Consider the following 144,179-nt stretch of genomic DNA (forward strand, 5'->3'; position numbering starts at 1 on the left):
TCAGTCATGTCTTGACTCTTTGGACTGTAGCCTGCCAGGACTATAGCCCCATGGAGTGTAGCCACCAGGCTCCTCTGTCCTTGGGGATTTCCCAGGCAAGAGTACGGGAGCAGGTTGCCATTTCCTATTCCAAGGCATCTTCCCGACCCAGTAGTCAAACCCATGTCTCCTGCATTGGCTTATAGATTCTGTACCACTAGCGCCATCTGGGAATATGTCATCGCATTTATTGTTCACCCAAGGAAGTTTCTGTCAGTTAACTTGTGTTTGATTTTGTTTCCCAACTCTTCCCAGCCCTCAGATGATGATTATGTATTTCAGTTTGCACACACAGGAAGAAGTTCCCATTATAAGTAGGATTCAACATGTTAAAATGCATCTCTTCCTATATCTTAAAGTATTTATATTGCCACACAAAGTTCAGCTCAGAAAGTCTCTTATGTGCAGAACTGTGTCTGTGGAATATTTTGGATGCCATTAGGGTAGTTGGACTCTACCTGAGAGTTCTCAGGTGATGGATTTTCACCATAAAGAAAACATTCCCTTTCTGTGTCATCAGCTGCCCCTTTGCAGCTTGGTGGGAAGAAAGAGGATGTTAGGAAAGATGGCAATAACTTAACTTGCAGCCTGCTGTTAGGGAGCTGACAGCTGAATAGATGCTTTTTCTCAGTGGGAGACTGTTAACTTGTTGGCATCAAGTGTGATTCTCACTGAACCCAGTAGAGCATTAATGGAAAGCCACAGGGGGAGGAGGGCAGGTGTGTCTAGGGCCAAGCTAGGCTGCTGCTGCTACAGTTAATCACCTCCCAGTTCATGTTAGACGTTTCCCTTTCCTGCCTCTCTGAGTTCAACGAAATTGGATTTGTTCAAGATGTGACTGTAGAAAAATATTCAGAGTTTGGAGATGAGGGTTGGTAGACCAAATAAAAGAAGTTGTCTCTTCCACTTCAAGAAGTTAACATGTAGTAAACATAATCATTGCAATGACTGAGAGAAATTTCTGAAAGTTTGAAGACAGGATACTTGACAAAAATATACTTAACTTCTTTATGTTTTAAATTAAAATGATACAATTTAAAATCTGATTAGAGAACAATGTAATATGAGGTCTAATTCACTGCTGACCATTTTGAAAAGGGTCTCAGAAAATAGACATAAGTGAAAATCTTTTTGCTTTTTAAAAATGTCCATTGTTTAAGCATGAGCTGACCATACTCTTTGCTTGGTGCCTAAAATAAATGCTGTATTTTTCCTCACTACAAAAAAAAAAAAAAAAAGCCCATTGTTGACTTCTAGCAACTTTCACCCTTAGACCTGAATTCCCCCTTTTGTCAGGCTTGTTTTTTCTGCTTCTCTCTCTTGTCTCTCTGCTGCCATTCATTCATCCCTTCCAAATAGGCCAGGCAGTGTGCTAGAAGCTAAGGATGCAACAGTGAGCAAGGAAACAATCCCCACTCCTGTTGAACTTACTGCCCAGGAGAAGGCTCAGGTGTGAATCAATTGTATGATGAAAAGTAGAGTTTCAGCTGTGACCACTGAGAGCAAAGTTAGGTGCAGCTTCTCCAAGAGCTGTTTGACATAGATTGTTTACATAAGGTGATGGCGTTGTGATTCAGCCCTTCAGCCAATAAAAATAATTCTATTATAGACCTTCCTCTTACCCAACAGTGATGCTCTCTGTCACACTGAAAGCTGCGAGAAGACAAGGAGTGGTTTTCATACCACGCTCTCCGAGGCATCATGTATCAACACACAATCACTTTTTTCCTCTTGGTGACAAGAAGCTGTATATTTACATACTGAAATGAACATTTTCCTTTCATGTTGGCAGTATGATAACTTGTGAAAATTTAATCACTATTATGTTGTGAAACAATCCTTAATACCATTTTCTATTTGCACATTTTATTTCCATTTTGATATTTTTGAAGAACTGTTAGAAGAATTGGGCAGCTTTCTTCAGTTCAGTTCAGTTCAGTCACTCAGTCATGTCTGACCCTTTCGACCCCATGAATCGCAGCACGCCAGGCCTCCCTGTCCATCACCAACACCCGGAGTTCACTCAGACTCACGTCCATCGAGTCAGTGATGCCATCCAGCCATCTCATCCTCTGTCGTCCCCTTCTCCTCCTGCCCCCAGTCCCTCCCAGCATCAGTCTTTTACAATGAGTCAACTCTTCGCATGAATTTTGTTTTATTTGTATGTTCTTAGTCATGTCCCACACTTGTGACCCATGGACTGTAGCTGGCCATGTAACTCTGTCCATCGGATTTCTCAGGCAAGAGTGTTGGAGTGGATTGCCATTTCCTATTCTAGGGGATCTTCCCAACCAGGGTCTTGAATCTGTGTCTCCTGCATTGGCAGCCAGATTCTTTCCCACTACACTACCTGGTAATCTCTTTGTTTTATGGGGTTAATAATAATTAGATATCCTGACTGCTTGTTAGAGGGTAAGCATGGTTTTGATTTTTTCAGCAGTGATTCATGTCACTCTCATAGGGAGGTGACCTATGTAATTTATATTAAAAAAAACACTCAAATAATAATGTATTATTAATTCTTGACACAGTCACTGGAACATGGTCTGCTATTCCAAGCATGGGAGAAAAAAAGGTTAGATTTTTCTAGACTTAACCTGAATCCCTAGGTCCAGAAGATCCCTTGGAGAAGGGAATTGCAATGCATTCCAGTATTGTTGTCTGGAGAATGCCATGGACAGAGTTGCCTGGTGTGCTACAGTTCGTGGGGTTGCAAAGAGTTGACGTGACTGAGCAACAAACACTTATTTCACTTTCAACCTGAATTCCATGTTATAAGTTTGATATACTTTTTTTATATATTATATAGATTTAGTTAAAATAGTCATTGGGAAGGACATTCTCTTTAAGAAGCCCTTTAAAAGTCAGTGTAAAACATGTTCAAAATGAGAAATAAACCATGATAGGAAGCTATAGCAAGGTTTATCACCATAGTGTACATGCATTCTATTTTTTTTTTTGTAATGCTAATTGAAATTGGTAGCAAGGAGATACAAATGCCTCTGTATGTTCACCGCTGTTTCAGTGATGTTCAGTTTATGGATATTATCTCTGTCCTCTTATTGAATACTTAAGTACTTTTAAAAAATTACTGCCACCTTATTAATCAACACATCTACAAAACAGGGCCTGGTATCCAGTTCTCTTTGTACAATATATTTAGTGACGGTTCAGTAATATAACACGAGTACTCAACCTTGGAAGGAACTTGGTTTTATTGAAGATGGTCATATAAAAAAATATACTTCAGGAAACATTCTTGATACTGAGATGTATTCATGACACCTATAGACATTATGTCTGTGTAACTGAACATTCTCCATGTGGTTGACATACCAGAACTCATAACCTAGGAGAAAATATTCATACTTCTTGATGAGACTGTTATCTGATGGCATTTCTTAAAACTCTAACAGTTTAGCCCTTCACAATATTCTCCCTTCTTTATTTAATTTCAAGATATTTTGATATTTGAGTCATTTTCACTGTAGGTTATACAATGAGAGACTTCATACATTTGGTTAAAGTATTCTAGTTTACCCTGTACAATTTAGTTCTCCACTTGTTTATTTCTTAAGCATTTTGATTTCCTAGAACCTTTGAAAGTTGGGTTTTTTTTTTTCTAATTTTATTTTATTTTTAAACTTTACATAATTGTATTAGTTTTGCCAAATATCAAAATGAATCCATCACAGGTATACATGTGTTCCCCATCCCGAACCCTCCTCCCTCCTCCCTCCCTGTACCATCCCTCTGGGTCGTCCCAGTGCACCAGCCCCAAGCATCCAACATCGTGCATCGAACCTGGACTGGCAACTCGTTTCCTACATGATATTTTACATGTTTCAATGCCATTCTCCCAAATCTTCCCACCCTCTCCCTCTCCCACAGAGTCCATAAGACTGTTCTATACATCAGTGTCTCTTTTGCTGTCTCGTACACTGGGTTATTGTTACCATCTTTCTAAATTCCATATATATGCGTTAGTATACTGTATTTATGTTTTTCCTTCTGGCTTACTTCACTCTGTATAATAGGCTCCAGTTTCATCCACCTCATTAGAACTGATTCAAATGTATTCTTTTTAATGGCTGAGTAATACTCCATTGTGTATATGTACCACAGCTTTCTTATCCATTCATCTGCTGATGGACATCTAGGTTGCTTCCATGTCCTGGCTATTATAAACAGTGCTGCGATGAACATTGGGGTACACGTGTCTCTTTCCCTTCTGGTTTCTTATCCTTTTGTTGTGACCACGATCTGGTAGTGGTTCATGCAATTCCACTTAAAAATAGTTTTGATTTTGCCTTTCCATTGTAATGTTTCCTCCTCTTCTCTGCAACATGAGAAGAGACGAAAGTATTTTGAGAGTTTTTTCTAGTTTTTTTTTTTTTTTCCTTTTTTGCAGTTACATGCAGTTTTACCTTAAGAGGAAGAAAGGGAAGTGAGAGGCAAAGCAGAACTTTCTACAAGTTCTTCAACTGTGTTTAAATTATGGTTCAGTTTGGACAAAAAATGTGATTTACATACAAGATTTTAGGCATCTGTTGAGTAAAATGAAATATATCTGTAATCTGCTCAGTACATTATATTTATCAATATATCATACCTTTATTACTTGGTTGAAACACTATTAAGTTCACTTTCATTTCATGTGCTTAAATATTTATAGGATGTACTGCTTCCTATGCCAATCTGTGATTATATGTAAAAGGGAATTGCCTGATACTAGTCATGTAACTTAGTTTAGACCTATGGACTAAGTAAATACAAAAATACCATATTAGGTTAGAAAGTTCTCCTTTATTATGCTAGAATTAGAGAATTAAAATAAATCCTGAGCTTTAGTCTATGTTCTAATGATATATTTTAGGCTTTGTATTTTGTCTATGTTATAAAGACATATTCTTGAATTATGCTATATTGCATTATCTTCCCTGGTGGCTCAGATGGTAAAGAATCTGCCTGCAATGCAAGATACATGAGTTTGTACAATGAGGAACTTATTTACCATGTATAGCAATCAAATACATTTCTGAACAAACAATTGAAATATATGTAATTTGTTGGCATAATTTTTATAGATAAAAAATAAGGCTTTTGTAGACAAAATTGCATCCAGCAATCCTATTTTATTTCTGTGTCTTTTGGTGAGAATAATTCGTAGGTTTCTTCTGGAAATTTCTTAAAAATATAAATCCTATTTTCAAATAGAAATTATATAAATGTCAGGTTAACATTAATTCATGATACAACTTTTTGAAAAATATTTTAAGGGGAATAATAGAGGCTAGGGTTTGTAATCTTGGGAAAATCCTATTTTAAATAAGAATTACTTTAAAAATCTATTAAGTCATTCTTGTGAGTTTATAGGTACTTGTATAGTTCTTAAATAAATTCTGATGTAATATTTTAATTTTTGCTAAAAAGAAAAAGTGGGCTTTCTCTTGTACATGTTTTTGAAGTTGATGGTTTGTCAGGTTTACACATTAGAATCTTCCTTTTATATTATTTTCATCAGTTGCACAAACTGTCTCTTAAATGAGTTTCATTTAACAACAACAACAAAAAAAATCAACTCTTAGCAAGGCATAAATTCCCAAGTTGGTTCCTACACATACTTAATAGATGATGAAAGTGAAAGTTGCTCAGTCGTGTCCAACTCTGTCACCCCATTGACTATACAATTGATGAAATTTTCCAGGCCAGAATACTGGAGTGGGTAGCCTTTCCCTTCTCAAGGGTATCTTCCCAACCCAAGTGGATTCTTTACCAACTAAACCACAAGGGAAGCCCAAGAATACTGCAGTGGGTAGCCTATCCCTTCTCCTGGGGATCTTCCTAACCCAGGAATCAAACCAGGGTCTCCTGCATTGCAGGCAGATTCTTTACCAACTGAGCTATCAGGGAGGGCCAATAGATGATATATTTAGCAAAAACAAACCACTCTGGGAAGACAGGAAAGGGGCAGTATTGTAAAATATAAAGGAAAATGCTATTTTGAAAATTCAGAGATGTCCTATGTTGATTTACCAATCCTTTTTTATGGCATCTTAACAATATTAGTATGATTAATATTTATAATAAACCTTTGAAGCCATTACCCTAATTTACTGAAGAGAAAATTGAAGCCAAAGTCACGAACTTGACAGATGCCCCATAGGTGACGAGTGGCAGAGGTGAGACCCCAGCGTCCGTCTGCAGAGCCTGTGCTCTGAGCCCCTGCCGACGTGGCCTCCTGGGTCTGGGTGAACTCCTAACAGACTGCTTATTGGGCTCATCACAGGGTTTACCCTGTCCACGCTATGGTTCAGTTCAGTTCAGTTCAGTCACTCAGTCGTGTCCAACTCTGCGACCCCATGAATCGCAGCACGCCAGACCTCCCTGTCCGTCACCAACTCCCAGAATTCACTCAGACTCATGTCCATCGAGACAGTGATGCCATCCAGCCATCTCATCCTCTGCCGTCCCCTTCTCCTCCTGTCCCCAGTCCCTCCCAGCATCAGTCTTTTCCAATGAGTCAACTCTTCGCATGAGGTGGCCAAAGTACTGGAGTTTCATCTTCAGCATCATTCCCTCCAAAGAACAACCAGGGCTGATCTCCTTCAGAATTACCTCAACTCTAACACCGAGATGATTTCTCATGAAGTGTTTCTGGTGAAATGAAATGATGATGTGAGTCACTGAGCAGGGTACCTGCCTTCTAGTATTATCTATTAATTTTGTTCAACTTTAAGTTAAAAACAAGTAAAATCTTTGAAAATGTTGATGTAGATTTGGCCATAATAGAACTGTTACTATTAATTTTATTTTGATTACAAGTTTCTCTTTATTACTAAGTTAAAAATAAAAAGTGACATAGCCTTCCATAGGACTGATAGCTTGGTGGCTACTTCCCAGCTGTGTGACTTGAAGCACATTTCTTAATCTCCCTGTGAAAGAAGGAGGATGATAAGAGTATTCTAAACTTTCTATATTGAGGTCAGAAGGCATTTTGGAAAAATAGCAAATTTACCATATAAATGGTATTACATTTTCCACTCCGTCTTTAATATTAGGCGTTCCCAAAACGGGCAAGAATAAATCCTGGAAACTCTACTCATCTATCTTAACGGTCTTAATTAAACCTATTGTTGATTTGTCTTTCTTAAACGTATGGATCAATATTGATTTCAATATTCAGACGAGAAATACATTTAAAAGCTTTTTAGCTATTTGTAACAAACACCCTCTCCTGCTCGTGACGCTGTACAAGGTTGGATGGAAGCCTCTTTAATTGTGTACGTTCCATTAGCCCCTTTAATTCTGTTTGTAATAGTGAAAAATTTGGAAGCTGCTTTGATCTGTAGTTATTAGCTAGACAAAATTCCAAACTGAGATGATTTAAAGCCATGTGTTACATAAAGCTTCTGTCCAGTGGAAAATCCTCAATTACCTTAAGAGCTTGCCTCACTTTTACAGGGCTTTCTCTTTTTATACAATCCAAGCTTCTGTAATCCTGGGCTGATTCAAGCAATCATTTACAGTGGTATTACCTCATACTCACTCTTTCCTCAGTGAAGTTCATGTGTATCAGGACCAAGTGGTGTGAGCCATTGGGCTTGAACATTCCCCTTCCTTTGCTATAACCAATAAAATGCACTTCCTTGAGATCACACTTCTTTTTCTTTTTGGATTAGATGCAATATTCTTTCACTCTGCATGTAGGGAAAAACAAAACAAAAACAAAAGAAAAGCCCTATGCATTCCAGGATTCTGGAATGTTTCCATGTTATTAAAGTTTACACTTCTCAGTCAAGATAGGATTATCAATTAAGTGCAATTAAAGATACACATCTTCATAAAATAGGTTAATCAGTTGGTTTTAACAGCAGAGTGTTCATCACTCAATGTGAATTCTACCAACACGGGAAAACAGTGTGCAAAATACCCTAATAGCACTTCTATCTCAACGATGAGCTATTATTTATTTGTAAGCTATTTTGTTCATTACCAATCTCTCGTTTTGTGATTAATCTACTCAGAGGCCACCACATTGGTTTTCTTGGTGACATGAGTAGTGTTTTTGAAGCTAAACTTAAAATTCTCAATTCTATATGCTTGGAAATTCTATGGGTTTTAGATAATAAAGTTCTGCTAATATGCCTAAAATGCATTTCTTTGTAGTTTGTTTCTGTGGGAGTTGCAAACAATGAGGGCAATTTAATAACATCGTTTATAGACATTTTACAATACTCCACTGAAAATAAGAGAATATTGCAGCTGAGGATCAGTCTTCAGGTATTCACATTCATAACTAGCAAAGGTAGAAGTTAATTTTGGTCATTGTGCTTTCAGTAAAATTATTAGTTTGGGTAACAAATCCTTGTCCTCTTAAATAAGGCTAACTTTTTGAAATCCCTGGTCTCAGTTTGTTTAGTTTCCTACCCTTTCTTCTTTTCTCATGTTAAATTTTATTACAAGCTTTGGAGGAGGGCTAAAAACATTGTGGGAGAAATAAAACCAAGAATCTTAAAGTTTTATGGAAGTTCTAAACTTTTCTGGGTATATGATATACTGTTAGGGCCTGGGTAGTCACCAAGCTGACCTGAATACTTGTAACATCTCTATCCCCTTGAACTGTTGAGTCACATTCTCCAAAGGGAAACTGATTAGATGTCTGAGCTCTCTGAAGAAATCTTGGAAAAGGCTCTAAATTTATAGAGGGTTATAAAGACAGCAGAATTGTGTGGCTGAACGTCATGCTTGAATTCCAAAGGCTGTGAACTTGGATAGGTACCCGGAGGACTACATCATAACATAGAATGCTTAGAAAACTTGAGATTCAATGGAGTTGAATCAGTATAAAAATAATTAACTCAAAAGGTAAATACTTATTTACTCAAAACATTTCTATATGGAAGTTGAAGTGAACATAAACCTCAGAGACTAGGATCTGAACTGAATGTACATATGTTAGATTCCTTTTTTCTGTCTACTTTGGGATAATATTTACTACTTAGCGTAAGCTAGAAATACCATGGCAGAGATAGAAATCTGTCCAGTAGAGATTTTGCTGTTCAGTCACTAAGTTGTATCTGACTCTTGGTGACCCATGGACTGCAACACACCAGGCTCCCCTGTCCTTCACTATCTCCTGGAGTTTGCTCATATTCATTTCCATTGAATCGACGATGTCATCCAACCATCTCATCCTCTGTCGCCCCCTTCTCCTCCTGCCTTCAATCTTTCCCTTCGTCAGTCTTTTTCAGGGCATTGGCCCTTCACATCAGTTGACCAAAGTATTGGAGCGATAGCTTCAGTATCATTCCTTCCAATGAATATTCAAGGTTGATTTCCTTTAGTATGGACTGGTTTGATCTTGCTGTCCAAGGGATTTTCAAGAGTCTTCTCAAGCACCACAATTCAAAAGCATCAGTTTTTTGGTGCTCAGCCTTCTTTATGGTCTAACTCTCACATCCATACTTGACTAGTGGAAAAAACATAGCTTTGACTAGACGGACCTTTGTTGTCAAAATGATGTCTCTGCTTAATATGCTATCTAGGTTTGTCATAGGTTTCCTTCCAAAGAGCATGCATCTTAGTTCATGGCTGCAGTCACTATCCATAGTGATTTTGGAGCTGAGGGAAATAAAATCTGTCACTGCTTCCACTTTTTCCCCATCTACTTGCCATGAAATGATGGGACTGCATGGCATGATTTTAGATTTCTGGAAAAGATTGTTGAATGAATAGCAACAAGTCTTGAGTTCCCCTCTCCCCCTCAAAATCAATGATTTTTAAGTAAATCTTGAGCAGTGTTAAGGTGATTTTTTTGCTACTGTCTTCTCTCTTGCCCTCCTAATATATTGTCTGTAAAGAAATGAATGCTTTCCCTAATGCTACAGGTTTAGCCCAACTGGAGCTTAACCAAGCTCATTTTCTCCGCTCTCTGAGCATTCTCAGCTTTAGTGAACTAGTTTCCTCATTTACTATTAATGAGACTTCATCCAGTTTGAACAAAAGTAAAACATGGTCAAGTTTGCCCCTGTTTCGTTGGTCAGGGAGCAGAGGTTAAATAATGAGTCACTAATATGTAAGAATTGCAATGTGACAAAATCACACAACAGAAATCAGTATATTAGTTTTCAAATAATATAAGAACATTCGGTGGTCATTAGCTATCTTGGTCCCCTTCTTTTCCATCAGTCCTTTTCCTGGTAAATATCCACTCCCTTCCATTTAAAGTATTACAAATTTCAAGATAAAGGTGTTGTAGATATCTTATCTCCATTCTTTCCTGAGAATCTATCCGAAATAATGAGCTAATTAATCTTTTACAACCCTGCTTCCTACCTGTATACAATCTCATGATCTGACTCATTAATAATAATAAAACCCCACATTGGTATATATATTGCCTTTAGAAGGAGTGATCCACAAATTGACCTGTCTTACAAACCTGCAGTCATGGATACCCACACACACAGATACACACATGTATATACATGCAGACAGACACATTTTAAGATTTACTCTGCATCCGTCCATATGTGAACTATCCTTTGTGGTTCAGTCACTAAGTCGTGTCTGACTCTTCACAACACTATGGACTGTAGACACCCAGCTCCTCTGTCTTCCACTATCTTCCAGAGTTTACTCAAAGGGCTATCCTTGCGTCTTTTTAAATCCCTTTAAATTCTGTCTAAACTTTGTCTCGACATACAATATGTAGTTTTTCTTTTTTACTCTTAGGTAACTGTGAATTGTTAAAAATGTGCTGATTAAAAACCCTCTAATACCCTTAGTTTTTTTTTTTTTTTTTTAAGTAGTAGTTTTTTTTTTCCCTGATGGAAAGATACTTTTGAATCTTGTTCCTCTGTCACACAATTAAAAATTTCTATAAAGTGACTAAGACAGACATAGCTAAAAAGCAAGTTATGAAGCAAAAGTGAGGTACTTAATACCATTCAGAGCCAATTCAGTTATAATCTACACCTAATCTAAATAAAGATGTCTAGAAGTTCTATATATGTTTTTGATGTATATATATGTAAAAATAATTGTTTTTCTTGGTGTTGCACATGTCTTGGATTGAGCATTCTACAAGCTGTATTTCACTGAACAGAAGCACACTGTTCAGTCTCTCATATACTTTGTGTGTTAATATTCTCCAAAGAGCCCAGCTGCACTATTCAAGTGCAAAATCACTTTCATCCGGTTTAATAGTGAGGATGAGGATGATTTCACTCTGGAGGATTCTTTCCACTTGACTAATAGAGCCTCCGATCTCAACTTGAGCCTCAGAAAAGCATTCTTACTCACCTACATCAAGTGGACGACTGATAAGGTGATGTATGACTTAGTGGCAGAAGAATGAATGAGAACAACCCCCGACCCCGACCATAATGTGTGCACGACATGAAGACTGTTGATTTATTAGGATGAACATCTGCCAGGAAAGACGATACCAGGGCGGAAGTGGTTCCTCGAAGTAAACTGCAGCATCCTGATGACTGAACTGTAACACCAAGTAGTCTAGGCTCTTTATTCTTCAAGACGTTTTATCCTAACATATAACTTAAGACCCATTACTGAGATGAAGAGCAAGATGGAAAAGGTATAGAAATGAAGTTATTTATACTGTGATTAAGGATTCTTGATAAAATGCTCAGAAAAGTAAAATTTTAGCTCCTATTTTCAAAGATCAACATCAGCTCGCTCCATCTTTTGACCAAATTTGATTTTTGTCCATTGCAGTTGTGGCCACGTGATCTGTATGTGTCTACTGTCCTTGTGTGAGTGTGTTTTAAATCTGTCTTTCCCCACAAGAATGTTAGCCCTTCGGGGGGAGAATGTGGTCCTTTTTGTTCACTGCTGTGTGCGCAGTAACTAAAAGAGCCCCTGCCCTTTGCAGGCACTCAAGAAATGCTTGTTGAATGGCTAAGTCAGCCAGGATGGGTGTGTGTTCGTGTGTGTGTGTGTGTGCTCAGTGGTGTCCAACTTTTTGCAACCCCATGAACTGTAGCCCTCCAGGCTCTTCTGTTCATGGGATTATCCAGACAAGAATATTGGAGCAGGCTGCCATTTCTTCTTCCAGAGCATCTTCCTGACCGGGGGATCTAACCCATGTCTCTTGCATCTCCCACAATGGCAGGCAGATTCTTTACCACTAGTGCCAAGATAGTCTTTGAAACAAAAAGAGCTGTAAGTAGGGGATGTCAGAAGGAATGCAACAAAAATCCAGATCCTCTCCTCACAGGGCTTTGTCACCCTACAGAAATATCATCACCAAATCTTTACACCCCAATGTCTGGGGTGAATTATATCTAGCGTGAGGTGTTTTCCAAAGACAAAGCTACAGTGTGATTTAAAAATTCATGCCTCAGCCTTATCGTGTGCAGTTGAGGAGAGTTGACTATAGTGTATAATTCTTACTTGTTTCCATTTCCCCACATGCATTCATGGGACATATTAATTTAAAGAGAATTTCGTGCTTGGGAAAAATACCTCAGTACAGAAGGAGCTATAACTAGGCTGACATCTTTATGCCTCAGGATCTCCTTTTATGTCAAATTGTAGGGCAGAGTTTAACGTGGTATATTTAGGAAGAAAGAATGATGCTGAGATTTGCTGCCCCTCTTTTTAGACATTTCTAATTGCAGGAAGAATAGAGGAATTTATTGAGTGCCAGTTATTGATTTTAAAAGCATTCTCTTAACAACACTTTAACCTTATTTTATGTGCTGAGGAAAAGGCAATTTTGAAAGGCTATATGTTAGGTATTTAGCATTTAAAACTTTTAAACTAATTAACCTAAAGGTATCCAGTAGTTTTTCACTGTCTTTAAACACACACAGTTTACACTATATTTTATGTCAAGACACAATTTTACTTACTTTAGCCTAGAAAAGTAACATATTTTTGAGACAGTAATGCTGAGAGAGAAGAAATACCTGTTTATAACGTTTTCATCTGCTCACCAAAATCAGTTTGGCAAAATCAACAGAACTCCATTTTCCAGCTGGCCTTGGCTCTCCTGAATGTTTACCAAATGCATTTCATTTTTAAATGAGATTCTTTTGGCCTTGCTGTTTAAATGTCAGAGGGTGGAACCAGGCAGCTAGGTTTTAACAGTGATGCTGTCCAAAGGGCCAGTTAACACAATTTAGTCCTGCCGAATTTTGGGCCCATGCTAGTTGTTAATGCCCATCTGAAGTCAAGGAGTAATTGCATGTTTAAAAATTTACTTTTCCATAAAGCATTTAGTTTAAAATGTAATTGGGAGTTCTGCCTTTTTCCTTCTACAACTGCAAAAATATTCAGAAATTCTCTGTCCTAAACCTGTATTCAGGTTGAATTTGAAATAACCCAAGACAGATTGTGATCTGTGTTATTTCAGTAGAGTTTACATCTTTGGTATTCGTTAATGTTTACGGCTTGATTTAGAAGTGAATCACAGTGAAAATATTAATGTTAAACATATTTTAAGTGTGGTGTATCCCATTATATCTTCTTGTATCATAGTTTATTTCTTGATGACCTCAACCTGTGTGTTTGGGCAAATCACCTCATTTTTCTGAATCTTAGTTTCCTCGTTAATAAAAAGATAGAGGCTGGTTTGGGGAGCTTAGACATCAAAGACACTGGTCTTGAGTCAGATCCAGGTTTTATCATGTTTAGTTTCGTCCACAGAAATCAAACAATTTTGAATCAACACTCAAAAATCATGAGATACCAGGTCAAAATTGCAAATCCCAGGTTCATTTGGAAAACTGGAAGAGCTCCAAACTGAAAGCCAACATCTTCTCTTGGCCATGGTTGTGTAGAACTGATCACTGGCTGATCTGTAGTTGATCACAGTTCCCGTAATTTCTTCCTGCCTCCTCCTCCTGACACCAAAATTAAACAGTATTTCCATTTGTCACTGTGCTTACAAGATTTCTTTTAAAAAATACATAATATTCTTCTGTATAAGTGTTTCTAACAAAAGAAAATTTATAAATGTTAAACCAAGAAGATGAATGTTTTAGGAAAACTACGCATTATTTAGTGAGTGGAACTAAATAATATTCTTACGTATTTAACATGCAAACCAAGTACATCTGTGTTAAAACAGTGCAGTTCGAGGCACCAGTTTTAAACAACAGTCATAGTGATGAGTTACATGAAGAAATGACATGTCATGAAAAAGAATGAACTGAAAGGAAAAGACTAAAAGTGTAAGAGGGTTTATTTGTTAATGAAGTATTGCTAGTCTGAGAGGCAGTTATATCATGAATGAAAACAATTTTTTTTATATCAATACTTTTCTAAACTGATTAGTTTGGAGATATTATATGAAGAAAAAATATAGAAATGCAGCAAATATTGGCAAATATTAGATTAACTTAAATGCTTATTGCCCAGAATGCTGAAAATATATAAAGTATGGCTGAACATACCCAGAACACACCCAGTTTGAATTAAGCAAAAAACAAATAAGAAACGAAACTGACCTGTGTTGTTTTCACCTGCTGATGTCACGTATTTGTGATGCATTATCAGGGGAATTGTGATGTGGTTTGGAACTTATGGACATGAGGTTCATGACCACAATTCCCTCACAACCTGATTTTGTGTGTGAGTGTATTTATATGTATGCCTGTATGTTGGGCCATTCTGGAAAGGTTTAATATACAATTGCCAAGGAAAATGACTCAAGGCAATGTTCCAAAGGTGATCAGTTAATTTCGGATTTAATGTATGTCTTAAATAGTATTTAGAAACATGTTGTGATGACAAAGTAGTTAACCCTCATCATTCACCTTGATCTGCTTTAAGTAAGAAGTTTAAATGGAACTCCTGCTGTAGAGGAAGATTAAGCTAGTCATCTGCATATGTTTCCTTGGCTTCGCCATTGTCTACTGAACTGCCTGGAAGTTAGTTGATTTGTTATTTGATCCTGAACAACCTCATTGAGATGTGACATGCAATGAGTTTCTATCATCTAAAATAAAAACACATCTTAGCTTCCAAGTAAAGATGGAATCAATGACATTATCCCTTTGTTATTATTCATCTTCTAAGTACCTTATAAAATACTATGTAGCAAGAAATAGTGTATGATTTACATGCTCAATTTCTTGTGAAATTATGCCTTTGGAAACCCTTTGTCACAGACTAACCTGGCTTATATTACTAATCAGAAATCACCTTCTTCTGGAACTTAACAGGATTGTCTAAATAACTCCTAAAATATCTTTTTAAAGGAAGGAAAGAAAAATACAATTTCAGACTTAAAACTGATAACAATGACCCCACAGTGTTCAGTCATATAATATGACTAGAGTTAAGAGCTAGAGTTAGAAATTTTATCATGGAGCAATGCAGGTTTAAACATTAAAGGCAGCAATGTTGAAATGTCTGAGTCTTGCAGAAAACTTTGTAATAGCTATTCTAAATATAAGAGCTGTGATGTAAAAATTCTGTGTAGCGAAGTATCTTAGTTTTATGGAAGTATCTGTTTTCCAGTAAGAAACTGAATAAAATTAAATATTACTGCTGTTAAGAGGTTGAAAGCCAAGTTTCATTCAATGTGAAAGCACAGCACAGTGTAAATAAAGTAAGAGACCTAAGCTTGATAACAGAGGCAGGGGGTCTCAGGTTTACCTTGCAAATCAAAGGAAATAATAATGATGGAATTTTTTTTTTTTTTTGAGATTTTGATCTCAAATTTTCCAGTAACCTCCTTTTTTTGTTACAATATAATTACAGCCTATTTTAGAACACACAGAGTTTGGATGTTTGTGATATGGCAGTTGACTTTTTTTTTTAACAACCAATCTATTTCACTCATTTGTATTATATGCCTCTCATCTCATCATCTGCTTCTAGATCTAAAGTTAAATCAACTGATAACTTCCAAGCTAATGATCAGGAAAATTTGGAAAGAATGTATATAACTCACCCTGCACATCATGATGTAGATCGTAGACTTAAGGATACCTAAAAATGGGCTTTTATCATTCTGAAAAGTGATATCAGAAACTAATTAACTTGGTTTGTTATATATAAACATATCCTTAATCTTTTACGCTTCATCAAAGTGATGTATACATCATATTTTACACTCTACTAAACCTATGGTCTAAGAGAACTGTACTTAAAATGTAAGGACTTTTGTGAAAAATATTCTAATATAATACACCAATGTTCCACTAAAGTTTTTATTTACTTATTGTGAATGTCTTCACTTGGGAAGAAACACAAGTTAACTACATTAAAATAGAGGTTATCAAGTCATATTTCTTACAGTTATTTTAAGGAGTCTGACACATTTCCCATATGCAGAAATAATTTAATATCCAGTTAGACTTTTCTGAATGTATGGAGCATATTTGCATTTGACATTAATATAATTAAAATATTTAAAGTTTCCTTGGATGACTTTGTATAACCTGCCTTCAACAGATAATTGCCAATTCTGTGCATCCTTTTATACAACTGCCTCCTAAATATAATTAATTAGTAAGCTTTGAAAAACTTCCACATCTCAAGGATGTTTTTGAAAAAGGCAAAGTTAATTATTTCAAATCTTAATTTATATTAAATCAAGCTATTCCCCACTCGATGCAAAAAAAAAAAAAAAAAACTAGCTTGCTTGAACAATTGATGAAACACAAAATGGAGTCAGATGATCAACACTTCACCAATGAACTTTATGACGAATGATCTACTGTGCCATTTAGGGTCAGGATCCCTCATTTCATTATTGGATAAGATATCCATTGCTCTCATATCTGAAAAGATCTGTTTAGAGGCAGTTGCTATCCAAGTATGGAGAAGGCAATGGCACCCCACTCCAGTACTCTTGCCTGGAAAATCCCATGGATGGAAGAGCCTGGTAGGTTACAGTCCATGGGGTCGCAAAGAGTCGGACACGACTGAGCAACTTCACTTTCACTTTTCACTTTCATGCACTGGAGAAGGAAATGGCAACCCACTCCAGTGTTCTTGCCTGGAGAATCCCAGGGATTGGGGAGCCTTGTGGGCTGCCGTCTATAGGGTCGCACAGAGTCGGACACGACTGAAGTGACTTAGCAGCAGCAGCTATCCAAGTACAGTTCTGTAGAGATAGAAATGTACAATGTCATGGTTCTTGGCAGTTAACTGCTGATGCTCCAGCATATACACACATCATTCCTATAAAATTTGTAACATTATAGTTTAGGGACTATTTAACCTTTAATACAAATCACTTTTATCATCCCAGCAGAACTCAAAACATTTTATTATTTATTTCTCTTTAACACTGTGTACCAACTACAATGTTACTCTGTTACAAAGGAAAGACATGTGCATTACCTCTGCAGAACTCCTTAAAGGAATGCAAATGTTTTTGCCAAATAGAGCAAAAGGAAGACTCAAAATTGTCACTGATGTCAGATTATTTATGAAATGAAGTTATCTCTGACTTGCCCTTTCTTTAATTTTCAAGATCACTTTTTCTTCTCTTTATTGTCTGATTTTCTTCTCTTTATTGTCAATGATGTGCCTTCAAGTAATTCTAATAGAACATTCTATAACACTGAGTAGGAAGAATACGAGGATAAAATGTACTGTTGCCAGTATGTTTGTCTATCGTATTGTCAATTTGTTATTGTTTACACCTAAGTTTATCTGGCAGAACTCTTCAGAAAAAACATAGAACCAATTTATTTCTAATTTTTAAAAATTTTTTGCTGGCATGGACTTAAACCTACTTACATTAAAATATAACTTCTCTGGAAATTGGTTCTACATCTTTTTTCAGTTTGTTTGCCTTGCAGTCACATTCTTTATTCTTTTATTTACAGCTTGCCGAAGACAAAATTTTCCATGGATTTAGTGCAGGAAAAAATGGGGAAACAAAAGGAAATGCAATGTAACAGAATAAAATGCCTTAAATTCCAGTGGGAAAATAAAAATGATTTGTGTTAAAGGTTAAATAATCCCTAAACCATCATGTTGTACCAGTTTTATAGGAATGATGTCTCTATATTCTTGTGCAATGCATCATCAATCCATAGCCAAATACCACTGACATTGTATATTTTTTATCTCTGCAGAACAATATTTGGATACCACTTACCTCTGAGGCAGTTCTTTGGGAAATTATAAATATATTTCTTTCCAGGGATCAAAAGAATGCACATCAAAATGAAAGATGAAGTGTGGAATCTGAATTCACAGCTGCTTTATGCAATCTGGACGGAGTGTGGGATTTCTCATTTTAGTTCACTTCCCAAAGCTTTGTAGATAGAGGCTTAAAATGATATATTTGAATTTTTTTTTAATATTCTTCTCTTCTCTGGCTGTGTAAATGATTGCAATCAATCAGATTTTCTATGTTCAAGAAGAACCATGAAATTACAATATGAAATTTTTTTCACATGCAATTCTATACCGTGGGCAATGACTGGCAGCTTCACAGTGTCTCATTGTGGCAAGAATTATGATGTTATTTTTGGATAAATATTTTTATATAAGAAAAGTTAGCTAACAAAAAGTTGACTCTTTTGTCTTTTTTTGAAAACAGTTTTGGAGGACATAAAAGTATAATTTGAGTCTGTTATTTGACATTTATATGAACTAATATAATTATTTGATGAAACAATTAAGATATATTAAAACCTTCCCAATAACAAAAACAGAAATCTGAAGCAAGCTATGCCATGCTAGTTTGTAGTACATAAGCATTTTTAGGGAAGTATTATTGTTCATTCCAAAACGCTGTATTAGTTACAAAATGATTTTCATTATTAACAAGATAATTCTATTATTAAGAAATATACACCAGTGTTAAGGTAGGTTCTAATCAAACTCTGATGCATTTTCTGGCATTTAGAAGGAAAAGCTGACTAGGGTCACTAGAGGTTTGGCAAATACACTGTTTCAGTGAAATATCAACCTAAGCCTATTTGAATTTGCTTCAAGATTCAAAACTGAATTCAATCCTAAATTGTAAATGTATATGTAATATTTAATATAACTTTCCCTTTAGAGTTGGCTATTGCAATGAAAACCTTTCTCATCAAAATAAATACAATCTAAAACTTAATGTGATCAAGTGTTATATAGATTTTGGACATTTTTCTTTCCTGATAAAAAGCAGTTTTCTTTCTGGATCATGAGATGAAAAGTCTATGTCAAAGGTAAGGTAAAATATAAAAATAAAGTGATATATTGTTTAGGGAGATTTACAGAGATAATATTCTTGGAGCTTTTTCTGCTGTTAACGAATCAAAGTTTCTTTGTGCATAAAAGCATCTATTTTACAAGGCTAGAAAGTGAGCTGGTATTTTATGTATTCATTCATTTGGAGTATTTTGGTTTGCCTATCATGCACCAGGTATGAGTTATGTGCTGGGTGATGAATGGGAAACAGCATGTCAGGCTCATGGCTCTTTCAAGGCCATGGTGTCTGTGTGTAGAGGGGAGAAAAACAGACCATAAACCTGAACTACATATAATTAAAAGTGTGATAAATACCAGGTAGGAAACAGCAAGGTGAAGAGATGGACAATAATGGAGCAGATTGATATTAATGGTATATTCTCTGAAGAGGTGACATTTAATATGAGACTAGGATCATGAGAAGAAATCAGTCAAGAATAGAGAAGAGGGTTCTAGGTTCAAGTAGGGTTTGTGTTCCCTAAAGTGGACAGAGTAACTTGTATGTCTTCAGGTGTCTGGAAGGAGGTCCACGTTCCTAAAAATGTTGCGGATATAGAAAGGGATTCATGAGACATGTCCCAGGCCGGACTAAGGGCCTTTTAGGGTCTATTGTGGAGTTTGGATTTTCTCTAATGTATGAGTGATTGAGTGAGTGAAGTCACTCAGTTGTGTTCGACTCTCCGCAACTCCATGGACTGTAGCCTACCAAGCTCCTCCGTCCATGGGATTTTCCAGGCAAGAATACTGGAATGGGTCACCATTTCCTTATCTGTCTCTGATGTATAGTGGGAAGCTATTTGAAGGCTTACAGCAAATTCTTATGTCTGTGTTGTAAAGATATAGTCTGGTTGTTTAATAGTAATTTAATTTATAATTAATATAACATGATTTATAGAAAAAGAGGAGACAGAATCATAAATTAAAAAAAATGGAAAATACAAATTCAATGTAAAAGCTCAATTGTTTTTGTTTGCTTGTTTTTAACATTAAATTTGAGGCACCTGTGAGGCAGTGAACACCCTTTGAACTGTTGAGTCTAGAGTTGACAGCAGACTACTTAGACTCGTTATTTAAAGATGATTGGCGCATAAATGGTTTAAGGTTCCTTGGGTGATGATCGGCCTCTCTCTGCAGAAAATGTGCATGAAAAGAGAGGTCTGCACATACCCTGGAAAAAATGTTAAAATATGAAGGTCACATTAGAGGAACAAAAGTAAGTTTGATAAACTCTACCTTGAGAGGGATAGACATACCCATGTGTGTCTATAGGAAGAAATCATATTTCTTATAAGCATTTAAGGAGCATTTTCGATGGATTATGGGGCTAGGGGCCATACTGGAAATGGATCTGGGTGAACAGGAGGTGGGGGGGGAAACTTGCCGTCTTGTAGTGACAAGCAAAAAGGAACAAAAAACCGAATGTATTAACATCCCTTCCTGCCTTCTCATTCACCCTTGGGAGTTAAAACCCAAAGACTTAGATAAATCACTGAGTTGATATAAAAAGTAAATCAAGGGAAACCATGGATGAATCAAAGCCAGAAGTTAGAGCAAACACATTGCACTATTGGGACGGCAGGATTATGGCTGCACAGTGGTCCCAACAAATTGGAAAGATGTAAAAATAGTTTCACTTTCTTCACGTCAGTTTTCCATTTGTTCATGCAGCCTCTTCCCATTATTTTTGATGTTTCAAGGTTTCTGCCCACGGACATTCCAAAATCCTATCCTAATTTTTGGCCTTCTCTATACTGATCATTTATATGTATTCCACTTAAGAATACACTTTCATAGCAATGGCAGTAGCAATCATGATTATCAGTTCTAGACTGTTTACCATTTATCATACAGTGATCAGTTTAGCATATCTAACTTAATCCCCACAGCACAGTGAGTTAAGATTTATCTCAATTGTGCAGTGAAGTTGGGGTTCACAAAGTTAAATGAATCACTTAAGCTCTCACAGCCCCTAAACCAAACATGTGTTCTTACCTGTAAAATTTGTGAGATTCACCTGCAAAGTCCAGAAATCTTCACATTTGGGTCAGTTTTCAATATTGTGTCTTCCTTCACATGCCAGGCTGTAAAGAAAAATCCCACAGTCAAAATGAGGCAAAATCCCACAGTCAAGCAGATAAATTTGTAATTTATTCAGCATATTCTATACTATGGTGTGTTCTCTGAAATTTCACCCTGGGTGCCCTTCATTCCAGGTCATTTCCTCATTCTCTTCTGCCATGATCCAAAAAATTTTGTTTCCCCAAGCCTCTTGCCCCAATATACATCACCACCTGCTACTTCAACAGCTAAACTCATCTTCTATTTTACAGAGAAAGTAGAGATCAGCTGACTTAAACTTGATTTGATACTGGTCTTTTAAAAAAAAATGTGTCGTTACTTATCTCCATTCTTCTTTTTTTTTAAATTTTATTTTATTTTTAAACTTTACAATATTGTATTAGTTTTGCCAAATATAGAAATGAATCCGCCACAGGTATACCTGTGTTCCCCATCCTGAACCCTCCTCCCTCCTCCCTCCCCATACCCTCCCTCTGGGTCGTCCCAGTGCACCAGCCCCAAGCATCCAGTATCGTGCATCCAACCTGGACTGGCGACCCGTTTCATACATGATATTATACATGTTTCAATGCCATTCTCTCAAATCTCCCAACCCTCTCCCTCTCCCACAGAGTCCATAAGACTGATCTATACATCAGTGTCTCTTTTGCTGTCTCGTACACTGTTTATAATAGCCAGGACATGGAAGCAACCTAGATGCCCATCAGCAGATGAATGGATAAGAAAGCTGTGGTACATATACACAATGGAGTATTACTCAGCCATTAAAAATAATACATTTGAATCAGTTCTAATGAGATGGATGAAACTGGAACCTATTATACAGAGTGAAGTAAGCCAGAAAGAAAAACACCAATACAGTGTACTAATGCATATATATGGAATTTAGAAAGATGGTAACAATATCTCCATTCTTCTATTCTCTTTCCCGGACTCAGAAGAATTTAAAAGATTTTTCCTCCTGAGATTTCTGGTTGAAGTCTACTTCTTTGAATCTATTCTTTGTTCAGTAACTACAGTTTGTGCTTCAAGCTCTGATTACGTTTTTCTTTTGTGAAATACTCTGACTCAGGTGTTGTCTTCACATGTCAAAAATAGAGTCATTTTTCATGGTGCTGGGGCTGTATCCTATATCCATATCCATCATACTGATCACTGCACAGTATATGAGGTGGTTTACAAACCTTGTTGAAATAATTTTCCAGTCCCCTTTCCAAGATGGTCCACTTCTGTAGCACTGGAGCAAGGCTCTGTTTGAAATTAGGAATCTGTATTTTGTCGATACTGCTATGCATGATGATGATCATTCTGAGTTGAAATCACTGAATCATGGGAAGAACATGCTCTTGAGGGCAGAGAGAAGTAAGTTTAATTTCAGCTCTGAAACTTGCTAGAGAATCGTTGTTTAGTCACTAAGTAGAGTCTGACTCTTTGCGACCCCATGGACTGCAGCATGCCAGGCTCCTCTGTTCTGCACTGTCTCACGAAGTTTGCTCAGATTTATGTCCATTGAGTTGGTGATGCTATCTAACCATCTCATCCTCTGCTGCCCCCTTCTCCTTTTGCCTTCACCTTTCCCAGTATCAGGAGGTTCCTGGAGAATGAGTTTCAACCAAACTCTCAAGCTATCTGACTCCTAGTATATTAGCTTCTTATCTGTCTTCAAAATGTATCCAGTCTCCTGCTAGGTCTTGCAATAGCTCAAGTCATGATCATCTCTCATATGGCCTATTGCAAACCCTCGGCTCATCTGATTCACAGTTCCAAGCCATTTTCTATATATTTTACACCTGAGCCTGTAGAGATTCCTTTGTAGAAACATCATATGCTGCTATTCCTGTCCTTCACATCTTCCAATGGCCTCTTTTGGCATGCAGAATATGACCCAGATCTTCACAATGGCCTGTGACTTTGAATGATCTGCTGATACAAATTTTCCCTTTCCACCTCCTGTTCTCTTTGATTTCCTCTTCTATTTCCCTTTCCCTTGTTGATTCCACTGCAGACACACTGGACTCATGGCTGTTCCTTATTTACATTTACCAAATCGGTTCAGGCCACGGGGTCCTTGGGTTGTTAAATATGGATTGTAATTCGATGCACATTTTGTTGAATGTGAACAGGCATAGTTAACCAGTGATGTTATGGTGAAATGCTGTATGATTGATTGCCAGTTTAACTTCCAGTCTCTAAAACCCTCTGGTTCCTGACCTAGCATGTCCTAAAGACTAAGTGTTTTTGAAGATAGTACCAGTAAGCCCCAAATAATAACACACATTATTTTGACTAAAGAAAAAGGCCATGGCTCATTTTCTCATTACATTATGTCAGTTACAGTATTACTGCAAATCTATTGCATTAATATTTTTTCCTGGTGGCTCAGATGGTAAGAAATCTGCCTGCAATGTGGGAGACTCAACTTTGATCCATTGTTTGGGAAGATCCCCTGGAGAAAGGAATGGCAATCCCCACTCCAGTATTTTTGCCGGGAAAATTCCAGGGATAGAGGAGCCTGGCAGGCTACAGTCCATGAGGTCGCAAAGAGTCAGACACGACTGAGTGACTAACATTTTCACTTTCCAAACAAAAATGGACTCTATATAATGATTTGTGCGTGTGTGTGTATTGAAGGGAAAAAAAATGCGGGCTAGAAGTGTTATTGGTTTCCCTTTGTAAAATGACTTGGTTAATTAGAATTTGTGTTAGTTTATAAAGATTTCATTGGAAATTTAACAAATAAGCATGGAGCCTGTCACTGAGGTGAGTGGCAATTGTCTCACTGAAGCCTGAACAATGTCTTTGTCTGGTAACACTATTCCTAGGAGCACAATGAGCAAGTTTAGCTTATTCTATTGTTCCTTTGTTGCATTGTCATGACAGTGTTCCACACAACTGTTTCCTCTTTTATTTCACTCTTGGCCACCGCATTAGCTACATTATTGCTTAAGTGACTTGTCTTTTCATTTGCACAGTGCTCCATCATGCATTGAAGTATCACACCCATAGCATCTAAAAATACAGTTAACTTTTAGTGTGTGTGTGTGTGTGTGTGTGTGTAGTCATTTCTTTGCTTGCAATGTTGGTTATGTAGGCGAAGTTCATAGCAACTGGAGTAGCTACCAGGAGTTTAAAATATAGGGCATCGTAAGCACACTGAGGGATGTTTATGACATAGAAATAAATCTTTGAATGTTTTAATGTCCCCAAATTCACTCCTGCACTTTAGCACTTATTATAGTGCTTATTTTTCAAGTTTTTGTTGAAGTAACATACATTCGTTTTTTCCCTCTCCATTCAATGCATTATATGCAGCAAACTGTGTGATGAAAGAAATGTCTCCTGAGGAGGCAAATGATTGTGGATTCTCTGTAGTCCTGGCAAAAGCACTGCTTTTCAGCAGGACCTTATTAATGTCATTTTTACCCAGAGGGTCTCAGTTTTCTAGCCTTGAGAAGAGAGAGAGAGTTGGAGCATTCCATAATTTTATGTAAAGTTTTGTATGTGATCTCTTCTTGATATATCACTGCTCATGGAATACCCTAGATCAGTTTCTTAAAGGCCATTATTACTTCATATCTTGCCTTTGTTTTTACACCATTGTGTTCCTATCTTAAGCAGAAGAAACCTATATTGTACACACACACCTGCACACAATTTCAGACTCATTCACACTCACATTAGGAATTAAGGATGGAGAAGTAGATGGTGTGTACACTAGCTGTGCTGGGAGCACTTGCTGGCCTGACATATGATTCCACTTGATATCAATTGAGGAAATAGAGCTTAGAGAAGAAAATATGTTTTTAAAAAGAAAAGAAATTCTATTCTGTGTTGTTCCCTAGTTTAAAATAATTTGTCCATTAAAACGGGATCCTTTAAAATATTTCTTGTTAGTTCTTTATAAAACAATCTACCAATATGTAACTGTATAACATAAATATAAATAAATTTCAATATATAATATAAATAAATAAACTGTATAATATAAATATAAATAAATATCAATATATAATATAAAATAACCTATCAGAATGTAATAGTGACTGTCTCTCTTAATCAAAAGTGGATTGGCATCATAATAATATACACGTTTGATCTATATTCTTTTGATTCTCTTTCTTAACTACTTTCATTCTAATTTCTAGAGTAATCATTCCTAGGGTAAACAAAACAAAAATGTTCTCAAGAACAGAAACCTAGTTTGGTGAGACCCTGACAATTCCATTTCTATTACAAGAGAGTTAATAAAATCTACAGACTAAGCTATTTTTTAGAATTTAAAAAATGTTTAATTGTGGTTAGTACATCAGAAAATTTGTAATATGGTCTGAATAATGTCAAAAAGTCATGAAAATTTAGACCATGCTTACCTAGTTTGACTCAAAATATATTCAAGACATTTGGTCTTCATACTAAGACTGAGATCCTCAATATTTAATAAACAAGCAGTTTTATAAAGCAATAAAATATTAGATTATCAGAAGAGAGTATTTTCTTATGGCTGCATATAATAGAAACAAGATACATTGTAGCAGGAAGAGTGTCCTTGATAGTGACATTCAGGTAATCTAGGGACGATAATAGATGCTTTGACCCTGCTCAACTCAGGCTGGGATTAGCAACTTTAGCTGCTCTTGAGGTGACTAATATTAGAGTCTTAGAGTTAAGATACAGTCTTTTTAATTTTCAATAAAATGGCTGTTTATGAAAGTGATTCTATGTTTTCTAAACTTTGTAGGACATTTTAATAGTACCGCAAATAGTCTGTCTTTGAAAGTCCTGGTGGGCTTCCCCCAGTGGCTCATTGGGTAAACAATCTACCTGCCAGGCAGGAGACATAGGATATGGCTTCCATCCCTGTGAAGGGAAGAGCCCCTGGAGAACAACATGGCAACCCACCCCAGTATTCTTGCCTGGAGAATCCCAAGGACACTTACCTGGTGGACTATACTCCAAAAGGTTGCAAAGTGTCAGACACGACTGAGAGATTAGGCACACACACATATGCATGGTAGGTTGTAGAGAAACAAAATCTTCTAATTTTCAACACTCCTCTAGTGTATCAACTCTTTCCAAATGAGATTTAACAATTTATATTGCATTGTGTCATTAGACTGTGAATTTTTAAAAACTACTCAATAAAATTAAAGTATGTTAAAAAAATAAAGTATGTTAGCATTCCATTGCAAACCAACGTTTTTGTATGCCAGCTGATTGTAAACCTATAGTTGTCATGGTAGTGGGAGTGGGTGGAGAGCAATTTTATTGCCTGGGGGACATTCAATGATGTCTGCGATATTATTAGTTGTCATAAGTGGGGAGAGGTGCCAGAATCTAGCGGATGAAGGCCAGGGAAACTGGTGAAGCCGCCGATACACACAGCCCCATGAAACAAAGTGTTGGCTGGCCCTGAATGTCATTACTGCGAAGAAACAGAGACCCTGCTTTAGATGAATCACTGCCCTCCGATGGAAAGGGTGATTGAAATCTGTTGTTTGCCTTGTACAACTTTGAGAGAAGAGAAAGAAAACTCCATCCACCCAGTTTACATTTCTGACATCTGTGTTGCGTGTGATTGGAGCTTCTCTTTCTTCTAAATGTCTATTGTGTGTCTCAATGACGACTGGGATAAGAGCCACTTGTTTCTACAGTAATTGTCACAGGATAACTGCCAGATGGTGATACTAAGAAGGACAGCCGGAACAAAGAGGACTCCGATAATGTTTTCTTTCCCACTTCACTGTCTTTATAGACTAAATTGATCTAATGGTTGAAATATAATTTGTCCTTCATTGAGCAGAAAAAAAAAATGATCATTGATGCCAATGGCATACAGATACTGAATGAACGTGACTGGTGAGACTTTTTTTCTTAATATACCTGCAAATTATTTGCCCCTGTTATCTGTTTAATGCTGTTAAATGAGGAAAAGTGTTCTTTTGCCATTACATGAAGGTTTGGGTGGTTCCTGTAACTCTTCTGTTCACTTTGGGGGAGTCCGTGGTGATATTAGATTATATACAGTATGAAGTCAGCAATTAAAATGCCTAGTCCTTTATAATACACAGGTCTTCACTGTGACTATGGCACCGGCTTCAGGCAGGTCACCTGCTCCTTGGGAATACGAGTGGTGACCTATTTCTCTCTCTGCTGCTCACTTTTCTCCCAAAACCCACCAAGTGGGAGTGGGGAGGGGGTGTGGCAAAGGGCTTTAAGTATTGACTTAAAGTCAGCACTTCTCTAAGATGAACTGGTGTTCTCTAAGCCTGGTTACAGTTGACTTTCACTAGTTACTAGTCTAGTCTCACCTTTCCTTAGAGGGACTGGGGAACTTTCCCAGTCTGTGATCTGTCTTCCTGAGTAACTGGAGAATGTATTTTCCTAATCCTTTCCTATTGTTTCAAAGGGAAAAAAAAATTACACTATTTATCCCTCTCCCTTCTGAGGACAAGAAAGTAAAGAGAGTTCGCAGGAAGTGGGTGCTCAAAGAGCTGACAGTTGGTGTGTTGATAACATCCTTTCAGATGCCTGGTGACCATATTTGCTTCCCTTAAAAAAAATTGTTTATTTCATGGTCCAACGAACTGTTCAGAAGGATGGCCTACTGACCTTAGCTGCTCTAATTTCCCATTTTGTAACCCAGCTATTAATTCATTATCTTGTAAAATTCTCATAGTTTTGGCCTCTTTATAAACCCCAGTGATGGGCTGTACCTCTATGGCATTTTTCACTAAACTGCTTGTAATTTTGGGAAAAATGGTGTCTTTGGGGATCCTTCACTTGGACTCTCTTCTGTCATAGGTTGTGGATACCCTCCTGCTGCATATTACTCCCTGTAAGACCCTAGTTTTTCAGGGCTTTCCTCCATGGAAAACTCTTTACTTGAGTTTCATTATAACCCAAACAATGCTGTTGAGTACAAGTCACACAGACTCCAGGCTGCCTCCCCTCCTACCACATGACAGAGTATCTGGTTCTCTTGTCTACCTTGACCGAAATGACTCACCTATCACTTACCTTGACCAGTTCTCCAGTGAAGGCTCAGTTCACTACCAAAGAATTTCAGCATCACATTTCTCTTGCTTATTTGGGAATCAGGACAAGAGTCTGCTCCCCATTCCAAACTCTATGGACACAGACAACTTCAGGGTTGTCCAGGAGTGTTACCTGTCTCTAGGGCTCAGGAGGAGAGAGCAGTTCCCAAACTGTCCATTGGACAGTTCCCGCACAGTGCTGGGACTCACAGCACAGCAGCAACTCTGTCCACGGGCATCTCTCTCAGTCTCCTTTCTAAGTTGCTGATAAGCTTAGCTACTTCGAAAACCTGCCCCTTGTTAGGATCTACATTGACTTAGTTGATGGATATTTATTGTCAGTTGGAAACTGAGTCAAAACTTCTAAGTTACTAATTCTGATTACTGGAAGAATTAAAATAATATTTGCTCATGACCCCAAATTTCATAATATTTGGGAAAATAAGTAAAACCCTGTTGATACCACTTTACTCCTGAGTGTTCCTACTAACTAAAAATGTAAACGGTGTACAAGTAACTCTGAGATGGTTAGATGTTTATCCACATCTTCAATATTGTTTTGCCCAAATAATGGCAATGTGAGGCCTTAATTAAAACAACAAGGAGGACACAAATCTATATTTTTAACATTATGCTGCAGATGAAACAAAGGAGGGTTTGTTTTATGATTTCTAATGATTATTTATACATCTTGATATATGTATATAAAAATACGTAAAGTGTCCTTGTTAACTTGGTTTTTGTGGTGATTTTCAATTTTGACATAGAATATTAAGTAACTGGTGATAAGACAAAGAAATCCACCAAAGCTATTTTGAACAGAAATTTTTTGGCAATGTTGAGCTATCTAGCGATATTGCTCAGACAATACACAGCTTGTTCTGTTCATATTTATCCTGCTGATCTGGAAGATAAAGCTGATACTTCACTGCAGGGGCTACAACTAGCAGGAATGAGACATTGTGTTTGTAGGACCTCTGATCTTCTTTGCTGAGAAAAGTAGTTCATAAAGATGGAAAAGGGCATCACAAGAAAACATCCACCCCAGAGTCTGCAGGGAGAGTGAGGATTGCTAGGAGAATGGGACATAAGCCTTGAATAACTTGAGTAACTGAAGCAAGAGGAAAAATCTTTTCTTCCTACATTATTCTTGAGAATGTGAAACTGCAAAAATAGGTCTGATAAATCTTCACATGGCTTGAGGGACAGTTATATTAGTTTATTTTTAAAAAATAGGCATTTTTTTCTCACACTGCATGCATGTTATAATAACCATTGTTTTTACTTGGAAGTATTTTACTGCTGCTGCCTATTTTGCATTAAGCACTTGGAGACAATACCCGCGAGTGGGCTCTTGTGATCGTGTATTTCAATTTTGTTTTTTCTTAATTCCATAAAATATGATTATGATACAGGGACAATATTTTGGATTTTCCTGTAGGTTCAACAGCTTTTTTTTTGTTTGTTTGTTTACCTTTCCTTCTTGCATTACAGCCCTTATTTTCAGATTGATTTCCTTCTCTCTGAAGGTAGGATTTTAGGGGGCTCCTTCAGTACGACTGTGTTTGTGGTGATAAAAAAAAATCAATTTTGTACATTTGAAAGCACATTTGTTTGTTTTTTCAGCCTTGAATAATTGCTTTGCTGGATAAAAAATCCTCCTGGATTTTAATTTGCATGAACCAGGGTTTAATTGGAGATACTCTCTCGTAGAGAGGATTTGTTTTTTGTTTTACTGGAAGATGAAATGTTATCAACCCCAAGACACTCTGACCTCCTCTGAGAGAACTGGTCATTGTGGGACCTCAGGGTTGACTCCTCCATGGATCTGAATGTCAGTATAATTGATCTCTTCTACTTGAGGGAGAGAATTGCTATAGTTTTCCCAAAGAGTAGTTTTCAAAGAAGTATTTTCAGATTTTATTCGATCTGGTTTTTGAGATACATTTAGAAGTATTTATGGTATCCTGTGAAAGATTTTCTAAATGGTAAAACATTCAAACATGACCAGCTTACTAAAAGTCACTCATAATTTCAATAACATATTTGAAATTGTCAAAACTTTTTTTTTCTCTCTGACTCCTTTGTGTTGATACAACATTTAGATGGCAAGCTTATTAAATGTAGAATGAGATATATTCAGATTTTGTGCTCAAAGCTTAATGAATTCATGAATCAAAATATATAACTAATATTCCTCTCCTGATTGTTGTTTGCTAATATCTTGAATGGACTTCCATGGTGACTCAGTGGTAAAGAATCTGCCTATAGTGCAGAAGCCACGGGGTCAATTCCTCGGTCAGGAAAATAACCTGGAGGATGAAATGGAAACCCACTCCAGTATTCTAGCCTGGGAAGTCCCATGGACAGAGGAGCCTGTCAGGCTATGGTCCATGGGATTGCGAAAGAGTCAGATACGACTGCACGACTAAAGGACAACAATATCTTAAATGACTAAGCTGATGTAATAATGCATAACTTTCTGATTGCCTGTGGGGGAAGCAAAAGTGAAATTGATATCTAACACAGCAATGAGAGGTTTGTTATTTAGCAATAGAATTTATCAGTTTACGCTGATTCATGTTGATGTATGGCAAAACCAATACAATATTGTAAAGTAATTAGCCTCCAACTAAAATAAATAAATTTAAATTAAAAAAAGAAATATCAGTTTCCCACTCAATGTTTAATTCTTAAATCACAAATTCATAATCATTATTTTGTTCTAACTTAAATATTTCCCTTCAATTGTTTATATGCAAATATACTCTTACAGGTGGTTACATAATGCACTTTTCACTATATTTGGTTTGTCTAAAGTCAGGTCAGCTTATAGTTAGGATATACAGCATCACCTTGGTGGCTCAGCTGGTAAAGAATCCTTCTGCAATGTGGAGACCTGGGTTCAATCCCTGGGCTGGGAAGATTCCCTGGAGAAGGGAAGGGCTACCCACTCCAGTATTCTGGCCTGGAGAATCCCATGGACAGAGGAGCCTGGCAGGCTACAGTCCTTGGAGTCATAAAAAGCTGGACACGACTGAATGACTTTCACTTTCATACAGCATCACAACATTGGATTTCATGGGTGGCCTAGCTGGGCCTGACCTTTTGTACACAGCTTCAGGCTCTGTCTGCCATGGGTGTTGGTCTTGCTGGAGACAGTATTTGTGAGATATCTATGGAGCATCTTCTGTAAACAGTTCTTGCTTAGATGACATGAAATTATGAAGCAGCAAGCCAAATTTGATAAGAGGTGATTCTTTTAGCAAGATTTCTAATGATGCCAGTAGCTTTATAAATAGAAATTCACATTTTTCCAAGAAAGGTATCATAATATGTGTAAAACTATGAATATTTAAAGCTAATATTTCTAAGTATGTTTTAAAAATCTGATTCAGAAAGTAAACTTACAAATAATGCATATTAATAGTCATATCTATATATCTAGGCACCTATATATTTTATATGTCTTTATGTAGTTTATTATGGCTGTCTTGGTCATAAATTTAAAAAATATAAATATCGTAAAAGTATCATCTTACATCTTAGAAAGGGAAATGACTTCTCTCACAGAAAATCCTATCAAAATGATTCAGTTCTGTTCTACAGCATTTTTCAAAAACATATTATTCAAAAATAGTATTAAAACATATCTTACAAAATCATTAAATGCAAACAACCCAATCTCTTTATTTTATTTATTTATTTTTTTAAGTTTTGTTTTATTTTATTTTTTAAATTTTATTTTATTTTTAAACTTTACAATATTGTATTAGTTTTGCCAAATATCGAAATGAATCCGCCACAGGTATACAATGTTAAAATATTAGTAACCTACTTGATATAGGCTTGGAAGGAAAGTTATGACCAACCTAGATAGCATATTCAAAAGCAGAGACATTACTTTGCCAACAAAGGTTCGTCTAGTCAAGGCTATGGTTTTTCCTGTGGTCATGTATGGGTGTGAGAGTTGGACTGTGAAGAAGGCTGAGCGCCGAAGAATTGATGCTTTTGAACTGTGGTGTTGGAGAAGACTCTTGAGAGCCCCTTGGACTGCAAGGAGATCAGCCCTGGGATTTCTTTGGAAGGAATGATGCTAAAGCTGAAACTCCAGTACTTTGGGCCACCTCACGCAAAGACTCATTGGAAAAGACTATGATGCTGGGAGGGATTGGGGGCAAGAGGAGAAGGGGACGACAGAGGATGAGATGGCTGGATGGCATCACTGACTCGATGGACGTGAATCTGAGTGAACTCCGGGAGTTGGTGATGGACAGGGAGGCCTGGCGTGCTGCGATTCATGGGGTCGCAAAGAGTCAGACACGACTGAGCGACTGATCTGATCTGATATAGGCAAGGGAGGTAAATATTAGATTTCAAGCTGAAATGGTTATTTGGAAAATGCTGAAATAATTTTGTCTTGAGAGATGTATATTTAGAAGGTCACCAGCATAGAGAATTTCTTCAATTTTCAGTCATTTGGAATAATTTTCGGTGTTTTGTAATAATTAACTGATATGAAACAGATTACTTTATAAATAATTGTCCAGAGTCAGGAAGGACATTTCAAAGTCTTTTGAAGAAGTATTTGCCATCCATATTCTGGCTTTTTATTTTTTCTCACTTTTAAATCTACCCCTTTGAAATTCATCAGCTATTATTAATGATTATTGAGAATTTAAAGTACTGTGAATTGGGTGGAAAACAAAAACTTTAGTTTTTCTCCATATTCCACACACTAAGAACTTTGTGAAACAATTCTACTCCAAAAAAAAAAAAAAAAGACAACAAAAAAAGGCAAGCTAGTGATGGTTCAAGCCATGACTTCTCAGTAATTACTTTTTTCCCCCAGACTCTTATCAACATCCTTGAGAAAGTGCAACATAAGGATTCTATAATCAACAGTGTTTTGATTCTGTTTATGTAGAGGGGCAGGAAGAGAGATGATATAAAAATATAAAAAGTTGAATCCTGGTATTCAGCCTTTGGGATATTAGGATAGGTATTAAAGCTTTGATTTAGTGGCTTAAAAATCTGCTTCTGCTTGGTATTCTCAATATGTGTATGCACACACACACACACACACACACACACACACATTAATTCTTTAATGACCTGAGTCACATTTTTAAATAGTTTGCATTTTCAAATAAAATCAAACCCTTGAGGTCATCACAGCACACCATGCTAAACTCCCTCTGTTATACAGCAGCTAGCTATCTTATACATGGTAGCTAGCTATTTTATACATGGTAGTGTATATATGTGGAAAATCCCATGGAGGGAGGAGCCTGGTGGGCTACAATCCATGGGGTCACTAAGAGTCGGACACGACTGATGCGACTTAGCAGCAGCAACAGTGTATATATGTCAGTGTTACCCTCCCAATTCATCCCACCCTCCCCTTCCCCTCCTCTGTACACATGTCCATTCTCTGTATCTGTTCTCTATGCTTTGTGCATAGGTTCATCTGTACCATTTTTTCCTGGATTCCACATATATGTGTTAATATATCATATTTGATTTTCTCTCTCTGATTTCACTTTGTATGACATTCTCTAGGTCCATCCACATTTCTAAAAATGGCCTAATTTCATTGTTTCATGGCTGAGTAGTAATTCCTTGCGTGTGTGTACCACAGCTTTATCCATTCATCTGTCAGTGGACATCTAGGTTGCTTACATGTCCTGGCTATTGTGCTGCTGTGAACATTGGGGTGCACGTGTGGGGAAGTTTAGGAAGGTATCTGATGCATGATAGGATCTGATGCCAATCTGGGAAGGTGATAGCAAATTCCTACTAAATGATGTCCAGGATTGTCTTCATCCTGTTTCATTTTTTATTTCATTATAATTGGCAGTTGCAAGAAGTTTGAGGTCTACAGATTTACCAAATCAGTTTGTCTTCCTAACCTCTGTAAATTAGGACTTCCCTGGTGGCTCAGGCAGTAAAACGTCTGCCAATAATGTGGAAGACCTGGGTTTGATCTCTGAGTCGGGAAGATCCCCTGGAGAAAGAAATGGCAACCCACTCCAATACTCTTGCCTGGAAAACCTAATGGATGGAGAAGCCTGGTAGGCTACACTCCATGGGGTCACTAAGAGTTGGACACGACTGAATGACTTCACTAACCCCTGTAAACAGCCCATTTTAAGCTAGTTTTCAGGACTCTGAAAATATCAACCACAAAGTTTTACCAAGGCAAGCCATCATATTGAATAATGTACAAATGTGACTTTTGATATATATATGTGCATATAAGCACGGGGCTAGATGCAGTCTTGCATTTAAAAATGATGCAGAATTCTCTAACACATGTGGGACTGCACAGAGTCTGCCTACAGCTATAATGGGAGGTGTGGTTCGATTGCATGTGAGTAGGAAACCTGGTTTTCTCATGCTTTGTGTTATTCATCAAGGCAGGCAGGAAAAGCCTTTTGGGATATTATGTATTTCTAGTGGAGAAAATATAACACAGTGCTGAATTTTGTCTTACAGGAGAGGAAGCAGTGAGGTTAGTTCTAATGATTTATTGGGAGCACCTGAAGTGTGGTGGGCAAAGCAGTGTATATTTTCCAGAGTCTAGACAAGTTTTTCAATTCTCTAAGGTTTTTTAAAATAAATACCAGATGATCATGCAATATACGTGTGAGATACTGATTATTATCATTAGCATTATTATATAACATGTTTGGACTCCTCCTCTATGTTAGACATTATAGTATTTAATAAATGCTTTAAAATATTACATGATTTAATCCTTACTTCAAATCTGTAGATTTGGTGTGAATATCAGTAGCTGACATATGAGGAGAATGAAGTGGAAGCAGATAAAATAACTTATGATTCCATGGAATCTATTTCATATGAAAGGAGACAAATTCTTTTAAAAAGAAATGAATAACTAAAGGGAACTTTGAATTGAAAGGAGTAAAAACAAAAGTCATCAAGACTTTTAAGATGGATTAAAACTGTATTAACTGTGTGTGAAAATTTAAATATATATTACATAACTATTTTTGCTTCCTGAGTCTGTTAAGGTATGTCAGGGCAGGAGTGACCTCATAAGTGTGTCTGTATGTATAATGTGTGTGTGTGTGTATATATATTTGTGTGTGTGTGCACTTCTAAATATATCCTGCTTCAGTATTTGCCCATCACTATTGCTGTGTGTTTAGTCGTTCAGTTGTATCTGACTTAGCGACCCCATGGCCTGTAGCCCACCAGGCGCCTCTGTCCATGGGATTCTCCAGCAAGAATACTAGAGTGGGTTGCCATGCCCTCCTCCAGATCTTCCCAACCGAGGGACTGAGCTCAGGTCTCCCACCTTGTAGGTGGATTCTTTTACTGTCGGAGCCACCAGGGAAGCCCTTCACTAGGCATACTTAGAAATGTTGCAGAAACACACCCTGCCATATTTTATTACAGAATAGCAAAGATTTAAACTGCATCTCCAAAGCTGACACACCAATGCATCATTCAGGGAGCTGCCAAGAACATTTAAAGTATACAGTATGTGCATTTACAGTGGAGGGCATGTCGAATGTAAAGCCTTCAGAGTTTAATATATTTAATTTGGTACAGTTGGTCCTATTCTTTGTGAACCATTAATCTTTTCAACCAATACAGCGAAGTGTCAGTGTCTTCATTTGCTGAGTATAATAGGCTTATATCCTGAAACAATCAAGTCAGAATAGTGTGTCTGTTGCTAGGTGGAGCTATACAAATTCCGCCTGAGCCCATGGTTGCATTCCCTGCTTTTTTTCAGGGTTTTCTTGCACATGCCCTTCCTGTCTTGGGAAAATTAGCCACAGTCATAATTTTTTTTTTATAAAATCAACTATATGGCTTAGACTAATTTTCCATTGCAGTATAATTCACTTTATTTCTTTTTCAGGATTGATATAATTAGCAACTAAAGACATCTGTATTAATAATGTAGAGAAAACATTATCCTTGTTTTAAATACTACTTTAATTTTTTTTTGGTAGACAAAACTCTAAGATTTGGAAAAGTCTCATATTTGCAGTGGAGAAGGCAATGGCACCCCCCATTCCAGTACTTTTGCCTGGAAAATCCCATGGATGGAGGAGCCTGGTAGGCTGCAGTCCATGGGGTCGCTAGAGTCGGACACGACCGAGTGACTTCATTTTCACTTTTCACTTTCATGCATTGGAGAAGGAAATGGCAACCCACTCCAGTGTTCTTGCCTGGAGAATCCCAGGGACAGGGGAGCCTGGTGGGCTGCCATCCATGGGGTCGCACAGAGTCGGACACGACTGAAGCAACTTAGCAGCAGCAGCAGCAGCAGCATATTTGCAGTGTAAAACCAGAAAAGTGAACAAAGTCATATTTAATAAAGATTACTACTTTGTACCAATGGTCATATTCAACTTCATTCTTCCCTGGTAAAAGAAAATTCATTCTGTTCAACTCCTTTCTCTTCTGATTGATTTCCCTGCTAAAATGTAGAAAACGTCGTATTATTAAAAAATAAAACCCCAAACATTAACAGTTCAGTGAATAGATGGTTTCATTTCCCCGGATTCTATAATTGTGTAATCAATTCCATGATGTCATATATTCTGTTTAGAACTCTTGTTGTTTAGTTTGTTTTATTAAAACTTTGAGTTACAATGATTCAGATAGGGAAGTTTTGCAAGTGTTGTTCACTCTTGTTGAAAAACTTCAGTAATTATGCTGCTTTATCACCTTTTACTTCTAATATTCATGGTCTTTTATGCACAGGATTGAAAGGACTAAATCCAATATGTGGCAGTTACCACTTGTTATCTCCAAATGAATATTTATAGACTAAATAAAGCATGATTATACAGGTAAGAGTTATCAAGTCCATTTTAGGAAGAATTTCATAAAATTAACACATCTGAAGTTGAACCTGTGTTACAGGAAACATAATCTCTAGTTCATGTATTTCTAAACGAAGAATGCATTTACAGTATACCTCCCTCCCTATGGGCCCAGTTTATCGCTTGAAAGTTTTTCTAATCAAGATTTTGGCACCACACATTGAACTGACCTCCTCAAGATTTTCTAGTGGTCATTTATTATCTGAAACAGTATTTTGGCATGTCTACTATTTTTTATAATGTGTTCAGATTTTATTTCAGTTTTGGTGATTGTTTAGGGTTTTGCTTTCCCACTTGCAAGTTAATATAACATTGGGGATCACACTTATTTTAACCAGAGGCACAGGTAGGTCATATGCACACACTGCTCTTACACTGTCTATTAACCCTGGAAGGCAGTGACCACTGTGGTTCACCCCTGCCTCTGGGTACCCTCAGGAGAAGAGCTTAATCCATTAGATTGTACTGCTAACAACCCTGGCCCTGGTGGTTCAGACCTTGAAACATCTGTCTGTAATGCTGGAGACCTGGCTTCAGTCCCTGGGTTGGGAAATTCCCCTGGAGAAGGGAATGGCAGCCAACTCCAGGAATCTTGCCTAGAGAATACCATGGACAGAGGAGCCTGGTTGGCTACAGTTCATGGGGTCGCAGAGTCAGCCATGACTGAGTGACTAGCACACACATTAACTGCAGATAACTCAATGACGTTTTTAGTCCTAGCCGTAACGAAGTGATTTGTCCTTGCCAATTTAAATCATTCAAGCCTAATTAAAATCGTAGTAAACTTCCATTTTATCTGTGAGGGAGAAAAATAATGCATTTAGGATACCCTATAAAGGAGATGGAGATTTTTTCTGAGTAGCATAAAACTAGCATAGAATATTCTATATATTAATTTCTAAGCACATACTGTTTTGTGTACTTTATATTTCATACTAAAGAGGAGGTGACACAAATCAACTATTTTGTGGTGGAGAAAAAGCCGTTTAAATTTGCCAGCTAGTTATTCTGTGATCTTTTTTCTAAGCCAAAATACTTTCAATGAAATTGGGGCTATACATCCATAAAAGGAATGCTTTATAACTGAGTAGTTTTGTGTGTGTGTGTGTGTGTGTGTTAGTTGTTCCAATTGTGTCCAACTCTCTGTAATCCCATGGGCTGTAGCCTGCCAGGCTCCTCTGTGCATGGAATTCACCAGGGAAGAATATTGGAGGGGTTAGCCATTCCCTTCCCAGGCGATCTTCTTGACCCAGGGGTTGAACCTGAGTTCCCTGCATCCTAGGCAGATTTTTTTATCATGTGAGCCACCAGGGAAGCCCAAACAATTCCATACATATATATGTATCTGTGTATATATATATATATATATATATATAGACAGATATAAGTTCTTTGATGCTTTTGAACACACCTTAGTTTCTAAGGGATTCATATGGCACGTCCATAAAACAGAGCATCTTGGGATAAAAATGGTAGATGGAGTGAACTTGTTAAGGATTTTGCCTATTTGAGGTTCATGTTCCCAGCTATAAACATTGGAATAATATTATTTATGATATTATTTATCATTATTTCCTCTATGGTGGCTCTACATGTTAAATTTAAAACATGAGTGGCTTTCACATTGTATATAACATAATAGATGCTCGATAAATATATTTCTTTATTATTACTAATAAGAAAGTAATTGGTAATGATTTTGCAGTCAGATTATTCCTCTACTACTTATTAGCTATTTATCCTTTTCAAGTCAGTTAATTTCTCTGAGTCTCAGGTTCTTATTCTGTGAAGTTGAGATAAAATTTTCTTCACAGTTATTAGGACAATGTGTGTGCTTAGTCACTCAGTTCTGTCCGACTCTTTGCCACCCCATGGATTACAGACCACCAGGCCTCTTAGTCCATGGGCTTTCCCAGGCAAGAATACTGGAATGCATTGCCATTTCCTCCTCCAGGGGATCTTCCCCAGCCAGGGATTGAATCTGCATCTCTTGTATCTCCTGCATTGTAGGCAGATTCTTTACACTGCTGAACACCTGGGAAGCCCATATAAGAACAATATTTGTAGGGTAAAACATCTGAAGTAAAAGTCACTCAGTTGTGTCTGACTCTTTGCAACTCCATGGTGAAAGTAAAAAGAAAAAAGTTGCTCTTGTTTTCTTACCAACAGAGGATGCAGTCTTCAGTGAGTGGAGGTTAATTGGGTAATCAGGAGTGTTGTTCAGAAAGAGAAATAAGAAATGGGTTAAAAAGTCATCAGAATTATTATTATACAAATGTTATGAATTCATGCTGCTGCTGCTGCTAAGTTGCGTCAGTCATGCTAGGAGGTAATAATATGTTTTAGAACTGACGGAGCTATAGGATTTATTCAACATGTAACAAAAGGAGCTGGAGGGTGTATGAAAGGAATGGGGTTCTGAGGGTGCTGGGTTAAGATGGGCAGAAATCTCAGATTGTATGTGAAACAGGTTAGTGGCAGGGAATCACTCGCCTTTTATGAATCACCATCTAGGGTAGCTCTCATAGTGCTGGGAAAAGTTACCAGTAAGTGAAGGAGCGATGCCCCTGTTAGGGTGGAGGGTTAAGTCAGGGACCCAATGTGCGGATGGTAATAAGTGGTGTGGTTTGTTGGCCAAATCCCTCCTAAAGGCCTGAGGCACCCTCCTCAGCTGCCAGGAGTGCTGGTGGCAGATGATGAGCACTTAAATTCATGCACTGGAATCTTGAAGAATGGAGTAGCCACAGGAGACACGCTTCATCTTCTGGATGCAGCCTCTACCTGCACCTCTTAGGTATAGTTGGTATAAAGCTCCCTACCTTGTCCTCAAGATGAGTCAGTTCTGAAGAGACATCCCAGGCCCAGCACTCACTGTGGAGGTGCTGGGTCTTCCTTCTGCCCTCCCTGCAGTGAGCGCCTCTCTGCTCATCCTCCTCCTTCTCCACAGCACATTCTTTTTTTCCTCTTTTAGATTTTTTTTATGGTAAACAATACATAATATTTTGCATCTTAACCTTTTTTACACATACAATCCAGTAGGATTAAACACATTCACATTATTATGCAAACAGCTCCATCTCCAAGATTTTTTCATCATCCTGAACTGAAACTCTGACCATTGAACATTAGCTACCCAACTCCCTCTCATTCCAAGCCTAGTAAACATGAGTCTATTTTCTGTCTTGTAGCCACCCTAAGTAACTCATATGTGCAGAATCATGTGGCATTTGTGTTTTGATGTTGGGTTTCTTTCACTTAGCATAATGTTTTCATGGTTCTTCATGTTGCAGTAAAATCAAGAATTCCCTTCCTTTTTAAGACTAAATAATACTCCATTGTATGTATATGGAACGTTTTGTAAACATACATCTATTGATGGACACTTGAGTTGCTTTTGACCATTGTGAATAATGCTGTTATAAACATTGGTATACAAAGGTATCTCCCTATTTCTAAATCTTTGGGGTATATACCTGGGAGTGGAATTGTTAGATCATATGATAATTAAACATATGATAAGTTTAATATTTTGAGAAACTTCCACAATATTTTCAGAAGTGGCTGTACCAGTTTACATTCCTAATGGTTTAAGCCATAATGGTTCTAATAGTTCCCTCATTAATACTTATTTTCCTAATGGGTGTGAAGGGATATCTCATTGTCATTTTGATCTGCATTTCCCTAACAATTGGTAATACTTGGTATCATCCCGTGTCCTTATTGGCCATCTGTATATCTTTTTTGGAGAAATAGTCTATTAAAATCTTTTTTCATTTTTAAATTGAATTGTTGGGTATTTTGTTGTTGATTTGTAGTGGTTGTTTGTATATCCTAGACATAAAATCCTTATCAAATGTGATTTGCAAATAATTTTTTTATTTTTGGGATTGCCCACAGACACTCTCTTCATAGTATCCTTCACACAAAAGTTTTGAATTTTGATGTAGTTTGGTTTGCTAATTTTTTTCTTTTATTTTGCTGTCATGTTCAATATATCATTGCCAAAATCTATGTCATGAAACTGTTATTTTAGTTTCTACTTTGAGATTTTTGATCCAGTTTGAGTATGTAGTGTTTGTACACAGTATAAGATAAAGTCCAGCTTCATTCTTTTGCATGTGGATATCCGGTTTTCCCACTATTTGTTGAAATAATTATCCTTTCCCCAGTTGAATTGTTTTGGCACTCCTGTCAAAAATCATTTGACTGTACATGTGAGAGTTGATATCTGGGCTCATTATTTCTGTTTCATTGGTCTATGTGTCTGTCAATACATCAGACCACACTCTTTTGATTACTGTAACTTTGGAGTGAGTTTTGAAATCAAGAGATGTGAGTCCTTCAAATTTGATCTTCTTTTGGATTGTTTTGGCTATTCAGAACCCCTTGAAATTCTGTAGGAATTTCCAATAGACTTATCCTGAGGTTACAACTCAGTGAACTTTCTGCATACCAATGTCCTTCTTTTAATATCAGTATTTAATGACCAACTAAAATACATTAAATTCAATTCTTTTTCATCAAATATCTTTCAAAAATAAGAGCTAATTTTTCCCGGGACTACAAAAATATAAGAATTTTCTTTTTATGTAATGACTACAGTCCTTACATTAGGTAAAAAACATCCAGATGTTTCACAATATCCTTTCTTTCCTTTGCTGAACTTTTCTATTAACACAAATAACCATTCACTTGATGTCTGAAAAATAGACAAGAAAAATACTTATTTTTCTTTCCCGTTAATAAAGCCCAACAAAATAAAAATAACAATTGACATGATATAGATATATATATACACACACACACACACACACACATACACACATGTATATACACACATATACATATATAGATAGTTTTGATTTTATCTCTTCATATACCTAAACAATTTGATAGTTCCCTAATAGTGAGAGTTATTGGATGCTTATTAAATTTAACTAATTAAGTAATGTACTCTATGCTTTTCTTTTTTTTTTTTTTTTTTGGGTCTTTTTTTTTTTTTTAATTTTATTTTATTTTTAAACTTTACATAATTGTATTAGTTTTGCCAAACATCAAAATGAATCCACCACAGGTATACATGTGTTCCCCATCCTGAACCCTCCTCCCTCCTCCCTCCCCATACCATCCCTCTGGGTCATCCCAGTGCACTAGCCCCAAGCATCCAGTATCGTGCATCGAACCTGGACTGGCAACTCGTTTCTTACATGATATTTTACATGTTACAATGTCATTCTCCCAAATCTTCCCACCCTCTCCCTCTCCCACAGAGTCCATAAGAATATGCTTTTCTTTTATATATAAATTTTTTAAATTTTTATTTTATTTTTAAACTTTACATAATTGTATTAGTTTTGCCAAATATCAAAATGAATCCACCACAGGTATACATGTGTTCCCCATCCTGAACCCTCCTCCCTCCTCCCTCCCCATACCATCCCTCTGGGTCGTCCCAGTGCACTAGCCCCAAGCATCCAATTTTTGTCTAAAGAATTTAAAGAGAAGAATGTAGAAATTATAGTCTTGGCTGATATATACAATAAGCGATTGGAAATCTTTTGAATAATCTCATATGTCTGAAAAGACTGGCAGCAAGAGGTTTACAGCACTAGAGAAAGTAGATAGTATAATTGTTAATAAAGCTCTATGATATCATGTCTATTAGCTTTTCAGCAAATAAGTAGGAATTAGTAGTCTTTTTTGGGTTCGGGAACCTATTTAAAAATTTTGATTTTTAATGTGCTATGAGCTTTACACCTTCTAAGATCTTTAGCAGAGCAGCTTTGCAGATATTAATTATTCTGAACTTATTCTTGTAATTTATATTTTTACATGTGCTGTACCCTTCTGATTTATTGCTTTGATCTTATTTTTGGTTCAGCAATCAATTTGGTTGAGGTCCCGATCATTCCAGTTAATTTAGTGAACTACAAGATATAAAATTATTCTAAGTAAAATCTCCTCACATTTTCACAGTGGTAGGGGTCAGGGAGAGTTCTTACATGAAATATTTAAGAAACATCTGACTATAACCTTACCAGCATGTGGGGAAATTACATTATTTCTTAGACTATTTTAACATCAAAGTAGCTCTGAAGTGAAGGATAGTCATTAACAGCTGAATGACTGAAAGTATATCTGGATAATACACTTCAACACATTTCAGCAGGCTAAAATAATTTAAAATCTGAAGTATGATCCAGAATCACATATGTCAATTACTATGTTGTCTGTGATATTAAAAATGCATGCTGCTGGAGGCTTTAATTATATGAGATTTCTCTAAGAAATGCTTTGGCTTTTATTTTTTGAAAAAGTCACCTTTTCAGCAGTCCAAGGGAAAACATTTATAAAATGCATCATGCCTTTTCCAATTACCTATTACTTAAAGACAGAGCAACACTAGGGAGTTATAGAAGTGAACTGAAAACACGGTTTTATATTAAATCTGATTATTGTTTGCTGACAGCAATTGCCTGGGAAAGAGTAAATTTTTGAGTCAGACGTTTCTTCCCCCAGTGCCCATGTCATTAAACCAAATGTGATCCAGTATGTGTTGTCTTGCCCCACTATAGTAAATCAAGAGTTTTACAACTTAAATTTTCAAGTAACTTTTGGACTTATCTTTCACTGATAAGTAATATTTATTTTTCTTTCCCGTTAATAAAGTCCAACAAAATGAAAATAACTGACATAATATATACACACACACACACATGTATATACACACACATACATACATAGATACTGAAAAATTTTCATCATACATTTGTATTTATTAAAAGATACATTTATTAGAAAATTATTAGCTTATATAAAGCTACACATGCTCAGTCACTTAGTTGTGTCCGACTCTTTGCGACCTCACGGACTGTAGCCTGCCAGGCTCCTCATTCCATAAAATTTTCCAGGTGATAATATTGGAGCAGGTTGCCATTTCCTATTCCAGGGTAAAGTTATATGAACTGCCTCTAAATGTATTTCTAATAGATACAATATCCTGGGAACATCACTAAAATATGAACCTTGAGAAATCATTAAATCCAACATCTCTTAAGACAAAAATATGTCTCAAGAATGCAAATTGTTTTTCTTAGAGGACAAATGAGATTTAAAAATATTTATTTTATCCTCTAGCCAGGTTATCCTCTAGCCAGGTTAGGTCTCATACGCAGATAAGGAACATGAAATTTGCAAAATGTGTATTTTTGGTAAAATCTTCCATGGAAAAGATCTGGTTGCCTTGTGGATAGCAAATTTCTATTTGCTGGGATTTCCTTATTTTCCCCTTCCAGAATTCCTGTGCACAGTACAGCTCTTCACACTCCCAAGGAAGCAGTAACCCACACCAGGCTCATGTGGGTTAGATAGTTCACTGACGTGATGGCTTACTCTTTTACAATGACTCTTTGTATCCCTAAAATGAGCCTGGGTTGACTTTTGTTCAGATTCAAAGAGAGTATTGGAATAAATCTCCTCTTTAAGTGGCAGGAGGAAATCAAATGTATCTCTCATTAAATAAAAAGTCAGTGTGAGTTTTGGAACTCTTCTTATTATCTACAAAACGTGTCTTGTTGGACCCAGACTAAGGATGTGGAAAAAAAAAAAATGGGCTAATTTTCTAAAGGGTTTTTCAAATAATTGTTGTTCAGTAGAGCAATACTGAAAAAGATCTACCACGTAGATGGGATATTGATATTCTTTAGGTACTAAGGAGAAAAAGGCAAGCTTAAACTTTGATAAATTCAGTCTTTGACCAACATTTTTTTTTTCTTAGTTTCAGGTCTTGCTTAGAGACACTGATGTATAGAACAGTCTTATGGACTCTGTGGGAGAGGGAGAGGGTGGGAAGATTTGGGAGAATGACATTGTAACATGTAAAATATCATGTAAGAAACGAGTTGCCAGTCCAGGTTCGATGCACGATACTGGATGCTTGGGGCTAGTGCACTGGGACGACCCAGAGGGATGGTATGGGGAGGGAGGAGGGAGGAGGGTTCAGGATGGGGAACACATGTATACCTGTGGTGGATTCGTTTTGATGTTTGGCAGAACAGATACGATTATGTGGAGTTTAAAAATAAAATAAAATTAAAAAAAAAAAATGCGAAAACTTGTAGAGGTTTTTAATTGGACATTTATCTTATTAAGCGTTTAATTAGCACCTTCCCCATGTAACGGTATGTGGTTGCTATTCCTTGGGTGACAGGTATTCATAGCTTGTTTTGGAGTCTGGGGTGCATGACTCCCCTTATTAGGGAGCAGAGACCACGTCCTTCACTACCATACCTTCCCTCAGAAAAGATCCTTTATTACTCGTGGAAAATTTCTTGTTCTCAGGGAATTTTAAACCAATGTTCTAAGAGCCAAAATTGTGTGATTTTACTCTATTTCTGCACTTTGACTGGGATTGTGACATTAAAGCCACAAGAGGTTCTGTACTCTTTCCTGTCAGATGATGGAACCCAGGAAGGGTGGGGTGTAGCTAGCGGAGGTGCCTGGGAAGTTCACTTCCCTTCACTGCACTGACGAGAGTCCGAGAGTGGGCTTCTCATCCACGTATGTATCATGGATGTTTTTCTGATAAGCACCATGTTCAGACTTTGCAGCAGACTGGGATAATGAAATCTTTCTGAATTAAAAATCAAATTGATGGCATTTGTGCTAATGTTTTGGATTTGTATTTTTAGGTGATTTATACAAGTAAGTAATTGCTCTCTTTTGGAATAGCACCAGTTAATAGCTAATGTTTTTTTCCTCAGTCTGTATAGCTGAAGCTAAATAAATTGAGAAATGTCTCAAGGATATTTATTATGTTATTGGTCCAGTTAGAGTCATCTTCAGATCTATTCTAATATTATTTCTGCTGTACTAGGTTGTACTTTTAAAACTAAAAGTGACTGTAAAAGGGAGATTATACCTAGGAAAATACTTAAAATGTCAATAATAAAATCTGACTTTCCTTCTCTCATAGTTAATGTTGGGTTGGCCAAAATGTTTGCTCAGGTTTTCCATAACATCTTATAGAAGACCCAGAAGAACTTTTTTGGCCAACCCACTATACAGTTTGATTAAATCACAGATGTGTTGTTTGATTCGGGTACAGCGTCTGGGACAGAGAATGCCCCAGCTCTACCCTCCCTCTTCTAACAAGGCAGTGTGTGGTGTGATACTGACAGGCCTGGGAAGAGATGAGTGTCCATATGTCTGGGGATCATTGACTGGAGGTTTGATTTGAAGCCAGACACAAAACCTCTTTGAGATCAGTTTACTGACATTTACAAAAGCAATATCATTTTCTTGCCTCAGTCACAGAACTTAGTTAGAAAATATGTAAAATATTACATGAACATAAGATTTTGAAAAGGCGTTATTTTAGAATATTGGATTACCTAGTCTAATTAATCACCAGCACCAGCTCCTCAGCAGAAATATGTCCCTGGAATCTTACCCTACCTTCCCACTCACTGTCTGAGGGATTCTCATTTCTGCCCCTGACAGAAAATCCTAAAGCAATTGGATATGAAATCCTTAGAAAAGCAATTTTTTCTAATATTGACTTTTATGTAAGTGATACGGCCCTGCTGAAGCATTTTGGAGGTGAGATGTCAACTAACCAAATCACTGAGATTCCCTAAAAAACAAATTTATCACCACTTCACAATCACATGTCCATATTATGGTGACAGATGACCCACAAAAACTTGAGCTTCTGCCAAAGTGTTTTTAAGTCTCAGTGTATCACACTGTGAAGGTATGTGATTTAGACCTGATCTGGGGCCTTTCGTGTGAATTCTATCGTTTACTGATTTCAATACAAGGAATGTCTCCTTAGAACCATTAAAACGGTCATACATTTTAATGGATTCTACTGAAAACATGAGGCCCTTCCAATCAGGTCTAGAAGGAAATGTGCATCGGAAGCCATATTTCTCCTCCTCATGTTCCCGGTCCCTGTGGTGTGGCAATACCGTCGCTTCAGGTTTATAGGGCACGTTTTTGTGTCGTGTCATGGTGACACGTGTTTGTGATTGGCCTGTATTTCTCTGGGTTGTGGTTTCCTTACAAATTAATTTGTTATTCATATGCACATGCGGTTTGTTTATATACTTATTCCTTAGAGATATCCAGGTGTAGCTAAGTTTTCCTGCCAAGCATTTCCACCACCCATTATTTTAAAATCAGGCAGGCATTCACTTGATTCATGTAACTGGTGATAAACCAGCACTTTGGCAGGCTGCTCGAATGTATTTGGCTCTGTCGAGGGGCATGATTCAGCTGTAAGTGCATTCAAGTACACACTCAGCTCTAAATCCTTAGGAGTGTTCTTGACGGAGGCCACAGGCTGTACACACAGCTCCATAGATGACATCCTAAATCATTATTTGGGGAGGTATAAATACATATAATTATTGTGTGACGTGACACCCTATTTCAAAGGCTATGAAAAGCAGAGCCCTCAGATCAGAAAATGGGATTCCAATCTTATGTGAAATTGAAAGTGGTAGTTAGTTGCTCAGTCATGTCTGACTCTTTTGTGACCCCATGGACTACATGTAGCCCACCAGGCTCCTCTATCCATGGGATTCTCCAGGCAAAGATGACTGGAGTGGGTAGCCATTCCCTTCTCCAGGGGATCTTCGTGTCCCAGGCGCTGAACCTGGGTCTCCTGCATTGCAGGCAGATTCTTTACTGTCTGAGTCACCAGGGAAGCCCCTGTACATGCCAAGAAATAGTTCTCTCTCTGTTCTTTGACTCCAGAATAACAAAATACCGCATAGCACATTTTTACATAGGAAAGATATTTTCCTAATATTCTGATGCTCTCTGAAAAACTATGTAAATTGTAACTATGATAATGGATATACTCATATTCACACACGACATTGCATGAGAATTTCTAGTCTTTATACAGAAAGACTAGGTTCAAATATATGCTGGAAACATCCTGCATATTAAGGTTTGAGTATAAGAAAATATAGCTAAGGGGAGATAAATTCTAGAATGTTAAAACAGTGCTGTCTTTAGTCTATGAATTGCTTTAGTTGTAAGAGTAATTAAAGTTACTATTATTTGGAATCACAGACTAGAAACTACTACCTTTTTTCTGCTTTATTTTTTGATACTACTTGCCACTAATTGACATTTTCTTACTAATTTTTTCATTGTCTCCTTTTGGAGAATGCTGCTATGTGACTTTGGACACTTTCTGTACATTTATTTGCTCTGTCTGTAATGATCAGAAGAATGTCTGCCATGTAGGGATAAGTAAATATTAAATCACAGAAAAGAATGATTTCATAATTTTTGTCTCTGGAATTTTTCTAAACTGTATACTGCTGCTTTGTTTTCTGAGGCTATAATAAAATATCCATTTTATGTGCTATTTACTATTTTAATTTTTACATACATATAGGTGTCTGTAAATAACCTTGAAGGGCTATATCTATCTTCTTACATTTTGAAGAAATAATGTAGAATTTAACAAGGCCTCAGAAAGATATATGATGCATTCTATTCCCCAAAGAGGTAAAACCAGGAGATGAAGTGGGCCATACAAATAGTAAAGGAAATAGCAGAGAGTGCAGTATTTATTCCTGGGAAAGAGGGCTACAGAAGAAATATTACCTAGTCAGTTGGTTCTTCTGTTTGAAAAAAAAAGAATGAAAGGTAATGTGTGCAAAAATGACACAGATTCTACAAAAACAGTTGCAACAATACTAATATAAATAGTGGATGGAGTGAATTATTAGTTTATCACCAGATTCTGAACTAGTATTGCCATCTCCCTGGACTAAAATGTTAAGAGTATGACAGCTTTATTCCTACAATTTAAAAGCAAGTATTTTGGATACCCAAAATATACAATGGGCATTCAAAGTGCAACAATAAGAAAGTAAACAAACCAAATGAAAGTGCTCAAAAGATCTGAAGGGCAGATGGTGGGAGCCAGAAAACTCACTGCTGGACTGTGAATTCGCAGATGAGAAGAGGGGGCTGAAGTGAGCCATGTGGTGGTGAAAGTGACGTGGACAGCTAAGTAAGAACACAGGCTTAGTCTAATACAGATGGGTACATATAAAAATACTTATAGATGTGCATATAAAACATGCTTATAGGTATATGTATCGGGGGCTTACCTGGTGACTCAGACGGGAAAGTATCTGCCTGCAATGCAGGAGACCCATATTTGATCCCTGGGGTTGGGAAGATCCCCTGGAGAAGGGAATGGCAACCCACTCCAGTATTCTTGCCTGGAAAATTCAATGGACAGAGGAGCCTGGTGGACTGCAACCCATAGGGTTGCAAAGACTTAGACACAACTGAGCTACTAAGCACTCATGCATAGGTATGTGTATACACACAGGTTAGCACAAGTGTGCGTGCACAAACACACAAACACACAGATTTCTTTGCCCTGTTAGTTGAGAGAACCTGATAAAGTGACACACAAGTAGCAACAGAAATACCCAGTACTCAGATCTTGGTTTCTTATTCTCCTATAAAGTGAACTCTGGCATCTAGGATGAATGGTTGATTATAGGGCTGCGATAGCAAACACAGGATGCGTCTGAGCACCTTGTAGTTTCAGAAGATAAGAAAAGTGCCATACACACACACACATAAACACTAACTGTCTTTCTTTCTCCCTCTGTCTCTATCTCTGTCTCTGTCTCTGTCTCACACACACACACACACACTGTTTCTCTCTCTGACGTATGTCAGAGAGACGCAGGAGGCAGCCAGGATCAAAATAAAATAAACAAAGTAAACAGTGTTCGATTATGACCCAACATGTAATATAAATGGCTGTGAGCCCATCTGATGATAAGTGAATGACTGAATAGAGTTAATAAATGGGCAGCAGAGCCGGTGTCTCATGCAGGAGAGTTCTAAGTGTTTGATGCTGATCACCCACCCTTGAAGACCCGAAGCCCACCTCCACACTCATTACGTGTGGGCGGCACAGAGTGACTTCCTGCCAGGGAGGATGTTACAGAAGTGAGATTAAAAAAAAGAGCAACTTTACAGTGAAGAAATATGACAAACACTCCTTCAGCCAGGCGATAAAGGTCAACATTAACAGTCATAAATCATGTTGCTAGTTTGTACCCTTGGTATGAGGTGATGAATATGGCATTTTATTTCTGTGATTTTCCTCCCCAAAGCTCATAACCTCACAGCAATCATGACAAAAACAAATTCCAATAGAGGGGCATCTGACAAAATACTTGACCATTAGTCCTCAAAGCTGTCAAGGTCATCAGAAACAAGGGAAGTCTGAAAATGTGTCATAGCCAAGAAGTGATATCAAGAAAGATGATGTTTAAATTTAAACCTATCCTGGTTGCCATCCCTTAACAGAAAAGGGACATTAAGTAAAAGTTAGTGAAATCTGGATTTTAGTTAATAAAGTCTGGACTTTAGTTAATGAATATGTATCAATATTGATTCACTAATTGCAACAAATGTCTTTACTAATGTAAAACATTTGGATCAGGAGAAACTGGGTGCAGGTTGTGGAAATCAATTTTTCTGTAAACATAAAAATGTTTGAAAGATGAAGTTTACTTAAAAAATGGTAAAAGATAAAGGTTATTATGAGGTAATTAGAATGCTGTTGCACAACCTGAGTTGTGCATTTTCTAAAATACCGAGTGCCCTAAAAAGATATGCTTCATAATTCTTTATGCTGGGAGACCCATGGTTCTATTTCTGACCCAAGGTTCTATTTTATATTCAAACTTGTGGAATCTAATGTAGAAGCTTTCCTCTAGATTTCAACCCATTAAGCACAGTAGAGTTTTGAGAGAAGAGGAAGTATTGGTTTGGTCAAAGAGTTCATTGGGGTTTTCTATAAGATGTTATCTTTGGCCAGCCCAGTAAGTCAATACTGACTTGAGTAGTGTGACCCAACATTTAGGACATGGGGTTGGTCTGGCTGCACTGAAATCTTAAGCATCAGTGAGATAGAACCTGTATTAACTCAGTGGTTTTTCCAGTGGTCATGTATGGATGTGAGAGTTAGACTGTGAAGAAAGCTGAGCACTGAAAAATTGATGCTTTTGAACTGTGGTGTTGGAGAAGACTCTTGAGAGTCCCTTGGACTGCAAGGAGATCCAACCAGTCCATTCTGAAGGAGATCAGTCCTGGGTGTTCTTTGGAAGGAATAATGCTAAAGCTGAAACTCCAGTACTTTGGCCACCTCATGTGAAGAGTTGACTCATTGGAAAAGACTCTGATGCTGGGAGGGACTGGGGGCAGGAGGAGAAGGGGACGACAGAGGATGAGATGGATGGATGGCATCACTGACTCGATGGACGTGAGTCTGGGTGAACTCCGGGAGCTGGTGATGGACAGGGAGGCCTGGCATGCTGCAATTCATGGGGTTGCAAGGAGTTGGACGCGACTGAGTGACTGAACTGAACTGAACTGAGTGCTCCTTACACGCTAGTCACTCAAGAGACCTTCTTTTACTTTTCATTGTTTAGAGCAGCTCTATACTCGCCTGGTCTGATGATTACTAATACAAAGGTTTGACTTGAATCAGTGTTTGTTGAGTTCTGAATCAGTGTTTGTTGAGTTCTGAATCAGTGTTTGTTGAGTTCCTTTTTTTTTTTTTTTGCTAAATCAAGAGAAACTCCTTTCTCCACTTGATGAAAAATGTAGTATAGTGGTAGATTTTACTTGGTAGGTAATAAAAGAGAAAAAAGTGAATATGATGCTATAGAGGTTATACTAGTAAGGGAGGCATGACCAAAAAAAAGTGTCTAAGTACAACTGTGGCGAGAAGGAATGGTTGTTGTTCATTGATCAGTCACTCAGTCGTGTCTAACTCTTTGCGATCCCAAGGATGCAGCATGCCAGGCTTCCCTGTCCTTCAGTATCTCCTGGAGTTTGCTCAAATTCATTTGCATTGAGTTGGTGATACCATCCAACCATCTCATCCTGTGTTGCCCAATTCTCCTCCTGCCCTCACTCTTTTGGAGCATCAGGGTCTTTTCCAACGAGTCAGCTCTTTGCATTAGGTAGTCAAACTATTGGAGCCTCAGCCTCAGTCCTTCAGGGTTAATTTCCTTTCTAGGATTTTCTGGTTTGATCTCCTTGCTGTCCAGGAGACTCTCAAGAGTCTTCTCCAGCCCCACAGTTCAAAAGCATCAATTCTTCAGTGCTCAGCCTTCTTTGGAAGAATACTGAGAAGATGCATTGTTGGGAAGATGGTAATTTTCATGGAAATTTTATGGGTGTGTAGGACTCATGAAAGTGGAGAAAGGAGATGGGGCATTTTTAATGGCAACAAGAGCAGGTGTTAAAGATGACAGCTATGAAAATGAACACTGATTTGGGAGCACTCCTGGTTAAGTGTGAGATAATAGAACACAGAGTTTAGGAAGAGAAAAAAGTGAGAAAGAAAGTTTAGAACTGAGACTATCTCCAGCTTTTAATTCTCAGTTAATCCATTGCATATGCAGAGTGAATCCATTTAAAATGTTCTGATGACTCCAGCTTTAGGAAGATATCTCTGACTTTCTCTGGCTCAAAACTTTAAGCAACTGACTCATTTTCTCTATTTTTTTTTCCTAAAATAAGAATAGATACTCATCTGATTGAAATTTCATGAGCTAATATAAAATAAACATGAAATTCACGGTGCTTTAAAGGACTGTGTGTTGTCGCTTCTCAGAATGAAGTAATATTTGATACTTTAATCTAGAGGTTATGCAAATAGAAAAATCACTCCTTCTTGAGTGGACAGAGCTTTCCAGTACTGTAAAAGTTAATTATAATTCGTGTGAATTATACTTTATAATTACTAGGACGAGTGCAGTTTTAATATGAATTTAAAATAGTAAGAGTAAGATGAAAGGCACATAATTTAGTGCAAAGTGACATCTTGACAACATATAAAAATTACTAGAAATAAATGGTTATTCATATTAAGAAATATAATAAGTATTGGCTGATTCTTTAATGATTTAGATGATTTATATTAGAGTTACTACCATGTGGGAGCAGTGTTCTTTGAAGCTGGTGATACTGTGTGGGCGTGTCACTGACACTCTGATGGTCTAAGGCAAGTTATTTATTTTCTTCTTCTAAGGACAGACTCTGTCATCACTGACTTGGTGTTTGGTTGTAAAATCTAATATAGTGTCAAACAAAAAGAACACATCTATGGGTTTCACTAGATTCCCAGACTTAATGTAGTCATGTACGCTAGCCCTTGCAAATTTTTTTTTTTTCTAATGCTCTGACTTTCTTTGGGATTCAAAGCTGAGAATACTGATTCAATCTTAGATTTGACTTAAAAATACAAAAAGGAAAAGAAAACACTAAAAGAGGAAAATTGTATTACAAAAGTCTTTGGCTTGAAATCATATCACTTTGTTCTAGAAAGGCATCTAGCGGATGGAAAGTTATGATTTTTAAGAAAATGTTTTTAGTCCAACTATATTCTGTTATTCCTCATCTTCATGAAATAACATTCATGAAGCACTTATACCCCAAGTTAAAGGAGAATCATGTTTAGCTAGTTTTTATGTTACTTTTCATCACATGAAATTGGAATGACCCTGACTTTGACTCTTCTCAAAAATGATTTAAAGGAACAAAATAAACCATAATTAAAGACAAAAGCAAGTTAAAGTCTCTGTGTTTGGCAAGATACAATTGTTGATCAATTTAAATGAGTAAAAAAGTAAAATCCAACTTATTTAATGTGTCCAAGAAAACATATTTCACGTTTATGCTATTTTCAAGGTGATCCTGGTTAATTAAAAAAACAACTATAGCAACACAAACCCAAAGACTCTAAGCTTCACTTAATCCTTAAGTGTTGTAAAAATTGTGGTTAAATAGCCAAACAGATTTTCAGCGTCTTGTTACCATGGCTCTATTTTTGATACAGGTGTTACTGAAGTATGTGAAATAATAGGAATTCTTAAATGCACTTACAGATGGTCGGAACCACTTATAAGGTGTGTGACTATATTCTGAATATGCAACAGATTCACAGGCAGGCAATAACAAAACATGTACTTATGCAAACATAGCCAAACAAAGACATCCCCAAGGAAGAGAGAAATAGCAAAGACTTAGCAAAGTAAAAATGATCACTGCAGCACTCACCAGTGATCTCTTACCTTTGCAGAACTGTCGTGTGTCCAGATTTCCTCCTCTTATGAGGGCGTCATCAAGTTTCAATTAGGTCCCACCCTCATGGCATCACTTTAAATTAATCCCCCTTTAAGAGACCTCACCTTCAAATACAGTCACATTCTTGGTACTAAGAATTAAAGCTTCACTACATGAATTTTGGAAAGATACAATCCAGCCCACAACAGTGTCTATATAATGCTTTTAAGATATTCTCTTTAATGGTTCTCAGTGGGGTGTCCATCTAAGTGTTGTTTTTGTTTTGTCTTTTTTGGGATATGTTGGGATTCTTAAATTTTTAAATATCCTTCATTTGGCAACATTTGAGAGCATTAGGGTGGGACCTTTATATTTTGGGGCTCCAAAATCACTGCAGATGGTAACTGAGGCCGTGGAATTAAAAGCCGCTTGCTCCTTGGAAGAAAACCTACGACCAACCTAGACAGCATACTAAAAAGCAGAGACATTACTTTGCCAACAAAGGTCCATCTAGTCAAGGCTATGGTTTTTCCAGTAGTCATGGATGGACGTGAGAGTTGGCTTATAAAGAAAGCTGAGCGCCGATGAATTGATGCTTTTGAGCTGTTGTGTTGGAGAAGACTCTTGAGAGTCCTTTGGACTCCAAGGAGATCCAACCAGTCCATCCTAAAGAAAATCAGTCCTGAATACTTATTAGAAGGACTGATGCTGAAGCTGAAACTCTAATACTTTGGCCACCTGATGCAAAGAACTGACTCATTGGAAAAGACCCTGATGCTGGGAAAGATTGAAGGCAGGAGAAGGGGATGACAGAGGATTAGATAGTTGGATGGCATCACTGACTCAATAGACATGAGTTTGAGTGAGTTCTGGGAGTTGGTGATGGACAGGGAAGCCTGGCATGCTGCAGTCCATGGGGTTGCAGAGAGTCGGACATGACTGAGCAACTGAAATGAACTGAACTGAACTGATGACATCAAAGTTTGATTTTTATCCCCCATTTTGTCTTCTCCTTCCATTATTAAATTGCATATAGGATTGTTGTGTGTTCTGTTAATCTTCCAAGCTTTTATTCACATTTTCACTCTTTATTTTCCTTCTGTGCTTCAGATTGACTTATTTATGACAGAGCTTCCATTTTATAGTCTGTGTTTTGCTATCCAACCTGTTGCTAATACAACCTCTGAGGACTTAATTTGTTTATAATACATATTTGTTCTGGAAAATCATTTAATTCTTTCCCATAAATTAAAATTCTACAGGAAATTTTTCATCCTTTCACCAATTGACGTCATCCATATTTTTCTTTTTTTTGTAACAAATTCATCAGAGTTGTTTGCTTTCTTTCCTGTCTGGGTGACTTGTTTGTTTACTTCTGCCATCTGGAGTTTCTTTTATCAAAATTTATTATGTAGATGTTGCTTTCTTTTATATATGGTTTGGCCAAAAATTTGTTTGGGTTTTTCAAAAAAATCTGAACATACTTTTTGGACAACCCAATATGTTTTCCATGTATGCTGAACTATGTGTATAAAAAAGAACCTTAGAAGTTTCAGATTTGTTGTCTTTCAGATGAAAGGGTTTAGACTTCCTCCTATGCCTTCTCCTGTTAACATATAGAGCCAGAGATGTATTACCATAGCCCAGCTTGGGGCCAAGTTGTGTCCAGGCTGGGTTTCAGTGTTTATAATACCTTGAGGTTGACTCCTGTTTCCAGAATGTTCCTCAAGAACTTTCAATAGACAGCCTGGTTGGACTTTGGATCCTTAGCTCTGAAAGACTACTGGTGATCCATTTTAGGTTTTCGGAATATTTTATGTTTTCTGTTTAGCCTATTTTTCTTGGTTTTCTTAGCTCATACCTGTACAGTTCGTCCCCTATAAAGAATTAATATTTATATTAATTCATATTGAATTAATATGGTGCTTATTGGTGTGAAATCTCTCTGAAGGCTTAAAAAATGTGATTTTGTAACTTTATCTTGCCTTGTTAGTAGTTGACAGTGAGAGCAATTGTCTACCTCAATCATCTGCACTTCACAGAAGCAGATCTTATTAACATTTTGCGTACAAATAAACCTACATGTATGAGCAGCTAATTTACAGATCCAGAAGATGATACATGTTTCAGGATCAAACTGAATTTGAAACACTCCACTTGTATTACATGAATTTCAGGTAATAAACCCTCTAGAAGGAGGGTTTATTAAATATCAAATGATATTTATTAAATATCAAAATGAGTATTATGCATGTTTCTATATATGTGTATCTATACATGTTTACCTATGTATACATATGACAACAAAAATACATGCAATTTTGAATGATAAAAATATATCTATACATATATATATGTGTGTGTGTGTGTGTACAGGTTTATGAAAGTGAAAGTGAAGTCGCTCAGTCGTGTCCAACTCTTTGCGACCCTGTGGACCGTAGCCCACCAGGCTCCTCCGTCCATGGGATTCTCCAGGCAAGAGTACTGGAGTGGGGTGCCATTTCTTTCATAGTTGTGTAACACAGGGAGCTCAGCTCGGTGCTGTGTGATGACCTAGAGGGGTGGGATGGAGGTGGTTCGTCAGTCATCCAGTTGTATCTGACTCTTTGAAACTTCATAAACTGTAGTCCACCAGGCTCCTCTGTCCATGGGATTCTTCAAGCAGGAATACGGGAGTGGGTTGACATTTCCTCCTCCAGGGGATCTTCCCGACCCAGGGATCAAACCGGTGTTTCTTGCATCTCCTGCCTCTCCTGCATTAAGAGCATTCTTTACCACTGCACCGCCTGGAAGCCCCAGTTTAATTGTATATATGTCCAAATTTTTACCCAAAAAAAGAATATATATATATATATATATTTGTATATATTCTTGAGTGTGTGTAACTGTTTCAGAGCAAATAGAATTTGGAACTCTATTTCTCCAAGGAACTTCAGTTGTTAACTTGAACATGTATTCTTTACATATTTATTTCTTTGCTAAGAAAAAGAAAACATCCTTTTATGTAAAGCCTGATTATTTACGCAGGGGGCTCACATTTGTTCTCAGATGCTGGGTAAAACTGGCATTTATAGTACCTCTTAAAGTTTGTTGAGAAGAAATCTCAATTCAGAGAGAATATTTGGATTCAACAGCTATAATACCTTTCAATCCACTATTTAAAATATTTTTAGCCTCAGGGCTTGTGTTTCATTTGACAGCCATCTCATTTTCCTCTTCCTTTTTACTGCAATGGCTGATGCTTCTCAACCCTGAGGACATTTATACTTTATCATGAGAAGCTGAGTGGAACATTCTGGCTCCTGCTCCGCTGGCACATTTGCCCTCATTTTGACCTGGTCGTAGAGTTGGAAATCTGAATTTGGTTTCCTTCATGATGTTAGAAAGTTTTAAAAGTATAGAATTACTTGAATGTGTTGATTATTTGGGATAACTCATGGAATATATCTGAAAGATGAATTTTTTGAACTTTCACATATAATATTTTATATCTAATAACAATAAATATAATCCCATTAATCATTTACATTAATCATTTAAATCAGTGGAGTCACTGATCATTTTATACTGAATTTCTAAGGTGAATATACTTATTGAATACGTAGAGTAAAGCAGAGTACAGTGTACAAAAATTAATAGGATAAAGCTTTATCCCTGTCCATATTTGGGCTTTTAACTTTTTATAATGAACTTAATATTTATCTCAAACAGGATGAAAGTTTATTTCCTCATATGTGATTATTATGGATAAACACCAAATTACCTATGTAAAATTGGTAATAAATATCCAAAATACATCCAAGTCTTGCCGATTTATATACCTGGGCCAAATTGAAATGCTGGTTTCCTCTTTAAATATTTGTTGCACAGTCTGAATTTCTGACCTTAATTAGAGTTTTGATCAGATTACTCAGGTTATTATGAAACACAGCTTTATTTAATACTGAAATTGAATATTGAAATAATTGTTAATTAACTGACAGATAGCTTTTCATAGCTTAAGTATCTATCTACGTTCTAAAATTTTGGGGAATATATTCAGAGAAAAATATGAAAAAGGTAAGAGGAAATAATTAATAAAATTCTCTGTCCTGAATCCCTAAACCCTGTCTCAAAATGCGTCAGCAAAGTGAGGAATCCTTTTTGTCTATTTTCAATCAGATCCCAAACTCAGGCCTTTCAAGTAGCGTGTTCTTTGCCTAGAGTAATAGTCTACTTCCACTCCCCACCCCCAACCGTTTTGAATGAACACTTAAGAGTTCTCCCCTACAACTTCTGAAATTCTGTGGTTTTTTAAACTATAAATAAGACACGTGTGAGTACTTGCTTTGCGGGACTTCCCTGGGGGCTCAGTGGTCAAGAATTCACTTGCCAATGCAGGAGACACTGCTTTGATCCCTGGGTCAGGAAGGTCCCCTGGAGAAGGAAATGGCAACCCACTACAGTATTCTTGCCTGGAAAACCTCACAGAGAAAGGAGTCTAGTGGGCTACAGTGATGGGGTCACGAAATAGTCTTAGCGACTGAATAGTAACGGCAATTTGTTTTGCTGAACATTTTAAGTTGTTCCAACAGTATTTGCTATTCCATAACTGTAAATGTATATAATCAGCTTTGATGTGTGCTTAGTCGCTCAATCATGTCTGATTCTATGCAACCCTATGGACTGTAGCCCACCAGGCTCCTCCGTCCATGGGGATTCTCCAGGCAAGAATGCTGGAGTGGGTTGCCATGCCCTTCTCTGGCGGATCTTCCCAGCCCAGGGACTGAACCCACGTCTTCCGCACTGCAGGCAGATTCTTTACCATCTGAGCCACCAGGGAATCAGTATTGATAAAACATGTGAAAACCACTATAGAAGGTAGACCTTGAGAGTGCATCAAGTCAGACTGATGTGGTTTCAAAACCTGTATCTTAGAAGCTATGTAACTGGATAAATTATAATATTATTATATATGTTATTATAAATATATATTATATTTACAATACTAATGTCAGGATTAAATGAAAGAATGTATGAAAAACACATAGGGCAGTGCCTCTTCCAAAGTATTCACTGATTTCTATTTTATTAGTACTAATATTACTTCTGTTACTACTGTAATTACAGTTAAATCTCTCACTCCCTACTCTAATTATCACTATAAAACAATCCACGTGGTAAACTTGCAGGGAACTTCCCATGCCAGAGGATCACTAGTTTTAGAGAAATGGTTGTGTGTGCAGTAAGAACAGTCAGGCAGGGCTTTCCTTTGGCTCATGCTGGAGTAAGAGTCAATTGGCCTGACCCTTGAACAGCTCTTGTAATAAACTCTGTAAATAACATATGAAGCTGACACTGAAGGCTTTGGAGAGGGAACAGAAAGAGCAGATTCTGGTCAGATAATCATACTGAGAGGAGAGAGTAATGGGGTGATTCCCCCATTTTTGCTAATTTTAGACTGGAGGTAGGCACAGTTGCATAGAACAGTGAGGCTGTCGGTAGAAAACTCAAACCTTAAGGCTTGAGAATCCAGGGACTTGAGTGAAGACAACAATGACTGCAGGAGAGAGAAGGCACAATCTAGGACCAGAAAGAGCCAGGAAGATGGTACTCCAATCATGTCTTTCTGTTTAGCTGGGTGATCCCTGAACCATGCATTTATAGACCAGAATAAAAGCACTTAGCTAAAGAGTAAAGACCAAAATGAAGATCATTAGTGGCTCCCCCAGAAAACAGTGCGCAGTTTGCATGTAAATAAATAAGATTTTGCTGCAATAAATGTTTGCTTAAAACACTTTTAGGAACAAATAAATTCAGAGTCACCAGAGCCATACACGAATAACTCCAAAATACTTGATAGAATCTATAACCATTTTTAAGAACAAAGGTAATTCATTGAGAACTAACCTAAGATAAGTGATGATTCACAGAGAAGAATTTGAAAACTACTTGTATAGATATATATGTCAATTTGTTGCTGTTGTTTAGTCACTGAGCCATGTCCAACTGTCTTGTGGCCCAGTGGACTGTAGCCCTCCAGGCTCCTCTGTCCGCGGCATTTCCCAGCAAGGATACTGGAGTGGGTGGCTATTTCCTTCTTCAGGGGATTTTCCTGTTCCAGGGACTGAAACCATGTCTTCCACATTGGCAGGTGGATTCTTTACCACTGTGCCACCTGGGAAGCCCCAAATATGTTTATAAAATATACTTCTAAAACATAAAATATGTGTGTGTGTTTTAATTGCTCAGTCATGTCCTAATCTTTGCGACCCCATGGACTGTGGCCCACCAGACTCCTCTGTACTTTGAAAGGTTGAAAATATAGGAAACATTACTAGAGAGGATAAAAACAATAAAAGTCACAAGGAAATCAAATTTATAAAAATACACAATACCTGAAATTTGAAAAAATTATCTGATATCCAGGGGAAAATTCATGAGAAATGAGACAGTGACCTTGGAGACATACCAATTAAGATTATTTCCTAGAAAAAAAATTTAAAAAGAAAGCAGTCTTGGGCACTTGTTAGATCATATCAAATAGATCAAGGTTGATTCCCAGAAGGAGTATTATGGGTTGAATTATCTTCCCCAAATTTATATGTTGATGTCCTGACTCCAAGTATTTCAGAATATGACTCTCCTTTGAAAATAGGATCACTGCAGGTGATTTCCTTCCTATTCAGGTCCCCGCTGTGCATGAAGTAGAGTTCCCTGTGGTATATTGTCATTAATTATCTATTTACACAGTTTCAATAGTGTGTATCTGTCCAATGTGTGCGTGTTAGGTCGCTTAGGTCATGTCTGACTCTGTGTGACCCTGGACTGTAGCCCACCAGGCTCCTCTGTCCATGGGACTCTCCAGGCAAGAACACTGGAGTGGGTCACCATGCCCTCCTCCAGGGGAGCTTCCCAACCCAGGGATTGAACCTGCATCTTTTACATCTCCTTCATTGGCAGGCTGATTCTTTACCACTAGCACCACCTGGGAAGCTCATATCTGTCCAGAGAAAACCATAATTCAAAGAGATCCACGCACCCCAATGTTCATCACAGCACTGTTCACAATAGTCAGGATGTGGAAGCAACCTAGATGCCCACCAACAGGGGGATGGATAAAGAAGATGGATAGATAAAGACAATGAAATACCCCTCAGCCTGCTAATATCTTGATTTAAATTTCCTTCAAAACTATGAGAATCAAAATTTCTGTTATTTCTGTCCCCTCAGTTTGCAGTCTCTTGCTATGGTTGCCCAGCAAATGAATGCAGAAAGAACATTTGAAAAAATAATGGCTTAATTTCTTTCAAATGATAAGAAATTTCTACTGTGGTGAAAAGATGAGGCTGAGGATAAGTTAACCTTTATGATCTAACATTTCCCACATTTTATGTTAAGTGGCATAAACTTGAAATAGACTGTGGAGTCCCTTGAAAAATTACTAAAAATGTAATGAAAATAAGAACATATGAAAATATTTCAATAAAAAAGTCAGGAAATGTCAGAGTCACAATAAACAGAGTTGGCAAAGAGAAACAAATAATGCAGTAATATACTAACATGATACAGTACTACTAATTACATTAAACTGTAATAGACTATCTTCAATGAAAAGGCATTAAGTTGCTATGAAAAAGAAGACATGTCTTATATACAGTGACAGCTGTAGTTTGAAAACAAATGGCTGGGAAATATATACTATACTAACTGTAGAGTAACAGGCCTTTTATTGATCTATCAGTATTTGATAAAATAGATTTAAATTTTAAAAAATTATTATTGTCAAAAAAGTGGGACATTTCCTAATGATGAAAATGTCAATTCACTTTGAATTCATAACTGTCGATGTGTATGTGATAAATCATGTAGCTTTAAAATATGTACAGAAATATTCACATAATTAAAGGACAAATTACACGAGTCCACAATGATAGCTGGGGCATTTTAACAACTATTTCTGCAACTAATATAATAACTAGATTGAAAATCAGTAAAAATATAGAAGATGTGAATGACCCAATCACTTTGATCTATTTGATATTTATAGATACTACACTCAAGAGGAATACAAATTTCATATATTAATGCGTATAAATGGAGTCTTAAAAAAATGGTACAGATGAACTAATTTTCAGGGCAGGAATAGAGACTCAGACGTGTGGATTATGTGGGGAAAGGGTGGGTGGGGAAAATTCAGAGAGTAGCACTGAAATATATATACTACCAGGTGTAAAATAGCTAATGGAAACCTGCTGTACAGCTCAGCTCGGTGCTCTGCAATGACCTACGGGGTGGGAGGCATGGGGAAGGAGGCTCAGAAGGGAAGGGGTGTGAGTGTGTGTGTGTGTGTGTGTGTGTGTGTGTATGCATATTGTTGTTATTCAGTGGCTCAGTCATGTCCGACTCTTTGGGACCCCATGGACTGCAGCACGCCAAACGTCCCTGTCCTTCCCCATCTCCCGGAGTTTGCTCAAACTCATGTGCATTGAGTCGGTGATTGCATCAAACCTTCTAGTTCTCTGTCATCCCCTTCTCCCACCTTCAGTCTTTCCCAGCATCAGAATCTTTTCCAATGAGTCAGCTCTTTGCATCAGGTGGCAAGAGTATTGGAGCTTCAGCATCAGTCCTTCCAATGAATATTCAGGGTTGGTTTATTTTAGGATTAACTGGTTTGATCTCCTTGCAGTCCAAGGGGACTCTCAAGAGTCTTCAACACCACAGTTCAAAAGCATCAATTCTTTGGTGTTCACCCTTCTTTATGGTCCAATTCTCACATCCATACATGACCACTGGGAAAACCATAGCCTTGACTAGACGGACCTTTGTCAGCAAAGTAATGTCTCTGCTTTTTAATATGCTGTCCAGGTTTGTCATAGCTTTTCTTCAAAGGAGCAAGCATCTTTTAATTTCATGGCTGCAGTCACATTCCACAGTGGTTTTGGAGCCCTGGAAAATTACGTCTGTCACTGTTCCACTGTTTCTCCATCGATTTGCCTTGAAGTGATGGGACTGGATGCCATGATCTTAGCTTTTTAAATGTTGAGTTTTAAGCCAGCTTTTTCACTCTCCTCTTTCACTTTCATCAAGAGGCTCTTTAGTTCTTCACTTTCTTCCAAAAGGGTTGTGTCATCTGCAAATCTGACGTTATTGATATTTCTCTGGGCAATCTTGATTCCAGCTTGTGCTCCATCCAGCCTGGCATTTGGCATGATGTACTCTGCATATAAATTAAATAAGCAGGATGACTATATACAGCCTTGTTGTACTCCTTTCTTAATTTGGAACCAGTCCATTGTTCCATGTCTGGTTCTAAATGTTGCTTTTTGAGCTGCATACAGGTTTCTCAGGAGGCAGGCAAGGTGGTCTGATTTCCCTGTCTCTTTAAGAATTTGCTACAGTTTGTTGAGATCCACACAGTCAAAGGCTTTAGCATAGTCAATGAAGCAGAAGTGGATATTTTTCTGGAATTCTCTTGCTTTTTATATATATTTATCAACAACTGATTCACATTGTCATACAGCAGAAATGAACACATAGCACAACCTTGTGAAGCAGTTAGACTCCAATTAAAAAAATCTGAACACATTCTTTTCAAGTATACATTATACATTCACCAGGACAGATCAGTGCTGGGATATAAATTATCAATAAACTAAAATATGTTGAAATCCCCTCAACATAATTACATTGAAAAACAGCAAGACAAGCATTTAGAAACCTCCCAAGCACTTGAAAGTAAACAAAGATATCCAAATAACCCTAAAGACTAGAAAGGAATCATAGAAAATGACAATATATTTTGAACTAAATGGAAATGTAGGCATGACTTTAAAAATTCTGGAGGCACAGCCAACACAGTTCTTAAAGGTATTATTTTAAATGATTAAATTAGGAAAGATGAAAGATCATAATTCAGTGATATATGTGTCTTAATAAACACGGGGGAAAAAAGCTAATTATTCAAACAGTAAGAAGAAACAGTATAAAAGCAGAAATCAATGAAATAAAAACAATTAAAAGAGAAAAATCAGTAAAATCAGATATTGATTATTGGAGAAGTTCATTAAAATTGATATAACTCTGCTGAAACTGGTTACAAACAAGTAGAGAACACATGGATGAACAGTATCCGTAATGAATAAAGAAATGTTTCTATAGGTCCTGAGGAAAATAAAGTAATAAGGGTCTATTGTGAGCAACCTAATTCCAAAATCAACATTATCCTTAAAGAGTTCAAATTTCCGTAAGCAACATAAGAAAAAAAAAGTTAATAGAAATAACCTTTCTCAGTGAAAGGAAGTAAATTCATAATTAATATCGTCCCTGCAAAAAATAACTTAGCTAAGAGATGACTTCCCTGACGAATCCCATGAACCTTTAAAGGGTTTTTAATTTAAATGTCTAGAAGTCCTTGTCAAGTCAATAATAAAACAACCCCAACATGGTTAGATATTTTTAATATCATTTTATAAAAGGAGACATCTGAATGGTCAATAAGCATATAAAAAGATAATCAAAAGTCACCAGGGAAATTTGAATTAAAGCTCCAGTGACACTTTGACTGAAATTTAAAACATACATTGATGAGGATGTGGAGCAACTGGAACTCTCCATTCTTTGGTGGGAATGTAAAATTGCAGTCATTTTGGAAAACAAATTAGCATCAGAGATAAAGTTAAACATAAAATGATATATGACAGATTGTCCTACAGAGTGAAGTCTGAAGCAGAACAAATATATATTAATGCATGTCTGTGAATCTAAAAATTGGTACAGATGAACCTAGTTCCAGGGCAAGAAAAAGAGATACAGATGCATAAAATGGATGTGTGGCACGTGGGGAAAGAAGAGGGTGAGAGGAATTGAGAGAGTAGTGTAGACACAGATATACTGTTGTTTTTCAGTCACTGAGTCGTGTCCAGCTCCTTGCCACTCCGTGGACTACAGCACACTATGCTTCCTTGTCCTTCACTGTCTCCCAGAGCTTACTCAAACTCATGTCTACTAAGTCGGTGATGCCACCCAACCATCTCAACCTCTGTCGTCCCCTTCTCCTCTTGCTCTCAATCTTTCCCAGCATCAGGGTCTTTTCCAGTGAGTTGGGTCTTTGTATCAGGTGACCAAAGTATTGGAGCTTCAGCTTCAGAATCAGTCCTTCCAGTGAATATTCAAGGTTGATCTCCTTTAGGATGGACTGGTTGGATCTCCTTGCAGTCCAAGGGACTCTCAAGAGTCTTCTACAACACCACAGTTCAAAATAATCCGTTCTTCAGTGCTTGGCTTTCTTTATGGTCCAACTCTCACATCCATACATGACTACTGGGAAAATCATCACCTTGACTATACAGACTTTTGTTGGCAAAGTAGTGTCCCTGCTTTTAAATATGCTGTGTGGGTTTGTCATAGCTTTTCTTCCAAGCAGCAAGTGTCTTTTAATTTCATGGCTGTAGTCACCGTCCACAGTGAATTTGTAACCCAAGAAAATAAAGTCTGTCACTTTTTCTATTTTTTCCCAATCTATTTGCCATGAAGTAATGGGACCAGATGCCATAATCTTAGTTTTTTTTAATGTAAATTTAAAGCCAACTTTTTCACCCTCCTGTTTCACCTTCATCAAGAGGCTCTGTAATTCCTCTTCACTTTCTGCCATAAAGGTGGTGTCATCTGCATATCTGACGTTATTGATATTTCTCCCGGCAATCTTGATTCCAGCTTATGCTTCATCCAGCCCAGCATTTCTCATGATGTACTCTGCATATAAATTAAATAAGCAGGGTGACAATATACAGCCTTGACACACTCTTTTTACAGTATCATGTGAAATACATGGCTAGTGGGAAGCTGCTATACAGCAGAGGAAGCTCAGCTCGGTGTTCTGTGATGGCCTCGAGGGATGGGAGGATGGGTGGAAGGGGGATTCAAGAGGAAGGGGATATATGTATACATATGGTCAATAGATTTCATTGTAGAGGAGAAACTAACAACATTGTAAAGCAGTTATACTCCAATACAAATAAAGGAAAAAATACCATATAGGACCCAATAATCTCAGTTCTAGAACTTTGTCCAGGTGGAATGAAATACATATGCACATAATCACCTGTACACAAATCTCGGTAGTATCATAGAAATAATCCAAATAATCTAAATGTTCATCCACTGATTCTAACAAAAGTTTGGTATATCTGTGCTGTTGAATGCATATCGCAGTGAGAAGGAGCAAACAGTTGACACACACAAACATTTGGATCATTGCAAATATGCTAAGTGAAAAGATGAGAGAAGATGGCATGTTGCAGAAAATATGATATTTTAGGAAAACCTAGTAATACTGACTAAAAGTAAACAATAAATGCGGTACTTGTAAGGGGTCACCTGATAATATACATACTTGACTTTAGCTAATATTAATAAGTAATTCTTAAAGGAAATGCACATATAGCCAACTTAAATTAATTTGGTTTTCACATAGATACCGATTTAGTTAATTCAGGATCCTGAAGAATCTTTTTTTCTCCTGAATTTCATATTACCCCAAACCTAAGGAATTCCACCATGTGGTTGTGAATGACTTTTTCATGACGCGGCTTCCCTGGTGGTTCAGAGAGTAAAGAATCTGCTTGCAGTGTGGGAGACCTGGTTTTGCTCCCTGGGTTGGGAAGATCCCTTGTAAAGGGAATGGCAAGCCATTCCAGTATTCTTACCTGGAAAATGCCATAGGACAGGAACCTAGCAGGCTACAGTTGATGAGATTGCAAGGAGTCCAACGTGACTGAGCTACTAACATTTTCACTTTCACTTTTTTCATAATATGGGTTATGTCTCTAAAGTTACCAAATACATTAAGAACCAAGAATGTACTTAGAATTTGAAAAAAAAGTTCAAGAGTGAAAGATATATAAATAATTGAGAATGTTATATGGCATTTGAACATAATCTTGATTCCTATGAATGAACTTGTTCACAAGCAAACATTTAACCTGTCAAATACGCCTTTAACATTTGCTTGAAGCAGTTATTAACAATATGTAATGAACTAACCATTGTGCATACTTATAGTGCCATTAAACATGAGACTTATAAGACTGAAGACAATTTAAGTGACTTTCTAAAATATTCAGATTCTTTGTATTCATAGTCATAAGAGAAAGAAAGGCAAAATGATTTTATATGGTAGGAACCTGAACTCCACAAAAGACGATAGTTAGAAAAGTTCTTGACTATATTAAAAAAAAAAAAAGGTTCCCAAAAGTCTATACTCCATGGCAACAATCATACCGTTTAAATCAATGGGAATTTTAGAATGCAGCAAAGGGATTGAATTGAGCCCAGAGTAATTAATTAAAATGACAAATGTGTGTAAATAATGGATATAAACCATCGTAATTAGAGACTCACCAGGTGTAGTAAATACGCTGTACTTTCATTTTCAAAATTGCTTATAGCCTGATAGTGAGATGATTTTGCAGGGCTGGTCTGAAATCCCAAGTCTCTGCAGACGATGGGTGATCTAGTTAGTTTCCCTTGCAACAGTGAGTATGCATCTAAAGATGTGCAGAGGTGATAAAATAAATGTTCAGACTAGTTCAGAAAATGAGGAATCTCTGTATGAGGTAAGGGAGGTGAGTGGCCTAATTAACTTGGGGCTGGAAGGAAAGGTAACTCATATTTTGTCTTTAGAACAAGGTTAGCTAAAATATTTGTACCTCTTTAATTGAGTGTTTTCAAAATGTTGCCCCAAAATCTACACAAACCTCTCCCTCTTTTAAAAACTTGAGATTTGTCCAAATGTGATTAATTTGATAACTTATCCTCCCCAATTTACAAAATGGAAATTCACAGCTGTAACTAATTACAAGCCTACCCTTCATAAAATAACCCAATAAAACCATCCAAATTTACTAGAAGGTTAAGTTCAAATGCACTGACTTGAATTAACAAAGGACACTGTTTTGTTTTGTTTTGTTTTGTTTTTTTACTTAAAACTTTAAAAAATTGCATTAGTACACTTAAATGATTTGGAAAATATTTTTAAAGTAATTGATGGAAAGGTTTGGAGAACAAAAAACAGGTGACTAAAATATTGAGTCAATTATATTGAATATAAATGAAAACAAAACACCTAAAATTCTGATAACCAATGGATTCCTTTTCTTGACGCTTTGCTGCATACTCAGTCATGTCTGACTCTTTCTGATCCCGTAGACTATAGCCTGCCAGGCTCCTTTGTCCATAGGATTTTCCAGGCAAGAATATTGGAGTGGATTGCCATTTCCTCCTCCAAGGGATCTTCCCGACCCAGTGACTGCATGTCTCCTGCATCGCGGGCAGGTTCTTTACCACTGAGCCACCTGGGAAGCTTCTTGGAGCGTTCCAGGGTCACAATGAATCGTCACCTTCAGCTTCTACAGGCTGGCTTAAGCAACTCCACTTAGAATGTGCATAGTTAATTTTATACAGTCTCCAAATACGTACCCTTTTAATGTTTCCTTCAAATTCAGAATTTCTGTATTTTAATTATATAAAGATGAAAACCAGTTTTGTAAACTAAAATATTTACTTATTAAAATTATATTAATACTTCTGTAAACTACACAAAAAAATAACGAGAAAACGTCTGTATTCATAGAACTGCATGTCAGCATGGCAGATCCCCACTGAGGGAATTTCCAGTAGCACCTCATTCATTGTTTAGGCACATTCATCTACTCATACAGCATGGTTAGTCCTCCAGTTCTTTCTCTTTGTTTTAATGAAGTATAATTGAGTTATAATCTTTTGTTAATTTTTGCTGTATAGGAAAGTGATTCAATTATATGTGTGTGTTCAATTATATTCTTTTCCATTATGGTTTATCACAGGATACTGAATGTAGTTCCCTATGCTATAGAGAGAAAGTAAGACCTTTCTTATCCGTTCTATTTATAATAGCTTATATTTGCTAACCCCAGCCTCCCGTACCCTCCCTCCTTCACCCTGCCCCCTGGGCCACCCCAAGTGTGTTCTCCATGTCTGTGTGTCTGTTTCTGTTTCATAAACAGGTAGACAGGTTCGTTTGTATCATATTTTAGATTCCACATATAAGCAATACCATGATTATTGTGTCTGACTTACTTTGCTTGGCATAGTTCCATCCGTGTTCCTGCAAATGGCATTATTTCATTCCTTTAATGGCTGAGTACTATTCCATCGCATGTTCCACATCTTCATCCATTCATCAGTCAATGGACGTTCAGGTTGTTTCCATGTATTGACTGTTGCGGATAGTGCTGCTGTGAACATGGGGTGCATGTGTCATTTTGAATTATAGTTTTGTTTGGATATGTATCCAGGTATCGGATTGCTGCATCATATGGTAGTTCTACTTTTAGTATTCTAAGACCAACACTTCTAGAGGGTTCCCTTCTGCTATGAATGTGTGTGTCCAGTTGTCTGCTTCTTAAGTTGGCATCGACCTTCCTCATCTGCTGTTGGTTTGCAACCTGGCTCCATATTTAGAGGGCAAGGAAGAGGCTGACCACTCTAGGTGGGTAGGTGGCAGGTTTCATAAGTTATCACTTACATATGGTGGCATATGTAACTTATGCCACCAAGTAAGGAGGTAACTTACATATGAGAGACCCCCAAATAAGGAGATCTCTGCACTCACCCCAAGATAAGGGGATCTCTGCACTTACCCACAAGAATATGAAGTGTTTACACACAGAGAGGCCTTAACTGCATTCAGTCATGTCTACCACCCAGAGACCTCCAGGACACACTGCTGTCTTAAGAACGTGGCCTTGGAAATGTCTCCTAGTGTGGGACCAGTGGGCAGAGCATACACTCCAAGGACAGGGGAGAGAGTGAGGAGCCTCTGATTGCCCAGGTCCAGCGAGTGGGTCCCTCCGTGGTCACATCCCTCTCCATGACTTCCTCCAACATCCACCAGCACTGGAGGAGGACTGGGACCATGCAGACTATCAACTCAACCCACTCTTCCAGGGATGTTTTATTGTATGCTTTAAACAGAAATTCTCAAACTGTTAATTGACTCATTTGGTTTCATATTGTTAGTAGTACTGCAGCCAAGATTCTAACAAAGGCGCGTCTATTCCCAAAGCCTACGTTGTGTCCTTGGGAGGATGTTTTCCTTACACACTCCCACTTTTCTTGATAGTTCTTCAGGAAGTGTCTCAGAGCCACTGTGCATGACACCCCTGATGCACACTGACCGCACAGCTGGCAAAGGTGCCCTTCACATGGGCAAAAGTATGCCCACTTTTGGGAGTTGCCTGGTGCAACTACTCGTGTGTCTTGAAATTTCCAGCCCTTCACCTTATTTTTGATTTGATTCTGGGAATCAAAATTTTAAAAAAAGTATAAAAATCTACTTTTCTATAGTAAATTATCTTAGTATCCAGAATTTAGTAATTTGAGTACATTTTTTTCCACACTGACATAATACATATAACATGATATAATAATACATATAAAGTACAGAATGGGATTCTCTGATGGCTCAGTGGGCAAAGAATCCACCTGCACTGCAGGAGATATGGGAGAAGTGGGTTTGATCCCTGGTTTGGGAAGATCCCCTGGAGGAGGAAATAGCAACCCACTCCAGTATTCTTGCCTGAAAACTCCCATAGACAGAGGAACCTGGTAGGCTATGGTCCATAGCATTGCAAAGAGTCGGACATGACTAAGCACGCACACAAAAATACAGAATACTCATAATATTCAGGTGCGTTTTCTTCCATATACAAGTTTATAAAGTTTGTTGATACTATTGTCTATCATTGTGCCTTGCATTATAAAAAACAAAAATACTTGGTGGATGAATACATAAGTTTCTATAGAGTGAAATTCTTGGCACAATTTTACTTAGTCACTTTTTTATGTATGCATGCATGTCTGTGTATATGTTAGGTGTGCATTTCTTTGTGTAATCAAGTGACCACGTGGCCATGGTATATTTCATTGTTTTTTGGCAAAATTCCAGGTACAAATAACTGATAAATAAGCTTTTTGATGATGGTCTGTTTCAAACTGAGAAACTAGAATTCTAGAGAATATATTGTACAGTAAATCATAATTCATTTTAAAGCAAACTTGAACAAACTTAGGGCAAAGCATAGGCTGGGTGGAAAAAATCCTCTGAATATAACATTGAATGCAGTGCTAAGATCTTTGTAACCATGAGACTTGTTCCACAATGGTGTCTGCTTCTTGAGAAGAACTGACCCCGTCCCCCCAAACCATGGCTTCCCTCATAGCTCAGTTGGTAAAGAATCCGCCTGCAATGCAGGAGACCTGGGTTCGATTCCTGGGTTGGGAAGATCCCCTGGAGAAGGGAAAGGCTACCCACTCCAGTATTCTGGCCTGGAGAATTCCATGGACTGTGTAGTCCATGGGGTTGCAAAGAGTCAGACACGAGTGAGTGACTTTGACTTCACTTCACTTCCCCAGAAACATCGTGCTAGAGGGTAGAGGTCACACTTCTGATATCTCTATAAAGATTCTCGCTGTAGCAATGGTTTGTTGGATTAAATATACTCAACACATCTTTGAGCTCCTTTGAAATGATAAATTCAAAAATTTATCATTTCTCTTTTGACCTCTTTCATTCCTAGTTAGTTTTGTTCTTTTCCTTGACCATAATGTCCCAACAATGGATCTTTCAATTTTTCTGCAATTAGTCTCTCCCCACTATTCTAGAAGCCCACTGGAATATTGCTGGATTTTCTAGGGATGAGATATCCTGTCATTGTTAAGCATTCAGAGATAGGATTTCTATCAGTTTGATGATAAGGAGATGGATTTATACATTGTAACCCTGTGGTGTCATTTTATTGTTATAACTCATTCTTTGAAAGGCAGTGAAACTGGATTCCAGATATACGATAGAAATGTACACTTGGTTATTGAATGTTTGGGGGAGAAACAAGATCATTAAATTCTTGGTAGCTTGCACAAGAGTCAAAAGGCAAAGTCTAGAAAGCTATGTGTTTGCATTTCTTTTAACTAGTCTCATTTTAAATCCTGATTTAAGAGAATATCAGACTTTCTTTTGTTTCTTCAATAGTAATACAAAGCAAAGAGCAGGCTGCAAAGGTGGGAAAAAGTTGATATTTGCTTTAACAGTCATGGTAGCTAGGGGTTTTAATAATAAATCAGCTGTTAACTAGACATGTTTTGTTTCTCCCTTATTCAAATATCAAAGTTTAACTGGACGTGATTATAATTAGGATTTATTCATGATACTCAGATTTAAAACTTTCTATTCCATAGAACTAACAAAAGGCAATATAACTATTTGTAGATACAAAATTATGTTTTTACTTAATTTATATATTTAGCTAATCTTACTCTGTCTTCTGTAAACTCAAGTTTAGGGGAAAAGCAAATGAATTACTGTACATTCAGCAGCATGGATGTGATTTTTCAATGCTATGTTAATATATCACTGATGTAAAATATCAAAGTCAAGTTTCATTAGCATGTGATATTTTAGGATAGCAGAATTATGTGCTATCCATCAAAGGTAAGTGTTTCTCTTAAGTAATATTTGCCTTTGCTATGGCTATAAGTGAGTATTTGGGGGGAACAGACTAACCTTGATTTGCATTTAATTAAACCAAAATAGGGAATAAGTGTTTGTTGAATTTAACTCAGTCCCAGTTAATTACCAATGGCATGCACTTGGCTAATTTTTTTTGACTAAAATTAGTATTTTGCAATTGATGGAAGTGTCTCTGTGTATATTCACTTCATTTCTGCCACTTTGAGTCCCATTAGCTTCCTTTACCAAGACAGAAGACTGCTTTGGGGGAATATCTGAGCACATTTACTTTTTAATCACTTCATGCCTGCCTAAAGAAGTTCTAAAGTTCATTGTAATCAGATGTTCATGCTTTCAGGAAGCAGAGAATTGCTGGCCAGTTGTCTGCAGTGGCTGCAGGCCACTTCTTAGATGTCCACAGGGAAGAGAGTCTGGACAAAGTCAATCTTTGCAGCTACTACCAAGCATGCATTGTAGACCCCTGGAGAGCAGGGCTTGGGTATAAGAAAGCCTCCAGGACTGCTTTTCATGGAAGAGATGTGAACGAACCTGGATGAGAACTCTTTGTTCTCTTACCAAACAGGAGGCTTCTTGCCAAGAAAGCATGATGGAGAAAGGAATGACTCTTAAGACTGAGGCCTCTTACCAAGTGGGAGGTAACTTCAAGCACAGTGTTCTGAACCAGCTCCCAAGAAAGGACAGAATCCAGGGGAAAAAAAAAAATTTTTTTTTTTAACTATGCTCCCAAGAAAGATGTCACAGCCAACCAGGAAAAAATTCAAATATCCCTATTATCAAGGTAAATACTCTGCCACTCCCTGAAACATTTTCTCCCTAATTGTTCTTGTCTATGAGGGGCTTTGCTGGTGGCTTGATGGTAAAGAATCCATCTGCCACACTGGTTATAATAGCTAGGGCGTGGAAGCAACCTAGATGTCCATCGGCAGATGAATGGATAAGAAAGCCGTGGTACACGTACACGATGGAATATTACTCAGCAATTAAAAAGAATGCATTTGAATCAGTTCTAATGAGGTGGATGAAACTGGACCCTATTATACAGAGTGAAGTAAATTAGAAAGAAAAACACCAATACAGTATAATAATGTATATATATGGAATTTAGAAAGATGGTAATGATGACCCTATAGGTGAGACAGCAAAAGAGACACAGATGTAAAGAACAGACTTTTGGACTCTTGTGGGAGAAGACGAGGGTGGGATGATGTGAGAGAATGGCATTCAAACATGTACATTACCGTATGTGAAATAGATCGCCAGTCCAGGTTCTATGCATGAGACAGGGCGCTCAGGGCCGGTGCACTGGGATGACCCTGAGGGACGGGATGGGGAGGGAGGTGGGAGGGGGGTTCAGGATGGGGAACACATGTACACCCATGGCTGATTCATGTCAATGTATGACAAAAACCACCACAATATTGTAAAGTAATTAGCCTCCAATTAAAAAAAAAAAAAGAATCCATCTACCAATTCAGGAGACCCATGTTCAATCCCTGGGGCAGGAAGATCCCCTGGAGAAGGGCATGGCAACCCACTCCAGAATTCTTGCCTGGGCAATCTCATGGACAGAGGAGCTTGGCAGGCCACAGTCTACGGGATCTCAAAGAGTTGGACATGGCTGAGCAATTAACACTTTCTACTTCGTTTCGCTTTTCATGAACTCCTCCTAAGGTTTGCAGATGGTAACCAAGGGCCCCTGAATTTCACATAACAGTTTCTTCCAGTCATAAAATTGTATTTCAACAGAGAATGTGTTCTACTCGAGCTTATGGTTCCTTTTTCTGGCCTTAGAGTCCATTCCTTACTGCATCATGCTTTCTTACTTCAGACAGTTCAAAATCATCTCCTAGTTTTTCCAAACTCAGTAGGTCATGAGCTTTTCAAGGACAGGGAGCATGACTTATTTGTTTTAATAACTCCAAGCCTGCCATAATTACTGTCATATTAAAAAATTCAAGCTCTCAAGGACGTGGTGATACATTAAGTCAGAACCCCTTGCTGTGATTTTTAAGAAAGAAAGAAAAGGGAAAAGCCTAGCTCAGTGATTGAACAAGACTGAATTTAAAGGAGGAAGAAAGGCCACAGACAGGGGAGCAGACAGCCTGAAAACCAGGTATTTCTTAGCTCTTCAAGGGGCGAGACCTCTTGATCTTTCAACACGTTCTCACCTTCGTCACATGGAGAGGGAAAGGGCAGGACAGCAGGAACGTGGACACTCCCGGCTTGCTAATCCTTTCCCCTCTGTCATTATTTTAGAAAGATGTCATCGTCCCAACTTTTTTGTCCCCACCCCACTTTCTCTGCTGAGAACTCATCTCCAGTTATGCAAATGCCTTGAAGGCCTGGTCTGACTTCTCATTTTGTGTAACTCCATCTTTTTCTTTACCACTGAATCATTCAGTACCTTAACCTCATCTTCGTTTCAGACTTCTACTTTCTTCATATTTAATTTGAGCTGCCTGGGAGCCCTTTCAGTTCTTTATTGTATCAATAAAATGTGTCCTTTGTCTTAAGTCGGCATCTCATAAAACCAGAAACAGTCTTATCTAAAGCATAGTGCTAATATGTATTTAAAAAAAAAAATCTACCTGGTATTCACCTATTTTATGTGTGTGCGTGATTATTTATCTTTATAAAAACATGTATTTCTAGGTATGTTCAACATTTTATCAACAAAATCCTTCAGCACCCCTGATCTTATTGACCTTTTAAATCTATTCTAGATCAAATGACTTCTCCTTGAATGTCTATGTATTTATACATAAATACACACATATATATTATATACATATATATTCCCTTCTTGTGTATGCTCCCTGGTTTGTGTGTGTGTGTGTATCTTTGTTTTACTTTATATAATGTTCTTCTGAAATATACTCACAGAAAAGTGCCAAAACCATAAAATGCAATTCAATGAATGGTGATACATTAAGCATATCATGTGACCTCCACTCGGATTAAGAAATAGAATATTAATATACCTCAAATTTCTCAATTAACCTTCCAAACAGTTACCTCTCTTTCCTCTCCAAAGGTTATTCCTAGCCTGATCTCTAACACCATAGGTTAGTTTGGTCACTTGTAAAAGTATTTCATATAAAATTATACGGTATTTTCTTTTGTATGGTTTTGTGCGTGGCTTCTTCGCTCAACACGGTATTAATGGAATTCCCACCTGCTGTTGGATGTAACTACAGACTATTCTTGTTTTTTCATGTTTGCTTATTACTGTACACTGTTCTATTGTAAGGATAAAATGGTTTTAGTTACTATTCTAATGTTAATAGACATTTGGAGCTTTTCCAAGTCTGGCCATTTTGAACAGTAGAGCATATTTCATCCGTGTCTTTTGACGCACATATGTGTGTGTTTCTCTGACATATGAAACTGCTGAATCCTGGTTTGGGCTTTCGGTGAACCTAGATCATGGCATCAAGATTTCTAAAGAGACATTATCAATTTCAACTGATTCCTGCAAATACTCAACAAAACTTGTTATTATCAGTACCTTTCATTTTAGTTATTGGAGTTTGTGGGTCTTGGTGTTTCATTTTGGTTTTGACTTATGTTTCACTGATTTTTAGTGATATTTATCAAGTTATTTGTATAGGCTTTTAGGATATCAATGTCTGAAGAACTGTCCTCTTTTCTCTTGCTTTTTTCCCTTACTCTTTTCTTATTTTCCCCCACTGCCAATTTTCACTGTGGGTATTATCACCCACTAATCTTCTCTTCTCTCTTACTCTCTTTTCCTGTCTTTCCTTGTGTTTTCTTTTTTATTCTATTAATCTTGTCCTCTCCACACATTCACCCCTTTAAGCCTATGTATTCAAAAATGATGCCACATCTTCTCATGATTTCTAGAGTACCATTCTCTAATGTTTAGAGCAATTATCTTTGGACCAGAGAGCTAGTTTGAAATCTTGTGAGTTACCTTGTAATACTTTATTATAATGTAATTCATATTATAATAAATATTTAATTTCTAGGTATTTTAATAATTTGTGTTTTAACTATGAGTGACTTCTAATTATATTACAATTTTGTTTTAGTTGTATACCACATCATTGTAACATTTTTCCTTCAGTAGTGTACAGTCATAAGGTTGCAAGATACAATTGTAATATTTAATAGAAATATAGAACAAATCATCTAGATAAAATGTATAAAATCTATGGTAACAAGTAGTACCAAATGATAGCAGAACTCAGATAATTTGAGGTGTCTGATAAAAGTGATTTTTTTTATCTTAGTGAATAGCACAGAATAAAAGCGTATCAACAATAAGTAAACACATAGGTACACAAAGCATATGTTCGAACAAGCAGAGGAAATCAATGGCAAAGGAAAGTTGCAGAATTATGACTTATTCCTACTTAAGAAATGATTAAGAGGTATCATAAAAATAATAGCTATGTGAAGAGAAATAAACCAGATGGCCTCACAGAGGCCTCTCTTAAATCAACAAATTCTAAGATTCCATGAGAAACTATCCATCACAAATTCAGGCTCAGGTGGCCTTAATGTAGCTCTCCTCAAGAAATTGAAAGCAATGAAGAAGAGTGTATAACCAAATGACAGAGATGGAGAGTATTCTCTAGTGAGGTTTGCTTCACAAATAAAAGGCAAAGGAAAGGATAATGCTGGTGATAAAGGAATTTTTGAAGAATGGATAGTCTACCTATAAGAACAAAATTTTAGGTTTTACTTTTGACCCCTCAAATATTAACTGATGATTTTCTATGGTGTGCAGTGCCATGGGTGCTGGTAGAATAATTTTGCCTTTTTTTTTTTTTAACTCCTGTTGTTTGAGGGAGGACATAGTTATAATTCAATAAAGGTTTCCCTTGAAATATGTTTCTTTAGAACATTAAGCTATTTCAGAATTTAAGAAAAAATTCCATGCTCCCATTTTGTATGGCATATTTAATTTTATCTTAAAATACATTCTACACTTTTATGTGTACATCTTGGCAAAGTTTCCCTTCTCCTACTGAACTTGAGATCAATATTTCTTATCTGTTCAAAGGATAATGATCTTGCTTTTTATGGCCAGTGGGTGAGCAGGTCTGCAGAGTATGTAAACAATGGTTTTAATTTTTAGTCAGTCACTGAATTTTTTGTTGCCACAATTTTCTTCTCCACGAAAGTTACCATGATGCAAATTCATGATGTGAGATTTTATCTTTCTGATGGGAGGAAACGATCGGAAGGAAGTGGAATCTAGTGGTTATTGGTGGATAGAATATAGCAGGATAATCATTCCTCTCCCTTGATTTTTCCCCAGAGCATGGTGGTAAGCACCTAAAGGCCATTGGACACCATGAAGAGTTGGGAACATATATGAGTGTTTATGGTTTTGCAAAGGACTTGGCTTGAGCACCAAACAGGAAGGGAGGAGTTAGGTGCTGGACTCCTCCACAGATGGCAGAAATCTAGCCCTGGGATTGCCTGCAGAATGTGACAGCCTTCAACAGGCTGCTGCTGCTGCTAAGTCGCTTCAGTCGTGTCCGACTCTGTGCGACCACATAGACAGCAGCCCACCAGGCTCTGCCGTCCCCGGGATTCTCCAGGCAAGAACACTGGAGTGGGTTGCCATTTCCTTCTCCATTGCGTGAAAGTGAAAAGTGAAAGTGAAGTCGCTTAGTCGCGTCTGACTCGTAGCGACCCATGGACTGCAGCCTACCAGGCTCCTCCATCCATGGGATTTTCTAGGCAAGAGTCCTGGAGTGGCTTGCCATTGCCTTCTCCGTTCAACAGGCTACACCCCCCTTTAGAGTGTTCTTGTTGTTCAGTCACTCTGTTGTGTCTGACTCTTTGTGACCCCAGGGACTGTAGCACGCCAGGCTTCCCTGTCCTTCACTATCTCCTTGAGTTTGCTGAAAATCGGGGCCACTGAGTTGATGATGATAGCTAAACATCTCATCCTCTGTTGCCCCCTTCTCCTCTTGCCCTCAGTCTTTCCCAGCATTAGGGTCTTTTCCATTGAGTCGGCTCTTTGCATCAGGTGGTCAAAGTATTGGAGCTTCAGCTTTAGCATCAGTCCTTCCAATGAATATTCAGGGTTGATTTTCTTTAGCATTGACTGGTTTGATGTCTTTGCAGTCCAAGGGACTCTCAAGAGTCTTCTCTAGCACCACAATTTGAAAGCATAGATTCTCTGGCACCCTGCCTTCTTTATGGTCCAACTTTTGCATCTGTACATAACTACTTCAGAATGGGGCCCAGAAAATTTTGCTGAGCTCAGGGATCAAGCAAAGGTGCTCCTTTGTAAAGGATTTCTCTTGTAAATTAAAACACTGGCTTTCCCCCCATCATATATTAGGAATCCAAATTAATATTAATTGGTGTGGGAATTTTTGAGCCAAAATATCTTAAAGGCTTGTCGTAGGCAGGTAACATTACTAGAGACATAAACACAGAAAGCAGTGTGTGGGGTATTGCCTTACATGTAGATTACATGCATCCCTTACATGCAGATTATATCCCTTACATGCAGATTACATCCCTTACATGCAGAAAGGGGATATCTGGGGCAGTAAGAATCTGCTTTGCAGGTTTACACAGCTCTTCTGACCTTGTTCGTGTACCAACTCTTTCGGCAGTGGCTTCTCCATTTAGATTTAATTTCTAATTTTGAATCTTTCTATAATCCTACCTATAAATTTTGACATTGCCTATTCATTACATTATTTTTTCTTACCTTCTCTAGGTAATTTTAAGAATATTACTCAGTGAGCTTATTTAATGCTTCTCTTCTCTCTCCGTCTATATTAAACATTTTCCTCCATCTGTGCAGCTGATAATTAACAGAATTAATTGCTAGAGATCAGTCATCCAGGAACAAATGCTATGCCAGTATTATTAAAATTTGGGAAAATCCTTAATTTCAATTGTTAAGTTGGCTGTAGACCAGGGCCCAGTAATCTCACAATACTTGTGATTTAGGAGTTTTATAATGTGATATTTCTTTCCCCAAAGAAAGCCTAGAGAAAAGGGTTCATTTAAAATTGCAGGTAAAGCTGAGAAAAAGAGTGAAAGACAGAAGCCGGGTAAATTTTAAAGATGACAGATCTTTAAGATAGACTTTCTTGAACTTTATTTTGAGGCCTCAGTCCTCCAATTAAACACTCTGACTTCTAAATGTTCCATGTTTTGTCCTCTGATTTTTTATAGAATTTCTCATAAGTCTATCAGTTCATTATATTTTACAAGTCATAAGTACCCCCTTAAGGGCCATTGATACTGTGTGTTGACTTGTTTGGGGCTGTTTATCAAGCAAAGTGCCAGAGCGGGGAATATATTGAGACTTTAAATAGAAATCAGATTTTTTTTTAAGAAAAAAGTTGAGGGGACTTCTCTGGCAGTCCAATGGTTAAGACTTCACCTTCCAATGCAGTGAGTGCGGGTTTGATCCCTGGTCAGGGAGTTAAAACTCCCACATGCCTTGAGGTCAAAAGACCCCAAAATATTAAACAGAGGTGGTATGGTAACAAATTCAGTGGGGGCTTTAAAAATGGTCCACATTAAAAAAAAAAAAAAAAAAGTCTTTAAAAACAAAGGCATTGGGATTTTGACAAAGACAATTCCATGCAAATAGGAAAGCAGAATCATGACATTTGGGTTGTGTGTGCTCTGCATGTTGCTTTGGTTTCCCCCAACAAGCAGGGTTCTGAGGGATTGTATGACCAGCAACCAGGCGGGGGCATGTCTTTCACAAACTGGGAGACAGACACCCATAAAGAACCTGGGATAAAGTGCGCCCTGACCCCTTTTATGATGTGTTTCTTGTCTGTGAGCTTCCCTGGTGGCTCAGATGGTAAAGAATCTGCCTGCAATGCAGGAGACCTGGGTTCAGTTCCTGGGTGGAGAAGATCCCCTGGAGAATGAAATGGCAACCCACTCCAGTATTCTTGCCTGGAGAATTCCATGGACAGAGGAGGCTGGCAGGCTACAGTTTATGGGGTTGCAAAGATTTGGACAAAACTGAGCTACTAACATTTTCACTTTCACTGGTCTGGTAGCTTCTAGTCATTAGCACCCAGAGTCCACTGGGTTAACATGGAAACTTCTGGGGACACTCTATCCATTCTCTGTGAAAGCTTCCTTTCTATGTCTTCAACAGAGCTAAGAAAATCCAGGACAGAACAAAGACCTGCATGTAAAAAAAATAATAAATAAAACTTTGTACATAGATACAAGCAGAATAAAAAGCACTAAAACAACAGAGGAATAAACATGTTAATAGCAAACAGCAGTACACTTTCCAGTGGTACAGCTGCAAATGCCAGGATTCAACATTTTACATAAAGATCTAGGTTTAATGACCATATACAAACACTTAATCTGGCTACAAATTCTAGGATAAAAGGTAATTTTAAAAACTCTGCACAGTAAAACTGTTCAGAACTCTGTTGTTCAGTCACTAAGTTGTGTCCAACTCTTTGCGACCCCATAGACTGCTGTATGCCAGGCTTACCTGTCCTTCACCATCTCCCAGAATTTGCTCAAGCTCATGTCCATTGCAGAGAAGGCAATGGCACCCCACTCCAGTACTCTTGCCTGAAAACTCCCATGGACAGAGGAGCCTGGTAGGCTGCAGTCCATAGAGTCCCTAGGAATCTGACACGACTGAGCGACTTCACTTTCACTTTTCACTTTCATGCATTGGAGAAGGAAATGGCAACCCGTTCTAGTGTTCTTGCCTGGAGAATCCCAGGGACGGGGGGGCCTGGTGGGCTGCTGTCTATGGGGTGGCACAGAGTCAGACACGACTGAAGCGACTTAGCAGGAGCAGCAGCATGTCCATTGAGTCCGTGATGCCTTCCAACCCTCTGTCACCCCCTTCTCCTTTTGCCCTCAATCTTTCCCAGGACGAGGGCTTCCCCTCACCGCCCCTGCCCAGTGAGTCAGCTCTTCTTATCAGGTGGCCAAAGTATTGGAGATTCAGCTTCAGCATTAGTCCTTCCACGAATATTCAGGAGTGATTTCCTTTAGGATGGACTGGTTGAATCTCCTTGCAGTCCAAGGGACTCTCAAGAGTCTTCTCCAACACCATAGTTCAAAAGCATCAATTCTTTGGTGCTCAGCTTTCTTTATAGTCCAACCCTCACATCCGTACACGACCACTGGAAAAAACATGGCCTTGACTAGATGGACCTTTGTTGGCAAAGTAATGTCTCTGCTTTTTAATATGCTGTCTAGGTTGGTCATAACTTTCCTTCCAAGGAGCAAGTGTCTTTTAATTTCATGGCTGCAGTCACCATCTGCAGTGATTTTTGGAGGAAATAAAGTATGTCACTGTTTCCATTGATTCCCTGTTATTTGCCATGAAGTGATGGGACTGGATGCCATGATCTTAGTTTTTAGAATGTTGAGTTTTAAGCCAGCTTTTCACTCTCCTCTTTCACCTTCATCAAGAGGCTCTTTAGTTCCTCTTCACTTTCTGCCATTAAATTGGTATCACCCACATATCTGAGGTTGTTGATATTTCTCCTGGCAATCTTCATTCCAGCTTGTGCTTCCTTCAGCCCAGCATTTCGCTGATGTACTCTGCATATATAAGTTAAGTAAACAGGGTGACAATATACAACCTTGCTGTACTCCTTTCCCAATTTTGAGCCAGTCTGTTCCACATCCGCTTCTAACTGTTCCTTCTTGACCTGCATACAGATTTCTTAGAAGGCAGGTAAGGTGCTCTGGTATTCCCATCTTTTTCAAAATTTTCCACAGTTCGTTGTGATCCATACAGTCAGAGACTTTAGTGTAATCAATGAAGCAGAAATATATGTTTTTCTGGACTTTTGTTGCTTTTTCTATGACTAGCAAATGGTGGCAATTTGATCTCTGGTTCTTCTGTCTTTTCTAAATCCATCGTGAACATCTGGAAGTTCTCTGTTCACAGACTGTTGAAGCCTAGCTTGAAGGATTTTGAGTCATTACTTTGCTAGCATGTGAAATGAATGCAATTGTGTGATAGTTTGAACATTGTTTGGCAGTGCCCTTCTTTGGTATTGGCATGAAAACTGACCTTTTCCAGTCCTGTGGCCTCTGCTGAGTTTTCCAAATTTGCTGGCATATTGAGTGCAAACCCTTTAACAGCATCATCTTTTAGGATTTGAAATAGCTCAGCTTGAACTGGAATTTCATCATCTCCACTAGTTTTGTTCTTAGTGATGCTTTCTAATGCATACTTCACTTCACACTACAGGATGTCTGGCTCTAGGTGAGTGATCACACCATCGTGATTATCTGGGTCGTGAAGATGTGCTTTGTACAGTTCTTCTGTGTATTTTTGCCAACTCTTCTTAATATCTTCTGCTTCTGTTAAGTCAATACCATTTCTAGGCTTAATTGTGCTCATTTTTTTTTTCCCATGATATATTTGTTCTCTTGGTATCTCTAATTTTCTTGAAGAGATCTCTAGTCTTTCCCATTCTGTTGTTTTCCTCTATTTCTTTGCATTGATCACTTAGGAAAGCTTTCTTATCTCTCCTTGCTATTCTTTGGAACTCTGCATTCAGATGGGTATATCTTTCCTTTTCTCCTTTGCCTTTTGCTTACTTTCTTTTCTCAGCTATTCGTAAGGCCTCCTCAGACAACCATTTTTCCTTTTTGCATTTCTTTTTCTTAGGGATGGTTTTGATCACTGCCTCCTTTACAATGTTACAAACCTCCATCCATAGTTCTTCAGGCACTCTGTCCACCAGATTTAATCCTTTTAATCTATTTGTCACTTCCACTGTATAACTGTAAGGGATTTGATTTAGGTCATACCTGAATGGCCTAGTGGTTTTCCCCACTTTTTTCAATTTTAGTCTGAATTTGGCAATAAGGAACTTGGATAACTTTTGAGATCATCTCACCAGACAGGAGATCTAAAGAAAAAAATACTGTTTTGGTGAAATAATTCTAGTGAACACACCTGTGGGTCTGAGAACCTCTTGATTCTGTCAACTTGATGTCTTTAAAGCAAACCTCCAGAAATGATTGTGAGACTAGCATTCAATATCTGAAATACAAAGATTATTATGAAGTTAGTTATTTCAGTAAAGTAAGGCACAGTGCCTTTGCCCAGAGCAGCCTGGCAGTTTTGTGGAGTCTTGGATATCATGGAAAAAGGAATCAATGGTCTTTCAGAAGGTGCTCTGTGTTGACATTATCTGTAGACGTGTGCACAGGTGAGATGTTGGTGAATGACACTCATAAGTGTGTTTATGGAACAAGCCTGTTCTTTACTGCTGACCTCAGAAGCGAAGCTGTGACGCTGGTTGACTTAACAAAAATGGTTTCTTTCACTAGTTGTCCATGATCAACTGAACAGTCTTCAGTTTTTGGTGGTTAGTTGTTATTATCCCTACAGAACAACGAATCTTTTCCTACGTGGGTGGCAAATTTTCCCCCAATAGCATATACTAAGCAAGCATAAATCCAAAAGAGTGATACAAAGCTTCAGTAATAGTGATGAAAGGTCATCTTGATAAATGTTAAAAAACTGTTGAGTTTGATTTTATTTATAAGCATCTGTGTAGACAAATTTTTTCAGTCTGATCAAACTTATAAATAGGTAACATGAGATTTGGTACTTTAACTGGGAGTTAATAATTGTTCAAAACCAACAAAGATTATTTTGCTATTAATAATTCTTGTGAAATAACTGTATATTTCTTCTTTAATCTTGGAATATTGACTTCATTGTATTTATTTAAAGGCAACATAATTATTCTTTTAAGTAATCAAACAGTACTACAAAGAAAGAAAAGCACTAGATAACTCCACAAATACTAAATCATCATTAGCGTTAAAACCATTCCCTACACTAATCCATAAATCCCACATTGTTAGTTTTAGTTTTGTAGTTAATTGCATTCAGTGTTTACCACGAACTTCTGTAACATCACTCCATTCCTGAGTTATTTTGAGTCACCTCTTTTTGGGCTCATTTTTTTGTGTTTCTTGCAATTCACATGTTTGTCAGGGTATTGTTTATATTTGACCACCACCCTTGAGTGTAATATCCTTAGGCTTCATTTTTATCTCAGAATATTATACATGTTTTTAAATATTTCTTGTCATTGACTGTTTCCCTGGAGAAGTATTAGGTCACTCATGATTTTTCTCTGCCATGGCACATTTTCTTCTACAAGGGTGACAGAGACTTTTATTCTTTTCAAAGTTTGGTAAAGAAGCCAGGAATTGATGTGGACTGAGTCTGCTTCATTTTCATTCCCTTGAAAGATGTCTTACAATCTTATAAAAGCTAGACAGCTAAGCACTGCAGTCGTCAGGATCCCTGTCACCCGCTCAACAGATATATCTGTATTAGAGTTTTGGAAAACGAACATAAAAGCAAGAGAAATTCTCTTGATACTAATTCTTACCTTGTTTAAAGGCTCTGTAATAACCACACCTGAAGTAGGTACCCTCTGTCTGATATAAAACCTCATGACCTACCCCTGCTAATTTGTCATTCGTCCCTACAAGTCGTAGAGTGTTGCGCATTTAGGATATGTGTTGTTCCTGTAATAAAAAGACACTAAAATTTGTGCATTTCTTTCTCAGATAAGGTTGAAACATGAGTGATCCTTGCTTAAAGGTGGTCCTGTTGGGTGTTTTTAGAGCAAGATCCTCAGATCTTTCTTATTTCTCTACAAACTCATGAAACACATCTTCCATGTGATAGAATCTCAGTCGGTTCTGTATTTTGGATCCTGTTTCAAAGAAGTAGAATTGGGAGAAAAATAATTTTTTAAGTAAATTACCAAAAAATATGCCCATATTGCTTCTGATCATTTCAGTCATTGATAAGTTACTCACATGTCACAGCAGCTCCTAGAAAGCCTGTGAGATGCATTGCCCAATTGGGTAGCTGTGTTCTCAGTGAAACTGCATTATAGAAAATTGGAACTACAGATCTGAAGGGGAGAATAAGATAAGCAAGGGGCTGTTGGTATATCAGCATTCTCATTTGGATGTGACCTGCCCTTGTTTAACTGGAAAACATGAATGAAGCATCTACTCATTTTTAAAAGTTATTAAGACTACGTGGTAAGTATTCTACACACAGATATACAGGCAGCAATTAATAATTTGCAGTTAGAATGTATACTAAAAAAAGAATCCATTTACTTTGGTCCGTATAACATCATGTGAAAAGTCAACTGAAATATTCAGGAATGGTATTTTTCCTTGATGGTTGACATGTATTATAATTCAGTACCACTCATTCAGTAATTGCTTCTCTTTTTATTATACTGCTATGTTCATCACAGTTTAAAAGTCTTGACAGTTGTTGATATATAGTGACCTATCTACTCTGTCTATATGTCTTAATAATTTGGGAGGCAATCACTCTTTCACTTATATTATCTCATTTTGATTAGCTAAAAGAAACATATTGGCTATATCTCTGTATTTTTAATTTTTATTGGAGTGTACTTGCTTTATAATGTTGTTAGTTTCTGCTGTACAGCAAAGTAATCAGTTAAACAGATACATATATTCACTCTTTTTTAGGTTCTATTCCCACATAGGTCATTATAGAGTATTGAGTCGAGTTCCCTGTGTTATACACTAGGTTCTTATTAGTTATGTATTTTATTTATAGTAGCATATATATGTCAATCCCAATCTTCCAATTTATCCCTCCCTCCCCCACTTTTCCCCTTGATAACCATACATTTCTTTTCTACATCTGTGACTCTATTTCTCTTATGTAAATAGGTTCTTCATATCATTCTTTTTAGATTTGACATATAAGCAATGCCATATGATATTTGTCTTTCTCTTGTCTGACTTCACTCAGTACAATAATCTTTAGGTCCATCCATGTGGTTACAAATAAGGCTAATCTTTAATTGCTTTTTGAGAGATCTCTTTGAAGGATTTGAGGACATAGTTATCCCAAATGGGTCAAATTATTAGGAATAATTTATCAACATGATTCTCTTATAATGGTTTAAATAGCTAGGGAATTTTGACCTTTTCACCTATTGATACATCTTATCCATAAAACCAATATAATTATTATACATAACTGCTGAGCAGTTGTTCTGCAAAGATTCATAAGGGCTTCTTAGATTGGCTCTTCTGTTTCAGTGATCATTTTTCAACCACTGGCCCACAGTCAAGATGGATCATTCTTCGAATCCCTTCACTTTCCTGTTTGCTTATTTGTCTTACTAAAGAACATAAAGACCTTAAGCCAGAAGGATAGTTGGTATAAGTTTATGACCTGCAGTCAGTGAGTGAACAGTCTGCCACGAGGCAGCAGAACCCGGTGGACTACGGTGAGTCTGTGGAAGTCGTATTTCTCAGCATGGTTTCCTAGCTATGTTGGTGAAGTGAGCCCAGTTTGGCCTGACAACCACAGTTGGTTTTAGGAAGTTTCTGTCCTGCATTCGTAATCCCTCCCAAACATCCATGATCCTGTGTGTGTGAGGTCTTCTGGTCTGTCGGCACCAGTGATATTTATTCAAATTAGCAGCCAGTCGTGAATAATGACCTCCCAACTTTTCTGTATCTTACATTGATCTCAGCTCCACTGCTGCAGAACGATGTGGTTCTGACAGCATGTCTGTTCCTGACACTGTGCAGTCTTTTTCAGTATGTAGAATTTCCAAGTCAGGGACTGAAAACATCTTTTTATCTAGTATTCCCTATTTTCAATTCAGAAGAAATTTATTCAAGCTTCTGAAGAGTGTATGGCACACTAATTTCCAGTGCTGGTACAGTTGTTTGCTGTTTTCTTAGTTGTGTGGTCATTTCAGTGCCACTTTGGATTTGTGGGTTGAGGTGCTTATTGTTAAGATGTATTGCAATGGATGCTGGGAAACCTGGGACAAGACAGATGTTGCTAAATTTTAGTGATTCCAAAGACAGTTGAGAAGTGTGTAAACCCATAGCTAATGTGAAAAAAAAAAAAAAGTGGAAGGATTTAGTTGTGCTCAAAAAGAGTTAAAATATTATTCACATGAAAACATTGTACATAAAGTATTTTTAAAAGAGCAAGGTAAATATGGTTTTTTTTTAATTTCATTTTTAAACTTTATATAATTGTATTAGTTTTACCAAATATCAAAATGAATCCACCACAGGTATACATGTGTTCCCCCATCCTGAACCCTCCTCCCTCCTCCCTCCCCATATCACCCCTCTGGGTCCTCCCAGTGCACTAGCCCCAAGCATCCAGTATCATGCATCGAACCTGGACTGGCAACTCGTTTCTTAAATATGGTTTTAAAAATTCAGGATTGTAATTATCTCTGGCAAAGACAGTAGGAAATGGTTCACTGAAGGCTTCAATTGAGTTGTTGACAGTCTTTCTTTTTTAATCTGTGTGATGGTTATATGGGTGTTAATTTCATTATTTTTATAACATATGTACATTATATATATTCTTTTGGGTGTCTAAAATATTTCACAATAAAAATTTCAATAAAATAAAAAAAATATTATTCACATACCTAAAACAATTTTTTTCAAATTAAATTTAGTGAAGCAAAATTAATACCAAGGGAAGAAAGTGAACACGAGGCAGATTTAGTTGACAGGGAAAACATTTTTTTTCCAATAATTATAACTGCCCCAAATGGGATTGGCTTCATCTTGAATGTAGTGATTTTCCTACATTTAAAACATTTCTATAATAGTAGGAATTGGATGACCACCTGCTGGAAATAAGATTTCTCTATGAGCAAGTATTCCCAATGTCCATCCACTAATTTATTGTTCAGGTTTCAAATGTCAAGTTATGCAGTGTTATACAAAAACATTCCTTTGTTATAAATATTAAGGATCCAGGATCATTCCTTTCATCTGACTCTTATTTGTACAGAGATAAGTTAAATCTGCACAATATATTTTAGACTTTCTGTAGATTTATAAAATTTTATGTTTATGTTTCACCATCTAATAGATTGTTTTGCCTTATATTTTACAACCAGAAGGCTCAAAATTGGTTTCTGATAAATGGTAAATATATGGTGAATATACATGGTGATTAAGATATGCCTCCTTTTCTGGCATGTAAAATTCAAAACCAAATGCTAACCTTTTTTCCCTCAAATTTTAGAATCTGCAGTAGGATGGATTGTGGTTCATATATTATTCATCTATCGTATATTAATCAGGCATCCACCGTGTGGGAGGCAGTACCTTAGATGCTGGGGATACAACAACGAACAAAGCTCTTCTTTAATGAGCCTCTGTTTTAATTGGGAAGATGAGGCCCAATGATAAACATACAATCAAGCCAATATATGGTCCACAGGATGGTGATACGTGTTTAATGTTACTGTAAATTGGAGAAGAACAGTGGGGCATGCTCTCTTAGGAAGGGTTCTCTGAAAGGGTACAATTCAAGCCCCTAATGCACGAGGCAAGACAGCAAGTTAGTGGGGCTATCTATGGTAAGAGGTTTGCAGCAGACATAATAAGTTCAAGGTCTTGAAATCATAGTGTCTAGGTGTATCAAAGAGACAAAAGACAATAAGCAAAGATGCGAGTGGAAGGAGATGGGGTGAGAGAGGTGTTAGAGGTCAGGCCCTTTAGGCACCGTAACCTCTGGTGAGGACTTTGCACTTCATTGAGTAAGAGGACATCATTGGGGATGTTAGCAGGAGAGATAAAATATGCAAAATTAATAGACTGTTTTGGGGCTTCCCTGGTGGCTCCGTTGGTAAAGAATCTGCCTGCCAGTGCAGGAGACCTGGGTTTGGTCCCTGGATTGGGAAGATCCCCTGGAGAAGGGAATGGCAACCCACTGCAGTATTCTTGCCTGGAAATTCCTATGTACAGAGGATCCTGGTGGGCTACAGTCCATGTGATCTCAAGAGTGGGACCTGACTTAATGACTGAACCACCACCACCACAGGCTGTCTTGAGCTTCACTCTACATTGTTTAGAACAGACTTTATGGAGGAAAATGCGGACTCAGAAAAACATCTGAGTTTTTCTCAGATGATGAGAGCACATGAATCCACACCAGAGAAGACACTGATTCGGATGCTCATCATGGAGATCTGGCTTGCCAGGTGGTGTGGTAGTTAAAAAAAAAAAAAATCCACCTGCCAATGTAGGAGATGTAAGATACCCAGGTTCGATTCCTGGGTCAGGAAGATCCCTTGGAGAAGGAAATGGCAACCTCCTCCAGTATTCTTGCCTGGGAAATCCCATGGACAGAGGAGCCTGGTGGGCTACAGTCCATTGGGTTACAGAGAGTCAGACATGACTTAGCACCACATATACACAGTGAAGATCTGAGGAGTGGCCGGTGCTGGACATATATGAAGGTACACGTGCCAGGGTTTTCTGGTTAATGCATGTCACAATTTAAGTTATTCCTGGTATTTTTTCCAAAGCTGTTGAAGAAATATAGTTAAAATTGACTGAGATGGGAGGAACTGGAGTAGGAGAATATTTAAAGAGGTAATTGAAATGAAGTGAAAGTCATTCAGTCATGTCCGACTCTTTGCGACGCCATGACCTATAGTCCATGGAATTCTCCAGGCCAGAATACTGGAGAGTTTAGCCTTTCCCTTCTCCAGGGGATCTTCCCAACCCAGGGATTGAACCCAGGTCTCCCACATTGTGGGTGGATTCTTTACCAGCTGAGCTACAGGGAAGCCCAAGGATACTGGAGTGGGTAGCCTCCCCTTCTCCAGTGGATCTTTCCCACCCAGGAATCTAACTGGGGTCTCCTGCATTACAGGGGGATTCTTTACCAACTGAGCTATCAGAGTTGTAAAGGGAGATAATTAGGAATATACTGTTCACTTGGTTCCACTGGATAGCATATTTATATAAACAAATTGCATGTACTCCTATGCAATTTGAAGGGTGTGGACCTCCATATTATCATTTTAGAAAGCCTCCTAAGCTTCTATTTTCTACATTAAAATGATGTAGGCAAAAGTACATTAAATTAACAATTAAATAAAAACAGTAACTTCATTTAGGAGTCACATAATAATTTTCAAGTAATTGTCCATTTCCCATAACCTATAAGCCAGGCTTTACTACTCAATTATCTCATGATGTTAGCTTTTCCTTTCATGTCAAATCGCTGACCCTGACTGCTTGGACATCAGGATAGTTTTTGATTCTTGATCTGTGGGGCTATCAACTGGTACAGCTTTAATGTCGCCATTTGTAATTCCTTTATTTATATTGTGTCTTTTCAGATCAGACTTGATTAAGGCTGTTAAAATGATGCCTACAAACATCCAAACACAGAGGAAAATGTTCCCTGTTCTAGGACCATATGCTGAGGTAAGCTTTCCTGGAGCCAATGTGAATAAGATTCCAAGTATATGTGCGGCAGGACTGAGAAGACCAGATGAGGTCCCTTCAGATACATTCTGTCTTTTTTGGAGAGAGGTAAATTAGGAGGGTTCTGTTCTGGATATATGAAATATGAACAGAGCATTGCTATGAAGACTGGGACTGTCTAGCCAGAATGGCTGGGTTAAAATTTAGGCTCTGCCATTTGCTGTGGGGAAGTTTATTATTCTCTTACTTTAATTCCCTCATATTTAGAAAGGTAAGAATCTACCCACTAGTATTATTGGGAGGCTATGTGTGTATAAAAACATGTAGTAGTTGGTGGAACCCCTGGTATGTAATGAAGATTCTGTAGGAGTATTATTGCCTACAAGGGGAAATGTGGAATGGACAGCTGAGTGTATAAATCAAATTCAGGAAATGCTTCAGCCAGAAATACTGTTTAGAGAGCTCTGTAGTCTGAATGTTTGTGCTCTCCCCCAAATTCATGTTGAAACCCCCAAAGGTGATGGCATTAGGTGGTGCTTAGGTCATGAGGGGAGATATGTCATGAATGGAATTAATTCTCTTAGAAACCTCACAGAGTATGCCTGCCCCTTGTGAGAACAGGGCAGAAAGGCACCAACTGTGAACCGTAAAAAGGACCATCATCCAACCATACCGACACTCTAGTGTCAGACTTCCAGCCACCAAAACTGTGAGAAATAAATTTTGATTGACAGTGTCTAGGCAGCTTGAGGAGAAAAAGAAAAGATAGGACTTAGTCACCAAGAAAAGTGGAAGACAGTTCAGTGAGCAAACGCATCACTCCTCGAAGCACTTGTAATGCTCTCTTCCAGGTGGTCTTGGTGTACAACGAAGCGTCAACTAAGCTATGTTTCCTCCCGGTGCCCATCATGGTTTAAGCAGACAGCTGGATTTTTAAACACAGAGGTTGTGTTTTCAGAGAAAACAGGGAGGCAGGGAGAGGGAGAAAAGTGGTGAACCGGGCAGAAATCATGGGAAGTTGCAATCTTATGTCACATTCACTGGAGTCTGACTCTTTGTTGAAAAGGTGTTACGATGTTTCAAGTAATTATTTATCTATTATTGTTAATTCTGCTTGGAGCCAAGAATGTGTGTGTGTGTGTGTTAGTCACTCAGTCATGTCCGACTCTTTGTGACCCCATGGACTGTAGCCCGCCAGGCTCCTCTGTCCATGGGATTCTCCAGGAAAGCACAGAAGTTGATAAAAGAATGCATGTTGGCATCATATTACTAGTAAAAATCAGGGTTTTTTTGTTATTGTTATGCAGTATAATCGAAAGTAGGTTATATAACATAGTCCCTAGACAATATGCATCAAATAAAATCAAGAAATACATGATCTAATTTTGATTTTAAAATTTGTTCAAAAACAATAGATACTTGAAAACTGATACATGTGAGTGGGTTTTATATATGATAAAATACTACATGTGATGTTTGAGGATGTGAATCTGCTTTTTTTCCCCTAACAAACATATTACCTTAGGAATTTAACTTTGAATCTCTCATATTATTAATGAAGAGATTAGGACCAGATGAACATTAAGTGCCTGACTGTTCAAAGTTTCCAACAGCATCTAGTTATAGAAAGGCCTGTCTTTGGGATGAGAGGATAAAATCTTTTTAAGTCCTAACAACTCAGGAAAAAAAAGTTGTTCTGTGAACATAATTATTATTATTATTTTCTAAAAATGTTGAAGGCCTAACAGAGAGCAGAAAAAGGTAAATGACTTAACTTGACAATCAGTAAAAACATTCTCTTATACTTGAAGGCAGGCTACAGAAAAAACACCAGTCCTTGCCAGAAATCTCTTCTGCCCACTTGTAGAAGTCAGGCCTGTGGGGGATGGTCCTGGGATAGAGATACAGTGTCATCCCTTCCCCAAGTGTTTCTTTGTGACTTAAACTCACTCGGATGGTAATTTACTGCAGTTTTTCAACACACAGGAATATTGTTACTCAAAAGTAAAACATTTTAAAAATGGGGAAGGAAACCTTTGAATTCAAACTATTTTAGTGACTTTAGATTTCATAGCCATAAACGTTTGATAGATTTCAGTCTTAAGGACAGAAACAATTTGGGGTTTTATCTACCAACTGCCAGGAACAATATTAAAATCTCAAAAAAAAACAAAAACAAACAAAACCAAAAAACCAGTGACTATTTCCAAATCTATTATCATTACCTTGTTTTTTTTTTTTGTCAGTCAGCATTTCTGTTTCTGAAAATTTTATCTTTCTTTTGATATATTTTTTTAATTTTATGTATAAAATACAATTCATGTCTTGCAAAGCAGACTATATTGTCCAGTCTGCAAGGAACTTTGGAAACTGTAGTAAGAAGCAAAGCAAGCTGTCGGATATTTCTGTAATTGAATTTCTTTGAGAACTGACTTGGTTTGTCAGCTTGGACTTTACTGTCAAAAGAAAATAAAATAACCAGCGAATTCATCTGAGATAACACTGGGGGTAGTTTGATAATGCTAAGGTGAGAACACTAAGTGTTTTCTATGAAGTTCTCTGCACTCAGATACCCCCAGCTGGTGACTGTGAGTTCACGTGAGCTCTGAGTCCCTGTTATCTGATGCTGAGGTCTGAGATTAACTAATGACCTGTCAAATGGCCACACAGAAGCCTTTCTTCCGGTATGAGAATGCACACCATGGCTGCTTAAAATGCCCAGTGTGCTCTTTGTCAATTATTTCATAAGTGCAATTCATCTTTTACTGCTTCCGTGCATGGATTGCTTGTAAAATGTTTAGTGGTTAATTAGCCTGGAAGGAAGTCCAACTTATGAAAACCCAGGTAGGAAAAAAAAAAGTGTCATAAAATTAATGGCTTATTCTCCTGTTATTATTTAAAAGAACAATGTTAATTGGATCCCATCAGAAATTTACCTTTGACTACCATGCAGCCTTCTCCATAATTGGCTCCAGAGATTTTCCACCATGGAAAATCCTTTCTTTGGGTTTCCTTTCTTTGGCTTGTGCTTTCGCCAAAGGACTTAAATGTATTAGACTGACAGTCCTCCTAACAACTGTGGACTCTGCTAACACTAAAAGGAAACATGGGTCTTGAGATATTTCTTTCCTGAAATATCAAACATGAAAAATATTTAACTATAAATGAAACCAACACTTGTTACTCTTTATGAGTAGACTGACCTTGAGTTTACATTAATCGGTTAGAGAAAAATTTATAGAAAACCCAAAAAAGTACAGGTATAGAAATATTATAAAGCTATTTTTATAGTCATGAAGACAGCAAATTAAAGGATTTCAATACAAAATACCACAGTAGCATATAAATTATTCAGTTTTAGTACATGGTCTGATAAAAGTACTAAAAAATCCTTGAATTAACAAAATTGGTTACATATGTTTTTCACTTTATTCTGAAAGGGAAATATATATATATATATATATATATATATATATATTTACCACAGGTATTGGCAGAATCAGTTTATACAATTTTCTTTAGCTTAAATATGAGATTCTTGCGTTATGGTCTGTAGTACACATAGACAGTCATTCAGTTCAGTTGCTCAGTCTTGTTCAACTCTTTGCGACCCCATGGGGGGCAGTATGCCAGGTCCATCACCAACTCCCTGAGTTTACTCAAACTTAGGTCTATTAAGTCAGTGGTCCCATCCAACTATCACATCCTCTGTCGTCCCCTTCTCCTCCTGCCTTCAATCTTTCCCAGCATTAGGGTCTTTTCAAATAAGTCAGTTCTTTGCATCAGGTGACCAAAGTATTGGAGTTTCAGCTTCAGCATCAGTCCTTCCATGAATATTCAGGACTGATTTCCTTCACAATGGACTGGTTGGATCTCCTTGCAGTCCAAGGGACTCTCAAGAGTCTTCTCTAACACCACAGTTCAAAAGCATCAATACTTTGGCGCTCAGCTTTCTTTATAGTCCAACTCTCACATTCATATACAACTACTGGAAAAGCCATAGCCTTGAATAGATGGACCTTTGTTGGCAAAGCAATGTCTCTGCTTTTTAATATGCTGTCTAGTTTCATCATAACTTTTCTTCCAAGGAGCAAGTGTCTTTTAATTTCATGGGTGCAGTCACCATCTGCAGTGATTTTGGAGCCCCCAAAAATAAAGTCTCTCACTGTTTCCACTGTTGCCTCATCTATTTTGAGCCAGTCATTAACCCTTTCTGATATGAGATGGATTATAATGAAACCCATAGAACTAAATTCAGCTTATGTAAATGGTTTTAAGTTGTGATTTTTCCCACCCCAGTTCAACTGGCTGTTCGTACTAGGTAACTTAAGAAAGGGCCCTGTCCCGCTGTAGCAGGTACTGTGCTGTGTCTTCATTAACATCTTAGCTTCCTTGGTGGTGCCTGAAGCATCTGCTTTATTTTGTTTATACCCGCAAAATATGCAGTTGTGTTCTAGGGGTGTGGTGAAGTCAGTACATGCTTTTCCTTAGGTTCATGAGAAAGCAGAATTTTCATATTGTCTTGGGGAAAAAAAAAAACATGTATTAATAGAAATTTCCTCTCATTAAGCTGGTAGAATTCTATATTAAGTTAATCTTATTTTGCTATACACAATAAAAATATGTATATCCACCTGAAATAAGTACAAGGGGGGTTTAATTCACTTGTTCATCCTGTGGATGAACTTCTTTGTCTTCAATAAGGCAGTTATTCTTTAGCATTAAGACCACTTTTTCCTTGTTACCTGGCCATCAGCTACCTCAAATATCTTAGAGTGGAAACATGCTGGAGAATGCATTAGTACTGTTAACTCATCTATATGGAATGTTTCATGATTTTAGCAGTTCCAAGTAGTGTAGTGGTATTCGTATTCATCAAATGTTGCATTTGATGGCTTTATATGACAATAGGATAAAATTCTGGCAAGATTTATACCCTTAGTTTAAAGAGAAGACATCTCTGATTAAAGTGCTATTTCATATCAGAAGAAATAATAGATGACTATTAAGGCATATGTGTGCTTTATAGGCCTTCTGTAAATTTTTAAAAGTAAGTAATAAAATGCGGCACATTATTAATTTGGGCTTTAAAATGGAATTTTAAGTGCCCTTTGTTTCACATAATGGTGTAAGTTGAAAAAGCCAAGCAAATTATTTGGATAAATGTCAGCACTCTGTGTGTATAATAGCAACGATAGAACAATGCTATTATTTTATTTTTTTAATTTTTATTGCAGTTGCTTTACAATGTTGTGTTAGCTTCTACTATATAGAAAAATTAATCAGCCATACATCTAGCCTCTCCATTTTGTACTTTCTTCCCATTTGGTCACCATAGAGCATTAAGTAGAGGTCCCTGTGCTATATAACACATTCTCCTTGGTCACCTGTTTTATATATAGTATCAATAGTGTATATGTGTCAATCCCAATGTCTCAGTTCCTCCCACCACTCCTCCTCCTCCTCTTTGGTATCCATACATGTCTTATCTAGGCCTGTGTCTCTGTTTCTGCTTTATAAATAAAATCATCTGTACCATTTGTCTAGATTCCATATATATATATATATATATATATATGCATTGATAAATGATACTTTTCTCTTTCTGACTTACTTCACTCTCTGTGACACACTCTGGGTCCATCCACATTTCTACAAATGACCCAATTTCATTCTTCTTTATGGCTGAGTAATATTTCATCATATTCAGGTATCACATGTTCTTTATTCATTCCTCTGTTGATGGACATTTAGGTTGCTTCCATGCCCTGTTTATTGTAAATAGTGCTACAGTGAACATTGGGGTGCATGCATCTTTTGTAATTATGGTTTCCTCTGAGTATGTGCCCAGGAGTAGGCGTGCTGGGTCATAAGGTGGTTGGAGGACTTAGTTGGGGGCTCAATGGTAAAGAATTGACCTTCAATGCAGGAAATGTGGGTTCTATCCCTGGGTAGAAAAGATCCCCTGGGGAAGAAAATGGCAACACACCTGAGTATTCTTGCCTGGGAAATCTCATGGACAGGGGAGTCTGGAGGGCTACAGTCCATGGGGGTCACAAGAGTCGGGCGTGACTTAGCAACTAACCACCCCCACCAGGGTAGTTGTTTCAGTCTTTTAAGGAACCTGCATGCTGTCCTTCATAGTGGCTGCGTCAATTTCCATTTTCACCAAGAGTGTAAGAGGGGTCCTTTTTTCCACACCCTCTCCAGCATTAATCTTTTTATAGATTTTTTCATGATTTGTTTTTGCTGCATCGTTTTTGATTCTGAGTGGTGTGAGATGATGCCTTGTTGTAGTTTTGTTTTGTCTTTCTCTAATAATTAGTGATGCTGAGCATCTTTTCATGTGCATCTTGGCCATCTGTATGACTTCTTTGGAGAAATATGTAGCCAGGTCTTCTGCCCATGTTTTGACTGGGTCTTTTTTTTTTTTTTTTCACATTGAACTGTATGAGCTGTTTGTCCATTTTGGAGATTAATTCATTGTTGGTCGCTTCATTTGCAAATATTTTCTCCCATTCTGAGGGTTGTCTTTTCATCTTGCTTATTGTTTCCTTTGCTGCGCAAAAGCTTTTAAGTCCTATTTGTTTATTTTTATTTTCATTACTCAAGGAGGTGGGTCAAAAAAGATCCTGTTGTGATTTATGACCAAGAATGCTCTGCCAGTGTTTTCCCCTACGAGTTTTATACTATCCAGACTTACATTTAACTTTTAATACATTTTGTGTTTATTTTGGGCAATGGTGTTAGGGAGTGTTCTAATTTCATTCTTTTACATACAGCTGTTCAATTTTCCCAGCACCACTTACTGAAGAGACTGCCTTTTCTCCATTGTATGTTTTTGCCTCCTTTGTCATAGATTAGGTGACCATAGGTGTGTGGGTTTATCTCTGGGGTTTTTATCCTATTCCATTGATTGAAATTTCTGTTTTTGTGCCAATACCATACTGTCTTGGCTACTGTAGCTTTGTAGTATAAAGTCTGCATTCAGGAAGCCAGCTCTGATTTTTTTACTCCAGCTCTGATTTTCTTTCTCAAGATTGCTGTGGCTATTCAGGATGTTCTGTGTTTCCATACATACTGTGTAAAAAAAAAAAAAATATATATATATATATATATATGTATTCTAATTCTGTAAAAATATGATTGGTAATTTGATAGAGATTGTACTGACTCTGTAGATTGTTTTGGATAATATTCTCATCTTTACTCTATTGATTCTTCCAATCCAAGAACATGTTATATCTCTCCATCTGTTTGTGTTATTTCTTTCACCAATGTTTTATAGTTTTCCAAGTACAATTCGTTTGCCTCCTTAAGTAGGTTTATTCCTAGGTATATTATTCTTTTTTTGCAATGGAAAATGTGATTGTTTCCTTAATTTGTTTTTCTGATCTTTCATTTTTAGTATATAGGAATGCAAGAGATTTTCTGTGTGATTTTTGTATCCTTCAGCTTTACCAAATTCATTGAATAGCACCAGTAGTTTGCTGGCAACATCTTTAGAGTTTTCTTTGTTTAGTATCACATCATCTGGAAACAGTGACAGTTTTACTTCTTTTTGAGTTCAATTCTTTTTATAATGCTTCATTTTCCTCTCTGATTGCCATGTCTAGGACTGATTATAATGACCAGGGCTCCCCTGGTGGATCAGCAGTGAAGAATTCACATGCCAGTGCGGGAGACGGAGGAGATACAGGTTTGATCACTGGGTCAGGAAGATCCTCTGGAAACAGAAAGGGCAACCCACTCCAGTATCCTTGCCTGGAAAAACCATGGACAGAGGAGCCTGGCGGGCTACAGTCTTGTCGTCTAGCATCAGCTTTCCAGTGAATATTCAGGACTGATTTCCTTTAGGATGGACTGGTTTGATTTCCTTGCAGTACAAAGGACTCTCAAGAGTCTTTTCCAGCACTACAAATTTGAAAGCATCAATTCTTCAGCACTCGGCCTTCTTCATGATCCAACTCTTAAATCCATACATGACTACTGGAAAAAACCATAGCTTTGACCATATGGAATTTTGTCAGCAAAGTGATGTCTTATCTTTTTAATATGCTATCTAGGTTGGTCATAGCTTTCCTTCCAAGAAGCGAGCGTCTTTTAATTTCATGGCTGCAGTCACCATCTGCATTGGTTTTTAGAGCCCAAGAAGAGAAAATCTGTCACTGGTTCCACTTTTTTTCCCTCTTATTTGCCATGAAGTGATAGAACTGGATGCCATGATCTTAGTTTTTTGAATGTTGAGTTTTAAGCCAGCTTTTTCACTCTCCTCTTTCACCCTCATGAAAAGACACTTTAGCTCCTCTTCACTTTCTGCTATTAGAGTGGTGTCATCTGCATATCTGAGGTTATTGGTATTTCTTCCAGCAATCTTGAGTCCAGCTTGTGCTTCATCCAGCCTGGCATTTTACATGATGTACTCTGCATATAACTTAAATAAGCAAGGTGACAATATACATCCCTGATGTACTCCTTTTTCAATTTTGAACCAGTCAGTTGTTCCATGTAAGGTTCTAACTGTTGCTTCTTGACCCAAACACAGGTTTTCAGGAGACAGGTCAGGTGGTCTTGTACTCCCATCTATTTAAGAATTTTCCATAGTTTGTTGTGATCCCCACAATCAAAGGCTTTCTCTTAGTCAATGAAGCAGAAGTTTTTCTGGAATTCCGTTGCCTTCTCTATGATCTATTGAATGTTGCAATATGATCTGTGGTTATTCTGCCTTTTCTAAACTCAGCTTATATATCAGGAATTTTTCAGAACACATACTGTTGAAGCCTGGCTTGAAGAATTTTGAGCATAATCTTACTAGCATGAGAAATGAGCACAATTGTCCAGTAGTTTGAACATTCTTTGGCATTGCCCTTCTTTGGGAATTGGAATGAAAACTGACCATTTATGGTCCTGTGGCTACTGGGCTGCTGAGTTTTCCAAAATTGCTGGCATATTGAGCGCAGCACTTTAACAGCATCATCTTTTAGGATTTGAAATAGCTCAGCTGGAATAGGGAATGGCAAACAACTGCAGTGTTCTTGTCGTGAGAACCCAATGAACAGTACAAAAACAACTACAGTCTGTGGGGTTGCAAAGAGTTGAACACGACTGAGTGAATGAACAACAACATAGTATTATTCTGAGAGATAATTAATCGTGTACATGTATAATGTTACATTTTATGCAATTCAAGTAAATCATCCCTTCCAAATAGTTTTGGATCCTAACTTTTTGGGAGTTTGAAGTGTAAGAGAAAAATAATTTGAAACTTATTCTTTGACTCTTTGATGTTGGCCCAGATAGAATTCTTTGGAGGAATAAAATACAGCAGTGAGCCCTGTTTGGATGAATCTCCAGGAATTAGGAAAGTTATGTGACTAGATGTTTAGTCTGGTGCTTGAACTGTTCAAGATATGCCCCAGCAGTAAGTCAGCTGAGTCTTCTCAAGTTCGTTAGGAATACGCTGCCTTCCAGTAGGGACTTCAGTGCTAAACTACAAGGCTGAAACTTCAGCTTGGTTGGGACTCTGGCTCTTTATCTGGTGTCTGTTGAGGTTCTTCAAACAGACCTCATGCAGTGCCTCCCACGCTGAGGACGCAGCCACAGAGAGCGCCTGAGTTGGTTACCGCACCCACCACTCTGAGAATGCTGTTGCCCCTCTGTGTCATGTACCCTTGAGTGTATGCAGTTTGCCTTTGAAATGTTATCACTTTATCCGTTTTTCATTTGTCTATTTAGCTATTGCACCTTACTATTTGCTCTCATTTATAAATATTGAAGAATAGGTACTTAATTCTCAGAAGGACTGGAGATTAGCAGAATATCTTGGCCCCTTAAGAAGCACATATCTCTGCTTCTGTCAGCTGAGGTAAATTCTTCACAAACAAAATCAGCCTCATGAAATATGAGGTATCTGTTAAGCAGTACAGCACCCTGTGACTGAAAAATCTCCCCCGAAAAGTCAGCAAGGAGAAGATAGGGGGGAAGTGGAAATTCTAAGTATTTAATATGCATGATTGCACCTAGCTTTATAGCAATATTATGTGTATATGATTATTCTCATTTAACATATAGTAAAAATGAGGCTTAGAAATTGCTCAAAGTTAGAGTATAACCAAACCATAATGCCAGGGTCAAAATCCAGCTCTTCTCGAATGTCAGTTATCCAGCATTTAGCCATTGGAAAACTTAGTTATCTACTTACTCATGAACAGTCCAGTCTCATTATGCTGTTTATACTGTTTATACAGCATCTGCTGTTTATACTGTTTATACAGCATCTACTCTCCTTATGATCAAGACATAACAACACAACAGAATGGGAAGGAAGTCCCATCCTGGGAGGAAAAAACTATTGTAAATGATGACATCCAACTTTTGTATCTAAAGTAGTTCTCGATCTGCCAATTCCATCTTGAAGATAAGCAACAGAGTGTCCAAAATCAGGATTCTTGATTCCTTTTTTTTTTGCCAGAATGCTACAATTGACTTGTTTTCAACTGCGTGGTCTGGTAGATTAGTAAAAAACAATTAGGCTTTCCAGTCAATGCCAAATGGGTTTTAACCCGCAGAGGCTCTTATTGGCCTGTTGGAAATTAACTTCTTTGATGGACTTAGACATTTATAAGATAAAATAATACTTAGCTTTCACATTTATGAAGAAAAACAGAATAGGTATTCAATAATTGATACTTATTATTGACAGATTATTACAGTTATTGTTATTTACTTAAGTTGACATTGGGACAAAGATTTCTTTACTCCAATTTTTATAGAATTTAAGTGCAAACTGAAAAGAGCATGAATTATTTTCAAGAGATGTTTTAGAAATATAATATGTACATATCTAAGAATACATTTAGCAACATATGTATATATGTATATGTATGTGTGTATATATATACGTATATATATGTTAGTGTTTGTTAGCCACTCAGTCGTGTCTGACTCTTTGTGACCCCATGGACTATAGCCTTCCAGGCTCCTCTGTCCATGGAATTTCCCAGGCAAGAATACTGGAGTGAGTTACCATTCCCTTCATATCAGATCAGATCAGTCGCTCAGTCGTGTCCGACTCTTTGCGACCCCATGAATCACAGCACGCCAGGCCTCCCTGTCCATTACCAACTCCCGGAGTTCACTCAGACTCATGTCCATTGAGTCAGTGATGCCATTCAGCCATCTCATCCTCTGTCACCCCCTTCTCCTCCTGCCCCCAATCCCTCCCAGCATCAGAGTCTTTTCCAATGAGTCAACACTTCACATGAGGTGGCCAAAGTACTGGAGTTTCAGCTTTAGCATCATTCCTTCCAAAGAAATCCCAGGGCTGATCTCCTTCAGAATGGACTGGTTGGATCTCCTTGCAGTCCAAGGGACTCTCAAGAGTCTTCTCCAACACCACAGTTCAAAAGCATCAATTCTTCGGCTCTCAGCCTTCTTCACAGTCCAACTCTCACATCCATACATGACCACAGGAAAAACCATAGCCTTGACTAGACGAACCTTTGTTTGAAAAGTAATGTCTCTGCTTTTGAATATGCTATCTAGGTTGGTCATAACTTTCCTTCCAAGGAGTAAGCATCTTTCAATTTCATGGCTGCAGTCACCATCTGCAGTGATTTTGGAGCCCAGAAAAATAAAGTCTGACACTGTTTCCGCTGTTTCCCCATCTATTTCCCATGAAGTGATGGGACCAGATGTCATGATCTTCATTTTCTGAATGTTGAGCTTTAAGCCAACTTTTTCACTCTCCACTTTCACTTTCATCAAGAGGCTTTTTAGTTCCTCTTCACTTTCTGCCATAAGGGTGGTGTCATCTGCATATCTGAGGTTATTGATATTTCTCCTGGCAATCTTGATTCCAGCCTGTGTTTCTTCCAGTCCAGCGTTTCTCATGATGTACTCTGCATATAAGTTAAATAAGCAGGGTGACAATATACAGCCTTGATGTACTCCTTTTCCAATTTGGAACCAGTCTGTTGTTCCATGTCCAGTTCTAACTGTTGCTTCCTGACCTGCATATAGATTTCTCAAAAGGCAGAGCAGGTGGTCTGGTATTCTCATCTCTTTCAGAATTGTCCACAGTTTATTGTGATCCACACAGTCAATGGCTTTGGTATAGTCAATAAAGCAGAAATAGATCTTTTTCTGGAACTCTCTTGCTTTTTCCATGATCTAGCAGATGTTGGCAATTTGATCTCTGGTTCCTCTGCCTTTTCTAAAACCAGCTTGAACATCTGGAAGTTCACAGTTCACATTTTGCTGAAGCCTGGCTTGAAGAATTTTGAGCATTACTTCACTAGCATGTGAGATGAGTGCAATTGTGAGGTAGTTTGAGCATTCTTTGGCATTGCCTTTCTTTGGGATTGGAATGAAAACTGACCTTTTCCAGTCCTGTGGCCACTGCTGAGTTTTCCAAATTTGCTGGCATATTGAGTGCAGCAGTTTCACAGCATCATCTTTCAGAATTTGAAAGAGCTCCACTGGAAATCCATCACCTCCACTAGCTTTGTTTGTAGTGATGCTTTCTAAGGCCCACTTGACTTCACATTCCAGGATGTCTGGCTCTAGGTCAGTGATTACACCATCGTGATTATGTGGGCTGTGAAGATCTTTTTTGTACAGTTCTTCTGTGTATTCTTGCCACTTCTTCTTAATATCTTCTGCTTCTGTTAGGTCCATGCCATTTCTGTCCTTGATCGAACCCATCTTTGCATGAAATGTTCCTTTGGTATCTCTAATTTTCTTGAAGAGATCTCTAGTCTTTCCCATTCTGTTGTTTTCCTCTATTTCTTTGCATTGATCACTGAAGAATGCTTTCTTATCTATGTCATTAGTGCCCCTTATGCCAGGGCTTTCCAGGTGGCACTCATGGTAGAGAATCCTCCTGCCAATGCAGGAGACAGAGGTCTATTCTCTGGGCTGGGAAGATTCCTGGAGTAGGAAATGGCAACCCACTCCAGTATTCTTACCTGTAAAATCCCATAGACAGAGGAGCCTGGCAGGCTACAGTCACAGAGTCAGACACGACTGAGTGACTGGGCATGCACACACACACACATACACATGCCAGGCTAAAGGCCTTAGACATTTCACTTAAGGCTGGGAAGGTCAATCAGGGTTTTTCCATGAGAGCTGATCAACAGATATGTGATAAAAAGATCTCTAGTGGCAAGTTGGAAGCATAGCTTGAGAAGAAGGGTGATGAAGAGACATGCTGGTTAGTTTATAGTATCCACAGCTAAAGGTCCAAGAGGAACCGTGTGCATGAAGAAAAAAAGGAAAACAAAAATATTCTTAAGAATAAACTTGGTGGAGCATATATATTGATTAGAAGCAGAGAAGGAAGGAAGAGGAAATTAAGAAAATTAAGTTATATATATATATATATATATATATATATATATATATATAAAATGTTTCTATCTTGAGGATGTAATTGGATGATGGGTGAGTGGTATATGGAACTTGGTGAAAAAAATGCAGTTTTATAGGTAAAAGGAAACTTTTGTGGGAGCCTCATTGGAGTTTGTGTACAATTGAGATACTTGTCTACAGTGTGTGATCTCAGTTGGACATGCTTTCAAAAGACTTCAAATTGATTCAGAAAATTCTGGCCCTCTTCTTTGTAGCTTTTATGGTAGCTCAGATAGTGAAGAATATGCCTGCAATGCAGGAGACCCAAGTTCGATCCCTGGGTCAGGAGGATCCCCTGGAGAAGAAAATGGCAACCCACTCCAGTATTCTTGCCTGGAGAATCCTGTGGACAGAGGAGCCTGGCGGGCTACAGTCCATGGGGTCGCCAGAGTCAGATACGGCTGAGCAACCTAATGCTTTCACTTTTCTCTGTAGCACCTCCAGTGTGTAGAATATAGATTAGTTCTCAATCTCAGTTGTAAAATGTTCACACTACTTTTTCAAGAACTCAGAAGCCTCATGCTCTTGGCTCATAACAAGGAGTTTGAACTTGAAGTTGTTTTGTTTCCTGCCGAGGATAAAACTGATGTTCAAAACAGACAAGCCAAGAGCAAGGCCTCTCCTATCTCAAATCAGACTAAACTCTTATCTTTTTCTCAAGTTGGTTGTCAGAATGCTTACTTGAGTGGCTCAAACTTCTGCAGAAATGCCTTCATTGCACTATTTTTAGTGTTAAGCTCTGGCTGTATTAAAGATAGATTCAGTAAGTGGACATGGGAAGAATGCTCACAGCTTTGCTGAGAAGCTACTGTTGAAGACATTACCCATTCTCCTGTTCTCTGTCATTTGTAAGAAGTGTCCAGGGAACACATTATTCCTTGACTTCAGCACTGGAAAACTCCGATTCTCTTACAAAACAGGTTTGATATTTTTGATCAGAGAATGGAAAGTATGTAACTCAGTTGAATAGTATGTAACTCAGTTTGTTTTTGCCTGAATTCTCAGAGTTAGAATTTGTGAACAAAGGTAATAACCATATTTAGTTGAAGTTAAACTTCACATGGTAATCCACTCCAGTATTCTTGCCTGGAGAATCCCATGGACAGAGGAGCCTGGCGGGCTGCAGTCCATGCGGTTGCAAAGAGTCAGACACAACTAAAGTGACTGAGCCCAAAACACAGCACAAACCCCCAAACTTATACACACCTATTTTATACAGTTATTATTCCAGCTTTCAAAAGTATGCTAAGATACATGTTTCCTTTGTAATAAAGGTTTGAAATTTTTTGGAAGTGTATAGGTTCTAAATAATAGATGAGTAAATCATCAAAAAATCATTAATTGTATATTTGCTTACAAGTGATCATACTTACATTTTTTTTCACTATTTTCTACCTGAACGCTCAAGAAAGAAATAACTTGATTTGTAAATATAGTGAAATCATTCCCTTAGAATTTTGATATTTGGAAAAATTTTAATTGTTTCTTAATTATAACAAGTATCTTTCCATTAGGATATGACTTTGCTTTCATTGGTTTTTCTATAATAAAAGGAGATAATATACCTACATACAAGGCTGTTTATATATATATATATATATATATATATATAATTTCCTTCCATTACATTTCTTTTTAGACTACACCCATCTTTGTGCTTTCACCTGTACCATTCAGTTCTAATTCTTTCATTTGCCTGTGAAGCTTGAAGAAATTAGGTGTTTGTAGTTCAGATTTGTGGTAACAACTCAATTGCTTACCTTTCCTGGAGGCATTAGGAAGGCTTACTTTTGGGCCATAGGTTATAACAAAATGCTACACAAGAATCCGTGGGAGTTGGAGTTTGTTCTATGAAGTATGGCAACAACATCAGAGGAAGCAATTACATACAAGACTGCCCTGTTTATGAAGAGAATGAAGACGTCTATCAGAATTGTTGTTACTTAGTCGCTAAGTCACGTCTGACTCTCTTGCGGCCTGATGGCCCCATGGACTGTAGCTGGCCAGGCTCCTCTGTCTGTGGGATTTCACAGGCAAGACTACTATGTAGTGGGTTGCCATTTCCTTCTCCAGAGGGTCTCCCTGACCCAGGGACTGAACTTATATCTCTTGCATTGGAAGATGGATTCTTTACCAGTGGGCCAACAGGGAAGCCCCTATAAGGCATAGCAAGACAGAAAAGAGATTTTAGAATGGTGTAGTAGTCTGCTAGGGATGCCATACAAAATATCACATAGAGAGTGCCATAAACCCATAGCTGTATTTCCTTACTGTTCTGGAGTTGGAAGTACAAGATCAAGGTACTGTCAGGGCTGGCTTTTGGTGAGGCTTGTCTTCGGTGTTGTAGCTGGCAGAGTTCTTGCTGTATCCTTACATGGCTTCTCTCTGTGTGTGCATGAAGAATGAGAGAAGGGAACAAGAGAGAGATCAGAAAAGATCAATTTCTGGTGTCTCCTCCTCTTGTAATAACACCACACCTATTGGATTAGGACTCTTTATTTCTATCTCATTTATCCTTTATTTATTTATTTATTTTTTTAATGTGAAATGCTATTTTATTTATTATTTCTTTCTTTTTTTTAAATTTTATTTTATTTTTAAACTTAACATAATTGCATTAGTTTTGCCAAATATCAAAATGAATCCGCCACAGGCATACATGTGTTCCCCATCCTGAACCCTCCTCCCTCCTCCCTCCCCACACCATCCCTCTGGGTCGTCCCAGTGCACCAGCCCCAAGCATCCAGTATCACGCATCGAACCTGGACTGGCAACTCGTTTCTTACATGATATTCTACATGTTTCAATGTCACTCTCCCAAATCTTCCCACCCTCGCCCTCTCCCACAGAGTCCATAAGACTGTTCTATACATCAGTGTCTCTTTTGCTGTCTCGTACACCAGGTTATTGTTACCATCTTTCTAAATCCCATATATATGCGTTAGTATACTGTATTTATGTTTTTCCTTCTGGCTTACTTCACTCTGTATAATAGGCTCCAGTTTCATCCACCTCATTAGAACTGATTCAAATGTATTCTTTTTAATGGCTGAGTAATACTCCATTGTGTATATGTACCACTGCTTTCTTATCCATTCATCTGCTGATGGACATCTAGGTTGCTTCCATGTCCTGGCTATTATAAACAGTGCTGCGATGAACATTGGGGTACACGTGTCTCTTTCCCTTCTGGTTTCCTCAGTGTGTATGCCCAGCAGTGGGATTGCTGGATCATAAGGCAGTTCTATTTCCAGTTTTTTAAGGAATCTCCACACTGTTCTCCATAGTGGCTGTACTAGTTTGCATTCCCACCAACAGTGCAAGAGGGTTCCCTTTTCTCCACACCCTCTCCAGCATTTATTGCTTGTAGACTTTTGGATCGCAGCCATTCTGACTGGTGTGAAATGGTACCTCATAGTGGTTTTGATTTGCATTTCTCTGATAATGAGTGCCTTTATTATCTCCCTAAAAATGGTGGACTCCAAATACATCAGGGGTAAAAGTCTCAAGGTATGAATTTTGGAAGGACACAATCCAGCCCGTACCAGATGGTAAGATGACAGGAAACAGAATAAATAACTTGATTTTGGTGTCTTGAATTTTGTGCCCACTTGAGGTTGTCTAAATCTGAGGCTCTTACTTCTTGGCACAGGAGGCTGCAAGAAGCAGAGACTAATGCCTAGTAAGGGATTTCAGTAGCATCATTTCCTTCTCCCAAGTTTTGAATAAGAAATTTTGAACACTTTATATCTATTTGCCTTTCCATTTTGATTCCAAACAGCTTGGAGTGTTGATTAAGTATATAACCCTTTCAATCAGATTTATACCAAAATTTATGTACTGCATTTTCATTACAAAACACATATTCCACCCTCTAATGAAATTAAGCCAATTTAACCCTTGTTTATGCTTTTTTAATAGCACCATTTATATGCTTTTAATTTATTCCGCATTTTTGGACTGATAATAAAATAATTTTCTTCAGGATTAATTGCTTTTTTGAAAATTTCAAATATTTGGTTTGTTGATTATTTAGAGCATATCAGTTTTTTTTTTTTTTAATAAACTATTACTCTTGCCATTGAAGGCTTCCTTGATGCCATTATTTCAAGCATGTAGAGTTTCTGTGGGTTTAAATTTCACAATCCAAAATACATCTGTATTAAATCCTTTCATTAATTTTTAATCAATAAAATTTTTAATGAATGTATTTTCAGTCACTTCTTTTTAGGCATTAATTTTATTAATTTTGCCAGATCTAGTTTTTTCTAGGTCTCAAATTTGCAGATTTAAATGTTACCAATAAGATATATTTCCTTTAGTTGTTTTGTTTGTGGAATTTATTATTTACCATGGTTTTTTGAGCAGAGCAAAAAAAGGTAAAAGCTGATTTTTTTTTTTTTTTACCATAACACACCTAAGATCATTATTTCAAATTTTAAAAATACCAAAGTAATTGACATCCACATAATTTAAAGAAATAGAAATAGGCTATTTTATAGTTTATGGGTGAACAAATTTGATAAGCCTTTGGAAAGTAATTTTCTTACAATAAACAACTATGATTCAGCAATTTGATTTCTAGAAATCTCTCTTTAGAAATGATAAGTAGGTAAAAAATGTACACGCAATATTATCTTTAATAGCACAAATGCTGAAAAATGTAAATATCCATCATGCTAAGGAAAATAAATTTGTTTAGTTCATATGCTGAAATTACACCCATCCATTAAAAGACAGATATAAACCAGCAACTCCTTCTAAGGAATTGCTGTTTAGTGGGTATAGAGTTTCAATTATGCAAGATGAAAGATTTCTAGAGATGTGGGTACAATACCATCTGTACAGAATTATACACTTAAATTTTGCTAAGAGGGCAGATCTCACGTTAAGTGCTCTACCACACTTAGAAAACTGTAATAGAATTACAGATGGAGCCTCTTAGAAAGTTAATCTTGATATATCAACTTTGCTTTGGTAGAGATATGACGGGTATTATTTTTCCAATGAAAATTATGCTAAAGACAGATTTTCAGTGTTTGGGAATGAAAGTCATGAGGAGTCATTAGTGGTATTCATCAAATATTTTGGTGCAAATGGACTGAGCTTCCCTACAGTCATTGAATTAAGTGTAAATTTGCTCCTTGATTCGGTGTCTGACATGAATGGAAGTGACATAATACATTTGGGTGGAATCTTAACATTCAATGCATGGTTAGCCATAATGCCTTCTTTCTGCCTATGCAATTGTAACACAAATATAGAGTCAACTTCTGCATGAATAAAACATATCTGTGATTTTAAGCCCCTGAGAGCAGGGGATTATTTTTTACTTACAGCATAATGTAGTTTATTCTATGCTGATCTTAAAAGTTTTAAACATACTCTTACCCCTGGGTTTGTAATAAATTTGGAACTATTTTCAAAAGTCTTCTGTCTCTTCTTACTTTCCTAACTCAATCTAGTGTATATCTTACTAGCATACGACAACCCACTCTTGTCAGTTGGCTTTATTAAACCAGTGAAATGAACATTTTAGTATGATTTAATGTAAGCTCTTTTATCAGTCCTTATGTATTAAACTGGCAGGAGTAAGATAAATATCCATTGTATCTCTGATCATTTTATCCATCAATTTCCAACTCATCAGTTGCACCCATCTATGAAGGGTCTTTGATATGTTCCAAAGTGCTATCCTAATTGGCTTAAATATGAACACAACAGAAAACATTACTGTTACTGTCTCTTCTGTGATGCAGGATAGACTTGGTAAGTTGACTGCCTTGTTCCATCTTAGCATATGTCAGTTCTGTCAATAGGCAAAATGATATAAATTTGGACACTAGAGTAAAATATGTCACTATGGTAGTGTCTCCCAAATGAATTCTAAGTGGAAGTTTGGGGGCTTTTTTTTCTAAGAAGGGAAATGTAACCACATACCTGGTACTCTCCTGGGAGGTCCCTTAGAGACTCTAGGGAAAAGCTCTGTAGAATCTGTGTCTTTCGTAGAATCTGTCTTTACAGATTCCCAACTTTTCTATAATGACTGGCAAGTGACCACATAATGGCTCTCAGTCAAGGGGTTCCATCAATAGCTGGAAGCTAGGAAATTCAAAGGGGCCAAAACCATGTATTTATTGCTTGGCTTTTCAGCCTTACCTATCTTTTGCCTACTTACACAAAACCTAAGTGCTGGCTTTGATTCTAAATACTTTGCATGTGTTGATTTAATTCCCAACAACTCTCTAAGATAGAAGCCATTATTTTCTCAATAAGTAAACCGAGGCACTGGAAAATAATTTATCTCTGGTCATATAATTGGTAAATGGATTCAAACCCAGGCAGTCTGAATACAAAGGAGTGTTCTCAACCAGCATGTTGCATTGCCATTCAAAAAAAGTCATTGAAGGCAAGCATTTACCCAGTCTAGTGTTCAAAGAAAATGAGAGCGGCACACTCTGAAAGACTGGTCATGTTCACCAAGAATAAGGGATACTGGCATGCCATCCTAGTGATGCATTTGATGCATGACAGGGGAAATACAGGAACCCAAGCCTGTGTGAGTGGTAGATTCTGATCTCTGCTGACTAGAGCAGCCTGATGACAAAAGTTATGTCTCAAGAGATATGCCATTAGTTCTGCTTCGTGGTGTATAAATGTACAGTTGTACTCATTACATTGCAGATTTAGACTGTAATCACTTTGAAATATATAATAATGTTGTGCCTGTTTCTTGTGTTCTGTTCTGAAAGTTTAAATATTCTTTAATAATGGAAGTAAGACAGTTGCACACAGGAATCTTAATGCTAAACTATAGCATCTCAGTACAGATGATTAGGTGAAAGTGAAAAAGGGTGGACACGTGATTTATATTTATTCATTGCTGTATCCCCAGCCTAGCACAGTGCCAGATGAATTAAGGCTGTAGTTATAATATTATTCATTTTCCAGTGAACTGTCTGGTTTATAGTAATCACACATTGAAAAATAACAGCTTTCTTAGCATATAGAAGATTTCTGTCCTGAGTGCATGCTAAGTTGTGTCCAATTCTTTGCAATTCCATGACTGTAGATAGCCAGACTCCTCTATCTATGGGATTTCTCAGGCAAGAGTACAGGAGATTGTCCTGACCAGGGGATCAAACCTGCATCTCCTGCATTGGCAGGTGAATTTTTTTTTTTTTTTTTTTTAACCACTGAGCCACCTGGGAAGCCCTACAAATTCCAAAAGAAAGTAGTCAGATGTTTCAGTGTCACCCATGACATACAGACACTGGGGCATCCTGTTACTCCAAGAACCACGATGACTCTTAGGCTAATTGATCTTCAGTATGAAAAAATGTCCAACAAAAAGGAATCGTACAATATTGTTAGATTAGAACACTGAGTATTCATTTATTTTCCCATAAATTTCCACCTTCATTTTTTGAGTTATTTATTAACAACTTATTCAGGAATATTTGTGAACACATTTATTAATATTTCTCATGTCACATCACTTAGATACTCACTCTTGTGTCTTCCCCTTCCATGTTTAAGAACCATTGTGTTTACACTGCTTTACTTGGATAAGCCCAGCCACTGTCTTATTTAAAGTCAGCCCCAGGAGCAGACGGACTTGAATCCACTGCCTTAATTCCCATTTGCTATATAATTAAATGTTCACAAATGTGTGGGATTAGAATTTAGATATCTTTCAGTTCAGTTCAGTCGCTCAGTGGTGTCCGACTCTTTGCAACCCCATAAATCACAGCACGCCAGGCCTCCCTGTCCACCACCAACTCCCAGAGTTCACTCAAACTCATGTCCATTGAGTCGGTGATGTCTTCCATTCATCTCATCCTCTGTTGTCCCCTTCTCCTCCTGCCCCAATCCCTCACAGCATCGGGGTCTTTTCCAATGGGTCAACTCTTCACATGAGGTGGCCAAAGTATTGGAGTTTCAGCTTCAGCATCAGTCCTTCCAATGAACACCCAGGACTGATCTCCTTTAGGATGGACTGCTTGGATCTCCTTGCAGTCCAAGGGACTCTCAAGAGTCTTCTCCAACACCACAGTTCAAAAGCATCAATTCTTTGGCACTCGGCTTTCTTCACAGTCTAACTCTCATATCCATACATGACCACTGGAAAAACCATAGCCTTGACTAGATGGACCTTTGTTGGCAAAGTAATGTCTCTGCTTTTGAATATGCTATCTAGGTTGGTCATAACTTTTCTTCTAAGGAGTAAGCGTGCAGTCAATTTCATGGCTGCAGTCACCATCTGCTGTGATTTTGGAGCCCCAAGAAATAAAGTCTGACACTGTTTCCGCTGTTTCCCCATCTATTTCCCATGAAGGGATGGGACCAGGTGCCATGATCTTCGTTTTCTCAATGTTGAGTTTTAAGCCAACTTTTTCACTCTCCTCTTCCACTTTCATCAAGAGGCTTTTTAGTTCCTCTTCAGGTTCTGCCATAAGGGTGGTGTCATCTGCATATCTGAGGTTATTGATATTTTCCCCAGCAATCTTGATTCCAGCTTGTGCTTCTTCCAGCCCAGCGTTTCTCATGATGTACTTGGCATAGAAGTTAGATAAGCAGGGTGACAATAGACAGCCTTGATGTACTCCTTTTCCTATTTGGAACCAGTCTGTTGTTCCATGTCTAGTTCTAACCATTGCTTCCTGACCTGCATACAGGTTTCTCAAGAGGCAGGTCAGGTGGTCTGGTATTCCCATCTCTCTCAGAATTTTCCACAGTTTATTGTGATCCACACAGTCAAAGGTTTTGGCATAGTCAATAAAGCAGAAATATATCTTTTTCTGGAACTCTCTTGCTTTTTCCATGATCCAGCAGATGTTGGCAATTTGATCTCTGGTTCCTCTGCCTTTTCTAAAACCAGCTTGAACATCTGGAAGTTCACAGTTCACATTTTGCTGAAGCCTGGCTTGGAGAATTTTGAGTATTACTTCCCTAGCATGTGAGATGAGTACAATTGTGCGGTAGTTTGAGAATTCTTTGGCATTGCCTTTCTTTGGGATTGGAAGGAAAACTGACCTTTTCCAGTCCTGTGGCCACTGCTGAGTTTTCCAAATTTGCTGGCATATTGAATGTAGCACTTTCACAGCATCATCTTCCAGGATGAAATTGCTCAACTGGGATTCATCACCTCCACTAGCTTTGTTCATAGTGATGCTTTCTAAGGTCCACTTGACTTCACATTCCAGGATATCTGGCTCTAGGTCAGTGATCAGACCATCGTGATTATCTTGGTGGTAAAGATCTTTTTTGTACAGTTCTTCTGTGTATTCTTGCCACCTCTTCTTAATATCTTCTGCTTCTGTTAGGTCCATACCATTTCTGTCCTTTATCGAGCCCATCTTTGCATGAAATATTCCCTTGGTATCTCTAATTTTCTTGATGAGATCTCTAGTCTTTCCCATTCTGTTGTTTTCCTCTATTTCTTTGCACTGATCACAGAGGAAGCTTTCTTATCTCTCCTTGCTATTCTTTGGAACTCTGCATTCAGATGCTTATATCTTTCCTTTTCTCCTTTGCTTTTTGCTTCTCTTCTTTTCACAGCTATTTGTAAGGCCTCCTCAGACAGCCATTTTGCTATTTTGCATTTCTTTTCCATGAGGATGGTCTTAATCCCTGTCTCCTGTACAATGTCACGAACGTCATTCCATAGTTCATCAGGCACTCTATTAGATCTAGTCCCTTAAATCTATTTCTCACTTCCACTGTATAATCATAAGGGATTTGATTTAGGTCATAGCTGAATGGTCTAGTGGTTTTCCCTACTTAGGAAGCCATTATGCTGCACACCATAATATATCCTAAAATAAGAAAATGTTTTGTTTAAATAATTATTTATAATTCAAGTCACTTTTCATTCCTTCCTGTAGGTCAGGGCTTCCATCTACTGCTGCTGTTCTTTAGGACTAAGAGATCTTTGTACACTTCTCATGTTGCTAGTTTACTGGAATATGACTCTCTCAGATTTTTGATGGTATGACACTGTACTTATTCTACATTAAAAAAAAACAACTTTATATTTTGCATTGGGGATAGGTGATTAACATTGCTGTGGTCATTTCAGGTGAAGAGCAAAGGGACTCAAGCCGTACATAGTATCCATTCTCCCCCAGTCCCCCTCTCATCCAGACTGACACATAAAGCATTGAGTAGAGTCCCATGTGCTATACAGTAGGTCCTTGTTGGTTATTCATTTTGAATACAGCCGTGTGAAGGTATTTTCATTGGATATAGAGTTCTCAATTTACAAGAACTTGCTCGTTTTTTTCCCTACTTGCATCACTTAAAATGACATTCTTCCATCTCTGGCCTCCATTGTTTCTGAAGATCATCATCCATCATTTATATCACTTACCCGCTATGTGCTATGTCTTTATTTTCTAGTTTTTAATATTTAAAAAATTTTAATCTTTCAGAAATTTTCTTTGCCGTTTTACAATTTTTGGGTTTCAGTGACCTTCTTAGATTTATGGCTTCATGCTTTTTCATCAGTGTTAGATAATTCTCACATTGTCCCTTCAAAATTGTTCTCTGTCTTCATCTGGTTCTCCAGTCACACACAAGTTGATTCCACAAATCTCTGAAGCCCTGCTTACTCAACCTGTATACTTTCTAAGTATGTGCTTTCAGTTTACACATTTCTGCTGCATTTCTACAAGTGAGATTATGGTGAAATCAAATTAAATCTTTATTTGTAGTATTTGCATTTTCTGTTGCTATCTCCTGGCTTTTTTTCTAGCTCCTCTAAACATATTTATTCTAATTACCTTGGAGTCCTTATCTGCTAGTTCTTACATCTGGGTCATCTGTGGGTCTGCTGCTATTGTTTATCTCCCTCTTTGATTATGAATCATATTTCCTGCTTCTTCAGGTCTCATAGTTATCTACTGCATTCCTGCCACTGTATATACGTAAAATAACAGTAAGTACAAAAGTAATAATACTGAGAAAGTGGGGGGGGGGGCCTGCCTTATCTACACTCCAGATTTTCTTTACCACTCAGATTGCTAGTGTAGCAGATCTGTCAGTCTGATTGATAGTTAAGGTATTTCTGGGCCTTGTTGCAGCTTTAGTTTGGGGCTCAGTTCCCCACTGGACTGCACTATTTTCAGGGCAGGATTAGGACTTTTCCTTCAGCACAGTTTGCAGTCTGAGTAGGGATCTATGTTGTAGGGTCCAGTCACCAGTTTTCCAAACCATGGTTGATTTCTTCTTCTTTTTTTTTTTTAACAGAACAGTTGCTAGGTTTTTGGATCACTAGTTATGTCTCTGGGCTCTTGAACCTGACCCTCTGCTCCACCCCGAGTGTTAGGAGTTGCATGCCCTTGGCAGGACTTCCTGTTCTACTCCATGCAAGGTGGAGTCCGTGTCCATCTGTAGCTGACGTGGCTCAGCTTTGATGCTCTCCCAGTGTGGTAGGTTGCTGATGTGCATTCAGGAAGAGCCTTTGTAGCTTTAGGAAGAGGGTTAGAGTGATTGCTTTCAGGTCTTCCCTACCCTCACCTGACCCATGCCTACAGAGAAGGCTCTGTGGGAAGGAGCTGGTGCGTAGGGACAGACTTTTGGTTTCTATCTTGAGTCTGATTTCATCATACAAGCCACAGACAGCTAGGAAAAGTTCATTAAAAGTCTCTGGAGTCTCTTTACCCCAATCTGGTTGGTTCTTTCTCCTACCAGTCTTAAAGGATTGAAGGCAGCTTTGTATCTTGTTTATTTCTGGATTTCAGTTTATCTAGGTTTCTTTATATCAAAATCTCTGATGGTTTTAAAAACTCTGATCTCACAGCTTTTCCCCAATATTCTTGTTGTTAGTTTGGCAGTTCCTACGTTTTAACTGAAAGGAAAAATACCCTTTGCTAAAATTTTCCTTTCTCTTTGATTAATTATCAAAGCAATTTTGAAAAAATGTTATTGCTATTAAAGTTGAAAATAGGTTTAATTCTCCTTCACACAAAACGGTATTGTATTCTGTGTACATTAGTAGCTGAAAATACAGCAATGGTTCACTGCTTTTATTTTCAAAATGACACTGAATGCTGTTAAATTTGATAAATTTAATGTCACCTTTTTCAGTGTTCAGCCTATTTGCTTTGTATATTCCAAGTATATATCAAAACAGCTACAGTGTACTACATAGTGGGTGGAAATTTTGCACACTTGATTAATATTGAATATAAGTCACCTTATGGATGTGGACTAACATTTGTGGAAGTTGCTCTCAGGTGGCAATGCTAACCTTCTAAATATGCACAGTACCTAATTATAACCACTCAGTGTCATGGTGTAGAAAATCATTAGGGCTCCAAGACAATACATGCCTTGATAAAAATAACCAAGCATTATTAGTAAATTGTCTTCTGTTAGAGGAACATGATTTTGAAAATCCAAAAAAAGCAAGAATTAAAATATATTTATTTATACATTATCCTGTTATAAAGTTATTAAAGGAGACAGAAAAATATCTGATTAAGATGACAGAAATGGAGGGGAATTCAGAGAAAAGTAAATTAGATAGACACAAAGTTAAATCACAAAGAAATATAAAATGAAATGCTATATGCTTTGTAATATGGCAAACAAGTTGAACTCTGGGCTGCCTAGTTTTTCACTGTGTCAGCAAGGTTTCCACTTGCAATTAGAGTGGTGGAAAGTATGCATTTAGATTAAATCATAATGGGCAAATTATTTTAATTAATTCCTGGAGCTTTAGATGTTTCCTGTGAAGATAGGTGATATTAAAAATTTTCTCTCCCAGCCACATACTTTTTGCTTAATGTCCCATTAACTTCCCAGCAAGTGGTGTTTGATCAGTTACCCTTATTAATCATAGTCTTTTTGTGAGAGCCTTCAATGATTCCTCAAATTCTGGGCACCTCCCTAGAGAAAGAAGCCTCGTAAGTGTCAACTTTCTTACCCAACTTCACCAGCCAAGCTTGGGCTGCACACATGAGATGCTTCCCTGAGCTCTTAAAACAATGTGTCACGTGCTGTTTTCTCCTTCATCTCTGCCGCCTTCACTGATGCGCCAGGATATCTCATCACTCTAACTGAGGCAGTGATTTAAGATGAGACTTCGAATCATTTCATAAGGATGGATTCTCCATGTTCACAGAATATCTCAGGAGATAAACCCATCCTCCAAGTGAAAGTGAAATGCCCTCTGTTGTGTCTGACACCTTGCAACCCCATGGACTACACAGTCCATGGAATTCTCCAGGCCAGAACACTGGAGTGGGTAGCCTTTCCCTTCTCCAGGGGATCTTCACAACCCAGGGAGCGAACCCAGGTCTTCCACATTGCAGGCGGATTCTTTTACCACCTGAGTTACCAGGGAAGCCCAAGAATACTGGAGTGGGTAGCCTATCCCTTCTTCAGCAGATCTTCCCAACCCAGGAATCAAACCGGGGTCTCTTGCGTTGCAGGTGGGTTCTTTACTAACTGAGCTATCAGGGAAGCCCCCCAAAATCCATCCTCCAACTTGTCCCCAAGTACAAAGAATATATTTTGTCACCCTCTGTCAGGTCAGAAATCCAGTCTCCTCCTCATGGTCCCCTCCCAGAGAACTCCATGGTAAGCCTCTCTTCACCTTCTCTCCTTAGCCTCCCAGACTCCAGGGCATTGTGTTTTATATGTGGACGATCATGTGTTGTTCACTAGTGCTTCCTCTTTCTGCCTTTCGCCACTCCCTTCCAGAATCTTCTAAAAGATTCTCTCATTTCTTCCAGCCCAAACTCAACAAGTCTCTCACAAACAAAATAATGCAATTTGATTCTTCAAACCTTCCATCTCCTTCTGTTACTTAGAAATACTTTGATCACCTGAAAGCCTCTCTAGAATAACCTGAAATGATAGAACTTCCTCAATCTTAAAAGTCCCAAACCCATTTTTCCCTGTGGAGTCTTAGAATTCCTCTAAAAATATTTCTCCCAACACAGTAACAGAACTTTTCATGTTCTCTTTTATTCCAAATTTATACATTCAGACCCACTTGGTTATGCTTTTATGGAAATAGCTCCCGATTTTTACAAGGGAGTTCTGTTCCTAATCTTGACTCTCAAGCCATTTTGATGGAAAATTCCTCTTGCTGATTCAGCCAAGCAATCCATAACACTACATGATTACTTTGTTATCAGAAAGAGCTCTTATAATTACTTCCATTTTCAAGCACTGTTTCTCTCTGACCAGTTTAAAACAGTATAGTCTAGCTTAAGATAAAAAACACAATGCTTCTCAACCAATTTTTAAAGAAAGATTTCCATATAAGCATATTAGCTGAAATGCTTTCTCCTTCCTTCTTAAAGGCTTGACATTAGGACTGACATAAATACCCAGAAAAGCATGGTTTGTTCCTGTGTGTCATTATCCATAACTCTCAAGCTCAGTTACTTGTCTGTAGCATGCCTGGGAGTTGCTGGAAGTGAGTTCATTGGGGGTGTTTCCTCTATCACTTATTTTATATTTAAAAAAGAACTTAGGCTATAAGCTGCTTTTTATTGTGAGAACTTTGTATAAGAAATCACTATTCTGTTTCCTGTCTTGCCAACCTCAAGTCCTTAATAGCAAACCATACTCTATCAAGTTTTATCATAGTAAAATAAGCTTTGTTTCTTTCTCTTTTCCTCCAAAATTTCAAGACAATAAAATGAGTGTAGTGCTATTTAGGCAGTAAAGAAAGAAACATAATGTTGAGCTGCACCCTGAAGACACTTCTTTTGTATTATAATGCTTTTTATCCACAGATGTTAGTTGAAAATTGATATAATGATGTTTCTTGTAAGTCTACCAGAAACAAAACAAAACAAAAAACATTTTAAAACTAGAATAGATGTAATTGTATGTGATAAATGAGCCTCGTGGTATTGTACTAGAAACCCACAGGGAATAATTATCTATCAGTGGCACCTGCAGAGGAATTATAAGCAGCTGCAGAATTTGATTTTTGAACAACAACAAAAAAATTGAAGAGAAAATAACTTAAAGACTGGTATTAAGAATTGAGAAGTTAGAGAACAGAACAGAATATAGAATGAGAAGAGGAGGATTTAACTGGGATTTCAGTCCAAAGATAATAAGGTGAAACACAGCTAGAAATGCATATATATTTAATTGTTATGAAGAAGTGTGCAGGGCCAATTAGGGGAGAGGTAGGGAAAACATTGAGTTTGAAGTTCAGACTCACAATGTCTCTCACATTTAGGAATGTAAATCACCTGAATTTAGAAACTCTCTTGTTAGGCAGCAGGCTGTAATAAAAAGTATATAAAATCTGAAGACAAAGATATGTCTAGCCCCTGCTGTGTCACCTACAAGCTTAAAAGTTATCTGATGTTTCTGATCATTTGTTTACATCATCATGTTGTGAAGACCAAGCAAATTTGCATTTGCTTTATACTTTGGACAGAGTTTAGTAATATTGGGTACTTAGAAAATGTGGATTCTCATTATACCTCTTTTTATTATTTTGGAAAATTCACAAAGTTTAAAAAAATCTTTTCTTGAGTATGGACAAAGTCAATTCTTGTTATTTGTGGTAGTTCTATAAAGTCTGTGTAAACACTGAACCATCGCTCCTGGGGATAGACAGTTCCTGTGAGATTTGGGTCACATGTTCATCCACCTGTAAAGACACAGCCTTGTCTTATGTGTGTTTCTATTTAGACATCTTATGTAAAATGTGTTGGTGATTTGTTAATTCACACCTGGACGAAGTCTGTTTAACCCATGGGTTTTCTTCATAAGGCACATCTCAGTCTTCTACTGTTACAGACACTAGACACCACTTCAGCACGACAGACAGGCGCTTTTCCATACAAGGTCACCAATAAGCACACAAATATGAAACATGTGGCTAAATAAATATACTACGAAAAGGACTCATTTGTAGTGCAGGCTCTGAAATGAGAAGGCCAAGTGTTCCCTTGCCTGACCTCACTTGGGAACGTGCTCACTGGATGACAAGTGTTACACCCCTCAGTGCACGTCCGCACATAACCACACAAGTTCAGTTCCGTCGCTCAGCCGTGTCCGACTCTTTGTGACCCCATGGACTGCAGCACGCCAGGCCTCCCTGTCCATCACCAACTCCTGGAGTTTACTCAAACTCATGTCCATTGAGTCGGTGATGCCATCCAACCATCTCATCCTCTGTCATCCCCTTCTCCCCGCCTTCAATCTTTCCCAGCATCAGGATCTTTTCCAATGAGTCAGTTCTTCACATCAGGTGGAAAAAGTATTAGAGTTTCAGCTTCAGCAGCAGTCTTTCCAATGAATATTCAGGACTGATTTCCTTTAGGATGGACTGGTTGGATCTTGCAGTCCAAAGAACTCTCAAGAGTCTTCTCCAATATCACAGTTCAAAAACGTCCATTCTTTGGCACTCAGCTTTCTTTATAGTCCAACTCTCACATCCATACATGACTACTGGAAAAACCATAGCTTTGACTAGATGGACCTTTGTTGGCAAAGGGATGTCTCTTCTTTTTAACATGCTGTCTAGGTTGGTCATAACTTTTCTTCCAAGGAGCAAGCATCTTTTAATTTCAAAGAATATGCCTGCAATGCAGGAGACCCCAGTTTGATTCCTGGGTTAGGAAGATCTGCTGGAGAAAGGAAAAAGCTACCATCTGCCCTCCAGAACTAGTCCATGGGGTAGGAAAGTGTTGGACAGGACTGAGCGACTAACCACAAAAGAGCTGTGAGTATTTGAGAATAAAATGTCTATTCAACATCAATGAGAAAATTACAGAGGAAAAAAAAAGGAAAGCATTTGATAACTGTGTTTTCATATACATATTTACATGTTTGTTTTTATTATGGTCGAAGTCCTCTTTAGAACTCTGAGAATTTGAAGAACGTGGTCTCATCACATACGTGATAACTATCAGAGAAGAATGGCTGGGATTTTCAGAAATGTCAAATTAGTCTTACTGATAGGAAAGTGATTTAAGTCCATTATGTGAAAATTAAGAATCACATGTTCTTATTTTTGTTGTTTAGTGACTAAGTCACGTCTGATTCTTTGCTAAGTCTTGTCTGATTCTTTTGTGACCCCATGAACTATAGCTTGCCAGGCTCCTCTGTCCATAGGATTCCCAAGCAAGAGTACTACAGTGGATTGTCGTTTCCTTCTCCAGGGGATCTTCCCGACCCAGGGATCCAACCCACATCTCCTGGATTGGCAGGTAGATTCTTTACCGCTGAGTCATCAAGGAAGCCCATAGGTTCTTAGGTGACTGTAAAAATGAGATATACTTTTTCAGTTATTTTTGCTGTAATTAATATCAACAGCAAAATACTGCATCCCTACTTAGAAACTTTTAAGCATTATGATAAATGTTGAAGCAGTAAGCAAAGAATACTGTAGGATCTGGGAACCTGTGATGTTGATTATACCAGGATGTGCTTAATTTGCACTCTTGTTGTGGTATAGCCTCATCCTATGAGACTATTATGGGATGTACCTTTCTCCTAAATCATGCTACAGCACTCTTCTTAAAACTATGTTGGCCGAGTTGCTCTCTGACATTTTCCCAAAATTGAATCGTCTAGAACAATCTGACTCTTAAGAGGAGTGTCCCTACTCAATGGTGGCTTTCCTAAGAACTGCTTTAGAGTGTGTGGGCTTCCCTGGGGGCTCAGAGTAAAGAATCCACCTGCAATGCAGGAGACCTGGATTCGATCCTTGGGTTGGAAAGATTCCTGGAAAAGGAAAGAACACCCACTCCAGTATTCTTGCCTTGAAAATTCCATGGACAAATGAGCGTGGTGGGGGTCCATGGGGTCACAAAGAGTTGGACACAACTGAGTGACTAAGCACATCAGTGAGGCAGGAAGATTAGTCCACTATTAAGGGTCATTGTTGTTAGAAATAGACGAGAAACAGCTCAAGCATAACTTGTGCCCACTCCCTCAGATCACTTCAGTCTCATCTGTGCTGTCTAACTCTCTATACCCCTTGACTGTGGCATTGCTCACTCTTTTTTTCTCATTCTATCGTGGACTCCACTGTCTGCTGTCTACTTCTCCTTAAAAACAGAGACTTATCCATGAAGATGGTTATGGTTTTTAGCACCTGTGCTTACCACAGTGGAGGGCTTCCCTGATAGCTCAGTTGGTAAAGAATCTGCCTGCAATGCAGGAAACCCCGGTTCAATCCTTGGGTTGGGAAGGTCCCCTGGAGAAGGGAAAGGCTACACACTCCAGTATTCTGGCCTGGAGAATTCCGTGGCCTGTATAGTCTGTGGGGTCACTAAGAGCTGGACGTGACTGAGGTCTTCCACTTTGCCACAGTGGAAGTCCTCAAAGAAGCTTGTTAAACAGTGTAGGAGGAGACTGAAAAAGAGCCAAGCCTGCAGGTGAGGGTCTTTAATGACAGGTGTGGGAGGCATTGGCTGGCACCCAGAGAGCAGAGCACCTGTGTGCATCAGGGCAGGGCCCTCAGCCCGGCTGCCCTGCCCTCCGTCCTCCTTGGCAACACCCTTTATACATCTTTTCACACTCAGAGACAGTGTTAGCTCTACATCACTCCATCCTTCTGAGGTAGGTTTCTGACCATTGTTTTCATTCCCTTTCCTTTATAGAGGGGAAGAACACAAAGGCCATGAGATTTTTAATATCACTTGCTGATTGTTACCGCTAATTTCAGTCAAGTTCTGTAGGCCAAATGGATACTTTTGCTAATTGGCAGACTCTACACAAGGATGTAGGCTTCTGTGTGCACACCTGTACGTAGGTGTGTATTTGTGTGGATACTGACTCAAAGAATGTGACCAAGGAACATACATGAATGAAGAAAGGGAAAAGTAAAGACAGCACGTGTGAAAGAAAGATCTCTGAAACAATGGGCTATAAGAATATTTGCATTCTTAGGAATCTCCAAAATATTCACAAGGATAGCACCAGATATTCTGAAGGATATGGAACAGGGACCTAAACCAGTGTGATGCTTGTCTTAGAGGCTGGGAGACTGCAGGAGACTCCCATTGTTAACTTATAATAGAAATCCCTATAATGCTCTTAACATACTAATAATGTCATCCCACAGATAGATAGTAAAATATTCCCAATCAATAACAAAGGCGAAAACTTGACACATGCGATCTGATAATTATGGGAGAACGTGTATCTGCACACCTAGCCAATTTCCAGTGTCTAACTTAGCACTAAAAGAAGACAAATTTGGAAGTTTCCAAACTGGTAATTAAGATGTTTAAGTACCTGAAATGTTAACTTGGCTGATCAGTCCCAAAGTCAGTTATCAAAAAAATTATTTAAATCATAGGGAACACCAGATTATAGACAACTCAAATTTGCAAAGGCAGATGACATTATCAACAGTCCATAATTTCCAGTTGCTCCAAACAATGCACTGTCTATTGTCTTTCATTAATATTTTTGCCTGAAAACTTTTTCACATGTATTCATGTCATTTTAATGGTTTCTGTTGGCTGTGTCCATTACTACTTTAGAAAAAATGTGTAGTTTCTCTTATATCACCTTTAAAAAATACAAAAGGATCACCTTGTTTAGACTCAACAGAAATAGAGTAACTTTTAGAATGAATTAATCTAAGAAAAGTTGTATAATAAATTCACTATTTGCTAACTGTCATTATTGGCCAGAAATATTACAACACTTCAGTGTAAGAATTCAGAACTGTTCTACAGATCTATAAAATAATCAACCGTCACATCAATTATTTTGCATTGATTGGGAACAGTACAACAAAGTAGCTCTAAATGCTGTACATTAATAACGAGTTTTCCACAAATGGTCCATCGTCCTTTTTGATATTTCATACATTTTTAGGTGTTGTACTGCCTCACAGTCATATTCTAAACCTCAGTTTTAATCACATCTTCCTTATAAATGAAGAAGGTTACAATAGGAAGACAGGTCAGTTTTAGCTAACTGTATTACTACTACCTTATTTTTACCTTTTTACATTAAAAGTTAATATAGGAATATTAAAAAATATATTATTCTGGTTAAAATTGTGTTCACACCAAGAAGTTATTGGCATTGTATTTATTTATATTTGATAATGTTTTTAAAACTTCATTTTGTACTTTCAGATTTCAACAACTTCTTAAGGTAGAAGTTTAGGTCATCGATTTGAGTTCTTTATTTATTGTGTGTATATACATGTATATATAAGCACACATATATATTCAAATATTCTAAAGTGTACTGTAAACTCTCCCTCTAATCCTAGAGTCCATGTTTCTGGCTATTACTTACATGCTCTCCATCTAAACATTTAAACATAATTTGTCTACTCAAAAAAACAGTGTTCACTTGAAAGGTTTTCTAATTTCTCTTGTGGTTTATTCTTTGACACACATTTCATATTAGGTATGGTGTTTAATTTTCCCCCACGTGTGAGCCTTTCCCAGGTTACTTTCTATAATTGATTTCTAGGTCACTTCCCTTGTGGTCAGAGAACACAGCGCGCACGATTTCATGTTTTACACTTCGCTATTAATGGCACAGGATATGGCCTATGTGATTGTTAAAGAGTGTCTGAAAAGAGTGTGTGTATTCTGGATATCAGTTCAGTTCAGCTGCTCGGTCGTGTCTGACTCTTTGCAATCCCATGAATCGCAGCACGCCAGGCCTCCCTGTCCATCACCAACTCCTAGAGTTCACTCAAACTCATGTCCATCGAGTCGGTGATGCCATCCAGCCATCTCATCCTCTGTCGTCCCCTTCTCCTCCTGCCCCCAATCCCTCCCAGCATCAGAGTCTTTTCCAATGAGTCAACTCGTTGCATGAGGTGGCCAAAGTACTGGAGTTTCAGCTTCAGCATCAGTCCTTCCAATGAACACCCAGGACTGATCTCCTTTAGGATGGACTGGTTGGATCTCCTTGCAGTCCAAGGGACTCTCAAGAATCTTCTCCGACTCCACAGTTCAAAAGCATCAATTCTTTGGCACTCAGCTTTCTTCACAGTCCAACTCTCACATCCATACATGACCACAGGAAAAACCATAGCCTTGACTAGACGGACCTTTGTTGGCAAAGTAATCTCTCTGCTTTTGAATATGCTATCTAGGTTGGTCATAACTTTCCTTCCAATATGGTGTTGTACAAATATTAATTAAATTAGCCTGGTTTAGAGAGACCCACTGTGCAGCTTGGGGTGGGACGGGGTTGACAGAGGAGGAGCTTGAGAAAACTTTATGAGGTGAAAGAGTTCTGTGTTTCAATTAGATGGATTTTATCATAATAAACTTTGATAGAGATGATTGAAAACAAATCTCCTTGCAGCTCCTGCCCTATTTCTTGCTCAACCATGATACTGAACACTCCAGAAGTGCTGCCCACACTTCCTGCTTCTAATTTCTCTCCCGCCTTTCTGACATCCTCACAAGGGAGTGTTCTCCCCCGACTCCTTTCCTAGTCCTCTGGGCTGCGGTCAGTATCTTCTCTCTCTCACTTTCATGCCCATGTTCCTCCTCCTGCCCCCTCTATGATGCTGCGGCTGAGATTCTAATCCCCTGCCAGCAGGCCTTTCCTGATTATGTCTAACTCGCTGAAGATATTGGAGGGGAACCAGGCTGGAGAAAGAAGGGCAGGATGTCTCTTCTGTTTGTCTACATCAGAATCGGTGCGTAGCAATGAATCATTCCCTTATTCCAGCTCCCAGCTTCTTCTGGCGTTGCCAGAACCTACACAAAGCAACCTATGCTTTAACAAAGAAGTACCAGCTGCCCGACTTTAAGGCCCATCCCCACGTCCCCTCCTCTCTACTCTGATGTCTAACCGCACCTCTTCCCTCCGCCCCACAGACCCAGGCCAGCTACTGCTTGTAGGAAGTAATCTGAGCACCTCTCCATTTTCCCTCTTCTGGCTTTACAGTGCTATGCAATCAAATTAAGCTTTCTCTGTTTGAAATACTTAATGTAGCTTTTGATTTTCTGACTCAGCCAGAAAAACATAAAACTTGGTATTAAGAACGACGCCAGAAAACATCCAGTGGTTTTGTAAGTGCTGGGATTCAAAAGGAGGGCGGAGATGCTGAAATTTGAAGAACATATACCTAATTTGAAAGGAGCATTTCTTGGTAATTTTAAGAACCTCTGAAAAGTTACTAGAAGAAAGTGGTATTTGGACATAGATTTATTGATAAGATGTCACTTAAATTTGATATTCATTACCTTATTTTTTTTATTAGATAATGTTAGGCTCATGACTAAATGTTTAGTAATCCATTCTTTGGTGTAGACAAATTTAAGCTTAAATGCTTAGATGGAGAGAACATATAACTAATAGGCAGAAGCATGGAATATAGGATCTAATGAAGGCAAACACATGCAGTTTGATCTTGGATAAATATTTAACACTATTGGTTCACATTCCTTGTTTGTAAAACAAATAGCACTATTTGAGTTCTAGGGTCCCTTTTCAGTTTTGTGGTCTCCTTGAGTACACCTGCAGAGATGTTGACAGCAAAAGAGAATCGCATGCAGATCGCAAAAGCAACCCAAACCAGAAGGAACCATATGTGTAATGGGAGAAAATGGTAGGTATCTGGGATGGAAAAGTATAAGTCCCCCCGGTAACAAACCATTCATATTCTTGGGTAGAGATGAAGCAAAAAGCCATGTTTTAGACGAGAAATCTGGACATATAAAACTGACAGCCCAGCTCAAAAAATTGAAGACAGGTAAAAATGAAACTTGTAAATATTCAGATATGAAGCAACTGCAAGTATTCAGATAAGAAACAATCAGAATAAAGTATTTCTTATGGAAATTCTAATATTATAGGTAATTATATAGCTACTTCACTTGCAAGGATACTTTTTTTTTTTTTTAATACAGAGTGTCCTTGCTATGCTATATGGTATGGAATAGAATTAGTAAGCACATAACAGAAGCAACTCAGAAGACTGTACACCTATATTCAAATCTCAGTTTTATATTTAAATGCTACAGAAGTTCAGAGATCATGAAAGATTTGTATTCTCAAACTGTCTCAGACTAAATACAGTATAAGTTAGTCAATACTGCATTCTATTATATGAGCTGAAGAGCCAGCTCTTTGGAAAAGATGGTGATGCTGGGAAAGACTGAGGGCAGGAGGAGAGGGGGTGACAGAGCGATTGATGGCATCATTGACTCAGTGGACGTGAGTGAGTGAGTGAGTGAAAGTCACTCAGTCGTTTCCGACTCTGTGACCCCACGGACTATATAGTCCATGGAAATCTCCAGGTCAGAATACTGGAGTGGGTGCCCTTTCCCTTCTCCAGGGGATCCTTCCAACCCAGGGATGAAACCCAGGTTTCCTGCATTGCAGGTGGATTCTCTACCAGCTGAGCCACAAGGGAAGCCCCAGTGGACATGAGTTTGAGCAAACTCTGGGAGATAGGGTAGGACAGGGAAGCCTGGTGAGCTGCAGTCCTTGGAGTCACAGAGAGTCAGACATGACTGAATGACTGAACAACAACAAAAATTCTATATGTCAAGTATATCTCAATTTTAGGTTTTAAAAATACTATATTCTTTGGTTTTTTGCATCTTAATGAAATAGTCTGTGGATGTTTTATCAACTATTCCTAAAACTTCTTTGTTGGAGTCATTTCATTTTGCCCCCACTGTGCATTACCCTATTCAGTTTTCTCTTCCATAATCGAGAAGCTGATCTAATCATAGTAGATCATCATTCAGGATTTATGTCATTTTCCACATAACATTAATAGACTTTCTGTAATTTTCTAATATCCATGGTTTCATATAGATACTCCACATTACATCTACTCTAACTTAGTGTTCCAAGGTCAAGTAAAATGTGGAATAATTTTTCAAAATAACAACCACCAAAGGAAACTATTAAATTATGAAACACATTACCAATGCCCATTTCTTGGTCCCTTGAATTCTAGGTCTGCTTGGTACAAGCCTGTTATACACTTGTGGAAACACAAAGTCTGAGATAAATGCCTAATAGTTTGGAACCTATGATATATTGGTATCTCGTGGACTTTGGTTCTACCTTCTATAACTACTGAATTTATTTCACATTGTTAAGCCCCAAGCAATACAGTTTCATTCAAAATGTATTTCCTTTCCCAAAGTGGAAATAGATTTTAAAAATAAAACACCTTGCACAAAGCCTGAGAGCAGTAGTAACGATCCTGCAGTCCACCCACTTCACTACCTACTATGTTCCCACTCTTCCTTCGTGAGCTTCTCAACCATTTCCCACTTCAGCAATTCCATTCCATTCCATCCCTTTCATACTCATCTCACCTTAGTCCATCCTTGATTGTCCTTAAAACTCTATTTTCTTTATTGTTAAGTAGATCAAGTCACCACTTTTTTTCCAGTACCCATTTAATATTTGAATATCCAAATGCATCAAGATGTTTAACAGTCTAAGTATCCATACTCCTTACAGACTTGTAAGGAGTATGGATACTTTGTTTTTCATTGCAAATCCAAGTACTTGCTATACAGATGGTGCTACTATAGGGTCAAAATATCACCATACTTTTGTTGTAATTCCTCCTCTCTGTGAATTGAGACCCTTTCCCCACCCTGGGGCTAGAATAAGTAGTCATCACTCTGTTACCATTCTTTTTTTTTTTTTTTTAAACTTTACATAATTGTATTAGTTTTGCCAAATATCAAAATGAATCCACCACAGGTATACATGTGTTCCCCATCCTGAACCCTCCTCCCTCCTCCCTCCCCATACCATCCCTCTGGGTCGTCCCAGTGCACTAGCCCCAAGCATCCAGTATCGTGCATCGAACCTGGACTGGCATCTCGTTTCATACATGATATTTTACATGTTTCAATGTCATTCTCCCAAAGCTTCCCACCCTCTCCCTCTCCCACAGAGTCCATAAGACTGTTCTATACATCAGTGTCTCTTTTGCTGTTACCATTCTTTAGTCTGATTTTCCACCAATATGTAGAGAAAAATTCTGTTTATTTCAAATTCTGACAGATGTTTCTAGTTTTAAAATGTGACTTTCAAAAGCTTTTATTTATTTTTTTGGTTGGTCCTATTCACCAAGTACCAAAGTAGTGATGTTTCCTATTTTACAGTGAGATCAAAATTCTAATGGGCGCCAATAGTTTAAAGAAGTAATAAAGTGAACATATCAAAAAAGAAATTGCTCCTGAGCTGAGTTAGACACATTTCAAAAAAATCTGGTAATGTGTTCTCTAGGAATGTTCCTGATCAGTATGGCAATGACTGTGCGGTGTGGAGAATAAGTACCCAGTGCATAAGTGCCTGGTATCTCTTGCTTGAGCACTGTCATAAAACTCACAGGAAGTGCTTGTAGTCTTAGGAAAAAGGTTATTTAGTGGCTCTTTGTCTGCTAAGATACATATAACTTAGTACTGATTATAAATAAGACAACTAGCTCTCAACTTGTTTAGAGTGTGCTGTTGAATATTTGTAGTCAATTCCAGTTAATTAGATGGTATAAAGAATCATTGTTTGAGGCTTCCACTGATTTATATGACAAGCCTCCTTATGGGACAATATATTCAAAGTAAAATTTGTTTCACTGCCTATAAACACTGAAACCTATATCGGAATACCTTGTTATCAAAACCTTTATTCAGTAGACATAAGGGATTTTATTGCTTTTGCATTTTGGAGGACACGGAAAAGCCAAAATGATATTTCAGAAATGAGTAAAGTGAAACATTGCTAAAATGAAAGCTATGCAAAAATGATTTTAAATTTAGGCTTTTGGGTCACTGCATGTATCAAACATATTATTTATATGACAGACTAAATGCTTTTTATCTTTTCACAGGTAATCACAAAACTAGGCAATGAGGATTTTAATTTCAGTTGAAATACTTTACATAATGCTATTATACACTGAATTTCTCTGTATGTCTCTCACTCTTTGCGACCCCATGGACTGTACCCCTGTCAGGCTCCTCTATCCACGGGATTTCCAGGCGAGGATATTGAAGTACATTGCCATTTTCTTCTTTAGGGGATGTTCCCGACCCAGGAATCAAACCCATTTCTTGCATTGCAGGCAGATTCTTTACTTACTGAATTTCTCTGATATACTTATTTCAGCAACACTCCTTTCAATATTGACATTAGGTTATTTTTCCTGTTTCCCACCACATGCATGATCCATTCTAGTCCACTTCAACTTTAATTCTGAAGATAACATTTGCATACGGTAATAGCTCAATTTTAGGCTCAGAGTAACAGTCTAGAGCAGCACACCAGCAGGGAATGGAGACCCATATTTAAATCATTTGAAATGCTTTTTGTCCATTGCTGATACTGAGATTGACTAGCAGAGTTTGTTAAACTATCTCCTTCACCAACACATCTGAGGGGTCAGTTGGTTTACTTTTGGTGATTTGAACTTTCATTTAGAAGGAAGAGGGATGCTGCCCAGCCAGTAAGGGTGGGTATCAGAGTCTTGATGATGGGTTTGGGAGTTGGATTAAAGGTTGCAGGCAACTCTAATAGCATTACAAAATCATCCCAAACTTCTTCCCATCATTGTGAAGCTCTTGAATCAATTTACTTTCTAATTATTTAACAATATTTTATGGCATCTATTGAATATCTCTAAGGTACCAAATACTGTGACAAAAATGGCTTTATTTAATTCTCATAATAGCTACGAGGCAGGCATTCTTCTTATCCCCATTCACAAATAAGTAAATTGAAATATATGAACTAAATGTCTCAAGCTGGGTATCTTTAGAGCCGGCACTTGAAGAGAAGACTGTTGACATTAAAGTTCATAATCTGAGTTACCACTGACTTGTGTCTGGTTTTGTTCAGTTTACCATTAACTGTGTCTTAATAAAATTATTTTGAGAATAGTCAATGTATGTTTATATCTAGTAATGTGATGGTGATGGGAAAATACTTTCAAAAATGACTGCAACTGTGCAACTAATCAAAGATCCATTGATTTCATCACTGTAGGGAGAATGCTACACAATGCAGGTGGGAATCCATTAAAATATTTCAGATAAAATATGTGTGATCCCAAACAATACTTATTATTTCATTGTGTGCTATTGTATTTAGTGTTTCCAATTTAGTATATTTTATTATCCAAGAGTATTTTAAAATATGAAATGATTTTTTTTTAGTTAGAAATTTTACTAGTTAAAACAGATTGACATATCGACTTAGAACTAAATTATCTCTGCAAAGCAGCAAAGATAAAAGGATGAAATGGCCAGGTGGGTTTTAATATCTAAGCAACCTCACTCATACTTTAAAGTGGTCTTTGTAATACCACTTGGAGTTTGTTTTAATGTCATTTAATGGCACCCCACTCCAGTACTCTTGCCTGGAAAATCCCGTGGACCATGGAGAGAGGAGCCTGGTGGGCTGCAGTCCACGGGGTCACTGAGTGTTGGACACGACTGAGCGACTTCACTTTCACTTTTCACTTTCATGCATTGGAGAAGGAAATGAAAACCCACTCCAGTGTTCTTGCCTGGAGAATCCCAGGGATGGGGGAGCCTGGTGGGCTGCCATCTCTGGGGTCGCACAGAGTCGGACACAACTGAAGTGACTTAGCAGCATTCATTTGTTATTATTTGGTTTTATAGAGTATAGAAATACTAGGGCCATATCAATTAATAATGAAAATAAGCAACTTCTAACATAGTACTTCTGGAGTTTCTGTTGCTTTTCTCCTTGGGGTTAATTTCTATTACTTAAAAGAAATGCAATGTTTAAATCTATTTTATTAAGTGCTATCTGAGTATATTAGACCTAAAAGGCTGTGATCTTAATTTTCTTAATGTTTTAACTTATGAAAATGTACAATCAAAATTCTTTAGCCATAGAACAAAGGTTTTAAAGAGTGACGAACTTAAAATTATGTGACTCACTTAATTATATAAAGAGGCAAACAAGAAAATTTAGCTTAACAGTTAATATTCTTTAGACGTCTGGGTGCTCTCATTTTAGATTACTCAATTAATAAAATTTAAGGCAATTATCTTTTTATATTGAAGTATAGTTGATTTACAATGTTAGTTTTAGGTGTACAACACAGTGATTCAATGTTTTTATAGATTATACTCCAGTTAAAATTATTACACTGTTGTATGTTATATGTGTTATATCTAGAGGTTTGGACACCTTAATCCCCTTCTCCTATCTTGTACCTACACTTCCCTTCTCCCCTTTGATAACCACTAGAGTGTTCTCTGCATCTACATTTAACAAGTAAATGACAATAAATCAGTCATAGCATTGCATCCTTTCTAAATTGCTTTAAATGTATTACTAAGTGAATATTTGCATTTACAAAGCATTGTGATGATCACTAAAGCATTTCCATGTCACTGAAACACTAAAAGTACCATAAGGCTAATTCTAGGTAAAAGCAAAAATGATAAAAACATGCTAAATTGCCAACAAAGTTAAATTTTGAACATCTGCCACATTATGTTAAATTTTCCACCAGTATAAGACAAAGAAAACAAAGCAAATAGTATTAAAGCTCAGAATAAGCTGAATAAAGGAAATTAAAAAGCAGAAATGATGGAAAAGAAAACTATAAGCAATAGAAATATTGGCCAAAACCAACATTTCTTCTTTGAAAAGGAAATACACCTGTAAAATTGTTACCAGCCTGGGACCCCAGATGGCACAGTAAGTGCCCTAGGATCCGCCTGTCAGTGGGTCACCAACCACAGCACAAGACGGAGCCTGGCACCCAGCTGGGCCAGGGAACAGCCTCACCTCCTGAACCTGCAGTAGTCAAACTGCCTCAGGAGATGAAAACAGAGGGCGCCCCCAAGCGGGCTGCAGAGAAACGCAGCTCTGGGGCCCAGAGGAGTGTGTGCTGCTGGGCCGCCTACATAAGGCTACTTCTTGAAGACTGGGAAATGCACCCGGGCCAGCTAAAATGTAGTAATAAATTCAAAGAATTCGAGGAATATTTTTCAAATGAAGGCATAAGACAAAACTTTATAAGAACTAAGTTAAAAGAAAATACTTTACCCCCAAAAAGTTTAAGATAACAGCCATAAACATGTTCAACAAACTCTGGTGCTGAAAGAAGGAAGAGAAATTTAACAAGAATGAGAACTCTGAGACCTGTGTCAGACTCCCCAGCCTGGGGGGTTGACATTAGGAGGAGCCCAAGAACATTTGTGTTTGAAGGCAGGAGCTCCCAGGACTCTGGGAAACAGAGACTGCGGTCTTAGAGGACATACACAGAGTTTCTCATGGAATGGGACCCAGGACAGACCTACGTGCAGGGTTAGGAGTGTCTCCTGAAGAGCCAGAGGTCACTGGTCATACCCCAGAGAATACTCAGAGATCAATGAAACTAGCATAAAAACAGAGGTGTATTTCAATGGTATAGGACAGAAAGCTCACGTACCCATGGTCCACACACCTATGGTCATCTAATCTATGACCAAGGAGGCAAGAAGAAAATACAATGGAGAAAAGGTGATAGTTTCTTTAGTAAGTGGTGCTGGGAACACTGGGCAGCCACATGTTAAAGAATGAACTCAGAACATCCCCTAACCCAAAAATGAACTCAAAATTGATTAAAGACCTAAAGGTAAGACTAGATACTATAAAACTCTTCAAGGAAAACATAGGGAAAATACTGTGACATAAATCAGAGTAAGATCTTTTTTGACCCACCTGCTAGAGTAATAAAAATAAAAACAAAAATAAACAAATGGGACCTGAATAAACTTAAAAACTTCTGCACAGCAAAGGAAACCATAAACAAGATGAAGGAACAACTTTCAGAATGGGAGAAACTATTTGCAAATGAACCAATTGACAAGGAATTAATCTCCAGAATATACAAACAGTTCATGCAGCTCAGTAAGAAACAGCTCGATCAGAAACTGAGCAGAAGACCTAAACAGACAATCCTCCAAAGACACACAAGTGGTTAAAAAGGACAAGACGGGGCCTGGCACCCAACTGGGCCAGGGAACAGCTTCACCTACCAGCCAACATGGGGGTGCTGTAGAGAATGCAGCTCTGGTGCCCAGAGGAGAGTGTGCTGCTGGGCCCAGGGCCTCCTACATAAGGCTGCTACTTGAAGATTGAGAAATGCAACTGGGCTACCTAAAATGTAATCAATTCAAAGAATTAGAGGACTATTTTCCAAATGAAGGCATAAGACAAAACCCCAGAAGAACTAAGTGAAATAAAGGTAACTAATTTTCCCAATAAAAGTTTAAGATAATGACCATAATTATGTTCAACAAACTCTGGAGCAGAAAGGATGAAGACAAATTTAACAGAGTTAAAGGATATAAAAACAGATCCAATAAAATGTGCACTGCTGCTGCTGCTGCTAAGTCACTTCAGTCGTGTCTGACTCTGTGTGACCCCATAGACGGCAGCCCACCAGGCTCCCCCGTCCCTGGGATTCTCCAGGCAAGAACACTGGAGTGGGTTGCCATTTCCTTCTCCAATGCATGAAAGTGAAAAGTGAAAGTGAAGTCGCTCAGTCGTGTCCGACTCCCAGCGACCCCATGGACTGCAGCCTACCAGGCTCCTCCATCCATGGGATTTTCCAGGCAAGAATACTGGAGTGCACTAGAAGGAATCTATAGTAGATTAGGTGATAGAGGAATGGATCAGAGAACTAGAAGACTAAGTAGTGGAAATCAACCAAGATATTCACCATCACTAATCATTAGAGAACGTAAGTTGAAACTACAGTGAGGTATATCACTTCACACTGGTCAGAATGGCCACCATCAAAAATTTCTACAAATACTTTAGAGCATGTAGAGAAAAGGAAACCCTCCTGCACTGTTCATGGGAATGTAAATTGATAAAGTTACTATGGAGAACTGTGTGGAGGTGCCTTAAAAACTTAAAATTAGAACTACCACATGACCCAGAAATCCCACTACTGCACATATAGCCTGAGTAACTCATAATACAGAAAGATACATGCATCCCAATGTTCACTGCAGCACTGTTTACAACAGCCAGGGCTTGGAACCAACCTAAATATCCACCAACAGATGAATGGATAAAGTGGGTGTGGTACATATGTACAACCAAATATCACTCAGCCATAAAAGGAGCACAACTGGGTCATTTGTAGACACGTGGATAGAACAAGAGTGAAGTAAGTTAGAGAAAACCAAACATCACATACTAACACACATATGTGGAATCTAGAGACAGAGAAAACCAAACATCACATACTAACACACATATGTGGAATCTAGAGACAGAGAAAACCAAACATCACATACTAACACACATATGTGGAATCTAGAGACAGAGAAAACCAAACATCACATACTAACACATATATGTGGAATCTAGAGACAGAGAAAACCAAACATCACATACTAACACACATATGTGGAATCTAGAGACAGAGAAAACCAAACATCACATACTAACACATATATGTGGAATCTAGAGACAGAGAAAACCAAACATCACATACTAACACACATATGTGGAATCTAGAGACAGAGAAAACCAAACATCACATACTAACACATATATGTGGAATCTAGAGACATGGTATAGATGAACCTTTTTACAGGGCTGGAACAGAAATGCAGGGATAGAGAATGGATACAGTGGTACAAAGGGAGGGTGGAATGAATTGGAGATTAGGATTGACATATATCCACTACCATGTGTGAAAGAGATAGCTAGTGTACAGCACAGGGAGCTCAGCTTGGTGCTCTGTGATAACCTAGAGGGGTGTGAGGGAGGTCCAAGATGGAGGGGACATATATATACATATAGGGATTCATTTGTACCCCAGAAATTAATGTAACATTATAAATCAATTATACTCTACAATTTTAAAAAATCAATGGAACTTTTATCTTTTTAAAGACCCCAGCTTTTAAAATTGATAAGACCTTTAGCCAGACTCATTAAGAAAAAGAATTCAAGTCAATAAAACTAGAAATGAAAAAGGAGAAGTTACAACTGACACTATAGAAATACAAAGGATCGTAAGAGACTAATACAAACAAGTATATGCCAGTAAAATGGACACCTTTAAGAAGAAATGGATAGATGCCTAGAAACTCAATCTTCTAAGATTGATCTAGGAAGAAACACAAAACATGAACAGACTAATCACAAGTACTGAAGTTGGACCTGTGACTAAAGAACCTACAACAAATGAGAGTCTAAGACAAATAGTTTCACATGTGAACTCAATCAAACACTTAGATAAGAGGAGTTAACACATATCCTTCTAAAACAATTCTAAAAAAGCTGCAGGTGAAGAAACACTCCCAAGCTCATTCTAGGAGGCCACCATCACTCTGACACCAAAATCAGACAAAGAAACCATAAAAAAGAAAATCATAGGTCAATATCACTGATGAACATATATGCAAATATCCTCAACAAAATACTATCAAACTGAATCCAACAACACATTGAAAGAATCCTACAGCACTATCATGTGGGATTTATCTCAGGGATGCAAGGATTCTTCAGTATCTGCAAATCAATCAGTGTGATACACCACATTAACAAACTGAAGAATGACTACACATGCATCTCAATATATGCAGAAAAAGCTTTTGACGAAATTTCATACCCATAAAAACACTCTAGAAATGGGAATAGAGGGAACTTCAGTTCAGTTCAGTTGCTCAGTCATGTCTGACTCTTTGCAACCCCATGAATTGCAGCATGCCAGGCCTCCCTGTCCATCACCAACTCCTGGAGTTCACTGAGACCCACGTCTATCGAGTCAGTGATGCCATCCAGTCATCTCATCCTCTGTCGTCCCCTTCTCCTCTTGCCCCCAATCCCTCCCAGCATCAGAGACTTTTCCAATGAGTCAACACTTCCCATGAGGTGGCCAAAGTACTGGAGTTTCAGCTTTAGCATCATTCCTTCCAAAGAAATCCCAGGGCTGATCTCCTTCAGAATGGACTGGTGGATCTCTTTGCAATCCAAGGGACTCTCAAGAGTCTTCTCCAACACCACAGTTTAAAAACATCAATTCTTCGGCGCTCAGCCTTCTTCACAGTCCAACTCTCACATCCATACATGACCACAGGAAAAACCATAGCCTTGACTAGACGAACCTTTGTTGGCAAAGTAATGTCTCTGCTTTTAAATATGCTATCTAGGTTGCTCATAACTTTCCTTCCAAGGAGTAAGTGTCTTTTAATTTCATGGCTGCAATCACCATCTGTAGTGATTTTGGAGCCCAGAAAAATAAAGTCTGATACTGTTTCCACTGTTTCCCCATCTATTTCCCATGAAGTGATGGGACCAGATGCCATGATCTTTGTTTTCTGAGTGTTGAGCTTTAAGCCAACTTTTTCACTCTCCACTTTCACTTTCATCAAGAGGCTTTTTAGTTCCTCTTCACTTTCTGCCATAAGGGTGGTGTCATCTGCATATCTGAGGTTATTGATACTTCTCCTGGCAATCTTGATTCCAGCTTGTGTTTCTTCCAGCCCAGCGTTTCTCATGATGTACTCTGCATATAAGTTAAATAAGCAGGGTGACAATATACAGCCTTGATGTACTCCTTTTCCAATTTGGAACCAGTCTGTTTTTCCATGTCCAGTTCTAACTGTTGCTTCCTGACCTGCATACAAATTTCTCAAGAGGCAGATCAGGTGATCTGGTATTCCTATCTCTCTCAGAATTGTCCACAGTTTATTGTGATCCACACAGTCAAAGGCTTTGGCATAGTAAATAAAGCAGAAATAGATGCTTTTCTGGAACTCTCTTGCTTTTTCCATGATCCAGCGGATGTTGGCAACTGCATATAAAAGAATGAAATCAAAACACTCCCTAACTACATACACAAAAATAAACTCAAAATGGATTAAAGACCTAAATGTAAGGTCAAATACTGTAAAACTCTTTGAGGAAAACATAAGGAAAGTATTCTGACATAAATCAGAGTAAGATCTTTTTGACCCACCTCCTAGAGTAATGAAAATAAAAATAAACAAGTGGGACCTATTTAAACTTATAATCTTCTGCACAGCAAAGGAAACCATAAACAAAATAAAAAGACAACCCTCAGAATGGAAGAAAATATTTGCAAATGAAGCAATTGATAAGGCATTAATCACCAAAATACTCGAGCAGCTCATATAGCTCAATAACAACCAACCCACTCAAAAGTGGCTGTAGGACCTAAATAGACATCTCTCCAGGGAAGACATACAGATGGCCACAAGGCACATGAAGAGACGTTCAACATTATAATTGTTAAAGAATTGAGTCAAAACTACAGTAAGGTATCACCTAACACAAGTCAGAATGGCCAACATCAAGAAATCTAAAAACAAACAAATGCTGGAGAGGGTGTGGATAGAAAGGAGCCCTCCTACACTGTTGGTAGGGACGTAAATTGACACAGTTACTATGGATAACAGAATGGAGATCCTTAAAATGTTAAAAGTAGAGCTATCATATGACCCAGCTATTCCAACTCCCGGGCATATAGATGGAGAAAACCGTAATTCTCAAAGATACAGGCACCCCGATATTCACTGTAGCACTATTCACAGTAGAACATGGAAGCAACCTAGATGTCCATTGACGGAGGAACCGATAAAGATGTGGTAGATATATAGAATGGAATTTAATCAGCAATGAGAAAGAACAAAATAGTATCATTTGCAGCACCATAGATGGGCCTGAGATTGTCCTATTGAGTGAAGTCAGAGAAAAATAAATATCACATGATATCACTTACATGTACAATCTAAAAAAATTGTAAAAATGAACTTATTTTCAAAACAGATATAGACTCATTATAGAAAACAAACTTACGTAACCAAAGAAGAAAGGTCGGGTGAGAGAGGAGATAAATTAGGAGATTGAGATTAATATATGAGCACTGCTATATATAAAACAGATAATCAACAGGACTTACTGTATACTGTATAGCATAGGGAAGTCTACTCAATGATCTATAATAACTTATATGGGAAAAGAATCTTTAAAAATAAAGGATACATGAATATGTATAACTAAAACTAACACATTGATGTATGCTGGGAACTAACACGTAACATTGTACATCAACTATATTATAAAATAAAATTTAAACATAAAATAGCAAAAATTAAAGGTTAAAAAAAGTAGGAATTTATACTAACTGCTGTTTACCAGTGAAAATGATGAACTGTTTTTTAAAGTAATGTGTGTTGGTCAATAGGAGTGGGTTATCTGACCTTTCAACACTAACAGCCTTTAACTTTTCCCAAACTGACACATTTTATTCCTTCTTCATTGTCCCCTTGTAGGTGCATTAGTCTAGGCATCTCAGGGGGATTCTTGTCACTGATCTATTCCAAATAGTAGAATCTTGTGCTCTAGTTCTGCTCACCGAAGAAGCAATAGTGTGTCTTTAATTCAGGACTCTGCCCATTACTATTCAACTCTAACCTGAAGGCAGGGCCACTCTTGTAACTCTCCTGTTCTGAATTCAGAACTTCACATCACACACAGAAGCTGACCATTGATTCTTACAGTACAATGAGTGTCAAAGAAGGAAATCATTTGTTAAACCCCATATAGATAATGAATCTTCTGATCCAGGGATGTTTACATTTCTGGATTAAAATATGTACTTATGGAAAATAAAGGCATTTTGAAATTGTTAAAGTATATTAAAAATATCAAGAAAGAAGAAAGAAGTAACTAGTTATGTACAAGAGAATTCCCATACAGTGGTGAATTGGGTTTTCAGCAAAAATTTTGTAGGACATAAGGGAGTTGGAAAATATATTCAAAGTGATGAAAGCAAAAACAAAAACAAACCAAGAATACTCTTCTGTCAAGGCTATCATTCATATTTGAAGAAGAGATAAAGACTTTTATAGAGAAGCAAAAACTAAGAGAATTCTGAAACATTAGACTGGTTTTAGACAAAAAAAAGTTCAAGACATTTCTCTAAGGAGAAAATACTACAATTACAAATATAAAATCTCATTTTATATTTGGGAAAACATATAGTAAAGTTGGAGAAGGAAATGGCAACCCACTCCAGTATTCTTGCCTGGAGAATTCCATGGACAGAGGAACCTTGCAGGCTGTAGTCCATGGGGTCGCAAGAATCGGACACAACGGAATGACTTTGACTTGACTTGACTATAGTAAAGTTAGTAGATTCAGAACTTATCAAGCTATTTGGAAGGCTAAAAGAGAAAAATAGTAAAAGCATCTATAGCCACAATAAGCAATTAAACACACAAAACAAAATAGGTAGGGAGTTTGGGATCAATAGTACACACTGTAATATTTAAAATGGATAACCTACTGTATATAGTACAGGGAACTCAGCCTACTGTTATGTGACAGCTTGGATGGGAGGGAGTTTGGGGGAAGAGTATACATATGCATATGTATGACTGAGTCCCTTTGCTGTCCACCTGAAATTATCACAACATTGTTAAGTGGTTATACTCAAATATAAGTTTTTTACAAAAAAAGACATCATGAGGGAGAGAATAAGAATGCAGACTTGTTAGGACATGTTTAAACTTAAGTGATCCACTTAAGATCATCACAATCAGAAACTATATAGATAGAAAAAAAGGGAATAGGATTCAAACAAAACACTGAAATTGGTCATCAAATCACAAGGTGAGAGAGCAAAGAAGAAAAGAACAAAAACAAACTGCTTATCAGTAATTACTTTAAGTGTAATAACAATAAACACATATTGCCTATCAATAATTATTTTAAATGTAAATAGACTAAACACTCCAATAAAAAAACGTAGGGTGACTGAATAGATTTTTGCTGCTAAGTCACTTTAGTTGTGTCTGACTCTGTGCGACCCCATAAATGGAAGCCCGCCAGGCACCCCCGTCCCTGGGATTCTCCAGGCAAGAAACTGGAGTGGGTTGCCATTTTCTTCTCCAATGCATGAAAGTGAAAAGTGAAAGGGAAGTCGCTCAGTCGTGTCCGACTCGTAGCGACCCCATGGACTCCAGCCCACCAGGCTCCTCTGTCCATGGGATTTTCCAGGCAAGAGTACTGGAGTGGGGTGCCATAATCTATTAAAAAATAGAATTAATTTTTTAAAATCTATTAAAATAGATGAAAAACAATGACCCCTGTAGGACACTTACTTCAGATCTAAAGCACGCACAGACTGAAAATGGAAAAAATGGAAACAGAAGAGAGCAGTGGCAGGAGGAGAGAGTGGGACTAATTGAGAGGATGCATGGAAACATGTATGTTACCTTTGTAAAACAGCCAGCAAGTGAGGATTTGGAGTGACACAGGGAGCTCAAACCAGTGTTCTGTGTCGACCTGCAGCGGTGGGGTGGGTGGGAGGTGGGAGGGACATATGTATATCTGCGGCTGATTCGTGCTGATGTGTAACAGGGGTCAACACAATACTGTAGAGCAATTTCCTCTAATTAAAAATAAAAAAGAAGAACTACATCAAATAAAAAACACTTTAAGACTGCAACAAGAGATAAAGAAAGAGGGACATTACATAACAACAAAGGATCAACCCAATAAGAGGATATTGTAAATATTTTTGCACTCAATGTAGAAACACCTAAATACATCAATATAACAGACATAAAGGAAGATATTGACAGTAATACAATAATGTCAATAGAAAAGTATATTAATACCTCCACTTACATCATTGGATGAATCATCCTAATAGAAAATCAATAAGAAGAATCTAGCCTCAAATACATTACACCAGATAAGCTTAATAAATAATATTTCACTGCATAACAGCAGACTACACATTACCTTTAAGTGCACATGGGAGATTTGCCAGGATAGATCATATGCTAAGATACAAAACAAGTCTCAGTCCATTTAAAAAGACTGGAATCAAATTAAGCATCTTTTCTGACCACAGTGTTATGAGACTAGATCAAATACAAGAAAACCTGCAATAATACAGTCATGTGGAGGTTAAACAATATGCTACTAAAAAAAAAAAACAAACAAAAACCTATGGGTAAAGAAATTAAAGACAGAATAAAGAATACCTGGAGATAGACAATAATGAAAACACAATGATCCAAAATATATGGGCCTTAGCAAATGTAATTCTAAGAGGGAAGTTTATTGCAATTCAAACCCACTTTAGGAAACAAGAAAAATCTCAAAGTAATCTAACGTTACTGCTAAGGGAACTAGAAGAATAAAAAACCCCAAAGTTATAGAAGGAAAGAATTCATAAGATCAGAGCAGAAATAAATGAAATAGACACTAAGAAAATAGAAAAGATCAATGGAACTAGGAGCTGTTCCTTTAAAAAATAAACAAAATTGATAAATCTTCATCTAGAACATCTAGTCTAGTCATCAAGAACAAAAAAAGGACCCAAATACATAAAGTCAGAAATGAAAGAGAAGTTATACCAACACCATAGAAATACAAAGGGTTATTAGAAATTACTATGAACAATTATATGTCAATAAAATGGACACTCTAGAGAAAATGGATAAATTCCTAGAAATGTACAATCTCCTAAGACCAAATCAGGAAGAAATAAAAGATATGAACATACCAATTATAAGTAATGAAATTGAATCAGTCATCAAAAGCCTCCAACAAACAAAAGTCCAGGACCAGATTCATCACAAAAGATTTTAACCAAACATATAAAGAAGAGTTAACTATCCTTCTCAAAACTATTCCAAAAACTGCAGAGGAAGGAATGCTTTTGAACTCATCCTACAAGGTCAGCATCACCATGATAACAAAACAATACAAAGATGCCATCAAAAAAATTACAGGCCAGTATGACTGCCAAACACAGATGCAAAAATCCTCAGCAAAATATTAGCAAGCCAAATTCAGTAATGCATTAAAATGGTCATACCCCATGAGTAACTGGGATTTATCCTATGGAGGCAAGAACTGTTCAATATCCACAAAACACTTTAGTGCATGATATAGTATATTAACACATTTAAAGATGAAAATTATATGATCATCTCAATAGATTTAGAAAGAGTTTTTGACAAAATTCAACACTCATTCATGGAAACAACTAAAAATTAGGGAATAGAGGGAACATATCTCAACAAATGCTATTTATGACACACCTACACTCCTCTTACTCACTGATGAAAAGCAGGAAGTATTTCCTCCAAAATCAGACTCAAGACAAGAATACCAGCTCTTACTCCTTCTATTCAACATGGTATAGGAAAGCCTAGCCACAGCAACAGACAATAAAAGGCATCCAGCTTAGCAGGGAAGAAGTAAAACTGTCATTATTTGTGGATGACATAACTATATGTAGAAAATCCTAAAGATGCCACAAAAAGCTATCAGAATAAATGAATTCAGGAAAGTTTCAGAATGCATAATTAATATATTGAAGTCTATTGCATTTCTTTATACCACTGATGAACTATCAGAGAAAATTTTAGAAAGTAAAATTGCATCTAAAAGAATAAGATACCTCAGAATACATCTAGCTAAGTGTATGAATGAACCATATTGAGAAAAATATAAGCCCCTGATGAAAAAATTGGAAGATGTTATAAATGGAGAAGATATATATTGCAATAAGTAGTATTGTTAAAATGGCCAGGATCTCTACAGATTCAATGCAATTCATGGCATTTTTTCACAAAACCAGAGGCAATAATCCTAAATCTTGTATGGAAC

The 144,179-nt window shown here is 37.7% G+C and overlaps 1 long non-coding RNA gene across 2 annotated transcripts; it reads right to left on the minus strand.

Moving 5' to 3' along the window:
• Positions 1 to 13,641: 13,641 nt before the first annotated feature.
• Positions 13,642 to 110,651, minus strand: LOC132344088 (uncharacterized). 2 transcript variants are annotated; one of them, XR_009493202.1, is made up of 5 exons: positions 110,508 to 110,651; positions 106,839 to 106,952; positions 21,211 to 21,299; positions 15,971 to 16,030; positions 13,642 to 13,913 (listed from the first exon to the last, which is right to left on the minus strand). It is a non-coding gene; the product is annotated as an uncharacterized lncRNA (long non-coding RNA). The 2 variants fall into 2 exon arrangements; XR_009493203.1 differs by lacking the exon at positions 15,971 to 16,030 and having other exon boundaries at positions 110,508 to 110,646.
• Positions 110,652 to 144,179: the final 33,528 nt, after the last annotated feature.

Source organism: Bos taurus, chromosome 27 (assembly GCF_002263795.3).
Source record: "Bos taurus isolate L1 Dominette 01449 registration number 42190680 breed Hereford chromosome 27, ARS-UCD2.0, whole genome shotgun sequence".
In the NCBI taxonomy this organism is placed as follows: Eukaryota; Metazoa; Chordata; class Mammalia; order Artiodactyla; family Bovidae; genus Bos; species Bos taurus.